General features: G+C 40.6%; 7 protein-coding genes across 16 annotated transcripts; 5 read left to right on the top strand and 2 right to left on the bottom strand.

The window, feature by feature from the left end:
• Positions 1 to 1,687: 1,687 nt before the first annotated feature.
• LOC148100477 (sulfotransferase 2B1-like) lies at positions 1,688 to 33,558 on the top strand. Of its 4 annotated transcripts, none has more exons than XM_087848076.1 (6): positions 1,688 to 1,906; positions 15,003 to 15,215; positions 15,305 to 15,431; positions 15,546 to 15,640; positions 32,415 to 32,595; positions 32,791 to 33,558. In XM_087848076.1, exons 1-6 carry the CDS (start codon positions 1,769 to 1,771, stop codon positions 32,904 to 32,906), a joined length of 870 nt encoding a protein of 289 aa, XP_087704202.1. In that variant the 5' UTR covers positions 1,688 to 1,768; the 3' UTR covers positions 32,907 to 33,558. The 4 variants fall into 4 exon arrangements, with proteins under 4 accessions (XP_087704202.1, XP_087704201.1, XP_087704200.1 ...); XM_087848074.1 differs by lacking the exon at positions 1,688 to 1,906 and adding an exon at positions 11,270 to 11,401 and having other exon boundaries at positions 15,007 to 15,215; XM_087848075.1 differs by having other exon boundaries at positions 15,305 to 15,640.
• On the top strand, positions 1,948 to 5,273 carry LOC148100478 (uncharacterized). The gene is made up of 6 exons (XM_087848070.1): positions 1,948 to 2,549; positions 2,739 to 3,415; positions 3,909 to 3,954; positions 4,307 to 4,398; positions 4,488 to 4,598; positions 4,710 to 5,273. Exons 1-6 carry the CDS (start codon positions 2,499 to 2,501, stop codon positions 5,032 to 5,034), a joined length of 1,302 nt encoding a protein of 433 aa, XP_087704196.1. The 5' UTR covers positions 1,948 to 2,498; the 3' UTR covers positions 5,035 to 5,273.
• Positions 5,051 to 9,759, bottom strand: LOC102797685 (uncharacterized). Its single transcript, XM_087848078.1, has 15 exons — positions 9,243 to 9,759; positions 8,939 to 9,078; positions 8,514 to 8,739; positions 8,326 to 8,401; positions 7,920 to 8,203; positions 7,802 to 7,837; positions 7,621 to 7,694; positions 7,443 to 7,520; positions 6,969 to 7,174; positions 6,788 to 6,887; positions 6,528 to 6,690; positions 6,319 to 6,425; positions 6,093 to 6,237; positions 5,829 to 5,955; positions 5,051 to 5,683 (listed from the first exon to the last, which is right to left on the bottom strand). Exons 1-15 carry the CDS (start codon positions 9,288 to 9,290, stop codon positions 5,460 to 5,462), a joined length of 2,034 nt encoding a protein of 677 aa, XP_087704204.1. The 5' UTR covers positions 9,291 to 9,759; the 3' UTR covers positions 5,051 to 5,459.
• Positions 33,559 to 38,945: 5,387 nt separating the features above from the next.
• Positions 38,946 to 56,077, top strand: LOC148100476 (sulfotransferase 2B1-like). Of its 3 annotated transcripts, none has more exons than XM_087848068.1 (6): positions 38,946 to 39,128; positions 42,270 to 42,478; positions 42,568 to 42,694; positions 42,809 to 42,903; positions 54,068 to 54,248; positions 54,444 to 56,077. In XM_087848068.1, exons 1-6 carry the CDS (start codon positions 38,987 to 38,989, stop codon positions 54,557 to 54,559), a joined length of 870 nt encoding a protein of 289 aa, XP_087704194.1. In that variant the 5' UTR covers positions 38,946 to 38,986; the 3' UTR covers positions 54,560 to 56,077. The 3 variants fall into 3 exon arrangements, with proteins under 3 accessions (XP_087704194.1, XP_087704193.1, XP_087704195.1); XM_087848069.1 differs by lacking the exon at positions 38,946 to 39,128 and adding an exon at positions 41,056 to 41,128; XM_087848067.1 differs by having other exon boundaries at positions 42,568 to 42,903.
• Positions 56,078 to 63,345: 7,268 nt separating this feature from the next.
• LOC148100475 (sulfotransferase 2B1-like) lies at positions 63,346 to 77,143 on the top strand. Of its 2 annotated transcripts, XM_087848066.1 has the most exons (6): positions 63,346 to 63,481; positions 65,354 to 65,562; positions 65,652 to 65,778; positions 65,893 to 65,987; positions 75,125 to 75,305; positions 75,501 to 77,143. In XM_087848066.1, the coding sequence occupies exons 1-6, from the start codon at positions 63,346 to 63,348 to the stop codon at positions 75,614 to 75,616; spliced, it is 864 nt and encodes a 287-aa protein (XP_087704192.1). In that variant the 3' UTR covers positions 75,617 to 77,143. The 2 variants fall into 2 exon arrangements, with proteins under 2 accessions (XP_087704192.1, XP_087704191.1); XM_087848065.1 differs by having other exon boundaries at positions 65,652 to 65,987.
• A 4,961-nt stretch (positions 77,144 to 82,104) lies between these two features.
• Positions 82,105 to 84,009, bottom strand: LOC148100474 (uncharacterized; the record flags this gene model as incomplete). Its single annotated transcript, XM_087847895.1, has 4 exons — positions 82,105 to 83,213; positions 83,319 to 83,455; positions 83,572 to 83,711; positions 83,832 to 84,009. Coding segments are annotated over 4 exons (651 nt in total), but the record flags the coding sequence as incomplete, so codon positions are not given.
• A 10,502-nt stretch (positions 84,010 to 94,511) lies between these two features.
• LOC148100473 (sulfotransferase 2B1-like) lies at positions 94,512 to 121,072 on the top strand. Of its 4 annotated transcripts, none has more exons than XM_087848062.1 (6): positions 94,512 to 94,734; positions 100,725 to 100,933; positions 101,023 to 101,149; positions 101,264 to 101,358; positions 119,030 to 119,210; positions 119,406 to 121,072. In XM_087848062.1, exons 1-6 carry the CDS (start codon positions 94,593 to 94,595, stop codon positions 119,519 to 119,521), a joined length of 870 nt encoding a protein of 289 aa, XP_087704188.1. In that variant the 5' UTR covers positions 94,512 to 94,592; the 3' UTR covers positions 119,522 to 121,072. The 4 variants fall into 4 exon arrangements, with proteins under 4 accessions (XP_087704188.1, XP_087704187.1, XP_087704189.1 ...); XM_087848063.1 differs by lacking the exon at positions 94,512 to 94,734 and adding an exon at positions 95,812 to 95,943; XM_087848064.1 differs by lacking the exon at positions 94,512 to 94,734 and adding an exon at positions 97,196 to 97,344.
• Positions 121,073 to 121,529: the final 457 nt, after the last annotated feature.

The following is a 121,529-nucleotide window of genomic DNA, read 5'->3' as shown; positions in this document are numbered from 1 at the left end:
AGTAGTTACATCTCATTTTTCTTGGTTAACATTTTTTCTCCTAATAGAGCTCACACTGCCGAATGTTTTCTCCTTCTGTCAGCTGTTGTCTCTAGATTCAAATAAAGCACTCACTTTTCAAGCGTCACAATGGACTATGCTGTTATATATTATACACAGACACACATTATATTAACATGGACCCACTCCAAGATAAGGTCAAGATACAGAAAGGGAGAACATTCTGATACTTTCCCAGAAACACAGAGGAAATTTGAAGGCTACTTAACAAATTTTTTAAAAACCTATGATCCAGCTTTATGCTGTAGTCAGTAATGTCTGCAGCATAAGGCTGGTCATAGTTTGTTTGTTCTTTAAGTTAGTTTACTAAATACAGCCAAGACTAATTTAGTAAGAACACAAGGGTCTTTTGGTTCAGACCTGGAAATTATCAAAGCATTTTGGAATACAAAGGTTTTTTTTCTGGAAGGTATACGTACTAGGGAAAATGCACTAAGAACCAGGAACAATGCTAAAAATTAACATTGGCCCCTGATCTTCAGGCAGTACTGCATAAAAACCAGGTTTCTGTCATGAAAACTATGGGATGGGTAGAGGAGCACTTCTAGAAATCCTTGTCTGTGAACACAGGTCACAAATTCAGGTTAAAGCCCTGTCTCTCTGCAAAGGAGAAGCCACATGAACAAGAACCAGAAACATCACCATCTTCATTGAGCATCTATCCTTAACCACCAGGAGGAAGTCAAAAGTGAAACATGTATGTGACGGTGGTGCAGAGAAATGTGTCGTGAAAGTCTTAAAAAACAAATTGAAGTATGCTAACTGTGTCTTACTCAGAGGTTGTGTTAAAATGCTGTACAGTTTAGTGCAGGCTAAACAAGTTAGCTTTCTGTACTGTGGTGAAGTCTGCAATATGACTGAAGTATGTGCTGAGAAAAACTGCCAAGAAAGTGTATGGTGTGGTGGTGGAATAAAAAATACAGGAAAATATTCGAAGGGAGAGGTTATTTATATCTGCTAAATTGAGTATGAAACCCACTGAATTGTGATAAATATATTATCATTTGGGAAAAAATATACCTCAAACATGCACTATGAAAAATCTCTGAACCTTCATGTCTATAACTTTAAGCTGCCCTAAAGTGCTTTGGAGGCAGACACATTTATATTCCAGGTCTCCAAAAAAAAAAAAAAAACCCAGATTCAAAATCAATGAAAAGCTGGAAGGTGGGTTAACTGAGTATTTGGGAAAGTAAACCCTGGGTGATTTAGTGGTAACTGAAATGTGTTTGCAAATTGCTGATGTTTTATCTCATAACTCACAACACACGTCTCTCCTCTACATAAGCTTTATAAGTTAAAAATATCAGTATCGGTATTAATATCAGCGATAGTGCCCCTGTATTGACCTGATATTAATATATATATATATATATATATTTTTTGCTGTATCGAACAAAACCTAATTGTAAATACGGCGCCATCACGTGCCGCCTTCACGCCCCCCTTTAAAATCTGGCTATTACTTTATTCGACAAGATTGTGGGACAGTTAATTGCTATTAGTCTGAATAGTAATTTTGAGGTCATAAGTAACATAATAAATAACTTTGGAGATGTTTAAGGAATCAAGCACTGGGTACGAGGAAAGTAAATATTTACTGTTTGATTTGCATTTTCGCTTCCTCTGTGATTTCCCACCGTGAGTGAACGTGGCGGGGAGGTGCGAAGGTTACTGACAGCGACACTTTCTCTGCATACTTCGAAAAATGTCGATTTCCGAGGAGATGTACCTGCACTATCACGGACTGATTATGCCCAAGGAAACTCACTCTTATGAGAGTTTGGAGTTTGCTCAGGGATTCAAGTTTGAAGACGACGACGTCCTGGCTGTTACATACCCGAAGTCTATGGCGTTATTTTTGTGCCACTATTCTGAGCGCACGTAAAAAAAATTTGAGCGCACGTAAAAAAAAATTGCAGGTGCAAGTGTTGCATTTTGAGGAGAAATTTATTTTGAGCGTACAAAAGCTGAATTTGAGTGAACAAAATTCATTGCTGCGTGCAAAAAACGTATTTCAGTGTTTGCGCTTATCCATATACACACACAATAGCACCCCCTCTCGCTCAGTTTTTTCATTTGCGCTTGCTCGCAATGTGTTGCTTGCGCTCACAACATTCTCTGCTTCGTACGCTCAACTTTCTGTACACCGTTATAAGTGTGCCACAAATCCAACCAATCACAGACTTGGTTTCAAAAATTCTGATTGGCTCTTACGGTCTCCAATCAGCTCGCTAGCTACTGCCTTCCGGAAACACTGTCCGAAATGTAGCTAAATCCAGCTAAACTCTATCAAACACCAATTTGCGGATAATATCTTTAATTATTTAATTTAAAACATATTATTTTTTAAGACTATTGTTGGTGTAATGTAGTTGCATCATACAACCATGCCAACTGACTCATTTTTCCAAATTATCTTTGAGTAGCTCTCTTTTATGTCGTCGAATACTGAACAGCAGCACGAAAACAGCATGTCCCGGCCACATGTAAGTAATATAAAATCATTTTGTACATTATTATTCGCTTGATAACTGACGTTAGCTAATTTGCAAACTATGCAAACTTGAAAAATGATGTACCTCATGTAGTTTGTTTTATGGGTTGTTTATTTTTGTCTGAGATACATCATTTCATTGTATTTTTCTAACTACTTGTCCATTTGCTGCTTTTAACAGGACATACTGAGACAGCAAATGATGCATAGACTCCTTTCTAAACTGGAAGCTGCTTTAAACCAACAACCACTAAATCTGGATTATTTGGAGTTCTTGACTCGTCATGAGCTTGTTCTGTTTGAATCTTTCTCTCAGCAAATAGGCGGTCTGTCAGAGATTACAGAGGCTCTACAAAACGTTTATCATCTGGTTCAGTGTGAAATTAACATCAGCTCTGTGGCCATTATTGAACTGGAAACAGAAGTTGGTCTGGGACCTGGCCACCCCAAAATCGTACTAGAGAGAGAAAAACTCAAGAACTTGTTGGACATTCAGCTGCCAGTCAGCTGCATTGCTAAATGTCTTGGTGTTTCAAGAAGAACAATCTACAGGAGGATGCAAGAATTTGACTTGTCTGTGAGAGGAACATACAGCACAATGAATGACCAAGAGCTGGACAACATCATATCGGCTATCAAAAGTCAGATGCCAAATGCTGGCTATCGAATGGTTCAAGGACATTTGGTTTCTATGGGTCTCCGTGTTCAGTGGTGGAGAATGATGGCCTCCATGCATCGAGTTGATGCTGTAGGGATCTTCAAACGGATCACAGAACTAGGCTGTGTTGTGCGAAGAAGCTACTCGGTGCGAGGCCCTCTCTCCCTGGTCCACATAGACACAAATCACAAGCTAATAAGGTAAAATACCCACTCATATAGCTCTAACACAAGTTGGGCAGAAAGATGCACGTTATACTTTAAATCTGCTTTAATCAACTTTATCTGATAGGTCTTTCAGTGTATTTATAATATTTAAAAAAACATTTGATAGAGTAATATTGAGTAAAAGTATTACAGGATGTGTAAGATAACCAGTAATATTGTTAATTGTAAATTTTCTTGAGCAATTATTTACACTTTGTAAATCAATATTTTCCATGATAACAAGCCTATCAACACATAATATGGTAAGTGCTCCAGAAAACTTAAAAAAAAAAATCATGACAAGAGAACTAAAATATTTAGTCTCATTGAACTTATAAACATATAAAAATGTTGGTATTATTTTCAGCACACCTGACAAGTGTCCAGTTTAAGTCAGTGGCAAGTGTGCATACTGAAAAATGTATTTTCAATGTCTTACATGTTCTGCAAATCAAGCCTTAGTGAGATTGTTTTCCCTCTGAAACAGGTACAATGTTGTGATCTTTGGTGGAGTGGATGGCTACTCAAGGAAGGTAAAATTTCAACTGTTATGTAGAATATTTGGTAGTTTTGAAATGAGAGCTTTATTAGGTTATTTTTTATGAACATCAATTATTCAGTAAGCCAACATAGTGGACGATTTGCAATTTTTTTTAAAAATTTATAATCAGTTCTTTACAAAAAAAGGTTCAACTAAAAGGCCATTTTCATTTTTTGATAAGTACTACCAATATTGATGTATAGACTACTCAAGCTTTGAATTATGGTTATGAACATAGAACCGTAAAATATTCCTTGAACACTTATTATGAAACTGCATTATTAACTGAAAACTATACATGATCTGAAACCAGATCTTTAATTTTCCATTTGTTTTTACTGCAGGTCCTGTACTTGGATGCAGCAACTAACAACAGGGCAAAAACTGCATTCTCATTTTTCCTGAGATCAGCCCAGCTTCACGGCTTGCCATCAAGGTTTTATGCCCTGATTAAATTTATATGCCAGCAACAAGTTTCATTAAAGAAAACTTTAAAAATTCCTTAAAAATGTATTTTTATCATAGGGTTAGGGCAGATCAAGGAGTAGAAAACCTGGACATTGCACATTTCATGTTTGCCACAAGAGGAACAGGGAGAGCGAGTTTCATATCTGGAAAGAGTGTCCACAATCAGAGGTTAGTCTTTTGATGTTTTTTATATTATTACTGACTGCATGGGTAGGTTGTTGTAGCAGTTCTGATATTGATTTGAAGCATGAAATACCTGAAATTCAAATGTATTTACAGAGTAGAACGACTTTGGCGTGATGTCTGGATTGCAGTCACTAGCAAGTACCATGATATTCTTCACTCACTCGAGGAGGAAGGCCTGCTTGACATTTCAGATGTCATTCATCTCTTTAGTGTCCACTACATCTTTGTCCCTCGACTCCGAGCAGATCTTGTCACCTTTGTTGGAGGATGGAATAATCATCCCCTCAGGACAGAAGGTGGTCTCACTCCTGAACAGCTCTGGTGTATGGGACATCTACAAGAGCTGGACGAGGGCGAGAGACTTGAGGTACCAGATCATAATCTGATTTTTTTTTTTTTTTTTAAATTTAAATGTTGAATTTCAAAATTTTAGTTAGCAGTTAACTCTGCTCTTCTAAAATTAACAAATTAAACCCTTGTAGCACATCTGGGAGATGCTTCTGGTGATTTTATACATTCTTGCTTATCAATTACCACTAATCTAAATTACAGTAAGAAGAACATGAAAACAAAGGCATTCTTTTTAAATTGTTGTATTTAATGGAAAAAACGCTTACACAAAATAACATTCCTCCCAAAAGTATTTATATATATATAAATATATAAATATATATATATATTCTGGAATAATGACTATTATATATGTTTGTGGATTTGAGCTTCAGGATCCAGGCATTGACTGGGAGAGTGCTGTACTGCAAGAAGAATCTAACAGTACAGTTGTGGTTCCTGAAGTTGAATGCCCACTGGATGAGGAAACCCTGGAGGGACTTCAGAGAACAATTAATCCCTTGGAACATTCTGAGTCACACGGTCGTGACCTGTACATACAATTCTTGCTACAGGTGTTATTTTGAAATGTCTCTTTTCATCAGGGAGGATGGGAACATGGGACTGGCCGGTCATCCACTGGAGCACATGGTGGACAGCAAGAGACTCTGATTTTTCACCACCTGCACCGCCTGTGTTTCCATCTGTGATGTTTGAAAATGTTTCTGAAGTCTTTTCTAAATAAAAAGCAATTACAATGTTTTAAATTAACAACTAAGAATACTTTCTAGTGCCCTGCATGTTAAAGCAAAAATATTTAACAGATGCATACGGTGTATATATACAATACTATAGGTATATACAGCGAATACTATGTAGTACCTGATACTTGAATCTCCTGCAAGAAATCTTGCAAAAAATTTATGATCTTCCTCTCAGTTCTCTCCCTAGATGTCCCCTTTTCACTGAAATGTGGTTGGCAGCTCATCATAATGAAATCAGCATCTGGCTGTAAATAAGGAAATAAAGTAGATTATATTATAGATATATTATTCATTCAAAACTAATAAATAAATACAGGATAACTACAGTACAGATAAGTGGACTGTCTTTGGATCAGACTGAAGCTGCTATGTTAATACTTACTTTGAGGATTTTCCCAGGAACAAACAAACTGTGGCAAGCTTCAGGATTTACAGCCAGCAGGTTCACAAGACCATACAGTTCCATGCCCTTTCTGAGCTGCTGTAGCATTGGAATCAGTCTTGTTGTAGAGTGTAAGACAATGGCACTTAAAAAAAAAAAACAAAATGAAAAACTAGTTGGGGATGGGGGGATGGGGTAATGATCTCTCTGATTTTTTCTCCCTTACCGGATCATGCTTTCCTTACTATCCATCTTTATCTGGTTTGTGTATCCACAGCTGACAATTTCATCAGCCCACAACATCAGAGACTGTATGTCTGCTGCATCTTCAACCTGGAAATGTATAATGTGAAAGAGGAAATACAGAAGGTTAAAAGTGTTTAAAAACACCATACTCATAATATATCATGTGCCAGAGCTAAACCAGGTGCTCACTTTGCAGATGAGCAGGGAAGATTCCACATCTGCAACGTCCTCCTTAGACAGACAGCTGAAATCCAGCTCTCCTGAGCAGAGGAAATTGTAGCACCATTCTTTGAAAAAGGCAGGAGATGGGCCTCCTTGGGCAAGGCTGACTGCAATTATTTTACCAACAGTTCTGTGTAGACAAATGATTATAATTCATTTTCAGGTAACATTTACAAAAATATCGGATGTGTATTAAATGTGATACACAAAGCTCGTATGTAACCAACCTGAAGTTTTCATTATCAAGATCGGTCAGAGAATACTTGGGGTTTTTGGCCTTGTTCTCAGGTCCTTCAAAGAATCTGCTTTCAATACCTGAAATCATGTCTTTCATACAAAAAATATCCGCATTTTTAAGTTATCCATTATTTATTGACACTAGGACAAAACAGGTAATAGGCAACTCACCACTCAAAAACTCTTTCCTAAGTGCTCCTGTATCCACACCTGCCTCTCCAATGAAAACCACCCTAAGAACACTGGTGGGAGATGCAGCTTTTTTTCTCTGCCATTGGAGAATGCCTCTGTCTGGAAGGTCTTCTCTGTCCACACACAACTTAAATTCTGTTGTGGTGTCGACTTGTTGTTCAAGGCAACGCAATACATCTTCCACGCTTAACAAAAACAGTGTAGAAAACATCCTAAGTTCTCAAAGAAAAATAATCATCTTTAGATTAAAAGAGGCTACCACTTTAAACATGATTAGAAATTATTGCAGCATGTTCTGTGCAACAACCTTTAACAATAATTTAAAGTAGTGTGATCATAAAATGTTTTATATGAAATTAAACCCCAGTTATTGTGTAAAAGATCTTACACATAATTTTAACAAATGGTTCTGCATAATAGTGTGTATATGAACTATAATAGAGCAAAAAGTACCTGTCTGTTGTGCATACTGAAGTTTGCGCTGGTGTCCCTGTAGTTTGGTCATTTTCTTCAGGCACCATGCATTGAAAGCTGTTGACGAAACAAAGTTAAAAAAAAACAAAAAACTACATATGTTTGCGTGGACTGTTACTGATTAACATTTTTTCATAAACGGCTGAAAATAGATTACCTATCCCCACACAGACTCGCATGGACTGTGATCTCATCTTCAGGAAAGTCCTTAGTGCATATTGGACAAATAACCTACAATTTCAAAAAAGGGGTACATGTTATGCATAGTGGGAAAAAGATCATTACCAATACAAAATTCATTGTAGTTACTATGGTTTTTAGTAATGTGCTAGGTTTACCTTGCATTTGCTTTTCACAATGCATAACTCAGATTCCTGCAGAATCAAAAAACAGTAATTGTGATACTATATTATTTAATCAAAATTGCTCAATTTGATTTCATCAAAATTGTCTCACCTCATCATCATCAGTCTCATCAGGAGAGAATTTTCCTTTGCACGTATTGATGTGTACTGCAAGCATCTGCAGAGGCATAACTTCATTACACTGGTAACATATCTTCTTTGGCATCTTTGAAAAGTGCTGTGAGTCGGGAGGTAGAGGAGATGTGTCTAATGTTTCCTGAAGAGGTACTATGTAAAAAGTGGATTTGCCACCTCCTGACACAGCTTTCAGTGTTTTGACAGAATAGCCTTCTGTTTCAAGTGGAATTACAGTGAGCTTTCGTCGACCACTGCCACCTTTATTGACAGAAAGATAGCATAAACAATCAAGCAGCAAAAGTATCAACTACATAATCATAATGCAGTATGAGCACGCAAGAATGCCAAAAACACACATAAAAACTGAATTAACAACAAACCTGTTGCCTTATGCAAGAGCCATCCTCCACAAAGATATTCCATTTTTGGAAAGGTTTCTTCCAGAAGTCTAGAAATCTTAGTTAAAAACACAGTTAAGCAGAATGGAACACTAAATGGACTGTGGCATATGATTCAGGCTAAATGCGTCTGCCAATGACTAATTTTAATACTGACTATACAAACTTACCTCTGCATGGTCACCATCTTCTGGAAGAGACACTGTTTGTCTCCCCATGCCAGCTTGTAGGAGTTCAAGCTCCTCAGCTGGCAAAGGTGTGTAGGATGTGTTTTTTGACAGCAAATAAAAACTGAGGCCTGTGGTCTTACTGCCTGCCTTAACAAGCTGCTTAGTAGATGTTAAACATCTCTTTTTACCACGCCTCAAGTTTGATTTGAAATATCCTGGAAATGATCTGTGGGATGAAAATGCTTGAGTTTAAAAAATGCAGTGTTGCATAACATAAGGGTTATTGTTTAATAAAGTTATTAAATATGACATCAGTCCTTAATAGCACATTTTAATTTAAAAATCAATGTTGATAAATCCACAAACCAAATAACTTTAACAGAAAAGATTGCAAAAAGTAAAAAAAAAAAAAAAAAAGCAAAAACCTTGTCATCTCTTGCTGGATAGTCAGATTTCTAGGCTCCGGCTGCCCATTCTCTGTTGGCCTCCCTGAAGGATTTGTGGATATGTTGTTAAGCAGCAAAGACACCAGATTTCTTACTGCTGACTCAACTGCACCATTACCCTAAAAAACATGATTAGGATACACTGCCTCAGTAAGACAACTACGCTGGTAATTACCCATAAGGCTAGCTTAAACTCTACAGCTGCATCTGTAACTACAATTTTACAGCATATTAAACAGAAAGGACAGCAAATTACTAAATTCACAAAAAAAATTAAACTCACCTGATACTGTGGTGTAGTATTATTGGAGCCATTGTTTGGTTCTGCCATCTCTTCTTTAGCTGCAGAGTAAATCAAAAATCCCTCGATCTGCAAGAAGCGAGGCTGAGTGGACAGTGTTTCCGGAAGGCAGTAGCTAGCGAGCTGATTGGAGACCGTAAGAGCCAATCAGAATTTTTGAAACCAAGTCTGTGATTGGTTGGATTTGTGGCACACTTATAACGGTGTACAGAAAGTTGAGCGTACGAAGCAGAGAATGTTGTGAGCGCAAGCAACACATTGCGAGCAAGCGCAAATGAAAAAACTGAGCGAGAGGGGGTGCTATTGTGTGTGTATATGGATAAGCGCAAACACTGAAATACGTTTTTTGCACGCAGCAATGAATTTTGTTCACTCAAATTCAGCTTTTGTACGCTCAAAATAAATTTCTCCTCAAAATGCAACACTTGCACCTGCAATTTTTTTTTACGTGCGCTCAAATTTTTTTTACGTGCGCTCAGAATAGTGGCACAAAAATAACGCCATAGAAGTCAGGTGTGAGCTTCTGTAAAACACTCAAGCGGCTTTTACTTCACAGAAAACTGATGACTAAACCTTTGTGACGGTAATATTTGACGATAGACGCTACACCTGCGCATTTATCTGTGTAAGTGGTGTCAGACAGAGTACGCAGAGTCTGCGGGTGAGGGTGAAAATAAATGAGGTTCGCGAGTGAATTGTACGCCGTTGTTGTACAACAGTTGTTGTGCCAAAAAGTGATTGTCTGCCAAAAACTGATTTCCGGTATTTGCCAAAAACTGATTGCTTGTATTTAAACTGCTATAAGTGTTGGCCTATAATATGCGAAACACAGGGGCGATTCTAGGATCAGAGCTTTGGGGGTGCTGAGCACCCAGAGAGCTGCCCATCCAGGCAAGGTAAACTTTACTCATCACAATGAGACTTCTTCCCCGTCTCTGTCAGTCCCTGCATCCCTAAATGCCTCCAGTTGTCCCGAGTTCTCTCTGACTGCCTCCTTGGTGCATTTAAACCCCTGTTCCTCCCTGTCCTCATCGTCTGTTGTCTTCATCAACATGAAGACAACGGCATATCAGTCATCATAATTTTACCCTCTCTGTGCAAGTCTGCAAATTTCTTTATTAAATCATAAGTTTCTTAAATTCATCAAGTCTCTCTGTGCCTGGGTCCTCACAAAACATGACATCACTGTTTTGTACATTTTAACACAATTTAATCCCCACATTTTTGAAAGAATAGCAAAACACTTTTTTGAAAAGTCTGTAACAAAACAGCACGGTGGCACGGTGGTTAGCACTGTTGCCGCACAGCAAGAAGGTCCTGAGTTCAATTCCAACATCAGGCTGGGGTCTTTCTGTGTGGAGTTTGCATGTTCTCCCCGTGTTTGCGTGGGTTCTCTCCGGGTACTCCGGCTTCCTCCCACCGTCCAAAGACATACAGCTTGTGGGGATAGGTTAATTGGATAATCCAAATTGTCACTAGGTGTGAATGTGCGAATGAATGTGAGTGTGAATGGTTGTCTGTAACTGTGTGTTAGCCCTGCGACAGACTGGCGACCTGTCCAGGGTGTACCCTGCCTCTCGCCCTATGACAGCTGGGATAGGCTCCAGCGCCCCCCGCGACCCTGAAAAGGATAAGCGGAAGCGAATGGAATGGATGTAACAAAACCAACAAATCTGATCAAGGTTATTAAAATGCTGCCAAAGAAGAATGGATTGGAATTTTAAAAAAAAAAACATATCCTAACCTTAATTACTGGGGAAAAATGATGAATGGTGCTCATAGTGAGTAAAAAGTAAACTGTGTGCATTTTTTGGACAGAGATTCACTTCTAAAGTGTATGTATAATACAATACAGATACATAAAAAATACACTCCAAAAATAGAAGAGTCCTTGAAATATACAAAATATTATTAGAAAATGGAGACACTTGGCCTTTGATACAATGTATGAAAATATCTTTACTGCAGATACTACTATGGCTCTGCAGATTTTTTCTTTTCTTTTAACATGTCGCCTCACCTTGAGGTTGGTAAATCTGTCTATCACATTTTGGTGGTCAAGTCTCTCACGCATCTCTTTCTCAACTGACATCACAGCCAGGTGCTGGAGTCTGCTTTGACCCATGGTCCTTCTCAGCCAGGTATGGAGCTGACTCAAGACACTAAAAGACCTTTCACAGCTACAGCTGCTAACTGGGTTTGTTAGGGCAACCTGAATAACAGTTTTCAGTTTGGGGAAGATCCGATTATCCAGAAGATTGTACAATGTTAACATATCTGGAATGGCACCAGCCTCACTCTTGAGCTTTATAAAGTCTTTGGCAACCGTGACTTCCTCTGACTGAAGCTCAATATGGTAATGCAGTGCCAGGGCTGACAACCCAGTTTGTTTTGCAGATTCTGTATAGCAGCTTTAATATAGGGAGAACACAACTTCCAGATTGTATGAGTTGTTTGTATTAGTTGTTTGTCTTTCTTTTCTTTGCCAGTTTAACAGTTCCTGTTTTGCCTGTTAGTACTCCCTGTCTGTTTTCTTAACTGGTACTTCCTGATCTTGTACTTTGTCCTCATGTTCCCCTCTTTCCTCTCTCCCTCTTTGGACTGACAATCTGTACACACACACACACACACACACACACACACACACACACACAACAGGAGTTATAAGGTTAATGGACATCCAGTCAGTTAGCTAGTTAGTACCTTGGGTTCAATATCAGCACATGCACATATGGCAAAATAACCAGTTTCTCTCATTACATTTCAAACAGGACAGTGGTAACAACAGCAGGCTACGGACAATGTTAAGTTTTAGATTTTAAATAGGCTGTATACATTTCAATGAGATCAACAGGGCAGTCAAATATCGCTAATTTTACTACCGAGCAAACATCGTCGGAAAACACGTTTTCAACTAGGGCTGCCACAAACAATTATTTTGATAGTCGACTAGTCACCGATTATTTTTGCAATTAGTCGACTAATCAGATCATGCATCCATTGGACGTAAAACGTACAGCTTATTGCACCAGCATGCATCTGCTCTCATATAACTATCATTAGCTTACAGCTCTAAGTGTTTAAGGTATGTGCTAACTAAAAATAAAGACAAGATTATAGTTTATTAAATTTTAATGAAATTTGCAGATTGTTTCGGTGAAGTTTAATAAACTCATTGTTATCTAAAATATAACAGGACACCGGAGTATATTCTCGAGCATCTCACACTTCTGATAATCAGTTGTCTGCTTGACGTTTATTCAGCTGTGTAAAAACTATAACTTTAATCTCAGCCTAACCGATTTACTCAGGAACAAATAAAATAGTAAAAAAAGCCAAACAATAACATTTTTAAGTTATCTAAGTGACTTATATATGTTTAACCTGAGTAGCGAAAGACCGCAGTGGGTTTGAAAACGATTTGCCGGAGTCCGGTGTTCTCACGGCTCTAGTGAGCCTTGCCCCCGGCTAGCTATCGAGCTAGTGGGTAACAGACAAGAAAATATGTGGTGTCTTGATAAACTGAGCAGATATTTGAGGTTTACACAGCTACATTCTCGCCTGAAAATATGCTAAATGTTTATTTTGTGACCCAGAAAGAATAATAAGAGTAATATTAAAACTAACTAGCTGCCGCCATTGTTGGAAACTGAGCTGGGCTGCGCTATGAATTCTGGGACACAGCTCCTTCTTCTTCTTCGGGGTTTAACGGCAGCTGGCATCCTTGTACATGCAGTGCTGCCATCTTCTGTTTCAGTCCGTTATTACACTCTTAAATTCTACTACTTGTTCCTGCGTCTTTTGCGATCTTACAAAGCTTCAAACGACTCGTCGACTATTAAATCAGTCGTCGATGATTTTGATAGTCAAGGTAATCGTGACTAGTCGACTAATCGTGGCAGCCCTATTTTCAAAACCGCAGGTTACCTGGTGTAATGTTTTTCAGTTAAAAAGAAACATGGTCTGACTCCTACCTAACTATATAAAGAATAACTGAAAGTTAAATGCAGCTAATATGTCCTGTTTTAAGCCAGGCACTTCCACCTCTGCTCCGCTGCGTCTCAGCCACCATCGCTCTGGCAGCAACGACGCTAGAGCGAGTAGGAGAGAGCCAAGCTGGAACAAATCATTTTGGGAGGGGGGAGGGGTTATCTATACTTTTGTTGTTAAAATGTTCCATCTCAATTAAGTACTGTATGCTTTTTATACTTTTAGTAGTGTGTCCCACAAACAGCAAATATTTTCAAAAAAAGTAAGACATCTTTGGGGGTGCTTTGATTCATTTTGGGGGTGCTGAAGCACCTCCAAAACTGGGCTAAAATCGCCCCTGGTGAAACATATGTCAAATGCATCCCTTATGGATGACATAAAGTCATCTTGAGCCACAAACAACATTAGTGTAACAAGGTAGAAGCCGCAATCAGTTTTTGGCAGTGACTTTTACGTAACCTTTATTTATGCAGTTAAAAAAATGTCATTAACATTAAAAATGTCTTTTGTAAGAGTAAGCTGGCCAAGAGGACAGCAGAAATGGCAGCAAATATTACAATAGTTATGTAAAAATATTTTAAGTGGGGATAAAGGACCAGATTGGTTATAATGTAAGTACAATAACACAGAGTTGTAAAGATACTTGAAAAACAGATAATTTTTTAATTCTATATATAACCCCTTTGTAAACCCTGTTCACCAAAGTCTGTTTACGAACATACGTAAAGATATTACACATAAACAATATACAGAAACATTGGAAATCAGTTTTTGGCAGGAAATCACTTTTTGGCACAACACCGTCCTTGAACAGTTTGCTGCTCAACCTGAATGTTCACTATTACCAGTTTGCCTTTGAAGGCTAGAGACTGCATAAACCTGTATATGTGGTTAAGTAAGCCTAGATACTGTGCACTATGCAAGAGTTATGCAAAGTTTTTCCAGTCACTCCAAAGCCGTGTGTCAACTGTTATGATATTGTGAAAAATGATGCAAATGGCTGTGGTGAACACGTACTTCAAGAAGAGGGAGGAACATAGAGGGATGTATAAAAGTGTATAAAATGTGCAGTTTGAAGGAAATGGGAGTCTGCAAGGTAGTGGCAGGTGAGAATGTAGCTAGGCAGATGAGTCGCTGAAGTTGAAGAGCAAAGAATGTTGCACAGAGTTCAGAGAGGATTTAAGATAGCTCTGGGTGGAAGGCAAGGGTTATCAGATGTCTGGGAAAACTGTCCAGAATGTGTCCTCTGGATAGTTTCCAAACAACAAGTAGACTTGTTGTGAAAAGAAGAACTACAGGAAAGTATCCAAAGTGAAGAAAGACTTGAGTACTGGGAGCTTGTCATACAGCAAAGAGAGCGCTTACGAAAGGAAATGGTTTATAATGAGTTGTATGTAAGGCTGCACACTAAGAAAAGAAAATGAGGCTTGTAACAACTGGGTAGTCCAGACAAGGTAGAAAGGATGTCCAGCAGATTATCGTGGTTAATGACAAAGATGAAATATACCAACAAGTGAAAAGAGTGTGTTGAGATGATGAAAAGCACTGCACCTGGCACTCATGTGTGTGTATGATGTGCAGGATCTTTAATTGGAGAGCAGTTACAAACTGTGCTCACATTTACTAAGACCGATTTTCACAAGCGTTCCTGATACTAAGCACCGGTTCCCACTACTGTTTCTGTTAACCCGTTATGCAGTTATACTTGAAGACCTGTAGCTCATACTCATTTATTTTTTTATTGCTATTTCTTCAGGTACAATCTGGATGCAGGAGATTCTCCCACTGGTGCTGAATGGGGGGGATCTGACCCCCATACATACCATTCCTAACTGGGACAGAGTCCCATGGCTGGGAGAGAAACACCTGGCACGGGTGGTGGATAAGCTGGCATCTCCACGGGCACTGGTCTCACATTTTCCCTACAACCTCATGCCCCCTTCCTTCTGTGCCTCCAAAGCAAAGGTAATGACTCTGTGTGATATTCCCAATGTGTTCCTGATTGTGTAAGAGACTTTACACACACGTATGTTTTTGCACTCTTTCTGCTGTAGGTGATCTACGTCATGAGGAACCCAAAGGACATCATGGTGTCTTCATACTACTTCCACCAGATGGCCGGCTTCCTTGAGGATCCAGGAACCTTTGATGAGTTCATGGATAAATTTCTTGAGGGCAAAGGTCAGAGATCACATATGCACAAGAGGAGACATGCAAGAAAATCAATATTTGCAAGTTCTATCACAATAGTGGTTGGATCTGTAACTGGTCAGCCAATGTCTGCTTTATTTGCAGTGCTGTTTGGAAAATGGACAGACCACGTGAAGAGTTGGAGAAACAGTGAACTGGGAGACAGAATAATGTACATTACATATGAAGAAATGGTTCAGGTAAAAACACTTCCAATGTTTTCACTGAAAGGAAAGTATTTCATGTGAGGTTTTTTTTTTTTTTGACTAAACTACCAGACGCAGTGTCTCATAGTGCACTGCATTGTCAGTGTGTGCGTGCACACTATGAGAGACAGGTGTAACAGAGAGCTGCCATTACCTGCACAGAATAAATATTTTAACTCACACTTTCTCGTGTTATATTTTCAATTGTCATATTGTGCATTGAAGTAAACAGAAAGTAATTGAAGGACTGTTGAAACTTTATTCATTATCAGGTCATCAGCTGAATTACATGAGCAGGTGTTGTTAGCTGTGTGTGTATTTGTGGGTGCGGTTGTCTTGCTCAACTTCAGCCTGCAACTTGTCACTACGGCATTCGCCTACAATATACAAGTAAAGAAAGCGATCTATATCAATATACAAATCTGTTGGTTAAATAACATGAATTTTTGCAAATATAAATCATAGTAGTCAGCTAGAACCTCATAGAAAGAAATAGTTTTTTCAGCCTTTTACTCACCTCTGCTGCCTCGAGGTTGCAATGTTATGATTGGGGAAGATTGTGCCCCAGGCAGTGTTGGGAAGGTTACTTTTAAAATGTATTCCACTACAGATTACAGAATACATGCCCCAAAATGTATTTTGTAACGTATTCCGTTACGTTACTCAGTGAGAGTAACGTATTCTGAATACTTTGGATCACTTAACATATTATCATGCTTTTTACAACTGCATGAATGTACTGCTGCTGTGTGATTTATTACTATTACTGAAGGTCTGCGGCTCCAAACCGTAGTAAAGGGACCTCTGGCTAATACGTCGGTTCCGTGTCGGGCTTGTAGCCAGGGCTGGACTGGGACAAAAAATTGACCCGGGCATTTTGACTAGAGACCACCCCCCCAGGTATTATAGGAAAAGCCATAAAGCCTTTGAATGAAAACAGACGCTGTTGTGACAGTGATGTACACTGTCTTGTTGGTATATGTATGATTTCTATACATTTTACATCAGATAACAACTTTGGTTGTAAGCATCAGATAATTAATAAAAGCGAGACGTTTTAAATGAGAATAAGAACGTGTTTCTTTGTGCCCCCCTTTCCCTGTTAATGCCCTACCTGGCCCCCTGGCAAAACATACTAGACCCGCCCCTGCACAGTTACCAGCTGTCAGCGTAAAAAAGGATCCTGGTGTTATTTGTCTCTCAGAAACAGTTCATAACTTCCCTTCAACTCATTCATGTCACCTAAAAGGTAAACCTGTTTCTCAATCACCTGTTCAGCTCTGATGATTCAGTAAGGACATCTCCTGGTTTCATCTTCATGTTTCCCTCTCGCCACATATACAAACCAATATCATGACCATGAGAGATCATGAGTTATTGTAACTGACTGTAAAAGGTCAGCACAATGAAAATAAACTACACCTAAACTTGGTTTATATCTGACCCAGATAGACTGCAGGTCATAACTTCTTACCTGAAGTTCAGTTCACCTGACACTCAGACCTGCGTCTGCCTCGGGTCTCTCCTTCTCCTGCCTCACCTTTCTCTCATCCACCTGCTGGCCTCCACCACTTGCTAATGTTACTGAATCTGTGGAAGTTCCGCGATAGCCACCACCAAACAACTGAGTTATTTTTACACACCGGCCAGCATCTGGCCAATCCACCACCTTTCATTGTTTATACCATTACAAAAAAAAAAAAAAAATCATCGGCCCATAAAAACAAAAAAATCACCATCGGCCCACCGGGCAAATGCCCGGTATGCCCGATGGCCAGTCCAGCTATGCTTGTAACCAAAAAATAGAGACAGAGAGAGGCGTTGAAAGGCTGCTCCAACGGAACTTATTGTTTCGGAGGAAAACACGAACACAGTGTACACTCGAGTCTTAATAGCTTACTTACAACTGGGCTCGTCAGGCACTCTTCTTGGCTGCAGTGGTTATTATTGTTTCTGCTCGGTGACAGCTCGTACTTTTCCACTCACATTTTTCTCCCTCCTCGCGCTCACAGACACATAGCGGGTATGGCAGTCCATTCTCCCTGCAGCACGGACTACACTGCCATAAGGCTACATTCTTTAGGCCTATTAGCTTAGCACAACAACAACAACAACAAAAAAGCACTCTCTCACCCAGGAAACACACAGTCGCAGAGAGAGCGCGTCACCATGGCAACCGTAACGCTGCCACCTGGATCAACACAACGTAGCTGTCAAACAAAACCCAAACAGGCCTGACCCGCCACAATATGAAACAGGAAAACACCGCCGTGTAATCCATTTATTTCAACAAAGTAACTGTATTCTAAATACCACCTTTTTAAACGGTAACTGTAACAGAATACAGTTACTCATATTTTGTATTTTAAATACTTAACGGCAGTACATGTGTTAAGAGATATATTCTAAAACACTTCTTCAGCAGAGAATCAGAGAGGAGAAACACACAGAATTTCTTGCTAGCAAGGGCAGCCTAGAGTGAGACTCAGAGACTCGCCCTGAGGACCTGCCCTGGTCCTTTATTTATACACTACAGTGGGTGCTTGTTTGGTGTGTGTGTGGTGTGTGTGTGTGTGTGGTGTGTGTGTGTGTGAGGGGGGGTCAGAGTGTGACCCCATAAAGACTTCCCTAAAACTGCTGGTCTGGAAAGTCCAGCAGTTCATCAAACCAAAACCACTTAGACTGGAAACAGATATAACTACGTTAATCCTACCGTAAAACAATAAAACAAGGTACGAACTTTCTCATGCTCCTAGGATGTGGGGGTGAAAGCCAGAACACCCTGGAATGTTACAGACTTCCTAGGATGAGACATCCTTTCAATAAACACAAATGGTTACATGCAGTATTCTACCATATTCAAACTTATATCATTAAAAGTTTATACTGACTACTAAGTACAATTTTCCATTGACATTCCCTCCTGTTGTCAGTATAAATTAAAATGAGATATCAGTATGTAACATCTTGTTGTACATTTTCTGTCACATCGTCATTGGTCACACAAAGTCTTCATGTTCCAACAGGTCGGAGTCATTATCATCACTTGTCATGGCTATGTATGCAGCAACAGTGGAAAATATTATGCGGTTAATCAAGAGTTTTAAACATGGCAGTATACATGTTACAAAGACACAAAATAAAAGTAGAAATATCCCAACTCCGATGAGTAGTCTTTTTAGCACCTGTAACCAGGAGCCAGTGTAAAGCCAAGAAAACCAGTCACTTGTATCGCTTACATAGTCCTGATTTTGGGCCTGCTGGATTTGTCTCAAAGGCGTGCTGGGCATATGAGAGCAGACATAATAGTCTGTATTTGCTGATTCTGTCTTTGTCCTGTAAAGGTGAGCGTCGTAGTCAAGGTAACCAGGAGGGTCCACCTTCCCATGGCTACGTACAGGTCCGTCACACCCTACTACTTGGTTACTCTAGAGTTGGCCAATGGCTGGAGGTTGAAGTGCGAGCAATTCCCTACGGGCGCCCAATCAGCACTTCCCCCTCGCCACTGAAGCAACCAAGTGAGGGTGAAACTTTCCTCTACTAGTTGATTTCTGTGGAGGAAGTGGAATCCTCTGGGACCTCAACCTTTTTGCAGTGGCTCTGATGTATCCAGGAGGGTCTCTCCGCTATTTTGCAGGCAGTTGGAGTGGTCAGAAGCACTTGAAATGGCCTCTATCAACCCCCATCACCTTGCTTTAGGCCTTCGTCCTGCGATAGGAATATTTATGACTCTTCTATTGTCCATCCTCTGCAGAAAAACCCCTCTGTGGAAAGGGTGCTGGGTCCAGTTATCTTACTGCTGTTATGATCCCAGCAGTCTTCAGAGTGTCATCATATGCACAGTACAGTGACACAGCATTAGGTGATGTTCATAGGAAATTGCTGTCATCACCACCATAGCTTCTGGTTCCTGTGCTTTTCACAGAATCATGATGTCATCCTCGGACTCCCCCTGCGCTGTCGATGGAGCTTGGCACGCCCCCCTCATCCTTCAGGTGCCCGTCTGTTGTCCACAATCTCCTCTGTTGGCCTCTGGAAATCCCCCTTGGCACAGCTCTCATTCCAACGCAGTTTCGTGGTCCTTGCTTCTCATGATGGGCCCTAACCAGCTTGACCTTTGACCTCAACCACTGCCTGGGCTGTCAGCTATGCCTGGAATGGTTCTTGTTTCTCACTGGGCCTCTGAAGATTTTTCAGGAGATGACTGCTGCACCTGTATTTCCTTGCTAGGAGGAAAAACTTCTATTTGGAGAGCATGTCAACAATCATCAAACCACATTCTTTAGTTCAGTGAACTTCACTTATAGGCCATCAAAGCCTCATCTGAGCATGGATGCACCACTTGCATAGGTTTGATACCCGTTGAATGAACTGTTAATCACACAAATCGCTGCAAAAATCATATAAAACATAGTTTAATGTTAATTCATTGTTCATGTTAATCCTGGACCCCTCCTCTTGACGAGTCAACTCATCAAAACCAGATTCCTGTCTTAAAGAAAAAGGTTAGCTAGATCATGTCCCAAGCAACATCAGGGCATCTCCTCCTCTGGAGCAGAACCACCCCGGACCTATAACCCTGCAATAAAAGATGTTAGTGTGTTTTGCATATTAAGTTTGCTTAAAAACGGGCTCCGCCAGGAGCCTGCATACACACCATCATGGCCTGAAAAACAAGATCTGGAAGTGAAATCAAACTTCACACTTATAAACAATTATATCATAAGAGTAATAAAGCATTCAACATCAGCAAGACAAGTATCATGTGCAGGTTTTTTCAAATCAGTAAACTACAATTAGTTCCATAATTTGCCTCAGACATGGATCATCCCATGTACTCAGTCAACATTAATGTAATCGGTGACTTCTCTTAAGCAAAGTCACTCCACTCATCAATCACTATGAGCTCAATGGTGGTTAGCTAATGAGCCCCATATTAAATTATTCCATAAACACTGCATCTCTTATTTGTTTTTCTCATGTTACTTGTCCGCTTCTGCTGAATTCTCTACATGTACTCTTAGAAAAACAAACATTAGCAATACACATTGACCATCCCGATGGTCAGACACAGGTCGACAGTTTCCAAAGGTGCCATAAAAAGACCATAAAGTTAACCATCCATAGCTGTGGAAAGAAGTGACACTAGTTTTCAACACAGGAAACTTCTCATCAACATATAGCCTGTAACTACAATTTTCTTCATACAAAATCTCAGTAATCCTGTGGTAGAAAAACATTAACTAGTTGTCCTGTTATAAATTACATGATCAAACCACATGAAGAATTGTAATGCTGTAGAGAAGAAAATGTAAATGTTAGCGCTGCGCGGGTGTATACACTCTTTCTCACAGTAATCTCTGTGAGCAACACAAACCCATGAATAACACACCCCTGGTAGATTCACAAACACAGAAAGTGGCATTTAAAAGGTTAAATCATCACGCAACCTCAAATGTTGCTGGCATCTTTCTGCTCCTGTAAAAGGAAACACACATAGATTCATCCACCCTTTTGTCCTGTCTAGGTGGAGGTTAACCTTGAGTAGTGGTCAAGTCTTGTCAGCTTTTATCAGTCAGTCAGTTTGTTTTTATTTCCATTCATTCATTCATTCATCCATTCTTTCTTTCTTTCTTTGCTGATAGTGGAAACTATCGCCGCATTTGATTTCCACCCTCAGCAAAATGACGTCATTTCAAAAGAAAAAGAAGAACTTTAGCTCGGATTACCTCGCTGAATCCTTTTTAGGCAGGGACTCTCATTTTCTAATTGTCCCAAATAAGTGGCTTTCTCCTGAGCCCATTTCAATGTGGAGAAACTCACTTGTAACAATTTTCTCGACGACGTATCGTATAGCGCTTCTAATCGTGCAGATCTGCTCAAACAGAGATTATCAAACAAAACTTTCAGTGCACTGTGAAAGTATCAAAATAAAAAGGCCTTGTTAAGTCATGACACAAGCTCCTCATCTCAGGAGGGTAAATCATACCATTGGCATGGTTTATCATACTATCATACTAATTGGCAGGCTCAACTTCACAACAAAAGAAAAATCATCAGCTAGATTCACTCCAAACCAACCATCAGCTGCACAACACACAACATAACCCTAATATGTTATGAGTTTAATCCCCAAGTCTGTGCCTTTCACTCATTTGGGCCACAGATCCATATTATCCAGTATTTCTTTTTTCCCGTCATCATAAAACGTGAGACATGTCATCAGCTATTTCACAAAAGACGTTTGTTCTTACGTATTCAGAGTTGTGTATCTGGGTGCAGGATTCACTCGCACATCAAAACAGGAAACTCAGTGTTTTAGAGTCTCCACTCTAACAAACTCCAACACATCTCATTCACTCGTGCTAAGATTCAGTCACCTTTCCTCAATCTAAGAACGATCAACTAATTTGCATATCAGCTATTAACCCACTAAGATGACAGGACAACAGAAATGCATATTCAAAATGTTATCACAAAAATAGAATTTCCCTCATACAGTAAATTACTTATGCTGCATCAATCAAGCAGGAAGCACCTCCCAATTTACTATATTAACAACTAAATTTATTGTCTGATTTCTGGTTGGTCAAACCAGAATCTTTTTTCCCACAAAAGTTAAACTGTTGTCCTGCAACCTAGAGAGTCAATTTTTGGCATTGGATAAATTCAGCATTTGATAACAAGTGTCTGTTAAATTCACACTATTTTAACACTGATGAGAGATAACAAGCTGATCTTCATTGCATGTGTGTTTGTGTTATTAGGCAGGTTTAATGCATGTCTGTGGAGCTGCATCTCCAGCAGAACATGTTCTTAAAACTGCCTTTCCTACACATTTCTCTGCGATTATTTAATCATTTTGTAACTAATGTGCTATGAGTCCATTGATCTTTGCATCACTTCTCGTCACACTAAGTGACTTGGACAAGATGGTAAACAGACTCACATGCTTAAGATGTTGTCTAATCTTCATGAGTTCTCTTGTGTTTGGAAGTGTTAGTAGGGTTAATGCATGTTCTGCTTGTGTGTGTGTGATTTTGTATGTTTCTTTTTGCAGTGTTTCAGACTCCTTCACAATTTCCCACTTAAGCAGTCAGTTTTGTTTTTCCCAGGTTTGCTAACCCAAATTTTGATTTCCCATATTGAAAACAAAATTCCTATGTGTTCTCACCACTCCTCTCACTCTGTTGTCCTCTCCCACTTCAACAGTCCAATAGCAGGCAGTTCTCCTTCAGCTTTGTCCTGTGTTTCACTGTCTCTTCTTGCCATTTTACTCCAAAGGTGGCAAATGTCAAACTCCAACAGTCTCCTCAGTTCTCCTCAAACGTTCTTTTCACATGCACAGTGAATTTGCAGCTTGTTGGGAACACAGTACCATTCATCCAATCAGGCAGGATGATGGGTTTGCTCTTCTTCTCTGATGCTGTTTGTCCACACTGCTGCTGCTTGCTGGGACTCTTTGCCCAGGACTTTGCTGCTGTCTCTTTATCTGCCATGTTATTGCTCTTTGGAGCTGCATTCCTTGTCTTCAGGGAGGACTGAGAGCTCACTTGTGAGTTTGAGAGACACATGGAGCTGTAAATAAGTTAGCCAGAAACTTGGCCTGAATGTTTCTGATGATGTTAAACTATAACTTTCTTCCGACCGCTGCATGTGGAAAATTGATTCAGGTCTGCTTGTCACCTGAAAGTGACAAACTAAGACATTTTCATTATTATTATCACTGCTTAATCAACACACACAACTCTCTCTCTCTCTGTTTTTGTGAACAGTCCTTTCTTAAAAGCAGAAAATAAGATTGTAGTTGTTCTTGGCTGATCAACACAAAACCTTTTTCCTATGATTATTTTTCATCTACAATGTAAATTTTGTCTCTTTTTCACTCTTTTTTTTTCTTCTTTACAATAGCTGGTGACCTGCAGAATCACCGCTCTCACAATCAGATGCAATTACTTTTACACAGCGCACAAAAACACTGTGATGTCAGACACATTCACACTCACTTTTTTCATCTGCGTAAATAAATCATTTGGCCAATGGCATGTGCCATTGTGATCCATAAATATGATCACAAGTTTATTTAACTATTTTTCAACCCACCAAAACAAATAAACAAAAACATAATGCTGATGCTATGAACACTCCACACACATGAGTCAAGATGCAGGAAAACTGCTCACGGAAACGCTTCACACTCCAGTTATCATAGTTATCATAGTTTCGTTTCCCTCTCTTTTATGAGTTCTTAGCCAGATCTCAATCTGATAATGTGTAGCTTGCTCATCAGCTCAGAAGAGACCACAACGCAACCTCACACAGTGGTTGCGTGCTTTGCCCCACAGTGGCAAAGACTTGCACTTTCATATTCAATTCAGCTTCTCCATCATGTAGTTTTCAGCTGCTTCATACAGGGTTCAGCATATTAGTTGTTTTCATAGGTGTGCTCTATATCTCAACAATGGCTCATATTAGGATGACAGTTTTTCAAACAGGTCAAGTGCCTCTATGCACGTAATTAGTTAAAGTATTTACCTATTTTACTTCATATGTCATTGTACTGAATTTGAGCAACCCTAAGCTTAATGCAGATTACTTTCAACAATTATCCTCCTCACATCATGACTGACTGAGGTGCCTCTTCATATTAATATTATTTCATCATTAACACCAGTTTACAGGTTGTTATCCTCGCTATTATTAGTATGAATACATTAAAGATAAGTTGTAATTTAGCCTTTTGTTTATTTTACTTTATTCCTCTTGTATTTATATCTATTCAGTCGGGTTTGTTTCCAACCCTTTTTAAACTACTACTACTTTGATCTCTAATTTTCACTTGGTGATTTTTACGTTCTTCCTAGTCTGAACTGCTCTCTTCACCTGAGCTGCTATCCGATTCTGAGTTACTGTCTTTGTTTCTTACAGTCACGTACAAAATGTCCCTCTTTTCCACACCTCCAGCATGTAGTGCTAAAGCCACTGTTTGGTGTGTGTGTAGCTCTGCCTCTACCTCTTGCTCTTCCACTATGCATTCCTCTCCCTTTCTTTTGGATTAGTCCTGCTCCGGCTTGTTGTTTTTCTAAACATTTCTCATCAGGTGTTAATTTCGCTTGTTTATTCTCCATTTTCAAAGATTTTGCTGGGCCGTCGCTGGCACGCTTGACTTCAGAGTGGTTTACTGATACGGCCTTCGACTTCACCCTAACGGTGAAGTGGTATCAGTTTTATGAGATGAAACTCAACCGTTCTCCTTTGTCACCAGTACTTGAGCCTCAGCAAAGAAAACAAAAATGGAAGTAATTCAGCAGCTTATTGTGCTGTAAAATCAATTATTACTTCCAGACACACACACATATAGACATTTGCGCGCTAATTTGTCACGAAGTATTTTCAGCTACCTCTAAAACTAGTCTAAACACAGTTCCTTTTGGCGAACTTAAACCTATTTTAATTTCTCTGTCTCAACGTGTTTTCATTTGCTTAAACGTATTTTAATTTGTCACGAAGTAATTTCAGCTACCTCTAAAACTAGTCTAAACACAGTTCCTTTTGGCGAACTCAACCTATTTTATCTTTTTACGAAGTAATTACGACTACTTTTAAAACCTAAATTTAATTCAGTTCCTTTCGGCAAACTCAACCTAATTTATCACGTGACTTTAAACCTTTGCGGCCGTTTTATATACCAAAATAGTGTTTCTCACCCTCCGACGTCTCACTGGTGATTCGGATCATCAGACTGAATCCCAGCGCCGTGGACCAGGCCACCGGCCCAGACCCGAATTCAAGTCCTGGGGCTCTCTCCTCGTCTAAGAGGGCTGTGCACAGGCTTCAGTGCTGGTTCCCCACGGCGTCAGGAATCAGTGCTGGATCTTGGAACAGAGTCACAGATAACAGTTCTGATGTTTTCTGCTCCGGCTCGAAGGACCAAATAATGTTAAGAGATATATTCTAAAACACTTCTTCAGCAGAGAATCAGAGAGGAGAAACACACAGAATTTCTTGCTAGCAAGGGCAGCCTAGAGTGAGACTCAGAGACTCGCCCTGAGGACCTGCCCTGGTCCTTTATTTATACACTTCAGTGGGTGCTTGTTTGGTGTGTGTGTGGTGTGTGTGTGTGTGTGGTGTGTGTGTGTGTGAGGGGGGGTCAGAGTGTGACCCCATAAAGACTTCCCTAAAACTGCTGGTCTGGAAAGTCCAGCAGTTCATCAAACCAAAACCACTTAGACTGGAAACAGATATAACTACGTTAATCCTACCGTAAAACAATAAAACAAGGTACGAACTTTCTCATGCTCCTAGGATGTGGGGGTGAAAGCCAGAACACCCTGGAATGTTACAGACTTCCTAGGATGAGAAATCCTTTCAATAAACACAAATGGTTACATGCAGTATTCTACCATATTCAAACTTATATCATTAAAAGTTTATACTGACTACTAAGTACAATTTTCCATTGACAACATGTATTCCGTTACTCCCCAACACTGGCCCCAGGACCCGCAAACTATTTGTTCCGGGAGGAGAGTAAGGCATGAGTATAGGGTATGGGAATTTATTTATTCATTCATTCATATTTATAATAGGGTTATTGTTGGTTGTTATTTTAAATGTGGCCTAAGTTGGAAATGTTTGTAAATAGTGTATTTTTATAAATATTTCTGTGTTACAATGCAATTTCTTTTGTATCATCTATAGTCCTGAGTGAAACCTGCAGAATGGAATATCCTGTGAGGTTATTTAAACCCATCTGTTCCATTCAGTCAAAGACTCTTTGGTTCTTATGTTGGATGTCTGCTTCCATGGCCACTCGACCAAGCTGACAACTGTGTTTTTAAAAATTGTTACTTACCTACATCTATTAATATTGTGTTTTGAGTAGGGGTGGGACTCGATTAAAAGAAAGTTAATCTAATTAATTAGAGGCTTTGTAATTAATGAATTAATCTTGATTAATCACATTTAATCGCACAAGCAAATGTGCCTCAAAGCGCAAATGTTTTTTTTTTTTTTAGTTTAAAAGGGTTTTAGTGGGCGACAGAATAAATAATAGACATGGACATGAAAAATTGTAAACTCAAGCTCTTAATTTCTGGGGGAAAAAAATTAAACTGCATTTCAATTCAAAACAGAGAAGCAAAAATAATATCCCTGGCCAAAATTGGGCAGACTTAAAAATAAAATACTATTATAAGTACATTTTCAAAATGGTATTGTCTTTCAATAATAATGATAAAGATTTCAACATAAAGTGCAGTTTTTCTTCTTAAAAAAATAAGGCAGAAATATAAAAGGTTATTTGACCAGTGTCACCTTTAAACTCTGAGTAACCTTAGCCAAAATTATTTTGTACATTCCGCTAAAACAGTGTGATCATCGACTATTTTAGTGCAAAAAATAACAAACCCATTGGACTCACAATACCTACGTACTCCATACTGTCTGGTCTGTGTCTTTTAACCAGTTACTTAGACAAAGTAACTGTGCTTTTATCTGTTTTTATGTTGTAAGGTATGAAGATTCATGCGCTTTGTGCTGAGATGTTTTTTATCTGTTCTCAAACTGCTCTCCTCTCAGGAGCTCAGTCTGCTTTTCTCTTCCTCTCCCTTCATGTATTGTGCATTTCATTGTTTTTCTTACCATCCTACCGCTCTCTGACCTGTCTTCCCAATGTGATGTTTTTGAAGTGTATATATGGTTAGAAGGGGACCCATTTCACTGCAGGTAACATGTACATGAAACATTGCAAGTGACAGTTAAATGCATAACCATCATCATCATCATCACTTCCAGGCCAGGCCAGACAGCTGTGGGTGGGTCTCTGCTCGACTGGACCACCACTGCAGCGGGGAGTCTGTCTCGCTGATGATGGATTCTGCTCTGTACAAACTCAGAGCCCTGTTGCACAGGGCGTCCTCATCTCAATCAGAGTCTGAAGACAAAGAAGAGAGGAGGAGGCCCATTGTTTTTGCTGCCTCCTTTGTGGTGGCATCTTTACGCTATTCCTGCAGCAGGGCTTCAAGGCTGGTCCAAAACTCTTCTCGCTCTCCGCTTGCAGGATACTTTAAATCCTTAAAGTGTGGGTCAAGCACAGTAGCTATCTTGAGCCACTGATGGTTGAGTGTAGCTACACGCTGGGATAGGTCCTTTGTGAAGGCAGTCTTAAATTTCACCATGTAGTTTGAGTTATCATTGGAGACCTCCATGGTGTGACGCAGGTGGCAGAAAGCAGGTAAAACCACGGAATATAAGACATATGGCTCACCTCCAAGAAGCTCAGTCACAAACCTGTAGTAGACAGTTCAAGAAAATAATGTCCTAAATTCTTCGTTTAATGCTACCGCATCCAGGGCAGCCGATACGCCAGTATTGGGGAACAAGGATGCTGGTGAGAAGTGGGCTACTGGCCGAAGAAACCGAAACATCATCACACCGAAAGTGGAAATACAAATTTGAACTGGTCACCACGTCGGCCAAAATGAAATCATTGCCAGAACTACTGAACTGCAAAATCAACATCAGAGCTTTATCCAAATTATGACTCACAGGATCAGGGCAGACGGTCTTCGAACCATCACTCAACGATGACCAGATGGCACTCTACTACTCGGGTGGAGAAAAACGAAAAGCAGGAGTTGGTTTCATGGATGCCCGTCGCACAGTCAAGATTGTTGTCTCATTCCAGCCAATCTCCAATCGCCTTGTAGTGCTCACCATCAACGGTAGCATCAAAATCCGCCTCATTACCATCTACACACCAACGGAGACAAATCCAGACCCGGCCAAGAACAATTTCTATAACCAACTACAACACATGTTGGATTCAATCAGACTGGGTGGGAAAGCACAGGGTTGGGTCATTTTGGACATGGTGTAATGAACAACAACGGTTTGCGCCTCTTGTCCTTCGCCAACACCAACAACTTCATCATCGGAAACACCCAATTTTAACATCCAAAGAAACATCAACTCATATGGCAAAATCCAACAGGTGATGACTCAGCGATGTTGGATTACATCCTGATTGACTCCTGTTTCCGTGATAAATCTTCGACTACAAAGAGCCAAATGCAAATCGCACCCATTGGCAAAGCTCAACTGGAAATGCCTGTCAGATCCCGCTTACAAGGCAGAATTTCAAATAGCATTATCCAGCCATTTCGGTGCACTGGTGCCATCCAAAGATGTCAACGTCAAAGAGCAACAAGTTGTGGACGTCATCATGGAAAGCGCCAAAGACCTGTGCCATCCCACACGCTGCCGAACACAGCCGTAGATATCCGACGAATGTCTCGATATGGTAGATGAAGCGAAATGTGTGAAGCTGGTCGACTTTAAACGATATCGTCAGCTCAACAAGGAAGTCTGATGCCAAATGAAGGAAGAACGCGAGGCTTACTGGAACCAAGTAGTGGCTGACTTGGAGGAAGTGGCCTCAAAGCATGAGTGCCACACCATTTATCGAATGCTCTGATGCCTGAGTAGAAAAACCAAATCAACAAATGACAACATCTGAAAGGCTGATGGCACCTTTGTACGATCATCAACTGAGCGGTTACAGTGCTGGACGGAGCCACAAGGACCACCAGCAGAGCCGCCACCTATCGAAGCACCAGAGACCCCGATGGTCCGATGATGAGTCGACCCTGGCAAAGGTGAAGACAGCCATCCGGACTTTGAAAAATGTAAAAAGCGCTTGGTGTGGATGCAATTACAGCGGAATCAATCAAGGCTGGCGGTGATGTTCTTCTCCAACAAGTGCACCTTCTTCCGCAAAAAAATGTGGCGCACAGAGACGATTCCAAGAACACGGAAGAAGGCCATCATTATCCCAATCTTCAAGAAAGGCAACAACCGAGAATACCAAAACTAATGCGGCATCAGTCTGCTCTTGATCAGTGGAAAAGTTTTCATGAAAGTAATTCAATCATGCCTGCAGAAACATCGCGAACAAACGAACCGCGAAGAGCAAGCCGGCTTCAGACCTCACCGCGGGTCCTGTGACCAGATATTCAGTATTTGCCAGGTGAGGAGCAAATTTTATGTGGGAAACGGACGGTCATTGTCTTTATTGACTTTCGGCCTACATTCGACTGCATCGATTGGGCAGCACTTTGGATGACGCTGGAGACTGAGCACATCCCACCGAAAGTAATTAAGCTCCTACAGGAAAATTAGAACAAATCATTGAGCCAAATTCGCATCTGAAGCAAGCAGTCGACTGAATTCGCCATCCGCACAGGAGTCACCTTACTGCTGCTCTTCAACATCATGGTTTACACCATCATTTGACCGTGTAGAAACATCCTGTATGAGTGGCTCTTTCTGTTGCCCCAGTCTTGTTTGCTCCTGGTGTAGTTCCTCCATATTAGCAGGGGTGTCTGTAATGCATCTCATTTTGCTTCCCTTTTAATATCATAAGGCTGTTCAATTTTACTTGAAATAGTTGGATCAGCAGTTGAAAGTTGGATCACCTGATGCTAACTGTAGCACATTTTCTAACCCCCTATCTTCTACCACTGATAGTAGTCTACAGTCCAGAGCAATCCTTTTATGCGAGAGTTGGTAAGTTTGTCGAATATTGACTTACTAATTTTGGTTCTGAGGCCAGTCATTTCATCAAATTTGGACTGTTCATATCTTTTATTGGCACTGCCAGTGCTAGGATCTGTGCCTCCTGCAACATGTTTTGCATTTGGATGGTACCGTAAGGTTGAGGTGCTTCGGTGGTACGGAAACTCCTTTTTGGACAGCTTGCACATGCTTTTTATCAAGGCTTCTGTCAGGTAGTCTTTTGAAATGAAATTTGCCTCCGATCAGTGCTAACAATGCGCGTTCTTCTTCTCCCTTTTTGTACATCTGATGTGTGCATCAGTGTAGTCGGTATTCCAGGAAATTGTGCATTGACAAAACTTCCCCTTTGCTTGTAATGCAAAGTGTGATTAAATGCGTTATTTTTTATTTAAATTATGTAATAAATTACTTTACATGTTTAAATTCCCACCCCTAGTTTTGAGACACAATTTCCCACATATTTTGATGCTCCACCTAAAGGCCCGAGTGCACCAATGTTCCTTCTAAGCTGTGCACGTGCACAATTGCGCACTGCTGGCATGGTCTCTGCGCACAGAAAATCTGTGTTGTGCTCAAAAAAAATCGAACCTGAATTGAAATTAAAATTAAAACTTTAACAATTCTGTTTTGCAGTGTTAGTCAGTGAGTGACTGGCTGCTCCCGTATGGGATTAGAACAATGCCACCATATCCCATAGTCCAGCCAATAATGCGATTTACATTCGCAGCTATTCAATGTGGTTGACAGGCTATGACAGCGTCCTAATGTGCCGACACCGGTGTTTTAGCTAGCAAAGCGGCGTGGCTTATGTGGAGTGAAGCCACGTTAATGACAACGTGTACAACCATTGGAGATGTGAGCAGGACAGACAAAACAATTGACGGAAAAAGTGTGGACTTTATACCAGTTTTTAAATTGTGTTGATAGGCCACGTAAAACCGGAGTTATGATAAAAAGATATGCAATGTTTGGTTTTGTTGAATACTATTGTTGTTTATATTTACTGCGGGAAGAAACGGTAAAAATGGATTTCATAAGGAAAACGCTTGAAAGCCTGTGAGCAAAAACAAAACCAAAAAAACCCCACCCTTTCCTATTGATTGAAAAATATACCATGTCGACCAATCAAAAATGATATGGCAACATGGCATTTATTGTTTAGGAAGGGGGGAAGTTTTAGGAGTGACCGCAGTGTTTTGCCAGGTGAGTGATTTGCGACGTTTAGCACAAATCTTGTGTAGTTAGTGTGTAGTGTAGTCAATAGTTTTGTTGTGTGTGTCAGAACAATGAGGCGACTACTAAATGTTACAGGTGTTACAGGAGTGATACATCTCCTGTTGTCAGGCAGGTATCAGGCGGTTGTTCTCCTTTATCTCATAGTGGACAGAAATAATTTTTTGGAGTGACACAAATAATTTGTGTGGCATCAAATTTGATGCAGAACAGCTGATTGTTCTGTAAATAGTTTGAAATATTTATTTTTAAAAATGCCTTGGCTGCATTTTTAGGTAAACAGCTGCAAAAAACTTTGTTGTTTGCAAAACTTTTTTGAAGAAGTAACTATATAATTAATTGCCCAACACTGGTCATTATATACTGTATTTTGCAAACAGAGAGTTACAGGACTCTCTCCCAGACCACAGACTCATACTCATAATTCAAGTCAGAGCTTTATTTAAAAAAGAAAGTTGTGTTTTCAAAACTGGAGTTCAAGTTATTTTTACTTCCAATAGTGTTAACATACTAAACAGGTCATGAACAAGATTTTTGTTTAAATTTTCATTGTCAGTGGGCTGAAGCAGTTAATTAAAAGTAGTCTAACATAAATGCTGTAATTTGGTTATTTTAATAAACCATGTAACTTGGATGGATTCAATGTTGGCGTGACCACAGTGCACACGTCTAATGTTGCTCGCAGTGGTCCAAGGGACCGCTCAGGGAGTTTGTGTGTTTGCTCAGACACATGAAAAATTAGAGGGAACATTGGAGTGCACCCTCCACATGTGTCACTTTGAGCAAAACAAACCCAGACTTATGTCTTGCCAAAACTTGAAATTGTGACTTAAACCATTCAAACCCCTGACTTTTAAAAGTTTGCTCATGAAATGACTTTAGAATAAGTTTTCAATAAAAGCCAAATTTAAAAAAACACAGACTGTTTCACATTATATAACAAGCGTGTTTCTTCCAGGACCTGCCTGCGGCTCTCAGACGTATTTCTGATTTCCTGGGCTGTAATCTGACTGAAGAAGTAATTCAGAAGATAGCAGAGCATTGTTCCTTCAAGACCATGAAGAACAACAACATGTCCAACCTCAGTCTGGTCCCCAAGGTGTACTTGGACCATGACAAATCTCCTTTCCTAAGAAAAGGTGAGTTTCCATATCCCATTATGACACATCTGACTGGGTTGAAAAATTTGTGATATTGAACACAACACACCAACTTGGATGCGTTTGTTATCAGAGATGTCTTTTCAGAGTTTCTTCCATGGTCAATTTCTGTTCTCATCAGGTGTTTTTATGTTCATGTGACTCTTTGCATGCTTGGCGTGTTTTTGTTGTCAGGTATTGCTGGAGACTGGAAAAACCACTTCAGCTCAGAGCAACTGACCCGATTCACCTCTGTGATTTCCAAAGAGCTGGAAGGTGAGAGCTTCCCTCTACCATGGAGCTTGGATTGACCACCATCTGAAATAGTGAGACGGAGAGATCAGGAGTGGTAAAGACAAAATCGAGACCTATATCGCGAGTAATGTTATATTTCTTATATATTTGGAAGGAAAATGACAAATGGCTACACCGATTTAGTGAAACATGCAAACACACATGGAAATACAGTACATAAGGAGAAAACAAAGTTTGTCTTCTAACAAACTTGAAAGTCAGTAATTTGTCAAATCAATTGTATTCCTCAAAGCAGCCTCAATTGTCTTGGCAAGGTTTTCTTGTAAATTCAGTTAAATTAAGCCAATCAGATGCTTTTCTTTTTTTTCTCTAGGGTTTTATACTGGAGTGTAATCTTATAGTGTAATGTTATAGCTTATGATTACTGAGGTATTAACCCTTTAAGACCTACCATAGAACCAAGTCCGCCAGAGCTTATATTATATTTTTACATGTTGTAGTGCCATTTTTGGAAGCATTTCAAGTTGATATACATCAATACCACCATTATAGCCCAAATTTTAATGATATGTATGCATTAAGTGCATAGTGCACCAAAAAATTGAAAATCGTTTTTGTTTTTTTAACATATATTTCTAGTTAGAGAAATTTAAGAGTCTTATCCCTCAAAACTGTAAATACAACAAAGTTGCACAAAATAGTTTCCCACCACAGGAAATTTATTTTAAGTGTCTTCATAGTTTTATTTTTGATATATACTGCAGGAAAAACAAAAATAAATATTATAAAGCAAATTTGCAAAAAAAAAAACCCAGCATATGCATCAAAATAAACTATTTCCAGCAGTGCAATATGAGTCCTAAGCATCCCAGAAACGACACAGAAAGTCATAAAGTCAAACATAACTTTTAAAAACACAAGTATAGGCTCATAAGGTCCTGATGGTAAAAAACTAAATTTCCGCAAAATGACGTCACTTTGCCATGACCTCCGAGCAGGTCATGGCGGATATGAGATAGTTCACGCTGATGGATGTAGGAAGTGTTACAAACAGCTGATCGGATTGGCAAAGCCTGTTTCTGGAATATTGTGTTTTTGTTGCTGCAAGTGCTTTTTATGCAGTTTTTGCAAAGCTATATGTGGAAGGAAACTGTGACCTAGGACAAGCTGATGGCATAAGATGTACGTACAACTCCTCCGGTTTCAAATGCAAAAAAAATTATTGCGCTAGCTTACGTGGTTGCAGTGCTACCGGGATTTAAAAATAGTTATGCAAAACGGAGCGTGCCCGCTCCGACCGGCTTTAAAGGGTTAATATATATTGTTTTTTAGTTTGTAATACTTATTGCATGTTAACCTTGTATATGATTAACTTTTGCCATCTAGGACCTCCATATTCTGGATCTGCATGTATTTGACATTTAACTGGTACAATTTTTAAAGTTACTGAGCACAGCACATTCACGGCACAGTCCACATGTTTCTGCTAATACAAAGTTATGATACTGCAATCTTAATTAACATGGATGTAATGTTGTATTTAATTTGTTGTTGAGAATTTTAACAAGAAGATCAATAAAGTCATTAACAGTAACTTGTTGTCTTATTTACTTCTTTTATAGTTTTGATGAAATAGTAGTAAAATTTTAAATGCTAAACATCATATTGTTCTCTGGACGTATGATAGACACACAGGCTTGTTTTTATTTCAGCTGCAGCTGTAATAACAAGAATGATGGATGAATCTTTGAAAAGACACATTTCTGTTGGATTTTGTAAAAAATAAGGCCTACAAATAAAGCTCCATTCCCCTATATCTGTAACGGGGTTGCTTTTTTTCTCTCATGATGAATCAAGCTACTTTAGCCACTCTGCATTCCTCTAATCTGATTTTCAAGCCTGTACATTATGTGTACATAGTGACTCAATGTGCTCTAATCACCACTTATATATTACAGAGCTGGAGCTTTTAGTCAGCAGGCGAGCTGTGCCTAAAAATAATGAAATAGATGGACAGCCGAAAGATTTGTTTCTGAACAGAGGTCTTTAAGTTAAGAAAGTGCCATCTTTAAAAAGATATTTAAAGGTGTTTATACTATTATGTTTCCACTGTACATAAGTGCCATTGATAAGACAAGGGGTAAATAGGTGGTTCTGTGTGATGGGCATGTGTACTGATCCAAAGACGTACTTAAAATGACTCCTGTATTGTGACCAAATCCAGTACCACAGTAGTGATGTGCGATACCACTGATTTCCTTTCCGATCCGATACCAAGTAAAATTCAGGGTGGTATCGACGATACTGATCCGATACCGATACTTTGTACAAAAACGTATTTTATTTATTGTATCTTTTATAGTATCTCAAATTATAGCGTCATCATGATTACAGGATATCAGATTACTTGTTCTTATCACTTAATATTGCAGAATTCATCATATAGAAATAAAAAAACTGAAGTTGTGCGCAATTTGAACACGCTGCCTGCCTGCAGCACTAAAGGACTCCGCGAGAGATGTCATATTCTGTGATATGATTTACTCTGAGGTGTTTGACGAGGTTAGTGGTGTTGCCACAACACCTCACTTTCTTGCCACATGTATCACAAACCACGTCTCGGCTGTTTGTGGAGGTAAAATACGTCCACACATGACTCCTTTTATGCTCAGCCATTGTTGTGAGTGCCATGCCAAGGGGCTGCAACACATTTATACAGCCATATTTCGCATATGACTATGAAAGGCGGAAGAGGAAGTAGTTCCTTCCAATGTAGACAATCCGAATGATATAGTTTCTTTCCACTGTGTTCCTGTTAATGATAAACTACAAATTTACCCTAAATTACTAAAATATCGATATTTTAATATGAGAATCAATTCAAGAACATAAATGACTGCTATCGGAGGAATCGATATTTCAGTATCGATCCGCACATCACTATACCACAGGTTTTTTGGGGGGGGGGGGGGGTTTGTGAAATGAGAGGGGTTGAGTGGTAGTGGTAGTGGTTAGCACTTTTGACTTGCAGCAAGAAGGTCCTGGGTTGAAATCCAGCGTGTTGCGTTTTCGTCCTTGTTTGTATTGGTTCTATCCAGATACTCCAGCTTCCTCTCTCGTGCCAAAGACATCCAGTTAGTGTAGTTGGGTTAATTGGTGATTTTAAGTTGCCCATGAGTGGCTAACTCTCTGTGCTAACCCTGCTATAGAATGATGATCTTTCCAGGATGCACCTTTCCTGTCGCCCAATGAAGCTGGGATAGGCTCCAGTCAACCCACAAACCTGAACTGAATATTTATTATACTATTAGAAGGATTTCATTAAATATTTTAAATGGATTAGTTGGTGTTTTACATGCTAGTTTTCTAGTTCAGAGTTTTACGTGTTGATTTTAGCTATCATTTGTGCAATCTCACAATAATAACAGTAAAAGCTTAAAATACTTCACAGCTGCATGATTGGTTGACTGGATTTGTAGAAAGATACACTTGTGGTCATATGGTACATACGCTCATCATGGACATGAATACATTGGGCTTTGATCTTTAGTGTCTTAAAAAAAAAAAGAATCGTGGTCAAGTTTGAATTTATTTTGGATTTTTCCACACAGTCAAAAGTACAGATGCATGGGTGAAATGTATGCATAAACTCAAATCTTTTAATAAGTGGTTCTGAATGAGCTACACGGCCTTTTAAAATCGCACCACACATCAAAACTGGAACGGATGAAGAAGGTTAACATTCCCCAAAATTTGAGGACTATGCTTAAAACCAACCAATTTAGCCAACTACTTTTTGACTACCAAAAATGCCTGGTTAAGGTGTTAATTGCTAATGGACATTTACCCAAATATTAGTTCTGGTGTATTTGTACTTGTATCTCTATGTATGTTATTATTATTATGTGTCTGGTTGTTATTTTGAAAAAATTCACCTCTTAACAACCAGGAATGCTGCAAACATGTGAAAGTAATCAAATTTGCCTCTGGAACATGCAGAGAATGACACATTCCTGAAGTTTGGCTCAAAATGCAGGATAACTTGTAGTTCTTTACATACTGAAGAACTGCAAGTATTAAACATTTTTCCCCATTAATAAATCAATCAGATCAAGATGAGGATCAGATGGAGATAAAAAGGTCATCAAGGAACAAGAGAAAGAGACAATTTTTTCAGTTATCACACGGAATTGTCTTTCGGTAAAAGAAAACTGTATAAAAAGAAGATGGCAAAAAGGAAAGGGAAAGGTTCATGCCTTTGTATATTTCAGGTGTCTCCTCTGCTTTTCACACACCTGATTTTCCCAGTAGTTACATCTCATTTTTCTTGGTTAACATTTTTTCTCCTAATAGAGCTCACACTGCCGAATGTTTTCTCCTTCTGTCAGCTGTTGTCTCTAGATTCAAATAAAGCACTCACTTTTCAAGCGTCACAATGGACTATGCTGTTATATATTATACACAGACACACATTATATTAACATGGACCCACTCCAAGATAAGGTCAAGATACAGAAAGGGAGAACATTCTGATACTTTCCCAGAAACACAGAGGAAATTTGAAGGCTACTTAACAAATTTTTTAAAAACCTATGATCCAGCTTTATGCTGTAGTCAGTAATGTCTGCAGCATAAGGCTGGTCATAGTTTGTTTGTTCTTTAAGTTAGTTTACTAAATACAGCCAAGACTAATTTAGTAAGAACACAAGGGTCTTTTGGTTCAGACCTGGAAATTATCAAAGCATTTTGGAATACAAAGGTTTTTTTTCTGGAAGGTATATGTACTAGGGAAAATGCACTAAGAACCAGGAACAATGCTAAAAATTAACATTGGCCCCTGATCTTCAGGCAGTACTGCATAAAAACCAGGTTTCTGTCATGAAAACTATGGGATGGGTAGAGGAGCACTTCTAGAAATCCTTGTCTGTGAACACAGGTCACAAATTCAGGTTAAAGCCCTGTCTCTCTGAAAAGGAGAAGCCACATGAACAAGAACCAGAAACATCACCATCTTCATTGAGCACAAGCTCTTTTAAAATGGACTGAGGCAAAGTGGGCAACTGATCTGTGATCAGACATTTCTATTTCTATCCTTAACCACCATGAGGAAGTCAAAAGTGAAACATGTATGTGACGGTGGTGCAGAGAAATGTGTCGTGAAAGTCTTAAAAGACAAATTGAAGTATGCTAACTTTGTCTTACTCAGAGGTTGTGTTAAAATGCTGTACAGTTTAGTGTAGGCTAAACAAGTTAGCTTTCTGTACTGTGGTGAAGTCTGCAATATGACTGAAGTATGTGCCGAGAAACACTGCCAAGAAAGTGTATGGTGTGGTGGTGGAATAAAAAATACAGGAAAATATTCGAAGGGAGAGGTTATTTATATCTGCTAAATTGAGTATGAAACCCACTGAATTGTGATAAATAAATTATCATTTGGGAAAAAATATACCTCAAACATGCACTATGAAAAATCTCTGAACCTTCATGTCTATAACTTTAAGCTGCCCTAAAGTGCTTTGGAGGCAGACACATTTCTATTCCAGGTCTCCAAAAAAAAAACAAACCCCAGATTCAAAATCAATGAAAAGCTGGAAGGTGTGTTGTGTTGGGTTAACTGAGTATTTGGGAAAGTAAACCCTGGGTGATTTAGTGGTAACTGAAATGTGTTTGCAAATTGCTGATGTTTTATCTCATAACTCACAACACACGTCTCTCCTCTACATAAGCTTTATAAGTTAAAAGTATCAGTATCGGTATTAATATCAGCGATAGTGCCCCTGTATTGACCTGATATTAATATATATATATTTTTTGCTGTATCGAACAAAACCTAATTGTAAATACGGCGCCATCACGTGCTGCCTTCATGTCACCCTGTAAAATCTGGCTATTACTTTATTCGACAAGATTGTGGGACAGTTAATTGCTATTAGTCTGAATAGTATTTTTGAGGTCATAAGTAACATAATAAATAACTTTGGAGATGTTTAAGGAATCAAGCACTGGGTACGAGGAAAGTAAATATTTACTGTTTGATTTGCATTTTCGCTTCCTCTGTGATTTCCCACCGTACGTGAACGTGGCGGGGAGGTACGACGGTTACTGACAGCGACACTTTCTCTGCATACTTCGAAAAATGTCGATTTCCGAGGAGATGTACCTGCACTATCACGGACTGATTGTGCCCAAGGAAACTCACTCTTATGAGAGTTTGGAGTTTGCTCAGGGATTCAAGTTTGAAGACGACGACGTCCTGGCTGTTACATACCCGAAGTCAGGTGAGAGCTTCTGTAAAACACTCAAGCGGCTTTTACTTCACAGAAAACTGATGACTAAACCTTTGTGACGGTAATATTTGATGATAGACGCTGCACCTGCGTATTTGTCTGTGTAAGTGGTGTCAGACAGAGCACGCAGAGTCTGCGGGTGAGGGTGAAAATAAATGAGGTTCGCGAATGAATTGTACGCCGTTGTTGTACAGTACAACAGTAGTTGTGCCAAAAACTGATTTCCGGTATTTGCCAAAAACTGATTGCTCGTATTTAAACTGCTATAAGTGTTGGCCTATAATATGTGAAACATATGTCAAATGCATCCCTTATCTTGAGCCACAAACAACATTAGTGTAACAAGGTAGAAGCCGCAATCAGTTTTTGGCAGTGACTTTTACGTAACCTTTATTTATGCAGTTAAAATAATGTCATTAACATTAAAAATGTCTTTTGTAAGAGTAAGCTGGCCAAGAGGACAGCAGAAATGGCAGCAAATATTACAATAGTTCTGTAAAAATATTTTAAGTGGGGATAAAGGACCAGATTGGTTACCAGTGGCGGTCCTAGCCCGTTTGGCGCCCCGGGCGAACACTCCCTCTGGCGCCGCCCCCCCCCCCCCCCCCCCCCCCCCCACACACACACACACATAAAACATATTAAGGATTATACATTAACATAAAACTGTTGTCGGAACCATACTGAATTTCGCCAGAGAAACACACACAGACACACACATATGAAGAGAGAGAGAGTATGCATTGATGCATTGTATGCAAACGGCTACCAAACAGCCATCATAATTCGTCATACAATGAGAACAGGACAAATCAACAATTGACAATGACTAATTAATATTAAAATCTGTAACATATTGTATTGTTTGGAGTTTAGTCTGTTACTGTTACTATTTTTACCATTTCTTCTTGGAGCAACTGTAATCCACATTATTTCCTTAGGGATTAATAAAGTATTTTGATTCTGATTCTGATTGTTTCAGGATGACCTGCCATTATCCAATCACACATCTGCTTACCTGTATCTTTTGCTAGTTTCTCTTCTTCTTTTCTCTTTTTTCTAAACTGAGCACCTGATGGCTTTGAACTTTTCTTGTCCATCTTGGTTTTAATTTTGCACTCCAGTATGAACACAAATCCCCCAACTCGAGGATCACCACAACATAACCTAATAGACCTACACCTTAGTTCACAGATTCACTTTGTCTAGGGTTTATTTCTGAGATTTCACACAACCCAGGATTCAAATCATGAATACATAACGGGCTTGGATTTACAACATTATAAATGAAATGTGCTCTATTTGGAAGCAGCAGCCCCCCCTCCCCTTTCGACGGGCTGTGTGTGAGACTTTAAATCATCAAACTGTAAATTATAAATTTTAAATTGTTATTGATCCCTTTACCCCTGATCCTAAAGTGTATATTTATTTTCTTGCTCTTCTTATATTTATTGTTTGTTTACTTTCACTGCTGTAACTGGAGCCTCGTCGTCTCGTCTCTCTATATACTGGACTGTATGTAGCGGAGATGACAATAAAGTTTACTTTGACTTCAGCAGCAAGCAGGCGCACCGAGAGCTCTCGCGCTCACTTTTCGTGTAGGCCTACAGAATTTCGAATTTCAAATTATAAATCTGTATCATAATGTCTGGTCTTTTCGTGTTTGTTGTTTTGTTTTTATTTTGTTTTATTTTGCCAGTTGGTTATTAGATGCTGCTCCAGCCAGCCAGAGAATCCCCCGCCGCCCCGCGCTCTCCTCCCTGTGTAGCAAGCAGCAGGCACGGGGAGGAGAGGGCGCCCTTACTCCCAGCAAATGGGCGATAGAAAACCGATCGGTGCCTATGCCATTCTCAGTATGCGCTGGCTGATGTCGGGGCAGCATGAGTACGAGCAATTTTTTTTTTTTTTTTGCCGATATCCGTGATGCCGCCCCCCACCATGATGCCGCCCTGGGCAACCGCCCGTGTCGCCCGTATCTAAAACCGCTACTGGTAAGTACAATAACACAGAGTTGTAAAGATACTTGAAAAACAGATAATTTTTTATTCTATATAACCCCTTTGTAAACCCTGTTCACCGAAGTCTGTTTACAAATATACGTAAAGATATTACACAGAAAAAATACACAGAAACATTGGAAATCAGTTTTTGGCAGGCAATCACTTTTTGGCACAACACCGTCCTTCAACAGTTTTCTGCTCAACCTGAATGTTCACTATTACCAGTTTGCCTTTGAAGGCTAGAGACTGCATAAACCTGTATATGTGGTTAAGTAAGCCTAGATACTGTGCACTATGCAAGAGTTATGCAAAGTCTTTCCAGTCACTCCAAAGCCGTGTGTCAACTGTTATGATATTGTGAAAAATGATGCAAATGGCTGTGGTGAACACGTACTTCAAGAAGAGGGAGAAACATAGAGGGATGTATAAAAGTGTATAAAATGTGCAGTTTGAAGGAAATGGGAGTCTGCAAGGTAGTGGCAGGTGAGAATGTAGCTAGGCAGATGAGTCGCTGAAGTTGAAGAGCAAAAAATGTTGCACAGAGTTCAGAGAGGATTTAAGATAGCCCTGGGTGGAAGGCAAGGGTTATCAGATGTCTGGGAAAACTGCCTAGAATGTATCCTCTGGATAGTTTCCAAACAACAAGTAGACTTGTTGTGAAAAGAAGAACTACAGGAAAGTATCCAAAGTGAAGAAAGACTTGAGTACTGGGAGCTTGTCATACAGCAAAGAGAGCGCTTACGAAAGGAAATGGTTTATAATGAGTTGTATGTGAGGCTGCACACTAAGAAAAGAAAATGGGGCTTGTAACAACTGGCTAGTCCAGACAAGGTAGAAAGGATGTCCAGCAGATTATTGTGGTTAATGACAAAGATGAAATATACCAACAAGTGAAAAGAGCGTGTTGAGATGATGGAAAGCACTGCACCTGGCACTCATGTGTGTGTATGATGTGCAGGATCTTTAATTGGAGAGCAGTTACAAACTGTGCTCACATTTACTAAGACCGATTTTCACAAGCATTCCTGATACTAAGCACCGGTTCCCACTACTGTTTCTGTTAACCCATTATGCAGTTATACTTGAAGACCTGTAGCTCATACTCATTTATTTTTTATTGCTATTTCTTCAGGTACAATCTGGATGCAGGAGATCCTCCCACTGGTGCTGAATGGGGGGGATCTGACCCCCATACATACCATTCCTAACTGGGAGAGAGTCCCATGGCTGGAAGAGAAACACCTGGCACGGGTGGTGGATAAGCTGGCATCTCCACGGGCACTGGTCTCACATTTTCTCTACAACCTCATGCCCCCTTCCTTCTGTACCTCCAAAGCAAAGGTAATGACTCTGTGTGATATTCCCAATGTGTTCCTGATTGTGTAAGAGACTTTACACACACGTATGTTTTTGCACTCTTTCTGCTGTAGGTGATCTACGTCATGAGGAACCCAAAGGACATCATGGTGTCTTCATACTACTTCCACCAGATGGCCGGCTTCCTTGAGGATCCAGGAACCTTTGATGAGTTCATGGATAAATTTCTTGAGGGCAAAGGTCAGAGATCACATATGCACAAGAGGAGACATGCAAGAAAATCAATATTTGCAAGTTCTATCACAATAGTGGTTGGATCTGTAACTGGTCAGCCAATGTCTGCTTTATTTGCAGTGCTGTTTGGAAAATGGACAGACCACGTGAAGAGTTGGAGAAACAGTGAACTGGGAGACAGAATAATGTACATTACATATGAAGAAATGGTTCAGGTAAAAACACTTCCAATGTTTTCACTGAAAGGAAAGTATTTCATGTGAGGTTTTTTTTTTTTGACTAAACTACCAGACGCAGTGTCTCATAGTGCACCGCATTGTCAGTGTGTGCGTGCACACTATGAGAGACAGGTGTAACAGAGAGCTGCCATTACCTGCACAGAATAAATATTTTAACTCACACTTTCTCATGTTATATTTTCAATTGTCATATTGTGCATTGAAGTAAACAGAAAGTAATTGGAGGACTGTTGAAACTTTTGCTCTCAATGAGAGTAACGTATTCTGAATACTTTGGATCACTTAACATATTATCATGCTTTTTACAACTGCATGAATGTACTGTTGCTGTGTGATTTATTACTATTACTGAAGGTCTGCGGCTCCAAACCGTAGTAAAGGGACCTCTGGCTAATACGTCGGTTCCGTGTCGGGCTTGTAGCCAGGGCTGGACTGGGACAAAAAATCGACCCGGGGATTTTGACTAGAGACCGCCCCCCCAGGTATTATAGGAAAAGCCATAAAGCCTTTGAATGAAAACAGACGCTGTTGTGACAGTGATGTACACTGTCTTGTTGGTATATGTATGATTTCTATACATTTTACGTCAGATAACAACTTTGGTTGTAAGCATCAGATAATTAATAAAAGCGAGACGTTTTAAATGAGAATAAGAACGTGTTTCTTTGTGCCCCCCTTTCCCTGTTAATGCCCTACCTGGCCCCCTGGCAAAACATACTAGACCCGCACCTGCACAGTTACCAGCTGTCAGCGTAAAAAAGGATCCTGGTGTTATTTGTCTCTCAGAAACAGTTCATAACTTCCCTTCAACTCATTCATGTCACCTAAAAGGTAAACCTGTTTCTCAATCACCTGTTCAGCTCTGATGATTCAGTAAGGACATCTCCTGGTTTCATCTTCATGTTTCCCTCTCGCCACATATACAAACCGATATCATGACCAGCAGCTTTTACAGTTGTGGCTCCAGCAAACATCAGCTGATACTAGAAATTAATATTAAATAAATTCTAACAACAGCTGATCAAGCTTAAACGTGCTGCTGTTGTTTAACGTGACATCTGCTGGTTTCTTCTTTCTGGCGCAAAGGTGGGCGATAAACAAACAAGAGAGAAAAGCGGATCAGCTGATCATTGATCAGTTTCATGATTGAAGTAGCAACAGGAGAGGGAGGGGACAGAATGAGAGGAGAAGAGGCAGCTGTGCAGCGTAAAGACAGAATAAATCCAGCTTTGTGTCTTTTTCCATTCTAGCTGAAGTCTGCGACAAACTGTGCTCCTTTTCAGTTCAATACTAAATGCGTAATATTTTCTCTCAATGCGGGACAATTCCGTCTTTTTACAGGACGGTTGGCAACTCTACTAACTAACCTTATGAATAAAATAAAGTTCACTATCAGTAACATCATAGCACCCACCCAGCTGTATAGAAACTCCGTCATGCTAGCTTGTACACAGTACGAGTTATTGTAACTGACTGTAAAAAGTCAGCACAATGAAAATAAACTACACCTAAACTTGGTTTATATTTGACCCAGATAGACTGCAGGTCATAACTTCTTACCTGAAGTTCAGTTAACCTGACACTCAGACCTGCGTCTGCCTCGGGTCTCTCCTTCTCCTGCATCACCTTTCTCTCATCCACCTGCTGGCCTCCACCACTTGCTAATGTTACTGAATCTGTGGAAGCTCCGCGATAGCCACCACCAAACAACTGAGTTATTTTTACACACCGGCCAGCATCTGGCCAATCCACCACCTTTCATTGTTTATACCATTACCAAAAAAAAAAAAAAAAATCATCGGCCCATAAAAACAAAAAATCACCATCGGCCCACCGGGCAAATGCCCGGTATGCCCGATGGCCAGTCCAGGTATGCTTGTAGCTGAAAAATAGAGACAGAGAGAGGCGTTGAAAGGCTGCTCCAACGGAACTTATTGTTTCGGAGGAAAACACAAACACAGTGTACACTCGAGTCTTAATAGCTTACTTACAACTGGGTTTGTCAGGCACTCTTCTTGGCTGCAGTGGTTATTATTGTTTCTGCTCGGTGACAGCTCGTACTTTTCCACTCACATTTTTCTCCCTCCTCGCGCTCACAGACACATAACGGGTATGGCAGTCCATTCTCCCTGCAGCACGGACTACACTGCCATAAGGCTACATTCTTTAGGCCTATTAGCTTAGCACAACAACAACAACAACAAAAAAGCACTCTCTCACCCAGGAAACACACAGTCGCAGAGAGAGCGCGTCACCATGGCAACCGTAACCGCCTGGATCAACAGAACATAGCTGTCAAACAAAACCCAAACAGGCCTGACCCGCCACAATATGAAACAGGAAAACACCGCCGTGTAATCCATTTATTTCAACAAAGTAACTGTATTCTAAATACCACCTTTTTAAACTGTAACTGTAACGGAATACAGTTACTCATATTTTGTATTTTAAATACGTAACAGCGGTACATGTATTCCGTTACTCCCCAACACTGGCCCCAGGACCCGCAAACTATTTGTTCCGGGAGGAGAGTAAGGCATGAGTATAGGGTATGGGAATTTATTTATTCATTCATTCATATTTATAATAGGGTTATTGTTGGTTGTTATTTTAAATGTGGCCTAAGTTGGAAATGTTTGTAAATAGTGTATTTTTATAAATATTTCTGTGTTACAATGCAATTTCTTTTGTATCATCTATAGTCCTGAGTGAAACCTGCAGAATGGAATATCCTGTGAGGTTATTTAAACCCATCTGTTCCATTCAGTCAAAGACTCTTTGGTTCTTATGTTGGATGTCTGCTTCCATGGCCACTCGACCAAGCTGACAACTGTGTTTTTAAAAATTGTTACTTACCTACATCTATTAATATTGTGTTTTGAGTAGGGGTGGGACTCGATTAAAAGAAAGTTAATCTAATTAATTAGAGGCTTTGTAATTAATGAATTAATCTTGATTAATCACATTTAATCGCACAAGCAAATGTGCCTCAAAGCGCAAATGTTTGTTTTTTTAAATTTAAAAGGGTTTTAGTGGGCGACAGAATAAATAATAGACATGGACATGAAAATTGTAAACTCAAGCTCTTAATTTGTGGGGAAAAAAAAATTAAACTGCATTTCAATTCAAAACAGAGAAGCAAAAATAATATCCCTGGCCAAAATTGGGCAGACTTAAAAATAAAATACTATTATAAATACATTTTCAAAATGGTATTGTCTTTCAATAATAATGATAAAGATTTCAACATAAAGTGCAGAAACACAGTGGGGCAAAAAAGTATTTAGTCAGCCACCGATTGTGCAAGTTCCCCCACTTAAAATGATGACAGAGGTCAGTAATTTGCACCAGAGGTACACTTCAACTGTGAGAGACAGAATGTGAAAAAAAAATCCATGAATTCACATGGTAGGATTTGTAAAGAATTTATTCGTAAATCAGGGTGGAAAATAAGTATTTGGTCAATAACAAAAATACAACTCAATACTTTGTAACATAACCTTTGTTGGCAATAACAGAGGTCAAACGTTTACTATAAGTCTTTACCAGGTTTGCACACACAGTAGCTGGTATTTTGGCCCATTCCTCCATGCAGATCTTCTCAAGAGCAGTGATGTTTTGGGGGTGTCGCCGAGCAACACGGACTTTCAACTCCCGCCACAGATTTTCTATGGGGTTGAGGTCTGGAGACTGGCTAGGCCACTCCAGGACTTTCAAATGCTTCTTACGGAGCCACTCCTTTGTTGCCCGGGCGGTGTGTTTTGGATCATTGTCATGTTGGAAGACCCAGCCTCGTTTCATCTTCAAAGTTCTCACTGATGGAAGGAGGTTTTGGCTCAAAATCTCACGATACTTGGCCCCATTCATTCTGTCCTTAACACGGATCAGTCGTCCTGTCCCCTTGGCAGAAAAACAGCCCCATAGCATGATGTTTCCACCCCCATGCTTCACAGTAGGTATGGTGTTCTTGGGATGCAACTCAGTATTCTTCTTCCTCCAAACACGACGAGTTGAGTTTATACCAAAAAGTTCTACTTTGGTTTCATCTGACCACATGACATTCTCCCAATCCTCTGCTGTATCATCCATGTGCTGTCTGGCAAACTTCAGACGGGCCTGGACATGCACTGGCTTCAGCAGCGGAACACGTCTGGCACTGCGGGATTTGATTCCCTGCCGTTGTAGTGTGTTACTGATGGTGACCTTTGTTACTTTGGTCCCAGCTCTCTGCAGGTCATTCACCAGGTCCCCCCGTGTGGTTCTGGGATCTTTGCTCACCGTTCTCATGATCATTTTGACCCCACGGGATGAGATCTTGCGTGGAGCCCCAGATCGAGGGAGATTATCAGTGCTCTTGTATGTCTTCCATTTTCTGATGATTGCTCCCACAGTTGATTTTTTCACACCAAGCTGCTTGCCTATTGTAGATTCACTCTTCCCAGTCTGGTGCAGGTCTACAATTCTTTTCCTGGTGTCCTTTGAAAGCTCTTTGGTCTTGGCCATGGCGGAGTTTGGAGTCTGACTGGTTGAGGCTGTGGACAGGTGTCTTTTATACAGATGATGAGGTCAAACAGGTGCCATTCATACAGGTAACGAGTGGGGGACAGAAAAGCTTCTTACAGAAGACGTTACAGGTCTGTGAGAGCCAGGGATTTTCCTTGTTTGAGGTGACCAAATACTTATTTTCCACCCTGATTTACGAATAAATTCTTTACAAATCCTACCATGTGAATTCATGGATTTTTTTTTCACATTCTGTCTCTCACAGTTGAAGTGTACCTCTGGTGCAAATTACTGACCTCTGTCATCATTTTAAGTGGGGGAACTTGCACAATCGGTGGCTGACTAAATACTTTTTTGCCCCACTGTATAAAAGGTTATTTGACCAGTGTCACCTTTAAACTCTGAGTAACCTTAGCCAAAATTATTTTGTACATTCTGCTAAAACAGTGTGATCATCGACTATTTTAGTGCAAAAAATAACAAACCCATTGGACTCACAATACCTACGTACTCCATACTGTCTGGTCTGTGTCTTTTAACCAGTTACTTAGACAAAGTAACTGTGCTTTTATCTGTTTTTATGTTGTAAGGTATGAAGATTCATGCACTTTGTGCTGAGATGTTTTTTTTCTGTTCTCAAACTGCTCTCCTCTCAGGAGCTCAGTCTGCTTTTCTCCTCCTCTCCCTTCATGTATTGTGCATTTCATTGTTTTTCTTACCATCCTACCGCTCTCTGACCTGTCTTCCCAATGTGATGTTTTTGAAGTGTATATATGGTTAGAAGGGGACCCATTTCACTGCAGGTAACATGTACATGAAACATTGCAAGTGACAGTTAAATGCATAACCATCATCATCATCATCACTTCCAGGCCAGGCCAGACAGCTGTGGGTGGGTCTCTGCTCGACTGGACCACCACTGCAGCGGGGAGTCTGTCTCGCTGATGATGGATTCTGCTCTGTACAAACTCAGAGCCCTGTTGCACAGGGTCGTCGAACTATCACTCAACGATGACCAGATGGCACTCTACTACTCGGGTGGAGAAAAACGAAAAGCAGGAGTTGGTTTCATGGTTGCCCGTCGCGCAGTCAAGAGTGTTGTCTCATTCCAGCCAATCTCCAATCGCCTTGTAATGCTCACCATCAACGGTAGGATCAAAACCCGCCTCATTACCATCTACACACCAACAGAGACAAATCCAGACCCGGCCAAGAACAATTTCTATAACCAACTACAACACACGTTGGATTCAATCGGACTGGGTGGGAGAGCACGGGGTCGGGTCATTTTGGACATGGTGTAATGAACAATAACAGTTTGCGCCTCTTGTCCTTCGCCAACACCAACAACTTCATCATCGGAAACACCCAATTTTAACATCCAAAGAAACATCAACTCACATGGCAAAATCCAACAGGTGATGACTCAGCGATGTTGGATTACATCCTGTTTCTGTGATAAATCTTCGACTACAAAGAGCCAAATGCAAATCGCACCCATTGGCAAAGCTCAACTGGAAATGCCTGTCAGATCCCGCTTACAAGGCAGAATTTCAATTAGCATTATCCAGCCATTTCGGTGCACTGGTGCCATCCAAAGAGGTCAACGTCAAAGAGCAACAAGTTTTTGACGTCATCATGGAAAGCGCCAAAGACCTGTGCCATCCCACACGCTGCCGAACACAGCCGTAGATATCCAACGAATGTCTCGATATGGTAGATGAAGCAAAATGTGTGAAGCTGGTCGACTTTAACCGATATCGTCAGCTCAACAAGGACGTCTGACGCCGAATGAAGGAAGAACGCGAGGCTTACTGGAACCAAGTAGTGGCTGACTTGGAGGAAGTGGCCTCGAAGCATGAGTGCCACACCATTTATCGAATGCTCTGATGCCTGAGTAGAAAAAACAAATCAACAAATGACAACATCTGAAAGGCTGATGGCACCTTTGTACGATCATCAACTGAGCGGTTACAGTGCTGGACGGAGCCACAAGGACCACCAGCAGAGCCGTCACCCATCGAAGCACCAGAGACCCCGATGGTCCGATGATGAGTCGACCCTGGCAAAGGTGAAGACAGCCATCCGGACTTTGAAAAATCTAAAAAGCGCTTGGTGTGGATGCAATTACAGCGGAATTGATCAAGGCTGGCGGTGATGTTCTTCTCCAAAAGGTGCACCTCCGCAAAAAAATGTGGCGCACAGAGACGATTCCAAGAACACGGAAGAAGGCCATCATTATCCCAATCTTCAAGAAAGGCAACAACCGAGAATACCAAAACTAATGCGGCATCAGTCTGCTCTTGATCAGTGGAAAATTCTTCATGAAGGTAATTAAATCATGCCTGCAGAAACATTGCGATCAAACTTTGCGGGCCCTGTGACCAGATGTTCAGTATTTGCCAGGTGAGGAGCAAATTTTATGTGGGAAACGGACGGTCACCGTCTTTATTGACTTTCGGCCTATATTCGACTGCATCGATTGGGCAGCACTTTGGATGACGCTGGAGACTGAGCACATCCCACCGAAAGTAATTAAGCTCCTACAGGAAAATTAGAACGGATCATTGAGCTAAATTCACATCCGAAACAAGCAGTCGACTGAATTCGGCATCCGCACAGGAGTCACCTTACTGCTGCTCTTCAACATCATGGTTTACACCATCATTTGACCGTGTAGAAACATCCTGTATGAGTGGCTCTTTCTGTTCCCCCAGTCTTGTTTTCTCCTGGTGTAGTTCCTCCATATTAGCAGGGGTGTCTGTAATGCATCTCATTTTGCTTGCCTTTCAGTATCATAAGGCTGTTCAATATTACTTGAAATAGTCTTTCGGCACAGCAGTTGAAAGTTGGATCACCTGATGCTTACTGTAGCACATTTTCTAACCCCCTATCTTCTACCACTGATAGTAGTCTACAGTCCAGAGCAATCCTTTTATGCGAGAGTTGGTAAGTTTGTCGAATATTGACTTACTAATTTTGGTTCTGAGGCCAGTCATTTCATCAAATTTGGACCGTTCATATCTTTTATTGGCACTGCCAGTGCTAGGTTCTGTGCTTCCTGCAACATGTTTTGCATTTGGATGGTACCGTAAGGTTGAGGTGCTTCGGTGGTACGGAAACTCCTTTTTGGACAGCTTGCATAAAACCATGCTTTTATCAAGGCTTCTGTTCGTTAGTCTTTTGAAGTGAAATTTGCCTCCGATCAGTCCTAACAATGCACGTTCTTCTTCTCCCTTTTTGTACATCTGATGTGTGCAGCAGTGTAGTCGGTATTCCAGGAAATTGTGCATTGAAATGCGTTATTTTTTATTTAAATTATATTAATAAATTATTTTACATGTTTAAATTCCCACCCCTAGTTTTGAGACACAATTTCCCACAGATTTTTATGCTCCACCTAAAGGCCTGAGTGCACCAATGTTCCCTCTAAGCTGCGCACATGCACAATTGCGCACTGCTGGCACGGTCTCTGCACACAGAAAATTTGTGTTGCGCACAAAAAAAATCGAACCTGAATTGAAATTAAAATTAAAACTTTAACAATTCTGTTTTGCAGTTAGTCAGTAAGTGCCTGGCTGCTCCCGTATGGGATTAGAACGATGCCACCATATCCCATAGTCCAGCCAATAATGCGATTTACATTCGCAGCTAATCAATGTGGTTGACAGACTATGACAGCGTCCTTATGTGCCGACACCGGTGTTATAGCTAGCAAAGCGGCGTGGCTGATGTGGAGTGAAGCCACGTTAATGACAACGTGTACAACCATTGGAGATGTGAGCAGGACAGATGAAACAATTGACGGAAAAAGTGTGGCCTTTTTACCAGTTTTTAAATTGTGTTGATAGGCCACGTAAAACCAGAGTTATGATAAAAAGATATGCAATGTTTGGTTTTGTTCCTGAATACTATTGTTGTTTATATTTACTGCGGGAAGAAACTGTAAAAACGGATTTTATAAGGAAAATGCTCGAAAGCCTGTGAGCAAAAACAAAAACAAAAAAAAGCCACCCTTTCCTATTGGTCGAAAAATGTACTATGTTGACCAATCAAAAATGATATGGCAATATTGGCATTTATTGTTTAGGAAGGGGGGAAGTTTTAGGAGTGACCGCAGTGTTTTGCCAGGTGAGTGATATGCGACGTTTAGCGCAAATTGTCCTTAATGTAAATATGTTAAAAAAAAAAAAAAAAAATTGTGTATGTTTCTGTTCTGTGTCTTGTGTACTGTTTGTTTGTATATGTGTCTTTTTGGCTGCTGTTACAACCAAATTTCCCCTTGTGGGACAATTAAAGGATTATTCTATTCTATTCTAAATCTTTTGTAGTTAGTGTGTAGTGTAGTCAATAGTAGGGCTGGGCCTAAAATTCATATCGCGATATAATTTGAAGCATGTTTGGTAACGATATATATCACGATATATTCTTTTTTTCTGTATAACGTATTTTCCACACTATAAGGCACACTTAAAATCCTTTAATTTTCTCAAAAATCGAGACTGTGCCTTATGTATGAATTCTGCTTGTGCTTACTGACCTTGAACCGATTTGGGCATACAGAAATCTGTTAAAAATGTTTTAGTACAACTTTGGTAAGTCACACTGCTTGATGGATTGTCAGAGCATTACGGCTGCCGTAGTGAGGAGCTTCGCGGAGTAATCTGGGTCCAAAACTCCGTCTATTTCAGGTTCAAGTCAAACGAACACTAAGAGTTAAAAACGGTCTAAATTCTTTCATCTTTAATTAAATCATCAGTGTTGCTGCTTTATCAGGTGTAACGATTAAGTTTAACATCCATGCATCCATGAAAACAGAATTTATTAAATTTAACGGAGTTAGAAGTTAACAGGAAGTTAGCTCGCTAGTTTACACCTAAACATTTCATACCATGTTCTGACTGAGAGATTTTTGAAACTAATTAAAACGTACAGCTCTGCTACCACTTCCAACATAAATGAAGACAGAAAACTAAACAGCAGTGGCGTTTGCAGGGTTACTGAAGTTGGACTACCTGGTATATAATGTTGTGCTACGTGATTGCTAGCGACACAGCTGTGTTAGCATAACATTAGCACAGTAAAGCTGGATGATTAACGCCAACTTTTTTTCCACTCGATAAAAGTTAACGTGAGGGATTCTGGTGGTTAGGGACAAATGCAATCGCATAGCAGGATGCTATACACGGGCCAAACTTCAGTCAGGAGAACAACTGAGATTATTCATCCACAATACGAGGTTAGTTATTAATATATTGCAACAACATGGGAATAGAACAGCTGCGAGAGAATTCAACATTAATGAATCAATGTTACGGAAGTGTAGTAAGCGCAGTTTTTGGCTTTCCCCATATTTCAAAAGTGCTTCATCTCTTTGCTATGACTGTCGCCCGGCATAATTTGCAGATGATAATGGTTTTAGCCGCTGCGATGCTTTCGACCAAAACAGGCGCAGCTTGATGACATCATCAACATGCACTATTGCGATAGAGCAATGTTGGTCGTGTCCAAATTCATGGGCTGCATCCTCCTGAGGACCCGGCCCACGTAGACCGCGAAGGCCGGGTCCTCAGGAGGATGCAGCCCATGAATTTGGACACGACCATAGTCAAAATCTCTATCGTTGGCCAAATTTATATCGTTTCTATCGTATATCGTTTATATCGCCCACCCCTAGTCAATAGTTTTGTTGTGTGTGTCAGAACAATGAGGCGACTACTGAATGTTACAGATGTTACAGGAGTGATACATCTCCTGTTGTCAGGCGGGTATCAGGCTGTTGTTCTCCTTTATGTCTGTCCTCCATAGTGGACAGAAATCATTTTTTGGAGTTACACAAATAATTTGTGTGGCATCAAATTTGATGCAGACACCTGATTGTTCTGTAAATAGTTTGAAATATTTATTTTAAAAAATGCCTTGGCTGCATTTTTTTAGGTAAACAGCTGCAAAAAACTTCTTTGTTTGCGAAACTCAGTTACTTTTTTGAAGAAGTAACTATATAATTAATTGCCCAACATTGGTCATTATATACTGTATTTTGCAAACAGAGAGTTACAGGACTCTCTCCCAGACCACAGACTCATACTCATAATACAAGTCAGAGCTTTATTTAAAAAAGAAAGAAAGTTGTGTTCTCAAAATTGGAGTTCAAGTTATTTTTACTTCCAATAGTGTTAACATACTAAACAGGTCATGAACAAGATTTTTTTTTTTTTTACATTTTCATTGTCAGTGGGCTGAAGCAGTTAATTAAAAGTAGTCTAACATAAATGCTGTAATTTGGTTATTTTAATAAACCATGTAACTTGGATGGATTCGATGTTGGCGTGACCACAGTGCACACGTCTAATGTTGCTCACAGTGGTCCAAGGGACCGCTCAGGGAGTTTGTGTGTTTGCTCAGACACATGAAAAATTAGAGGGAACATTGGAGTGCACCCTCCACATTTGTCACTTTGAGCAAAACAAACCCAGACTTATGTCTTGCCAAAACTTGAAATTATGACTTAAACCATTCTAACCCCTGACTTTTCAAAGTTTGCTCATGAAATGACTTTAGAATAAGTTTTCAATAAAAGCCAAATTTAAAAAAACACAGACTGTTTCACATTATATAACAAGCATGTTTCTTCCAGGACCTGCCTGCGGCTCTCAGGCGTATTTCTGATTTCCTGGGCTGTAATCTGACTGAAGAAGTAATTCAGAAGATAGCAGAGCATTGTTCCTTCAAGACCATGAAGAACAACAACATGTCCAACTTAAGTCTGATCCCCAAGGTGTACTTGGACCATGACAAATCTCCTTTCCTAAGAAAAGGTGAGTTTCCATATCCCATTATGACACATCTGACTGGGTTGAAAAATTTGTGATATTGAACACAACACACCAACTTGGATGCGTTTGTTATCAGAGATGTCTTTTCAGAGTTTCTTCCATGGTCAATTTCTGTTCTCATCAGGTGTTTTTATGTTCATGTGACTCTTTGCATGCTTGGCGTGTTTTTGTTGTCAGGTATTGCTGGAGACTGGAAAAACCACTTCAGCTCAGAGCAACTGACCCGATTCACCTCTGTGATTTCCAAAGAGCTGGAAGGTGAGAGCTTCCCTCTACCATGGAGCTTGGATTGACCACCATCTGAAATAGTGAGACGGAGAGATCAGGAGTGGTAAAGACAAAATCGAGACCTATATCGCGAGTAATGTTATATTTCTTATATATTTGGAAGGAAAATGACAAATGGCTACACCGATTTGGTGAAACATGCAAACACACATGGAAATACAGTATATAAGGAGAAAACAAAGTTTGTCTTCTAACAAACTTGAAAGTCAGTAATTTGTCAAATCAATTTTATTCCTCAAAGCAGCCTCAATTGTCTTGGCAAGGTTTTCTTGTAAATTCAGTTAAATTAAGCCAATCAGATCCTTTTCTTTTTTTTCTCTAGGGTTTTATACTGGAGTGTAATCTTATAGTGTTATAGCTTATGATTACTGAGGTATTAACCCTTTAAGACCTACCATAGAACCAAGTCCGCCAGAGCTTATATTATATTTTTACATGTTGTAGTGCCATTTTTGGAAGCATTTCAAGTTGATATACATTAATACCACCATTATAGCCCAGATTTTAATGATATGTATGCATTAAGTGCATAGTGCACCAAAAAATTGAAAATCGTTTTTGTTTTTTTAACATATATTTCTAGTTAGAGAAATTTAAGAGTCTTATCCCTCAAAACTGTAAATACAACATAGTTTCCCACCACAGGAAATTTATTTTAAGTGTCTTCATAGTTTTATTTTTGAAATACACCAATTTTTATATACTGCAGGAAAAACAAAAATAAATATTATAAAGCAAATTTGCAAAAAAAACCCCAGCATATGCATCAAAATAAACTATTTCCAGCAGTGCAATATGAGTCCTAAGCATCCCAGAAACGACACAGAAAGTCATAAAGTCAAACATAACTTTTAAAAACACAAGTATAGGCTCATAAGGTCCTGATGGTAAAAAACTAAATTTCCGCAAAATGACGTCACTTCCGGCTCCGAGCAGGTCATGGCGGATATGAGATAGTTCACGCTGATGGATGTAGGAAGTGTTACAAACAGCTGATCGGATTGGCAAAGCCTGTTTCTGGAATATTGTGTTTTTGTTGCTGCAACTGCTTTTTATGCAGTTTTTGCAAAGCTATATGTGGAAGGAAACTGTGACCTAGGACAAGCTGATGGCATAAGATGTACGTACAACTCCTCCGGTTTCATATGCAAAAAAAATTATTGCGCTAGCTTACGTGGTTGCAGTGCTACCGGGATTTAAAAATAGTTATGCAAAACGGAGCGTGCCCGCTCCGACCGGCTTTAAAGGGTTAATATATATTGTTTTTTAGTTTGTAATACTTATTGCATGTTAACCTTGTATATGATTAACTTTTGCCATCTAGGACCTCCATATTCTGGATCTGCATGTATTTGACATTTAACTGGTACAATTTTTAAAGTTACTGAGCACAGCACATTCACGGCACAGTCCACATGTTTCTGCTAATACAAAGTTATGATACTGCAATCTTAATTAACATGGATGTAATGTTGTATTTAATTTGTTGTTGAGAATTTTAACAAGAAGATCAATAAAGTCATTAACAGTAAATTGTTGTCTTATTTACTTCTTTTATAGTTTTGATGAAATAGCAGTAAAATTTTAAATGCTAAACATCATATTGTTCTCTGGACGTATGATAGACACACAGGCTTGTTTTTATTTCAGCTGCACCTGTAATAACAAGAATGATGGATGAATCTTTGAAAAGACACATTTCTGTTGGATTTTGTAAAAATAAGGCCTACGAATAAAGCTCCATTCCCCTATATCTGTAACGGGGTTGCTTTTTTTCTCTCATAATGAATCAAGCTACTTTAGCCACTCTGCATTCCTCTAATCTGATTTTCAAGCCTGTACATTATGTGTACATAGTGACTCAATGTGCTCTAATCACCACTTATACAGTGGGGCAAAAAAGTATTTAGTCAGCCACCGATTGTGCAAGTTCCCCCACTTAAAATGATGACAGAGGTCAGTAATTTGCACCAGAGGTACACTTCAACTGTGAGAGACAGAATGTGAAAAAAAAATCCATGAATTCACATGGTAGGATTTGTAAAGAATTTATTCGTAAATCAGGGTGGAAAATAAGTATTTGGTCACCTCAAACAAGGAAAATCCCTGGCTCTCACAGACCTGTAACGTCTTCTGTAAGAAGCTTTTCTGTCCCCCACTCGTTACCTGTATGAATGGCACCTGTTTGACCTCATCATCTGTATAAAAGACACCTGTCCACAGCCTCAACCAGTCAGACTCCAAACTCCGCCATGGCCAAGACCAAAGAGCTTTCGAAGGACACCAGGAAAAGAATTGTAGACCTGCACCAGACTGGGAAGAGTGAATCTACAACAGGCAAGCAGCTTGGTGTGAAAAAATCAACTGTGGGAGCAATCATCAGAAAATGGAAGACATACAAGAGCACTGATAATCTCCCTCGATCTGGGGCTCCACGCAAGATCTCATCCCGTGGGGTCAAAATGATCATGAGAACGGTGAGCAAAGATCCCAGAACCACACGGGGGGACCTGGTGAATGACCTGCAGAGAGCTTGGACCAAAGTAACAAAGGTCACCATCAGTAACACACTACAACGGCAGGGAATCAAATCCCGCAGTGCCAGACGTGTTCCGCTGCTGAAGCCAGTGCATGTCCAGGCCCGTCTGAAGTTTGCCAGAGAGCACATGGATGATACAGCAGAGGATTGGGAGACTGTCATGTGGTCAGATGAAACCAAAGTAGAACTTTTTGGTATAAACTCAACTCGTCGTGTTTGGAGGAAGAAGAATACTGAGTTGCATCCCAAGAACACCATACCTACTGTGAAGCATGGGGGTGGAAACATCATGCTATGGGGCTGTTTTTCTGCCAAGGGGACAGGACGACTGATCCGTGTTAAGGACAGAATGAATGGGGCCAAGTATCGTGAGATTTTGAGCCAAAACCTCCTTCCATCAGTGAGAACTTTGAAGATGAAACGAGGCTGGGTCTTCCAACATGACAATGATCCAAAACACACCGCCCGGGCAACAAAGGAGTGGCTCCGTAAGAAGCATTTGAAAGTCCTGGAGTGGCCTAGCCAGTCTCCAGACCTCAACCCCATAGAAAATCTGTGGCGGGAGTTGAAAGTCCGTGTTGCTCGGCGACAGCCCCAAAACATCACTGCTCTTGAGAAGATCTGCATGGAGGAATGGGCCAAAATACCAGCTACTGTGTGTGCAAACCTGGTAAAGACCTATAGTAAACGTTTGACCTCTGTTATTGCCAACAAAGTCTATGTTACAAAGTATTGAGTTGTATTTTTGTTATTGACCAAATACTTATTTTCCACCCTGATTTACGAATAAATTCTTTACAAATCCTACCATGTGAATTCATGGATTTTTTTTTCACATTCTGTCTCTCACAGTTGAAGTGTACCTCTGGTGCAAATTACTGACCTCTGTCATCATTTTAAGTGGGGGAACTTGCACAATCGGTGGCTGACTAAATACTTTTTTGCCCCACTGTATATTACAGAGCTGGAGCTTTTAGTCAGCAGGCGAGCTCGCACAAGTTGATCCTCCTGGGATGTTGCAATGGTAGACTGAAAAAAAAGCTAGGATACTAGATATAAAAATGCTTTGCTAACTTTATGGAGCAAGTCAAAGCTTAAAAATGCCTTGCCTTTTTATGCTTTGGAGAAAAGTTATTTGCAAACATATTCAACTTAAAATGCAACAGCTATGCAGATTTGGAGCTGCTAGCATATACAGGTCTGCTTACAGCAACATTTTATGATGAACTGTATCTTGGAGACAAATGCAAACACATTCCTACATGTCAGACCACAGGGGTTGGAAGCACACACAGGACATTGGGTAGACTAAAGCAATTGTCTGTCTTAAATGAACCATATCCAACAAATGTTGCACCAAATCATGTTTTCACTTGAAATGTGTTGTATTTATTTTAAATTTGTTAGATGACAGTCAAACATCAAAACAGGATCTGCACACAGTGTTAAAGTGTAGCAGACTGATGAGTGTGTGCAGTGGCAGTCCTAGTCTGTTTGGCGCCCTGGGCGAACACTCCCTCAATTTTAAATTGTTATTGATCCCTTTACCCCTACTCCTAAAGTGTATATTTATTGTTTGTTTACTCGCACTTCTGTAACTGGAGCCTCATCATCTCTCTATATACTGGACTGTATGTAGCAGAGATGACAATAAAGTTTACTTTGACTTCAGCAGCGACCAGGCGCACCGAGGGCTCTCGCGCTCACCTATAGAATTTCAAAAAAACATCGGTGCAAATTATAAGTCTGTATCATGATGTGTGGTGTTTTCGTGTTTGTTGTTTTGTTTTTATTTTGTTTTATTTTGCGAGTTGGTTATTAGATGCTGCTCCACCCAGCCAGTGAATCCCCTGTCGCCCCGCCCTCTCCACCCTGTGCCCCAAGAAGCAGGCGCACCTCGCAAACAGAGGGCGCCCTTACTCCCAGCAAATGGGCGATAGAAAACCGATCGATGCCTATGCCATTCCCAATATGCGCTGGCTGATGTCGGGGCAGCATGAGTACGAGCAATTTTTTATTTTTTTGCCAATGCCCGTGATGCCGCCCCCCATCACGATGCCGCCCCGGGCAACCACCCGTGTCTCCCGTATCTAAAACCGCTACTGAGTGCGTGTTTCTCTCACAAAATGTAGACACTCACTCTGTCACAGCCCAAAACACAGAAAGGCACAGGTCTAGATTCAAACCCAGGACCTCGGTGCTATCAGCGGAATAGCAATAAGTTTATTTAACCTAATTCCTTGGAGTCAAAAATAACTGACTCTCTAACTCTGTCATATCTATTGTTATAGTAAGGAAGTTACTTTTTCATACACGAGCTCATTATAAGCATACATTACTTTCTAATTATCTGTGATGCTTTTTGACAATAAAATATGGAGATGCAACAGCTCCCCAAAAATGAAGCCAAAACTTCTCTATCGCCCCCTGGTGTCTGGCTGCAGGATAGGTCATAAACCCCACCTCCTCCATGTTAGCGGATGGGACTATGGTCAGAGTAAAATAAAAAAAATTTCCGATAATTTTTTTTTCAACAGAGGCTTTCTTTCATTATCAGCAGGCACGTGCCCCAAGTGCCCTTTTCTTGAGGCAATATGAAACAGGGAAGTACCGCCGTGTAATCCATTTATTTTAACAAAGTAACTGTATTCTAAATACCACCTTTTTAAATGGTAACTGTAACGGAAGACCCCTATGAAAAAAACACAGAGGGAACAGTTTACCCTGCCCGGGATAGGGTTACCGGGGCCCCGCCCTGGAGCCAGGCCCGGGGAGGGTGCCCGAGGGCGAGCGTCTGGTGGCCGGGCCTTAGTCCATGGGGCCCGGCCGGGCACAGCCCGAAGAGGAGACATGGGCCCATCCTCCCGCAGGCCCACCACCCGCAGGAGGCGCCATAGGGGTCGGGTGCATTGTGTGCCGGGTGGCGGCCAGGAGCGGAGGCCCTGGCGGACTGACCCCCGGCTGCCAAGACTGGCAATAGGGACATGGAATGTCACCTCTCTGGTGGGGAAGGAGCCTGAGTTAGTGCGTGAGGTTGAGAGGTACCGGCTAGATATAGTCGGGCTCACCTCTACGCACAGCTTGGGCTCTGGAACCAGTCTCCTGGAGAGGGGCTGGACTCTGTCTCAGTCTGGAGTTGCCCCTGGTGAGAGGCGGCGGGCTGGGGTGGGTATTCTAATATCCCCTCGGCTTACTGCCGGTACGTTGGGGTTTTTCCCGGTGGACGAGAGGGTTTGTTCCCTGCGCCTTAGGGTCGGGGAACAGGTCCTGACTGTCATCTGCGCTTATGCGCCGAGTGGCAGTTCGGAGTACCCAGCCTTCTTAGAGTCCCTGGGGGGGGGGGTGCTGGAAGGTGCTCCACCTGGAGACTCTGTTGTCCTGCTGGGAGACTTCAATGCTCACGTGGGTAACGACAGCGAGACCTGGAGGGGCGTGATTGGGAGGAACGGCCTCCCTGATCTGAACCCGAGCGGTGCTTTGTTATTGGACTTCTGTGCTAATCACAGTTTGGCCATAACGAACACCTTGTTCGAACATAAGAGTGTCCATAAGTGCATGTGGCACCAGGATGCTCTAGGCCGTAGGTCGATGATCGATTTTGTAATCGTATCACCAGACCTGCGACCATATGTTCTGGACACTCGGGTAAAGAGAGGGGCTGAGCTGTCAACTGATCACCACCTGGTGGTGAGTTGGATCAGGTGGCGGGGGAGGACGCTGGACAGACCTGGTGCACCTAAACGCGTAGTGAGGGTGTGCTGGGAACGACTAGCAGAGGCCCCAGTCCTATCGGGCTTGGTTAGCCTGTGGGACTCCGGAGGCAGCTGACAGGTATCGACAGGCCAAGCGGAATGCGGCCTGGGCAGTGGCTGAAGCAAAAACTCAGGTGTGGGAGGAGTTCGGAGAGGCCATGGAAAAAGACTTTCGGACTGCCTCGAAGAGGTTCTGGCAAACCGTCAGGCGTCTCAGGAGGGGAAAGCGGTGCTCTACCTGCACTGTGTATAGTGCTGGCGGAGCGCTGCTGACGTCGACTGAGAAAATTGTCAGGCGGTGGAAGGAATACTTCGAGGACCTCCTTAATCCCACTGACGCGTCTTCCAAGGAGGAAGCAGAGTCTGGGGATGAGGGGAATGACCCGCCAATTTCTGGGGGCGAGGTCACTGAGGCAGTTAAACAACTCCTTGGTGGCAGAGCCCCTGGTGTTGATGAGGTCCGCCCAGAGTTCCTGAAGGCTCTGGACGTTGTAGGGCTGTCCTGGCTGACACGCCTCTGCAATGTTGCGTAGAGATCAGGGGCAGTACCCGTGGATTGGCAGACCGGGGTGGTGGTCCCCATCTTTAAGAAAGGGGACCGGAGGGTGTGTTCCAACTACAGGGGGATCACACTCCTCAGCCTCCCCGGGAAAGTCTATGCCAGGGTGCTGGAAAGGAGAGTTCGTCCGCTAGTCGAACCTCTGATGCAGGAGGAACAATGCGGTTTTCGTCCTGGTCGCGGAACACTGGACCAGCTCTTCATCCTCTCGAGGATACTTGAGGGTGCATGGGAGTTTGCCCAACCAGTCTACATGTGTTTTGTGGACTTGGAGAAGGCATTCGACCGTGTCCCTCGGGGTGTCCTGTGGGAGGTGTTGTGGGAGTATGGGGTGTCTGGCCCATTGCTACGGGCCATTCGATCCCTATACAACCGTTGCAAGAGCTTGGTTCGCATTGCCGGCAATAAGTCGGACTCGTTCCCGGTGGGTGATGGGCTCCGCCAGGGCTGCCCTTTGTCACCGGTTCTGTTCATAATTTTTATGGACAGGATTTCTAGGCGCAGCCAAGTGGCGGAGGGCTTTCGCTTTGGTGGCCTCAGGATCTCATCTCTGATCTTTGCGGATGATGTGGTTCTGTTGGCTTCATCGGGTGAGGGCCTCCAGCTCGCACTGGAGCGGTTCGCAGCCGAGTGTGAAGCAGCGGGAATGAGGATCAGCACCTCCAAATCTGAGGCCATGGTTCTCAGCCGGAAAAGGGTGGAGTGCCCACTCCGGGTCGGGGATGAGGTCCTGCCCCAAGTGGAGGAGTTCAAGTATCTCGGGGTCTTGTTCGCGAGTGATGGGAGAAGGGAGCCGGAGATCGACAGACGGATTGGGGCTGCAGCTGCAGTAATGCAGACGCTGCACCGGTCCGTCGTGGTGAAGAGGGAGCTGAGTGTAAAAGCGAAGCTCTCAATTTACCGGTGAATCTACGTCCCTACCCTCACCTATGGCCACGAGCTGTGGGTAGTGACCGAAAGGACGAGATCGCGGATACAAGCGGCGGAAATGAGCTTCCTCCGAAGGGTGGCTGGCATCTCCCTTAGAGATAGGGTGAGAAGTTCAGCCATCCGGGAGGGGCTCAGAGTAGAGCTGCTGCTGCTCCACATCGAAAGGAGCCAGCTGAGGTGGTTTGGGCATCTGGTAAGGATGCCCCCTGGGCGCCTCCTGGGTGAGGTGTTCCAGGCATGTCCCACCGGGAGGAGGCCCCGGGGCAGACCCAGGACACGCTGGAGAGATTATATCTCTCGGCTGGCCTGGGAACGCCTTGGTGTTCCCCCGGATGAGCTGGAGGAGGTGGCTGGGGAGAGGGAGGTCTGGGCCTCTTTGCTTAGGCTGCTGCCCCCGCGACCCGGCCCCGGATAAAGCTGATGAAGATGGATGGATGGATGGATGGATGGAACTGTAACGGAATACAGTTACTCATATTTTGTATTTTGAATACGTAACGGCGGTACATGTATTCTGTTACTCCCCAACACTGTGTGAGTGGAAAAGTACGAGCTGTCACCGAGCAGAAACAATAATAACCACTGCAGCCAAGAAGAGTGCCTGACGAGCCCAGTTGTAAGTAAGCTATTAAGACTCGACTGTACACCGTGTTCCTGTTTTCCTCCGAAACAATAAGTTTCGTTGGAGCAGCCTTTCAACGCATCTCTCTGTCTCTATTTTTCGGCTACGAGCCCGACACGGAACCGACGTATTAGCCAGAGGTCCCTTTACCAACCCGTGGTCATTAGGTCTTGGCTTCAACCTCTGAAATTGAAAAGCAGTTTGGAATACAAAGTTCCCTTTCAGGAAGGTATACGTACTTGAGGGAGAATGGTCCAATCATGCCAACTAGATTATTAAATAAGGAGGTGCTCAGGGAAAGGGCACTGACTACGTAACAGGAGAAAGTCTCTAACGAAGGAGAAGGATAGGAGAAAAATACAAAAGACTCACTCATCCAGAGAACTGTCATGTCTGCAACTGAGTACATTAAGTACCACGGTCTCCTCCTGCCCCCGGAGGCCCACACCACGGAGAGCTTGGAGTACGCCCAGAATTTCTGTGTGGAAGACACTGATGTGTTTGCCATCACTTATCCGAAGTCTGGTATGTGTTTGTTCTCATATCTGTTGTCGCTTTTTAGCTTTTCTAGTTGTCTCTGATGGTTTTTGTTGGTTTACTTTTGTTGATAAGCTTTAGTTTCCACATTTCATATATTTACTCCTGTATATTTAAGAAATTTATTTTGATGGCAGCAAAACATCTCAAAAAAAGCTGAGATTTGGGCAAAAGAACACTGAAAAGGGAAGTGACACTAAAAATAATCACATGGAGGAGCATTTCAAAAATTATTTGATTAATTAGTGACAGGTCAGCAACATGACTTGGAATAAAAAGATCATCTAAGAGAGGCAGAGTTTCTCAAAAATGACGCTAGGCAGCGGTTCCTTTCTGAAAACAGCATTCACAGGTTGTGGAATGGTTTCAGAAAAATGTTCCTCAAATTAATGCCTGCATCTCTGAAGGTGTGGGGGTCTATCTGTGCTTATGGAGTGGGTGCTTGCACATCTGGAAAGATGCCTTCAGAGCAGAAAAGTAACTTTTAGTTTAATTTTTCTGTGATTTTCTGCCTCTTTTTCTGTGATATCCTGCCTTTTTGGCCTAAAGAGACCACCCACCATTGGAGAGGAACTCCTCTAATAAGCACATCAGGGCTTAGGAGGGTAGCTCAAATAAGTCAAACGATATAGACCAAAAGCAAATATGCATATTTCAGCAAACCACATACTGCCGCTAATACAGCATGCTTTTATAGTAGAAGATTCTACTTCAACTGGCTCCTTTCAGTATGGAAGAGTAGCGGCTCTACCCTGAGGCACAATCTCTAATGGAGAGACCAGCCTCCCTTCAGAGAAAGGTCATTTCTGCAAACATTCTCAACTTAGAGGTGCTGATTCTCATTCCCACCACTTCATACTCAGCTGTAAGACAGGACAGCAGGGGGGAAAGTGGTAATTTCTTGAAATTCAGAGATTATACATAATGTCCTCATTTATTTAAAAAACAAACTGGAGTATACTCCCTGTATCCCATACAGAGGTGGCATGAAAATGCTATGCAGTTAAGTGAAGGCTCAACAAGTTAGCTTACTGTTTGTAATAATGCACCTTGTAGGACTGGTAGAGAGCAGACTCTGGGCTTCATGGTCAGTTTAACAGACAATGATGGTGGGAATATTATTAGTAGTCCACTCACTGAGCTTGACGTTTATAGTAGCTTCATACTCTGTAACAGTTGGAAACCAGCCATGATAGCTCATCTAGCATCTCTGTTGGCTAAATCCATAAACAACAGTGAATCTCAGAGCAGCAGCATACCTTAGCTGATCACAGCATGTACTCAAAGAAAAATCCTACTGGCGCTCACATTGGGAATTGTTCTTATGTGATTCTTTTCCCTATGCCCACCACCCACCTACTGAATCCTACTGTCTACTGTAATGTTGGGCTACATTAATTTTTTCTGTTTACATGTTGATGCAAAGTCACCCATCTACAGTGCAGGCAACAGCAACAAATGTAAGGCGGAGTTAGCTTAGTACAAAAATAGCTGGTAGAAATTTTTTTTCAGAGAGCTGTTTTTTATTTTTGTACTCAGGGTACATTTACATCCAGTATAAGTCCACATGCTTTACGTATACTTGGTCAAAGAAGTTGAATCATCTGGACGACCCTTTCAAATTTTGATTTGTCAGACCTCTGGAAAATCTTTCACTTAAGTCTTTGTTAGATGAAGTCAGCCTCAAAGAAGACAACAGCATTTCTGGATCTTTTTTTCCCTTGCAGGGCAGGATGTTGTTTTGAAGTTGTGGTGCAATGACAAACTGTGTTCAATGGCATTGTTTCTCAGAAGGGTTCCTGAGCTCGGGCATAGTTTCCAATACAGATTGTGTCTGTTATTTCACTGTTATTTCTTCAGGTACAATCTGGATGCAGGAGATCCTCCCACTGGTGCTGAATGGGGGGGATCTGACCCCCATACATAGCATTCCTAACTGGGAGAGAGTCCCATGGCTGGAAGAGAAACACCTGGCACGGGTGGTGGATAAGCTGGCATCTCCACGGGCACTGGTCTCACATTTTCCCTACAACCTCATGCCCCCTTCCTTCTGTACCTCCAAAGCAAAGGTAATGACTCTGTGTGATATTCCCAATGTGTTCCTGATTGTGTAAGAGACTTTACACACACGTATGTTTTTGCACTCTTTCTGCTGTAGGTGATCTACGTCATGAGGAACCCAAAGGACATCATGGTGTCTTCATACTACTTCCACCAGATGGTCGGCTTCCTTGAAGATCCAGGAACCTTTGATGAGTTCATGGATAAATTTCTTGAGGGCAAAGGTCAGAGATCACATATGCACAAGAGGAGACATGCAAGAAAATCAATATTTGCAAGTTCTATCACAATAGTGGTTGGATCAGTAACTGGTCAGCCAATGTCTGCTTTATTTGCAGTGATGTTTGGAAAATGGACAGACCACGTGAAGAGTTGGAGAAACAGTGAACTGGGAGACAGAATAATGTACATTACATATGAAGAAATGGTTCAGGTAAAAACACTTCCAATGTTTTCACTGAAAGGAAAGTATTTCATGTGAGTTTTTTTTTTTTTTGACTAAACTACCAGACGCAGTGTCTCATAGTGCACCGCATTGTCAGTGTGTGCGTGCACACTATGACAGACAGGTGTAACAGAGAGCTGCCATTACCTGCACAGAATAAATATTTTAACTCACACTTTCTCTTGTTATATTTTCAATTGTCATATTGTGCATTGAAGTAAACAGAAAGTAATTGGAGGACTGTTGAAACTTTTATTCATTATCAGGTCATCAGCTGAATTACATGAGCAGGTGTTGTTAGCTGTGTGTGTATTTGTGGGTGCGGTTGTCTTGCTCAACTTCAGCCTGCAACTTGTCACTACGGCATTCGCCTACAATATACAAGTAAAGAAAGCGATCTATATCAATATACAAATCTGTTGGTTAAATAACATGAATTTTTGCAAATATAAATCATAGTAGTCAGCTAGAACCTCATAGAAAGAAATAGTTTTTTCAGCCTTTTACTCACCTCTGCTGCCTCCTGGTTGCAATGTTATGATCGGGGAAGATTGTGCCCCAGGCAGTGTTGGGAAGGTTACTTTTAAAATGTATTCCACTACAGATTACAGAATACATGCCCCAAAATGTATTTTGTAACGTATTCCGTTACGTTACTCAGTGAGAGTAACGTATTCTGAATACTTTGGATCACTTAACATATTATCATGCTTTTTACAACTGCATGAATGTACTGTTGCTGTGTGACTTATTACTATTACTGAAGGTCCGCGGCTCCAAACCGTAGTAAAGGGACCTCTGGCTAATACGTCGGTTCCGTGTCGGGCTTGTAGCCAGGGCTGGACTGGGACAAAAAATTGACCCGGGCATTTTGACTAGAGACCGCCCCCTCAGGTATTATAGTAAAAGCCATAAAGCCTTTGAATGAAAACAGACGCTGTTGTGACAGTGATGTACACTGTCTTGTTGGTATATGTATGATTTCTATACATTTTACGTCAGATAACAACTTTGGTTGTAAGCATCAGATAATTAATAAAAGCGAGACGTTTTAAATGAGAATAAGAACGTGTTTCTTTGTGCCCCCCTTTCCCTGTTAATGCCCTACCTGGCCCCCTGGCAAAACATACTAGACCCGCCCCTGCACAGTTACCAGCTGTCAGCGTAAAAAAGGATCCTGGTGTTATTTGTCTCTTAGAAACAGTTCATAACTTCCCTTCAATTCATTCATGTCACCTAAAAGGTAAACCTGTTTCTCAATCACCTGTTCAGCTCTGATGATTCAGTAAGGACATCTCCTGGTTTCATCTTCATGTTTCCCTCTCGCCACATATACAAACCGATATCATGACCATGAGAGATCATGAGTTATTGTAACTGACTGTAAAAAGTCAGCACAATGAAAATAAACTACACCTTAACTTGGTTTATATTTGACCCAGATAGACTGCAGGTCATAACTTCTTACCTGAAGTTCAGTTAACCTGACACTCAGACCTGCGTCTGCCTCGGGTCTCTCCTTCTCCTGCCTCACCTTTCTCTCATCCACCTGCTGGCCTCCACCACTTGCTAATGTTACTGAATCTGTGGAAGCTCCGCGATAGCCACCACCAAACAACTGAGTTATTTTTACACACCGGCCAGCATCTGGCCAATCCACCACCTTTCATTGTTTATACCATTACCAAAAAAAAAAAAAAAAATCATCAGCCCATAAAAACAAAAAATCACCATCGGCCCACCGGGCAAATGCCCGGTATGCCCGATGGCCAGTCCAGCTATGCTTGTAGCCAAAAAATAGAGACAGAGAGAGGCGTTGAAAGGCTGCTCCAACGGAACTTATTGTTTCGGAGGAAAACAGGAACACAGTGTACACTCGAGTCTTAATAGCTTACTTACAACTGGGCTCTTCAGGCACTCTCCTTGGCTGCAGTGGTTATTATTGTTTCTGCTCGGTGACAGCTCGTACTTTTCCACTCACATTTTTCTCCCAGACACATAACGGGTATGGCAGTCCATTCTCCCTGCAGCACGGACTACACTGCCATAAGGCTACATTCTTTAGGCCTATTAGCTTAGCACAACAACAACAACAACAACAAAAGCACTCTCTCTCTCACCCAGGAAACACACAGTCGCAGAGAGAGCGCGTCACCATGGCAACCGTAACGCTGCCGCCTGGATCAACAGAACATAGCTGTCAAACAAAACCCAAACAGGCCTGACCCGCCACAATATGAAACAGGAAAACACCGCCGTGTAATCCATTTATTTCAACAAAGTAACTGTATTCTAAATACCACCTTTTTAAACGGTAACTGTAACAGAATACAGTTACTCATATTTTGTATTTTAAATACGTAACGGCGGTACATGTATTCCGTTACTCCCCAACACTGGCCCCAGGACCCGCAAACTATTTGTTCCGGGAGGAGAGTAAGGCATGAGTATAGGGTATGGGAATTTATTTATTCATTCATTCATATTTATAATAGGGTTATTGTTGGTTGTTATTTTAAATGTGGCCTAAGTTGGAAATGTTTGTAAATAGTGTATTTTTATAAATATTTCTGTGTTACAATGCAATTTCTTTTGTATCATCTATAGTCCTGAGTGAAACCTGCAGAATGGAATATCCTGTGAGGTTATTTAAACCCATCTGTTTCATTCAGTCAAAGACTCTTTGGTTCTTATGTTGGATGTCTGCTTCCATGGCCACTCGACCAAGCTGACAACTGTGTTTTTAAAAATTGTTACTTACCTACATCTATTAATATTGTGTTTTGAGTAGGGGTGGGACTCGATTAAAAGAAAGTTAATCTAATTAATTAGAGGCTTTGTAATTAATGAATTAATCTTGATTAATCACATTTAATCGCACAAGCAAATGTGCCTCAAAGCGCAAATGTTTTGTTTTTTTTAGTTTAAAAGGGTTTTAGTGGGCGACAGAATAAATAATAGACATGGACATGAAACACAGAGAGACTGAGGAGGAGCTTCTTCCCGCAGGCGATACGGTCTCTCAATCACACCACCACACAGTACTGACCCACACATATAGTTCTTACACACACTGGACACTCTGGACATTGTTTTCACTTCATCACTTTAAGCATATTTGCACTGCACAAGACACTATATAATGTGGATTGCACAACACTGGACATTATATTCCTCATCTCCAGTTAATATTTGTACAGCTGCTGTTATTGTGTGTATATATATTTATATTTCTCTTACATTCTTATATATGTCTATACTTTGTATTTTGTTGTACAGTTATCTTATTTTCAACTTTAATTTATATATTTTATCTTATTCTTTCCCAGTTAAATTTACCCTTCATTCTAATTTGTGTTGTACAGTTATCTCGTTCTTAACTTAATTTTTTATATTTTATTTTATTCCTTCCTGGTTAAATTTACCCTTTTTTATTTTCATATTTATTTATTTCCTATCTTATTCATAGCCTTTTTTTTTTTCTTTAGGTCACGAGCAGTTGTCCAAGCATTTCACTGCATATCGTACTGTGTATGACTGTGTATGTGACAAATAAAAATTTGAATTTGAATTTGAATTTGAAAATTGTAAACTCAACCTCTTAATTTCTGGGGGGAAAAAAATTAAACTGCATTTCAATTCAAAACAGAGAAGCAAAAATAATATCCCTGGCCAAAATTGGGCAGACTTAAAAATAAAATACTATTATAAGTACATTTTCAAAATGGTATTGTATTTCAATAATAATGATAAAGATTTCAACATAAAGTGCAGTTTTTCTTCTTAAAAAAATAAGGCAGAAATATAAAAGGTTATTTGACCAGTGTCACCTTTAAACTCTGAGTAACCTTAGCCAAAATTATTTTGTACATTCCGCTAAAACAGTGTGATCATCGACTATTTTAGTGCAAAAAATAACAAACCCATTGGACTCACAATACCTACGTACTCCATACTGTCTGGTCTGTGTCTTTTAACCAGTTACTTAGACAAAGTAACTGTGCTTTTATCTGTTTTTATGTTGTAAGGTATGAAGATTCATGTGCTTTGTGCTGAGATGTTTTTTTTCTGTTCTCAAACTGCTCTCCTCTCAGGACCTCAGTCTGCTTTTCTCCTCCTCTCCCTTCATGTATTGTGCATTTCATTGTTTTTCTTACCATCCTACCGCTCTCTGACCTGTCTTCCCAATGTGATGTTTTTGAAGTGTATATATGGTTAGAAGGGGACCCATTTCACTGCAGGTAACATGTACATGAAACATTGCAAGTGACAGTTAAATGCATAACCATCATCATCATCATCACTTCCAGGCCAGGCCAGACAGCTGTGGGTGGGTCTCTGCTCGACTGGACCACCACTGCAGCGGGGAGTCTGTCTCGCTGATGATGGATTCTGCTCTGTACAAACTCAGAGCCCTGTTGCACAGGGTGTCCTCATCTCAATCAGAGTCTGAAGACAAAGAAGAGAGGAGGAGGCCCATTGTTTTTGCTGCCTCCTTTGTGGTGGCATCTTTACGCTATTCCTACAGCAGGGCTTCAAGGCTGGTCCAAAACTCTTCTCGCTCTCCGCTTGCAGGATGCTTTAAATCCTTAAAGTGTGGGTCAAGCACAGTAGCTATCTTGAGCCACTGATGGTTGAGTGTAGCTACACACTGGGATAGGTCCTTTGTGAAGGCAGTCTTAAATTTCACCATGTAGTTTGAGTTATCATTGGAGACCTCCATGGTGTGACGCAGGTGGCAGAAAGCAGGTAAAACCACGGAATATAAGACATATGGCTCACCTCCAAGAAGCTCAGTCACAAACCTGTAGTAGACAGTTCAAGAAAATAATGTCCTAAATTCTTCGTTTAATGCTACCGCATCCGGGGCAGCCGATACGCCAGTATTGGGGAACAAGGATGCTGGTGAGAAGTGGGCTACTGGCCGAAGAAACCGAAACATCATCACACCGAAAGTGGAAATACAAATTTGAACTGGTCACCACGTCGGCCAAAATGAAATCATTGCCAGAACTACTGAACTGCAAAATCGACATCAGAGCTTTATCCAAATTATGACTCACAGGATCAGGGCAGACGGTCGTCGAACCATCACTCAACGATGACCAGATGGCACTCTACTACTCAGGTGGAGAAAAACGAAAAGCAGGAGTTGGTTTCATGGTTGCCCGTCGCGCAGTCAAGATTGTTGTCTCATTCCAGCCAATCTCCAATCGCCTTGTAGTGCTCACCATCAACGGTAGCATCAAAATCCGCCTCATTACCATCTACACACCAACGGAGACAAATCCAGACCCGGCCAAGAACAATTTCTATAACCAACTACAACACATGTTGGATTCAATCGGACTGGGTGGGAGAGCACGGGGTCGGGTCATTTTGGACATGGTGTAATGAACAACAACGGTTTGCGCCTCTTGTCCTTCGCCAACACCAACAACTTCATAATCGGAAACACCCAATTTTAACATCCAAAGAAACATCAACTCACATGGCAAAATCCAACAGGTGATGACTCAGCGATGTTGGATTACATCCTGATTGACTCCTGTTTCCGTGATAAATCTTCGACTACAAAGAGCCAAATGCAAATCGCACCCATTGGCAAAGCTCAACTGGAAATGCCTGTCAGATCCCGCTTACAAGGCAGAATTTCAAATAGCATTATCCAGCCATTTCGGTGCACTGGTGCCATCCAAAGATGTCAACATCAAAGAGCAACAAGTTTTGGACGTCATCATGGAAAGCGCCAAAGACCTGTGCCATCCCACACGCTGCCGAACACAGCCGTAGATATCCGACGAATGTCTCGATATGGTAGATGAAGCAAAATGTGTGAAGCTGGTCGACTTTAAATGATATCATCAGCTCAACAAGGAAGTCTGATGCCAAATGAAGGAAGAACGCGAGGCTTACTGGAACCAAGTAGTGGCTGACTTGGAGGAAGTGGCCTCAAAGCATGAGTGCCACACCATTTATCGAATGCTCTGATGCCTGAGTAGAAAAACCAAATCAACAAATGACAACATCTGAAAGGCTGATGGCACCTTTGTACGATCATCAACTGAGCGGTTACAGTGCTGGACGGTGCCACAAGGACCACCAGCAGAGCCGCCACCTATCGAAGCACCAGAGACCCCGATGGTCCAATGATGAGTCGACCCTGACAAAGGTGAAGACAGCCATCCGGACTTTGAAAAATGTAAAAAGCGCTTGGTGTGGATGCAATTACAGCGGAATCGATCAAGGCTGGCGGTGATGTTCTTCTCCAACAAGTGCACCTTCTTCCACAAAAAAATGTGGCGCACAGAGACGATTCCAAGAACACGGAAGAAGGCCATCATTATCCCAATCTTCAAGAAAGGCAACAACCGAGAATACCAAAACTAATGCGGCATCAGTCTGCTCTTGATCAGTGGAAAAGTTTTCATGAAAGTAATTCAATCATGCCTGCAGAAACATCGCGAACAAACGAACCGCGAAGAGCAAGCCGGCTTCAGACCTCACCGCGGGTCCTGTGACCAGATATTCAGTATTTGCCAGGTGAGGAGCAAATTTTATGTGGGAAACGGACGGTCATTGTCTTTATTGACTTTGGCCTACATTCGACTGCATCGATTGGGCAGCACTTTGGATGACGCTGGAGACTGAGCACATCCCACCGAAAGTAATTAAGCTCCTACAGGAAAATTAGAACAAATCATTGAGCCAAATTCGCATCTGAAGCAAGCAGTCGACTGAATTTGCAATCCGCACAGGAGTCACCTTACTGCTGCTCTTCAACATCATGGTTTACACCATCATTTGACCGTGTAGAAACATCCTGTATGAGTGGCTCTTTCTGTTGCCCCAGTCTTGTTTGCTCCTGGTGTAGTTCCTCCATATTAGCAGGGGTGTCTGTAATGCATCTCATTTTGCTTCCCTTTCAATATCATAAGGCTGTTCAATTTTACTTGAAGGCTTGAAGGCCAGTCATTTCATCAAATTTGGACTGTTCATATCTTTTATTGGCACTGCCAGTGCTAGGATCTGTGCCTCCTGCAACATGTTTTGCATTTGGATGGTACTGTAAGGTTGAGGTGCTTCGGTGGTACGGAAACTCCTTTTTGGACAGCTTGCACATGCTTTTTATCAAGGCTTCTTTCAGGTAGTCTTTTGAAATGAAATTTGCCTCCGATCAGTGCTAACAATGCGCGTTCTTCTTCTCCCTTTTTGTACATCTGATGTGTGCATCAGTGTAGTCGGTATTCCAGGAAATTGTGCATTGACAAAACTTCCCCTTTGCTTGAAATGCAAAGTGTGATTAAATGCGTTATTTTTTATTTAAATTATATTAATAAATTATTTTACATGTTTAAATTCCCACCCCTAGTTTTGAGACACAATTTCCCACATATTTTGATGCTCCACCTAAAGGCCTGAGTGCACCAATGTTCCTTCTAAGCTGTGCACGTGCACAATTGCGCACTGCTGGCACGGTCTCTGCGCACAGAAAATCTGTGTTGTGCTCAAAAAAAATCGAACCTGAATTGAAATTAAAATTAAAACTTTAACAATTCTGTTTTGCAGTGTTAGTCAGTGAGTGACTGGCTGCTCCCGTATGGGATTAGAACAATGCCACCATATCCCATAGTCCAGCCAATAATGCGATTTACATTCGCAGCTATTCAATGTGGTTGACAGGCTATGACAGCGTCCTAATGTGCCGACACCGGTGTTTTAGGTAGCAAAGCGGCGTGGCTTATGTGGAGTGAAGCCACGTTAATGACAACGTGTACAACCATTGGAGATGTGAGCAGGACAGACAAAGCAATTGACGGAAAAAGTGTGGACTTTATACCAGTTTTTAAATTGTGTTGATAGGCCACGTAAAACCAGAGTTATGATAAAAAGATATGCAATGTTTGGTTTTGTTCCTGAATAGTATTGTTGTTTATATTTACTGCGGGAAGAAACGGTAAAAATGGATTTCATAAGGAAAACGCTCGAAAGCCTGTGAGCAAAAACAAAACCAAAAAAACCCCACCCTTTCCTATTGATCGAAAAATATACCATGTCGACCAATCAAAAATGATATGGCAACATGGCATTTATTGTTTAGGAAGGGGGGAAGTTTTAGGAGTGACCGCAGTGTTTTGCCAGGTGAGTGATTTGCGACGTTTAGCACAAATCTTGTGTAGTTAGTGTGTAGTGTAGTCAATAGTTTTGTTGTGTCAGAACAATGAGGCGACTACTAAATGTTACAGGTGTTACAGGAGTGATACATCTCCTGTTGTCAGGCAGGTATCAGGCGGTTGTTCTCCTTTATCTCATAGTGGACAGAAATAATTTTTTGGAGTGACACAAATAATTTGTGTGGCATCAAATTTGATGCAGACACCTGATTGTTCTGTAAATAGTTTGAAATATTTATTTTTAAAAATGCCTTGGCTGCATTTTTAGGTAAACAGCTGCAAAAAACTTCGTTGTTTGCAAAACTTTTTTGAAGAAGTAACTATATAATTAATTGCCCAACATTGGTCATTATATACTGTATTTTGCAAACAGAGAGTTACAGGACTCTCTCCCAGACCACAGACTCATACTCATAATTCAAGTCAGAGCTTTATTTAAAAAAGAAAGTTGTGTTTTCAAAACTGGAGTTCAAGTTATTTTTGCTTCCAATAGTGTTAACATACTAAACAGGTCATGAACAAGATTTTTGTTTAAATTTTCATTGTCAGTGGGCTGAAGCAGTTAATTAAAAGTAGTCTAACATAAATGCTGTAATTTGGTTATTTTAATAAACCATGTAACTTGGATGGATTCGATGTTGGCGTGACCACAGTGCACACGTCTAATGTTGCTCACAGTGGTCCAAGAGACCGCTCAGGGAGTTTGTGTGTTTGCTCAGACACATGAAAAATTAGAGGGAACATTGGAGTGCACCCTCCACATGTGTCACTTTGAGCAAAACAAACCCAGACTTATGTCTTGCCAAAACTTGAAATTGTGACTTAAACCATTCAAACCCCTGACTTTTCAAAGTTTGCTCATGAAATGACTTTAGAATAAGTTTTCAATAAAAGCCAAATTTAAAAAAACACAGACTGTTTCACATTATATAACAAGCGTGTTTCTTCCAGGACCTGCCTGCGGCTCTCAGACGTATTTCTGATTTCCTGGGCTGTAATCTGACTGAAGAAGTAATTCAGAAGATAGCAGAGCATTGTTCCTTCAAGACCATGAAGAACAACAACATGTCCAACCTCAGTCTGGTCCCCAAGGTGTACTTGGACCATGACAAATCTCCTTTCCTAAGAAAAGGTGAGTTTCCATATCCCATTATGACACATCTGACTGGGTTGAAAAATTTGTGATATTGAACACAACACACCAACTTGGACGCGTTTGTTATCAAAGATGTCTTTTCAGAGTTTCTTCCATGGTCAATTTCTGTTCTCATCAGGTGTTTTTATGTTTATGTGACTCTTTGCATGCTTGGCGTGTTTTTGTTGTCAGGTATTGCTGGAGACTGGAAAAACCACTTCAGCTCAGAGCAACTGACCCGATTCACCTCTGTGATTTCCAAAGAGCTGGAAGGTGAGAGCTTCCCTCTACCATGGAGCTTGGATTGACCACCATCTGAAATAGTGAGACGGAGAGATCAGAAGTGGTAAAGACAAAATCGAGACCTATATCGCGAGTAATGTTATATTTCTTATATATTTGGAAGGAAAATGACAAATGGCTACACCGATTTAGTGAAACATGCAAACACACATGGAAATACAGTATATAAGGAGAAAACAAAGTTTGTCTTCTAACAAACTTGAAAGTCAGTAATTTGTCAAATCAATTTTATTCCTCAAAGCAGCCTCAATTGTCTTGGCAAGGTTTTCTTGTAAATTCAGTTAAATTAAGCCAATCAGATCCTTTTCTTTTTTTTCTCTAGGGTTTTATACTGGAGTGTAATCTTATAGTGTTATAGCTTATGATTACTGAGGTATTAACCCTTTAAGACCTACCATAGAACCAAGTCCGCCAGAGCTTATATTATATTTTTACATGTTGTAGTGCCATTTTTGGAAGCATTTCAAGTTGATATACATTAATACCACCATTATAGCCCAGATTTTAATGATATGTATGCATTAAGTGCATAGTGCACCAAAAAATTGAAAATCGTTTTTGTTTTTTTAACATATATTTCTAGTTAGAGAAATTTAAGAGTCTTATCCCTCAAAACTGTAAATACAACATAGTTTCCCACCACAGGAAATTTATTTTAAGTGTCTTCATAGTTTTATTTTTGAAATACACCAATTTTTATATACTGCAGGAAAAACAAAAATAAATATTATAAAGCAAATTTGCAAAAAAAACCCCAGCATATGCATCAAAATAAACTATTTCCAGCAGTGCAATATGAGTCCTAAGCATCCCAGAAACGACACAGAAAGTCATAAAGTCAAACATAACTTTTAAAAACACAAGTATAGGCTCATAAGGTCCTGATGGTAAAAAACTAAATTTCCGCAAAATGACGTCACTTCCGGCTCCGAGCAGGTCATGGCGGATATGAGATAGTTCACGCTGATGGATGTAGGAAGTGTTACAAACAGCTGATCAGATTGGCAAAGCCTGTTTCTGGAATATTGTGTTTTTGTTGCTGCAACTGCTTTTTATGCAGTTTTTGCAAAGCTATATGTGGAAGGAAACTGTGACCTAGGACAAGCTGATGGCATAAGATGTACGTACAACTCCTCCGGTTTCAAATGCAAAAAAAATTATTGCGCTAGCTTACGTGGTTGCAGTGCTACCGGGATTTAAAAATAGTTATGCAAAACGGAGCGTGCCCGCTCCGACCGGCTTTAAAGGGTTAATATATATTGTTTTTTAGTTTGTAATACTTATTGCATGTTAACCTTGTATATGATTAACTTTTGCCATCTAGGACCTCCATATTCTGGATCTGCATGTATTTGACATTTAACTGGTACAATTTTTAAAGTTACTGAGCACAGCACATTCACGGCACAGTCCACATGTTTCTGCTAATACAAAGTTATGATACTGCAATCTTAATTAACATGGATGTAATGTTGTATTTAATTTGTTGTTGAGAATTTTAACAAGAAGATCAATAAAGTCATTAACAGTAACTTGTTGTCTTATTTACTTCTTTTATAGTTTTGATGAAATAGTAGTAAAATTTTAAATGCTAAACATCATATTGTTCTCTGGACGTATGATAGACACACAGGCTTGTTTTTATTTCAGCTGCAGCTGTAATAACAAGAATGATGGATGAATCTTTGAAAAGACACATTTCTGTTGGATTTTGTAAAAATAAGGCCTACAAATAAAGCTCCATTCCCCTATATCTGTAACGGGGTTGCTTTTTTTCTCTCATGATGAATCAAGCTACTTTAGCCACTCTGCATTCCTCTAATCTGATTTTCAAGCCTGTACATTATGTGTACATAGTGACTCAATGTGCTCTAATCACCACTTATATATTACAGAGCTGGAGCTTTTAGTCAGCAGGCGAGCTGTGCCTAAAAATAATGAAATAGATGGACAGCCGAAAGATTTGTTTCTGAACAGAGGTCTTTAAGTTAAGAAAGTGCCATCTTTAAAAAGATATTTAAAGGTGTTTATACTATTATGTTTCCACTGTACATAAGTGCCATTGATAAGACAAGGGGTAAATAGGTGGTTCTGTGTGATGGGCATGTGTACTGATCCAAAGACGTACTTAAAATGACTCCTGTATTGTGACCAAATCCAGTACCACAGTAGTGATGTGCGATACCACTGATTTCCTTTCCGATCCGATACCAAGTAAAATTCAGGGTGGTATCGACGATACTGATCCGATACCGATACTTTGTACAAAAACGTATTTTATTTATTGTATCTTTTATAGTATCTCAAATTATAGCGTCATCATGATTACAGGATATCAGATTACTTGTTCTTATCACTTAATATTGCAGAATTCATCATATAGAAATAAAAAAACTGAAGTTGTGCGCAATTTGAACACGCTGCCTGCCTGCAGCACTATAGGACTCCACGAGAGATGTCATATTCTGTGATATGATTTACTCTGAGGTGTTTGACGAGGTTAGTGGTGTTGCCACAACACCTCACTTTCTTGCCACATGTATCACAAACCACGTCTCGGCTGTTTGTGGAGGTAAAATACGTCCACACATGACTCCATTTATGCTCAGCTATTGTTGTGAGTGCCATGCCAAGGGGCTGCAACACATTTATACAGCCATATTTCGCATATGACTATGAAAGGCGGAAGAGGAAGTAGTTCCTTCCAATGTAGACAATCCGAATGATATAGTTTCTTTCCACTGTGTTCCTGTTAATGATAAACTACAAATTTACCCTAAATTACTAAAATATCGATATTTTAATATGAGAATCAATTCAAGAACATAAATGACTGCTATCGGAGGAATCGATATTTCAGTATCGATCCGCACATCACTATACCACAGGTTTTTTTTTTTTGGGGGGGGGGGGGGGGGGGGTTGTGAAATGAGAGGGGTTGAGTGGTAGTGGTAGTGGTTAGCACTTTTGACTTGCAGCAAGAAGGTCCTGGGTTGAAATCCAGCGTGTTGCGTTTTCGTCCTTGTTTGTATTGGTTCTATCCAGATACTCCAGCTTCCTCTCTCGTGCCAAAGACATCCAGTTAGTGTAGTTGGGTTAATTGGTGATTTTAAGTTGCCCATGAGTGGCTAACTCTCTGTGCTAACCCTGCTATAGAATGATGATCTTTCCAGGATGCACCTTTCCTGTCGCCCAATGAAGCTGGGATAGGCTCCAGTCAACCCACAAACCTGAACTGAATATTTATTATACTATTAGAAGGATTTCATTAAATATTTTAAATGGATTAGTTGGTGTTTTACATGCTAGTTTTCTAGTTAAGAGTTTTACGTGTTGATTTTAGCTATCATTTGTGCAATCTCACAATAATAACAGTAAAAGCTTAAAATACTTCACAGCTGCATGATTGGTTGACTGGATTTGTAGAAAGATACACTTGTGGTCATATGGTACATACGCTCATCATGGACATGAATACATTGGGCTTTGATCTTTAGTGTCTTAAAAAAAAAAAGAATCGTGGTCAAGTTTGAATTTATTTTGGATTTTTCCACACAGTCAAAAGTACAGATGCATGGGTGAAATGTATGCATAAACTCAAATCTTTTAATAAGTGGTTCTGAATGAGCTACACGGCCTTTTAAAATCGCACCACACATCAAAACTGGAACGGATGAAGAAGGTTAACATTCCCCAAAATTTGAGGACTATGCTTAAAAGCAGGGTCTGTACACAGTAAAATTCGGAGTGTTAAAATAACACTTAAAGAGTTAAATTTAACACTGGTCGCGAGTCTATTTGGTCCCATTCGGAATTGGTGTTAAATCGACTCTTTCTATAGTGTTAAAATTTTAGAGTAAAATTAACTCTAAATAGAGTAAAAATTTAACACTGAGTAACACCGCAGAGTGTTAAATGAACCTAACACTACTAGTAGTGTCATATTATTTACTCTATCATAGTGATAAATTAACTCTATTTGAGTAAAATTCCACTGATTTTTAACACTGAATTGAGTTATTTGAAATTAACACTGGAGGTTCAAAGAACTCTGATGAGAGTTGATGTTAATCTATACTGTGTTATTCATACACTAATCTCTAGTGAAAAATTAGCTCTCATAGAGTAAAATTTTAAATTAATTTTACACCAAGTAGTGTTACTAAAACTCTTCCTGTAGTGTTACCTTTACACTCAATTTAGTGTTTTGCAGCATAAAAACCTGGTTTCTAATAATGCTTTAAAATATAAAACAAGTAAGCAAAAACCACAACTAGATAATACGTTTAATGGCTTTATTTTGATGTCAGGCTCAAAATATTAAAACATCTCATGTAGTGTACATAAAACACTACACACACAAAAACAGTCATAAAACACTTTAAAACAATGAATTTAGTTCGGCATAAAATGACAATATGGAACCACATACAGGGAGGAATCAGAAGTGCCATACTTCATTTGAAGTGTTTGAAGTGTTTTTCAAATGGTTTGAAGTAACACAGCTCTTTTATGTTCAACACCTTCAGCACCATATTGGGGTGCATTCTGACCTTAAATGCATGAAAATGGTCATCAAAACACAAGGTTTCCATCAGTTTTCCACAGAGCAATACAATGTCATCTTTCACAACAATACTTTTGATCTTATAAAACACTGGAATCTCAGACACTACCTCTGTACAGATGATAAAGTCATGGCGGTACTCTGTACCATGATGCTTTATCCACTTAGCTGAAAAAACACTGGTAGACAACGCAGCTCCAAATTTTAAAGCAATTTCTGGACCTTCTTTCAGCTCTCCAAGTGTCACCATCTTTCCTGGTCTAAAGCTAATCTTTCAAGGCTAAAAGACTCCCAATACATGGCCATACAACTTTGGTGTTTCTTGGCCAATGTCATTGTAATGTTTTTAAAGCTTTTTAATTGCTTCTTAAAGAAGTTATGTTTGGCTTCGTAACGCATGCACCACATGTGCAGAATTGGGCCAATATTTCGTATACTGCGAGGGTAATGTATCATGAAGTGATGCTTTGGTAGGAGACTGAGTGTGGGAAATAACTGCTTAAAGAGCTGATGATGATCAATAATCAAATGTTTGAGGTAGATGGTCATACCTTCTGACAGCACTGGTGAAAACACAATATTGACAGAGAGAGAGATTGCTTCCTTACACTCATCCTCACTCAGCACGTTCTCTGTAACAAACTGCAACTCTCGTCTGACAGTTGGTCCACCACACTGGTCTTCACCCGATGATCCATCTCCTGGTGCTAGACAATATGAAATACAACTTTATCAAAACTAATAATAACATTTAATAACCATTATTAATACAGAACCACAATTTGGAACTGTATTATATGTTTCCACTTAATTATAAATGTTACCTCCAGATGATAATCGCCTCTCTTTAGCAGTGCATCTCTGTATGGTTTTAATCCTCCAGGCCAAGTACCCAGTGCCACTCTCGCCATCATAATAATGTTCCTTGGAGAGTGACATATACAGACATTTTGTTTAATTTATCAGTAAGTTATGTAACCATGAACAGTTGATAAGGACATACATTTTGGCAGGATTTAAAATTTTGATTTTAGTTGTATCAGTTATTACTGTTAGCTACTTACTAGGGGTGCAACGATACAAAAAATTCACGGTTCGGTTCGGTTCGATACTTTGGTGTCACGGTTCGATATTTTTTCGATACAAAAAATGTTCATGCCTTTTTATTAATTTGTCATTTATTAAATTTCCACGGCACATTCTGCACCACATCTCTGTGCGTTCATCATTTGTTTAAAGCCAGCTCACCTCCTGCAACCACTTTTCCGAGAATATGCGCTTCTTTTGTGGTTCGGACTCCTTCTGACATTTCTTTGGAGGTGGAGGAACATCACAGTAATTGCTTAAAGGAGCTTCTTCGACATCTTTAAGAGTTCTAAACAAATGTCTGTCCTCCTCCAGAAAATCTTATGTATGCAAACACGCGTTGCAACTTCTTATCTTGTGCGCGTTTTTTTATTTTGACAGCGAATGCGCACCTGCGGACCACTTATGTGCAGCCCTGGTTATTTAGCTCGTCATATTGCAGCCACAGAAATTCGTTTGTCCATGAAACCATAAAGCTGCACTTTCTTTTTGCCTTATAGTCTGATTTGTCATAACTTTTCCGTTTTGTGGTAAGCTTTTCTTTGGCTGTCACTTCTTCACCCTGACCTGTCTTATTTGGCTCAGCAGGACTAAAATATATATCCTGCTGCTTTTACACACGCACTCACATAACGCTCAGCGATTCTCTGCGCGATCAACCTCTCACATGTTTAAGCTGCGGGAGATTTCACTTGTCATGTTTGCATAGTAAGCTAACGATTGATAAGATGATGTCAGAGGAATTGGTGCGCAAATTATCATCACTCACCAATCAGTACTGTCGCTCTCACAGTTGCGCGATTGCAAAGTGAAAGTAAAAAACAAGCGCAAATTCAAACGCGATTTCAATATGTCACATATTGACAGTGGCTCACCAATGCCAATGACATAATTACCCAGCTACATTTCCGAAAGAATGCAAAAGCATTGACATATATTTTTCCTTCCTACGATAGGCCGACGGGCAGGGCAGCCCGACTGGAAAAATCGCTAGCCCGGGACATCGGGCTTGCGATTTTGCGAGCCCTGTATCTGATTGAGGAATCACTCATCTTTGGAAAAGAGAGTTTATTACAGAGAAATGGCTCTTTCCAAAATAAAAGCTATACTATACGCTTCTTCTGGGCTATATTCTCAGCAGCATATTAAACATATCAGGTCCCCATAAGGAGAATCATGTGCTAACGGCTGTCTAAATGACTCGGTAAAGTTTGTAGCATGCCTGCTTGTTGTTTTTGTCTGCTTCCACTTGTCTTTGCACTAGGATGATGTCAGCATAAATGTGCAGTCATATTCGTTGTGTTCCCACTAGTGCTGTCAGCGTTAATCTGAAATGAGGTTAACGCCACAACACGGCAAATCTCCTTTAACGAGCTACCGCGGAGTGCCCTGGGCACGGGGCTGGACGGCCAACACGTTAACGAGCTAACTGCGCTAACACACTAGTTCCCACTCATGTAATTGAACATTGCTGGCACATCCAACATACTGTTTTACTTTAGTCCATGACGCGCTTACCTTCAGGGTCATACATCACATGAAAACCAAAATAGTTCCAAATGCCAGATCTGAATGAGGGTGGGGGAGGTTCAATTTGCCATGTTGCAAGGAGAGCTTAACTTCTGTCTCGCTAGCTTGCCCTGCGCTCAGTGAATCTGTGTTCGACTACTCCGCCTAGGCTGCACTGTCGAGCGCAGATCCACTGAGCGCTCAACACAGACAGCACCGTCAGAAGGAAAGTTGATAAAATAAATTAAAAATGCTGTATTGTTCGATACATATGCGTACCGAACCGAAAGTACTGTATCGAACGGTTCAATATCGATACGAGTATCGTTGCACCCCTACTACTTACATAGCCATTTTTTGAGTATGGGTCACTGAGGTAAGGGAAAAAGGTTAAAATTCCTCTGGCATACATTTCTTTTACCTGCCGTGGTGGTGATGTACTGCAAGATCAAAAGGAAAAGAACTAGTCAGCTTCCCTGGAATTAATAGAGATTTAAAATAATTTGAAAATGATAGTAAAAATCACAGGGCCAGAAATAAATTACCCATTTTTTTCTGTCATGTCAGCTACCAATATGTTGACCATTTTTCTTCTGGTTTCATCCACCAGGGACTTGGTCCGATTGTACTCATTTATTATACGTTCTCCACCAGGTTTGCTGGTGAGAATGGATTCCACCAACTGGAAAAAACAATAAAAACATTCTACATGTTGATATAACCACTACAGTTCAGAACACTTAAACTACAAACAAAAAAGACACTATTAGAAGAATGTGGAAATCTGTTAACTCTTACTTGCTTAGCTTCTGCATCCAGCTTCTGACGTTTCCTCAAAGGGCTGTCTGAAAGGATGACAGTATCCTGTGAATCTGATGAATGTGGCGATAATAACTGGAACCACTCAGGAGACACTTCTGCAACAGATGTTTCCAGACCTCAAAAATAGGAGCAAAACAAATCAGTTTAGACTCATTTTATACACTCTTTGAATAAACAATTTAATAATGACACACACAAAAATGACATCCAATGAAACACACATCATTCAAACAAACCTGTTTCATATTTGATGGTTAGTACTCCGGTTGAGGGATCTGTTACTATATCCTCAAATACATCCTCATCCAACTCAGTCCCTGAACTATCAAAAACTTTCACTCCTTCTGTTACGGCTGGCACACCAAACTTTGCAAATGCTGGAAACAAGCACACAACTTTGTGTAAACAAAAAGATTACATGACATCTAATGTTTTGTAGCTTAAAATGAAGATCATTTCAAGATACTTCTTTAAAAGTGAGTCAGATAAATAAAAGCTAAATTATTAAGCGCCACTAACATGCTTGATAAGTGGTAGATTAAAATGGGTGACACTCACATTATGCAGTTTTTTCCCCACTAAATATACATTCATAACTAAGATGCTTCCAAAACACAGATCATTTTCAATTAATCATAAAATGCAGTTTGAAGAGACTAAATAACAAAAAGAACGTAAAGCCCCTTGTACACCTTTTTTATACAATGTTGGTTTCTTATCGGCAATCAAAAACTCCTTAAGGCTTGGCTCAGATACTCTAACAAATTTCTGCACACCTCCGAGTTTTGCTTTAAGCAGCATGCTTCCTGTAGACAGTAATTTCTTATAGTCAGTGCTCTTCATTGAACTACAGTAAACAGAAAATGTGAATATTAAAACAGTCCAATAAATACCAGCAAAATAGCCTTGCAATGTTATTTCTTACTGTATGTTACTTTTATGTCAGTGTAACAAGGTGTTTCAGCTCTTTGGCGGTAGTTTTTAGCCCTTTACTAAATGAGTATTTCATCTACAAGAGATATAATCCTCAATACAAAGTAAGTTACTACTACTTTTTACCATTTGTCTGATCTAACTTAGTACTAGGGAGTCAGTATTTTGTCATCATTAGGTAACATACTGAACAGTCTGGTAACCAAAATGGAAAAAGGAGCGGGGTAACTTTTGTCAATACCATCAACTCACAATAAATACAAACGCTGTCATCTTAAATTCAACCTACTAAAAAAAAAGCATTAAAAACTGAATCCTGGACATTTTGGATACTTTATCAAGCTTATAACACCTGCTGGTTGTACTCCTGTAACTGTAAAATCGCTGAAGACAGCCAAATTAAAATAAGACAATAACCTTACTGAAAACGACCTCTATATCTGGTACATAGGTATCAAAAAAAGAAAAATGTAACATTTAGTGTAAACCTTTAATTAGTTAATGCTTGGGTTATGTAATTTAAAATTTAACGATAGCGAATTGCCGCGCACTGAGGTTAGCCAAAATGCTAGTTAGCGAGCTAATGTTAAGATGTAAATCCCAACACATGGAGGGTTTAATTTAATGGAATTCCGAACATGCTAGAACACAACACGATCACTACTACACACTGAAATAAATTTTGATAACAAGCCTTACAGTCCAACACTGATATCAGTCAACTTTTTTTTTTTTAGCTAATTAACAACCTTACATTAGCATACAGACAGTGTCACATTTGCTTCTGGTACAAAATGAAATATATAATAAACATGGACAAAAGGAATGTAACCTTATTTTAATGTGCTATCTGTGCTTAAAATGTCGAATTGTTGGTTTAATAAGTAAATATGAACAACTTACCCTGCAATTGATGTGAAGAAAATGGCATCCTGAAAAATCCTCTTGGTTTGAAAACGAGTCTGTGGTGGGAGGAGCTTTCTAGAGTAACGTTGACACTGCCTCTTTTAACTCCACGAATCATCACCCACACTGGGGGGCGTTTTGCTCCAGCTGTTGTTATAATGACTCTATTAGAGTAAATACACTTTAACACTGCTGATTTAACACTGGGAAATTTACTGTGTACCATAAAACCAACAAATTTAGCCAACTACTTTTTGACTACCAAAAATGCCTGGTTAAGGTGTTAATTGCTAATGGACATTTACCCAAATATTAGTTCTGGTGTATTTGTACTTGTATCTCTATGTATGTTATTATTATTATGTGTCTGGTTGTTATTTTGAAAAAATTCACCTCTTAACAACCAGGAATGCTGCAAACATGTGAAAGTAATCAAATTTGCCTCTGGAACATGCAGAGAATGACACATTCCTGAAGTTTGGCTCAAAATGCAGGATAACTTGTAGCAGGGGCGATTTTAGCCCAGTTTTGGAGGTGCTTCAGCACCCCCAAAATGAATCAAAGCACCCCCAAAGATGTCTTACTTTTTTTGAAAATATTTGCTGTTTGTGGGACACACTACTAAAAGTATAAAAAGCATACAGTACTTAATTGAGATGGAACATTTTAACAACAAAAGTATAGATAATCCCTCCCCCCTCCCAAAATGGTTTGTTCCAGCTCGGCTCTTTCCTACTTGCTTTAGCGCCGTTCCTGCCAGAGCGATGGTGGCTGAGACGCAGCGGAGCAGAGGTGGAAGTGTCTGGCTTAAAACAGGACATATTAGCTGCATTTAACTTTCAGTTACTCTTTATATAGTTAGGTAGGAGTCAGACCATGTTTCTTTTTAACTGAAAAACATTACACCAGGTAACCTGCTGTGTTGAAAATAGGGCTGCCACGATTAGTCGACTAGTCACGATTACATCGACTATCAAAATCATCACGACTGATTTAATAGTCCACGCGTCGTTTGAAGCTTTGTAAGATCACAAAACACGCAGGAACAAGTAGTAGAATTTAAGAGTGTAATAACGAACTGAAACAGAAGATGGCAGCACTGCATGTACAAGGATGCCAGCTGCCGTTAAACCCCGAAGAAGTAGTGATGGGATTTCTGGCTCTTTTTAGAGATCCGGCTCTTTCGGCTCCGAACCGGCTCTTCAGGTTGTTTTGTTGCTTTAATTATTTAATCATTAACAATAATATAAAATTATGCAGAAAAGGAATTACTAATGTAAAAAAAGTGGTTTTATTTATATATGTTTATATATGGCCCCTAGAGACAAAGCACGTACAAACTCTAAAGCACGTACAAACTCCAAAACACATTTCTAGCATGAACTGAACTTCCAAAACAGAGCTACCCAGATCACTTAAATTACACAATTGAAAGCATGTGTGTATTGTTTGTGTATTTATAGACAAGCACTCATATTTATTCAAATAATTAAAAAAAAAATCATTTACCTGTTACTACCACACACCAAATCCGGTTGTTGATACTTCCTGGCTTGTGTAGCCACTAGGTAACAAAAGCTCAACACTGCGCCCTAGCATCCTGGAGCACTTCTGTTGGCTTTTGTACTTGAGTCTGAGTTTGTACGTGCTTCTTAGTTTTTACGTGTTTTGGAGTTTGTACGTGCTTCGGGGTTTGTAAGTGCGTCTGAGTTTTTACGCGTTTTGGAGTTTTTACGCGTTTTGGAGTTTTTACGTGTTTTGGAGTTTGTACGTGCTTTGTCTCTAAGGGCCACCATAAATATACTTTATTTATTCACTCCACATAAAATGTAATAAATAAATCATATAATACAAAGAACAACTATTTACATTTTAAACTTTTAACTATTTAAAATTTCAGCTTTTTCCTTTTAAACAAATTTAACGTGAAACAACACAAAACACTGCAAACCACAACACAATTAAATATAAATTAAAATATTAAAACAAAAAGAAGATGCACATTCTCTGTCATATGGACCTGCATGATTTCTGAATCCTTTATCATCTGCAACTGAAAATAGTGGATGATTACTATACCTTTCTAATGTGACGTTGTTGTCCCTCGCTCCCTTTCTCTCTGGCTCTGATCCTGTGCTACTGCGAGTGTAACTAACGCCCCTCCCCCCTCTGCCCAGCGCAAAGTACAGGCCGCGCGTGCGAGTTTAGCGGAAAAAAGGGCGAGAGAGAGGGTGAGAGAAAGAAAAAAAAAAACCTCACGGCTCCCAATAAGGAGCCGGGTCGCGTCGTTCACTTCAAAGAGTCGGCTCTAAGAGCCATTTCGTTCGCGAACGACCCAACACTACGAAGAAGAAGAAGGAGCTGTGTCCCAGAATTCATAGCGCAGCCCAGCTCAGTTTCCAACAATGGCGGCAGCTAGTTAGTTTTAATATTTTCTGACACTCAGTCTGGATTTATAAAAGGCCGCTCAATTCATAATAATATCCGCCTTATTTTGGACTTGATTGACTACAACTACCTAATTGAGAACCAAGGTTTTGTTCTATTTTTAGATTTTTACAAAGCCTTTGACATGATAGAGCATGAATTTATGTTTCAAGCCCTTGATTTGTTCGGTTTTGGAGGTAACTTCATTAATGTAATCAAATTACTGTACAGAGATACTAACAGTTCAGTGTGTCTTCCACGTGGCACCTCACAAAGATTTAGGATTTGCAAAGGAATAAAACAAGGATGTCCAATCTCACCATTGCTGTTTATTGCAGCAACAGAAATGCTTTCCATATTGATTAAAAATGCTGAGTTTGGTAAGATGTCTATCCTGGGTAAAGAGCTCTCTATCAGCCAGTTAGCCGATGATACAACTATTTTCCTAAATAACCTGAAAGAAATCCCCAAAATTCTGCAGATTATTGAAACTTTCTCAAAAGCTTCAGGGTTAAATCTAAATTTAAACAAGTGTGAGATCTTACCCTTAAATGATTGTACTATTTCTAACACTTTTAATATTCCTGTTAAATCCACTGTCAAATATTTGGGTATGTATATAACCAGGAATAAGACTGATTTAGATAACCTTAATATTTGGGAGAAAATCCAAATTTGTAGAACTCAGTTAAATAACTGGGCTCAGAGAGACTTATCGATTCTGGGTAGAATTTTTCTCACCAAAATGGAAAGTATCTCCAGGCTAGTATATCCTGCATATGCGGTAGGAGTGCCTAAATCAGCAATCAAATCTATTAACCAGCTAAACTTTGATTTTATTTGGAAACGCAAAACCCACTATATCAGGCAAGGTAATTTAGTCAAACAATTTGGAGATGGAGGTTTGCAAGCTATTGAATTTGACAGCTTAAATGGCACCCTAAAAATAAATTGGCTTAGGTCATTTTTAAGAAGTCAAAATAGTCTTTGGTTTCACATTCCAAGCAAAATATTCTCTGATCTAGGCGGAATTAATCTTTTACTTAGATGTGATTTTGACATAAAAAAACTCCCCATAAAGCTCTCTTCCTTTCACCAGCAAGTTTTATTATACTGGAAATTAATATACAAACATAACTATAGCCCACACAACACTCCCCTATGGAACTGTCGCTACATAAACATTGGAAACAAATCAATCTTTATAAAAAAATGGTACGATAAGGGCATCTGGTCAGTGATGCATTTGTTAAATGATAGAGGTAAAATTTTATTAGAAGATTTCACCACCAATTATAATCTGCAAATAAATAACAAAGAATTTCAAAAAATTACTAAGGCTATCCCTCAAAACATTCTGTGTACAGCATATAATCTTTTTCAAAACCCTGACTATAGATCCCCTGACCTCCCTGAACTCTTGGTAAATGGGCATAACATTACAGCTAACAGTCTGAAAAACTCCCAAATTAGGGAATTATTTACTAATGTTTTTTTCCCTTATAGATGCAATCCAAATTCCATCTCACATCTGTTCTCCGGTGATCAAAAGAAAGAGATCAGAAAAAATTACCTAAAACTTCCCATTCCTCCCAAAGCTAAGGAGGTCCACTACAAAATACTCTCTGGTATTTACCCTTCCAAAGAATTTCTCAGACGTCGCTTTGGTATTGATAATAATTCTTGCTCTTTTTGTGATGGGGATATTGAATCAACAGAACATTTATTTTATGATTGTATATTCTGTAAAGCCCTGTGGAACGATGTGCACTACTGGCTCTTTCCAAAGATTCCAAACTTACTTGAATTTTCTAAAAATGATATTATTTTTGGTTATCTAAGAAAAGAAAAGAAGCTTGACAATGTTTTAAATGTAATAATTATTATGGGGAAATTCTTCATTCACAAATGTCGTTTTCTGAAAACAAAGCCGTCCTTTTTTACTTTTCACAAAGAACTCTGCCTCTTCCTCTCATCTGTTAAATTTATGGACAAAAAACAAGCTCTGGTTCTGAATCATATGATTATTGAACTAGATCTGCTAGAAAACCCCTAAGGTATAATGTCTTTTTTTTCTTTATTTGTTTTTTGTTTTTGTTTTTTTTTTTGTTGTTGTTGTTTGTTTGTTTTGATTCTGTTTGGGTTTGGTTTTATTTATTTATTTGTTGTTGTTTGTACTTCCTGTTCATTACCTATCTTCTATATGCTGGAATTCAGCCTGTTCTGATAATATTTCATGTTGGAAAATAGAATCTTTGTAGAGATTGCCATAAAAAAAAAAAAAAAAAAAAAAAAAAAAAAAAAAGTTAGTTTTAATATTACTCTTATTATTCTTTCTGGGTCACAAAATAAACGTTTAACATATTTTCAGGCGAGAATGTAGCTGTGTAAACCTCAAATATCTGCTCAGTTTATCAAGACACCACATATTTTCAAAAGCGCTCCGACGTTTTCGGAGACATCTGTTACCCACTAGCTTGATAGGTAGCCGGGGGCAAGGCTCACTAGAGCCCGTGAGAACACTGGACTCCCGGCAAATCGTTTTCAAACCCACTGCGGTCTTTTGCTACTCAGGTTAAACATATATAAGTCACTTAGATAACTTAAAAATGTTATTGTTTGGCTTTTTTTAGTATTTTATTTGTTCCTGAGTAAATCGGTTAGGCTGAGATTAAAGTTATAGTTTTTACACAGCTGAATAAACCTCAAGCAGACAACTGATTATCAGAAGTGTGACATGCTCGAGAATATACTCCGGTGTCCTGTTATATTTTAGATAACAATGAGTTTATTAAACTTCACCGAAACAATCTGCAAATTTCATTCAAATTTAATAAACTATCATCTTGTCTTTATTTTTAGTTAGCACATAACTTAAACACTTAGAGCTATAAGCTAATGATAGTTATATGAGAGCAGATGCATGCTGGTGCAATAAGCTGTACGCTGTACATCCAATGGATGCATGATCTGATTAGTCGACTAATTGCAAAAATAATCGGTGACTAGTCGACTATCAAAATAATCGTTTGTGGCAGCCCTAGTTGAAAACGTGTTTTCCGACAATGTTTGCTCTGTAGTAAAATTAGCGATATTTGACTGCCTTGTTGATCTCATTGAAATGTATACAGCCTATTTAAAATCTAAAACTAAACATTGTCCGTAGCCTGCTGTTGTTACCACTGTCCTGTTTGAAATGTAATGAGAGAAACTGGTTATTTTGCCATATGTGCATGTGCCGATATTGAACCCAAGGTACTAACTAGCTAACTGACTGGATGCCCATTAACCTTATAACTCCTGTTGTGTGTGTGTGTGTGTGTACAGATTGTCAGTCCAAAGAGGGAGAGAGGAAAGAGGGGAACATGAGGACAAAGTACAAGATCAGGAAGTACCAGTTAAGAAAACAGACAGGGAGTACTAACAGGCAAAACAGTAACTGTTTAACTGGCAAAGAAAAAGAAAGACAAACAACTAATACAAACAACTCATACAATCTGGAAGTTGTGTTCTCCCTATATTAAAGCTGCTATACAGAATCTGCAAAACAAACTGGGTTGTCAGCCCTGGCACTGCATTACCATATTGAGCTTCAGTCAGAGGAAGTCACGGTTGCCAAAGACTTTATAAAGCTCAAGAGTGAGGCTGGTGCCATTCCAGATATGTTAACATTGTACAATCTTCTGGATAATCAGATCTTCCCCAAACTGAAAACTGTTATTCAGGTTGCCGAAACAAACCCAGTTAGCAGCTGTAGCTGTGAAAGGTCTTTTAGTGTCTTGAGTCAGCTCCATACCTGGCTGAGAAGGACCATGGGTCAAAGCAGACTCCAGCACCTGGCTGTGATGTCAGTTGAAAAAGAGATGCGTGAGAGACTTGACCACCAAAATGTGATAGACAGATTTACCAACCTCAAGGTGAGGCGACATAGGTTAAAAGAAAAGAAAAAATCTGCAGAGCCATAGTAGTATCTGCAGTAAAGATATTTTCATACATTGTATCAAAGGCCAAGTGTCTCCATTTTCTAATAATATTTTGTATATTTCAAGGACTCTTCTATTTTTGGAGTGTATTTTTTATGTATCTGTATTGTATTATACATACACTTTAGAAGTGAATCTCTGTCCAAAAAATGCACACAGTTTACTTTTTACTCACTATGAGCATCATTCATCATTTTTCCCCAGTAATTAAGGTTAGGATATGTTTTTTTTATTTTATTCCAATCCATTCTTCTTTGGCAGCATTTTAATAACCTTGATCAGATTTGATGGTTTTGTTACAGACTTTTCAAAAAAGTGTTTTGCTATTCTTTCAAAAATGTGGGGATTAAATTGTGTTAAAATGTACAAAACAGTGATGTCATGTTTTGTGACGAGGACCCAGGCACAGAGAGACTTGATGAATTTAAGAAACTTATGATTTAATAAAGAAATTTGCAGACTTGCACAGAGAGGGTAAAATTATGATCACTGATAATGGAGATGAAGACAACAGACGATGAGGACAGGGAGGAACAGGGGTTTAAATGCACCAAGGAGGCAGTCAGACAGAACTCGGGACAACTGGAGGCATTTAGGGATGCAGGGACTGACAGAGACGGGGAAGAAGTCTCATTGTGATGAGTAAAGTTTACCTTGCCTGGATGGGCAGCTCTCTGGGTGCTCAGCACCCCCAAAGCTCTGATCCTAGAATCGCCCCTGACTTGTAGTTCTTTACATACTGAAGAACTGCAAGTATTAAACATTTTTCCCCATTAATAAATCAATCAGATCAAGATGAGGATCAGATGGAGATAAAAAGGTCATCAAGGAACAAGAGAAAGAGACAATTTTTTCAGTTATCACACGGAATTGTCTTTCGGTAAAAGAAAACTGTATAAAAAGAAGATGGCAAAAAGGAAAGGGAAAGGTTCATGCCTTTGTATATTTCAGGTGTCTCCTCTGCTTTTCACACACCTGATTTTCCCAGTAGTTACATCTCATTTTTCTTGGTTAACATTTTTTCTCCTAATAGAGCTCACACTGCCGAATGTTTTCTCCTTCTGTCAGCTGTTGTCTCTAGATTCAAATAAAGCACTCACTTTTCAAGCGTCACAATGGACTATGCTGTTATATATTATACACAGACACACATTATATTAACATGGACCCACTCCAAGATAAGGTCAAGATACAGAAAGGGAGAACATTCTGATACTTTCCCAGAAACACAGAGGAAATTTGAAGGCTACTTAACAAATTTTTTAAAAACCTATGATCCAGCTTTATGCTGTAGTCAGTAATGTCTGCAGCATAAGGCTGGTCATAGTTTGTTTGTTCTTTAAGTTAGTTTACTAAATACAGCCAAGACTAATTTAGTAAGAACACAAGGGTCTTTTGGTTCAGACCTGGAAATTATCAAAGCATTTTGGAATACAAAGGTTTTTTTTCTGGAAGGTATACGTACTAGGGAAAATGCACTAAGAACCAGGAACAATGCTAAAAATTAACATTGGCCCCTGATCTTCAGGCAGTACTGCATAAAAACCAGGTTTCTGTCATGAAAACTATGGGATGGGTAGAGGAGCACTTCTAGAAATCCTTGTCTGTGAACACAGGTCACAAATTCAGGTTAAAGCCCTGTCTCTCTGCAAAGGAGAAGCCACATGAACAAGAACCAGAAACATCACCATCTTCATTGAGCATCTATCCTTAACCACCAGGAGGAAGTCAAAAGTGAAACATGTATGTGACGGTGGTGCAGAGAAATGTGTCGTGAAAGTCTTAAAAAACAAATTGAAGTATGCTAACTGTGTCTTACTCAGAGGTTGTGTTAAAATGCTGTACAGTTTAGTGCAGGCTAAACAAGTTAGCTTTCTGTACTGTGGTGAAGTCTGCAATATGACTGAAGTATGTGCTGAGAAAAACTGCCAAGAAAGTGTATGGTGTGGTGGTGGAATAAAAAATACAGGAAAATATTCGAAGGGAGAGGTTATTTATATCTGCTAAATTGAGTATGAAACCCACTGAATTGTGATAAATATATTATCATTTGGGAAAAAATATACCTCAAACATGCACTATGAAAAATCTCTGAACCTTCATGTCTATAACTTTAAGCTGCCCTAAAGTGCTTTGGAGGCAGACACATTTATATTCCAGGTCTCCAAAAAAAAAAAAAAAACCCAGATTCAAAATCAATGAAAAGCTGGAAGGTGGGTTAACTGAGTATTTGGGAAAGTAAACCCTGGGTGATTTAGTGGTAACTGAAATGTGTTTGCAAATTGCTGATGTTTTATCTCATAACTCACAACACACGTCTCTCCTCTACATAAGCTTTATAAGTTAAAAATATCAGTATCGGTATTAATATCAGCGATAGTGCCCCTGTATTGACCTGATATTAATATATATATATATATTTTTTGCTGTATCGAACAAAACCTAATTGTAAATACGGCGCCATCACGTGCCGCCTTCACGCCCCCCTTTAAAATCTGGCTATTACTTTATTCGACAAGATTGTGGGACAGTTAATTGCTATTAGTCTGAATAGTAATTTTGAGGTCATAAGTAACATAATAAATAACTTTGGAGATGTTTAAGGAATCAAGCACTGGGTACGAGGAAAGTAAATATTTACTGTTTGATTTGCATTTTCGCTTCCTCTGTGATTTCCCACCGTGAGTGAACGTGGCGGGGAGGTGCGAAGGTTACTGACAGCGACACTTTCTCTGCATACTTCGAAAAATGTCGATTTCCGAGGAGATGTACCTGCACTATCACGGACTGATTATGCCCAAGGAAACTCACTCTTATGAGAGTTTGGAGTTTGCTCAGGGATTCAAGTTTGAAGACGACGACGTCCTGGCTGTTACATACCCGAAGTCAGGTGTGAGCTTCTGTAAAACACTCAAGCGGCTTTTACTTCACAGAAAACTGATGACTAAACCTTTGTGACGGTAATATTTGACGATAGACGCTACACCTGCGCATTTATCTGTGTAAGTGGTGTCAGACAGAGTACGCAGAGTCTGCGGGTGAGGGTGAAAATAAATGAGGTTCGCGAGTGAATTGTACGCCGTTGTTGTACAACAGTTGTTGTGCCAAAAAGTGATTGTCTGCCAAAAACTGATTGCTTGTATTTAAACTGCTATAAGTGTTGGCCTATAATATGTGAAACACAGGGGCGATTCTAGGATCAGAGCTTTGGGGGTGCTGAGCACCCAGAGAGCTGCCCATCCAGGCAAGGTAAACTTTACTCATCACAATGAGACTTCTTCCCCGTCTCTGTCAGTCCCTGCATCCCTAAATGCCTCCAGTTGTCCCGAGTTCTCTCTGACTGCCTCCTTGGTGCATTTAAACCCCTGTTCCTCCCTGTCCTCATCGTCTGTTGTCTTCATCAACATGAAGACAACGGCATATCAGTCATCATAATTTTACCCTCTCTGTGCAAGTCTGCAAATCTCTTTATTAAATCATAAGTTTCTTAAATTCATCAAGTCTCTCTGTGCCTGGGTCCTCACAAAACATGACATCACTGTTTTGTACATTTTAACACAATTTAATCCCCACATTTTTGAAAGAATAGCAAAACACTTTTTTGAAAATTCTGTAACAAAACCATCAAATCTGATCAAGGTTATTAAAATGCTGCCAAAGAAGAATGGATTGGAATTTTAAAAAAAAAAACATATCCTAACCTTAATTACTGGGGAAAAATGATGAATGGTGCTCATAGTGAGTAAAAAGTAAACTGTGTGCATTTTTTGGACAGAGATTCACTTCTAAAGTGTATGTATAATACAATACAGATACATAAAAAAATACACTCCAAAAATACAAGAGTCCTTGAAATATACAAAATATTATTAGAAAATGGAGACACTTGGCCTTTGATACAATGTATGAAAATATCTTTACTGCAGATACTACTATGGCTCTGCAGATTTTTTCTTTTCTTTTAACATGTCGCCTCACCTTGAGGTTGGTAAATCTGTCTATCACATTTTGGTGGTCAAGTCTCTCACGCATCTCTTTCTCAACTGACATCACAGCCAGGTGCTGGAGTCTGCTTTGACCCATGGTCCTTCTCAGCCAGGTATGGAGCTGACTCAAGACACTAAAAGACCTTTCACAGCTACAGCTGCTAACTGGGTTTGTTAGGGCAACCTGAATAACAGTTTTCAGTTTGGGGAAGATCCGATTATCCAGAAGATTGTACAATGTTAACATATCTGGAATGGCACCAGCCTCACTCTTGAGCTTTATAAAGTCTTTGGCAACCGTGACTTCCTCTGACTGAAGCTCAATATGGTAATGCAGTGCCAGGGCTGACAACCCAGTTTGTTTTGCAGATTCTGTATAGCAGCTTTAATATAGGGAGAACACAACTTCCAGATTGTATGAGTTGTTTGTATTAGTTGTTTGTCTTTCTTTTCTTTGCCAGTTTAACAGTTACTGTTTTGCCTGTTAGTACTCCCTGTCTGTTTTCTTAACTGGTACTTCCTGATCTTGTACTTTGTCCTCATGTTCCCCTCTTTCCTCTCTCCCTCTTTGGACTGACAATCTGTACACACACACACACACACACACACACACACAACAGGAGTTATAAGGTTAATGGACATCCAGTCAGTTAGCTAGTTAGTACCTTGGGTTCAATATCAGCACATGCACATATGGCAAAATAACCAGTTTCTCTCATTACATTTCAAACAGGACAGTGGTAACAACAGCAGGCTACGGACAATGTTAAGTTTTAGATTTTAAATAGGCTGTATACATTTCAATGAGATCAACAGGGCAGTCAAATATCGCTAATTTTACTACCGAGCAAACATCGTCGGAAAACACGTTTTCAACTAGGGCTGCCACAAACAATTATTTTGATAGTCGACTAGTCACCGATTATTTTTGCAATTAGTCGACTAATCAGATCATGCATCCATTGGACGTAAAACGTACAGCTTATTGCACCAGCATGCATCTGCTCTCATATAACTATCATTAGCTTACAGCTCTAAGTGTTTAAGGTATGTGCTAACTAAAAATAAAGACAAGATGATAGTTTATTAAATTTGAATGAAATTTGCAGATTGTTTCGGTGAAGTTTAATTAACTCATTGTTATCTAAAATATAACAGGACACCGGAGTATATTCTCGAGCATCTCACACTTCTGATAATCAGTTGTCTGCTTGACGTTTATTCAGCTGTGTAAAAACTATAACTTTAATCTCAGCCTAACCCAGACGTTCCCAAAGTGTGGGGCCCGCCCCCTAGGGGGGGCGCAGAGCCATTGCAGGGGGGGCGCGGCATGAAAAGGGGAAAAAAAACCAAAAACAAGACTTGGACACTGCTAGCACGGGCGCCCACACAAAGGCAAAGCAGGAGATGAAGCATAGCTGAATATGTTTCCAAACCAACTTCATTCTAAGCCAAAGACTAGAAAATATGGTGAAGCAAATCTTCCCTTTGATTTCACCTGCACAAGTGCTGAGGTAGGTCTCCTTGCAGGATTGGTTTTCCCTTTGTTGGGAGCAGCGCTGGGCTGTTTAAATCATGGACAAACAGTATCCCACATTCTTGATTTGTAGTTCACAAACACTTCTTGTAATGACTAACTACTCCTGACATTTTGGAGATGTTAGCTCTTTATACAGTAAAGTTACAGTGGGACACAAATAACATCAGACTGATCCTGCCACGATTTGTTCCCCGGTTCAAATCACGGACAAACAGGATCCCACAGTTGTTTATGTTTTTGAACCCATTTTGCAGAGTGATTTTTTGAAAAATGTATTGACAGCAATGTTGAATATTATTACACAGGAAAAAAAAACAACTACATGTAAAATAATTACACCGTGACGCCTCTGCCTTTGTAAATGGAGGGACAGTAACTGCATGTATATGTAAGTGTGTAAAACCTGCAGATAGTCAGATTAACAGTATTTCGTCTCTACCTGCCATTCTGCAATTCATCTCATGTAAACAATAATGTGGCGCACAGCGTGACGTGAAAAAAGGCACATACCTTTGACATTGCATGACGAACTCTGTATTCCTCATCCAGTAAACGCAAAAAAGGAGTTTTAAAAAATCTCCATTCTCGGTGATTCGAAATGCCGTTTACGTGTGGACAAAACAGCTGCGTTTTCAAAAATACCCGTGTAGGTGTGGACATAGCGTAAAAGAGTTAGTAGTTTATTTTCTTACTACCTGTAATTTATTGCAGATTACTTGTAATTATTTGCGTAATTGTTTACTAAATGTTTGAGGTGTGAAATAAACCGCAATGGAGCAAAATATGGGTGTGTGTGGTTGGAGGATGTGTTTGTGCGCGCGTGCGCGCGCGTGAGGGGGGGCGCGAACATTTTTCTTGTAAAACAAGGGGGGCCCAGCAAAAAAAGTTTGGGAACCACTGGCCTAACCGATTTACTCAGGAACAAATAAAATAGTAAAAAAAGCCAAACAATAACATTTTTAAGTTATCTAAGTGACTTATATATGTTTAACCTGAGTAGCGAAAGACCGCAGTGGGTTTGAAAACGATTTGCCGGAGTCCGGTGTTCTCACGGGCTCTAGTGAGCCTTGCCCCCGGCTAGCTATCGAGCTAGTGGGTAACAGACAGAAAATGTGTGGTGTCTTGATAAACTGAGCAGATATTTGAGGTTTACACAGCTACATTCTCGCCTGAAAATATGCTAAATGTTTATTTTGTGACCCAGAAAGAATAATAAGAGTAATATTAAAACTAACTAGCTGCCGCCATTGTTGGAAACTGAGCTGGGCTGCGCTATGAATTCTGGGACACAGCTCCTTCTTCTTCTTCGGGGTTTAACGGCAGCTGGCATCCTTGTACATGCAGTGCTGCCATCTTCTGTTTCAGTCCGTTATTACACTCTTAAATTCTACTACTTGTTCCTGCGTCTTTTGCGATCTTACAAAGCTTCAAACGACTCGTCGACTATTAAATCAGTCGTTGATGATTTTGATAGTCAAGGTAATCGTGACTAGTCGACTAATCGTGGCAGCCCTATTTTCAACACCGCAGGTTACCTGGTGTAATGTTTTTCAGTTAAAAAGAAACATGGTCTGACTCCTACCTAACTATATAAAGAATAACTGAAAGTTAAATGCAGCTAATATGTCCTGTTTTAAGCCAGGCACTTCCACCTCCGCTCCGCTGCGTCTCAGCCACCATCGCTCTGGCAGCAACGACGCTAGAGCGAGTAGGAGAGAGCCAAGCTGGAACAAATCATTTTGGGAGGGGGGAGGGGTTATCTATACTTTTGTTGTTAAAATGTTCCATCTCAATTAAGTACTGTATGCTTTTTATACTTTTAGTAGTGTGTCCCACAAACAGCAAATATTTTCAAAAAAAGTAAGACATCTTTGGGGGTGCTTTGATTCATTTTGGGGGTGCTGAAGCACCTCCAAAACTGGGCTAAAATCGCCCCTGGTGAAACATATGTCAAATGCATCCCTTATGGATGACATAAAGTCATCTTGAGCCACAAACAACATTAGTGTAACAAGGTAGAAGCCGCAATCAGTTTTTGGCAGTGACGTTTACGTAACCTTTATTTATGCAGTTAAAAAAATGTCATTAACATTAAAAATGTCTTTTGTAAGAGTAAGCTGGCCAAGAGGACAGCAGAAATGGCAGCAAATATTACAATAGTTATGTAAAAATATTTTAAGTGGGGATAATGGACCAGATTGGTTATAATGTAAGTACAATAACACAGAGTTGTAAAGATACTTGAAGAACAGATAATTTTTTAATTCTATATATAACCCCTTTGTAAACCCTGTTCACCAAAGTCTGTTTACGAACATACGTAAAGATATTACACATAAACAATATACAGAAACATTGGAAATCAGTTTTTGGCAGGAAATCACTTTTTGGCACAACACCGTCCTTGAACAGTTTGCTGCTCAACCTGAATGTTCACTATTACCAGTTTGCCTTTGAAGGCTAGAGACTGCATAAACCTGTATATGTGGTTAAGTAAGCCTAGATACTGTGCACTATGCAAGAGTTATGCAAAGTTTTTCCAGTCACTCCAAAGCCGTGTGTCAACTGTTATGATATTGTGAAAAATGATGCAAATGGCTGTGGTGAACACGTACTTCAAGAAGAGGGAGGAACATAGAGGGATGTATAAAAGTGTATAAAATGTGCAGTTTGAAGGAAATGGGAGTCTGCAAGGTAGTGGCAGGTGAGAATGTAGCTAGGCAGATGAGTCGCTGAAGTTGAAGAGCAAAGAATGTTGCACAGAGTTCAGAGAGGATTTAAGATAGCTCTGGGTGGAAGGCAAGGGTTATCAGATGTCTGGGAAAACTGTCCAGAATGTGTCCTCTGGATAGTTTCCAAACAACAAGTAGACTTGTTGTGAAAAGAAGAACTACAGGAAAGTATCCAAAGTGAAGAAAGACTTGAGTACTGGGAGCTTGTCATACAGCAAAGAGAGCGCTTACGAAAGGAAATGGTTTATAATGAGTTGTATGTGAGGCTGCACACTAAGAAAAGAAAATGAGGCTTGTAACAACTGGCTAGTCCAGACAAGGTAGAAAGGATGTCCAGCAGATTATCGTGGTTAATGACAAAGATGAAATATACCAACAAGTGAAAAGAGTGTGTTGAGATGATGAAAAGCACTGCACCTGGCACTCATGTGTGTGTATGATGTGCAAGATCTTTAATTGGAGAGCAGTTACAAACTGTGCTCACATTTACTAAGACCGATTTTCATAAGCGTTCCTGATACTAAGCACCGGTTCCCACTACTGTTTCTGTTAACCCGTTATGCAGTTATACTTGAAGACCTGTAGCTCATACTCATTTATTTTTTTATTGCTATTTCTTCAGGTACAATCTGGATGCAGGAGATTCTCCCACTGGTGCTGAATGGGGGGGATCTGACCCCCATACATACCATTCCTAACTGGGAAAGAGTCCCATGGCTGGGAGAGAAACACCTGGCACGGGTGGTGGATAAGCTGGCATCTCCACGGGCACTGGTCTCACATTTTCCCTACAACCTCATGCCCCCTTCCTTCTGTGCCTCCAAAGCAAAGGTAATGACTCTGTGTGATATTCCCAATGTGTTCCTGATTGTGTAAGAGACTTTACACACACGTATGTTTTTGCACTCTTTCTGCTGTAGGTGATCTACGTCATGAGGAACCCAAAGGACATCATGGTGTCTTCATACTACTTCCACCAGATGGCCGGCTTCCTTGAAGATCCAGGAACCTTTGATGAGTTCATGGATAAATTTCTTGAGGGCAAAGGTCAGAGATCACATATGCACAAGAGGAGACATGCAAGAAAATCAATATTTGCAAGTTCTATCACAATAGTGGTTGGATCAGTAACTGGTCAGCCAATGTCTGCTTTATTTGCAGTGCTGTTTGGAAAATGGACAGACCACGTGAAGAGTTGGAGAAACAGTGAACTGGGAGACAGAATAATGTACATTACATATGAAGAAATGGTTCAGGTAAAAACACTTCCAATGTTTTCACTGAAAGGAAAGTATTTCATGTGAGGTTGTTTTTTTTTTGACTAAACTACCAGACGCAGTATCTCATAGTGCACTGCATTGTCAGTGTGTGCGTGCACACTATGAGAGACAGGTGTAACAGAGAGCTGCCATTACCTGCACAGAATAAATATTTTAACTCACACTTTCTCGTGTTATATTTTCAATTGTCATATTGTGCATTGAAGTAAACAGAAAGTAATTGAAGGACTGTTGAAACTTTATTCATTATCAGGTCATCAGCTGAATTACATGAGCAGGTGTTGTTAGCTGTGTGTGTATTTGTGGTTGTCTTGCTCAACTTCAGCCTGCAACTTGTCACTACGGCATTCGCCTACAATATACAAGTAAAGAAAGCGATCTATATCAATATACAAATCTGTTGGTTAAATAACATGAATTTTTGCAAATATAAATCATAGTAGTCAGCTAGAACCTCATAGAAAGAAATAGTTTTTTCAGCCTTTTACTCACCTCTGCTGCCTCGAGGTTGCAATGTTATGATTGGGGAAGATTGTGCCCCATGCAGTGTTGGGAAGGTTACTTTTAAAATGTATTCCACTACAGATTACAGAATACATGCCCCAAAATGTATTTTGTAACGTATTCCGTTACGTTACTGATTGAGAGTAACGTATTCTGAATACTTTGGATCACTTAACATATTATCATGCTTTTTACAACTGCATGAATGTACTGCTGCTGTGTGACTTATTACTATTACTGAAGGTCCGCGGCTCCAAACCGTAGTAAAGGGACCTCTGGCTAATACGTCGGTTCCGTGTCGGGCTTGTAGCCAGGGCTGGACTGGGACAAAAAATTGACCCGGGCATTTTGACTAGAGATCGCCCCCCCAGGTATTATAGGAAAAGCCATAAAGCCTTTGAATGAAAACAGACGCTGTTGTGACAGTGATGTACACTGTCTTGTTGGTATATGTATGATTTCTATACATTTTACATCAGATAACAACTTTGGTTGTAAGCATCAGATAATTAATAAAAGCGAGACGTTTTAAATGAGAATAAGAACGTGTTTCTTTGTGCCCCCCTTTCCCTGTTAATGCCCTACCTGGCCCCCTGGCAAAACATACTAGACCCGCACCTGCACAGTTACCAGCTGTCAGCGTAAAAAAGGATCCTGGTGTTATTTGTCTCTCAGAAACAGTTCATAACTTCCCTTCAACTCATTCATGTCACCTAAAAGGTAAACCTGTTTCTCAATCACCTGTTCAGCTCTGATGATTCAGTAAGGACATCTCCTGGTTTCATCTTCATGTTTCCCTCTCGCCACATATACAAACCGATATCATGACCATGAGAGATCATGAGTTATTGTAACTGACTGTAAAAAGTCAGCACAATGAAAATAAACTACACCTTAACTTGGTTTATATTTGACCCAGATAGACTGCAGGTCATAACTACTTACCTGAAGTTCAGTTCACCTGACACTCAGACCTGCGTCTGCCTCGGGTCTCTCCTTCTCCTGCCTCACCTTTCTCTCATCCACCTGCTGGCCTCCACCACTTGCTAATGTTACTGAATCTGTGGAAGCTCCGCGATAGCCACCACCAAACAACTGAGTTATTTTTACACACCGGCCAGCATCTGGCCAATCCACCACCTTTCATTGTTTATACCCTTACCAAAAAAAAATAAAAAATCATCGGCCCATAAAAACAAAAAAATCACCATCGGCCCACCGGGCAAATGCCCGGTATGCCCGATGGCCAGTCCAGCTATGCTTGTAACCAAAAAATAGAGACAGAGAGAGGCGTTGAAAGGCTGCTCCAACGGAACTTATTGTTTCGGAGGAAAACACGAACACAGTGTACACTCGAGTCTTAATAGCTTACTTACAACTGGGCTCTTCAGGCACTCTTCTTGGCTGCAGTGGTTATTATTGTTTCTGCTCGGTGACAGCTCGTACTTTTCCACTCACATTTTTCTCCCTCCTCGCGCTCACAGACACATAACGGGTATGGCAGTCCATTCTCCCTGCAGCACGGACTACACTGCCATAAGGCTACATTCTTTAGGCCTATTAGCTTAGCACAACAACAACAACAACAAAAAAGCACTCTCTCACCCAGGAAACACACAGTCGCAGAGAGAGCGCGTCACCATGGCAACCGTAACGCTGCCGCCTGGATCAACAGAACATAGCTGTCAAACAAAACCCAAACAGGCCTGACCCGCCACAATATGAAACAGGAAAACACCGCCGTGTAATCCATTTATTTCAACAAAGTAACTGTATTCTAAATACCACCTTTTTAAACGGTAACTGTAACAGAATACAGTTACTCATATTTTGTATTTTAAATACTTAACGGCAGTACATGTGTTACGGGCCCCAGGAATGGTGCCACAATAACAAAGAAGAAATCCCTGCAAATACAGGTAAAGTTCAGGAGCAATGAAGACAGTGCACTCGGTTTGCCTCTCAGATTGCATCTCTTATTCAAGTTTCAATAAACATGAACAACATTAACAATATATATGTGTGCATGACTCTTTCAGTCCCAGTCTCCATATCTGTCCATTTTCCAAAGTCACAAGTAGAAAAATAAATGGATTCACACTCTACACTTTCCACTATTTTACATGTGCTTCATGTGATCGCTCAGTGAAAGTCAAACAAAAGTACATACATGCCCTTGCTTAAGCAATTGAAAGCCACTGTGATCTACAGTGAATTTACAGCAATATACAACTGTATTTAAAGCAAACCACACTTTTATCTGGTTGAAATTAAAGTGGACAACTGTACCGGTTCTGAATACTGAAATTGAGCAAAAATAAACACACATCATTTACAGCACACTAAAGATGAAACTCACTTTTGCATAACATGGGCAACTTCTTTCTATTTCACATGTCATTAACACTCACATATTAAACAGCTTTATACTTTTCAAACCTCAATGACACTTTAACAATAAAACATCTTTTTATCATAAACTTTATATAAAATAGTAAAGTGTGCGGGAGTACCAACCGTCATAATGAAAAGAAAATAAATCTATATGAATGACCTTCCTACAAGACAATGCTCTGGGCGCTACGACCCACAATAACAAAACATTACCGCGACGTTTCTGCTAGCGGCCTGCGCAGCCTGACCCCGCTGTCTCAGACTGATGCAGGTTAAACGTGCAGCTGTGCCCATAAGTGTTACAGGTACTGTCTTACTTCTTTACAACTTAGCATGGAGATAAAACATTGCTATGTAACAAACAGTGGTAGTATTTTTTACCAGGTACTAACCTGCAAATACAGGTAAAGTTCAGGAGCAATGAAGACAGTGCACTCGGTTTGCCTCTCAGATTGCATCTGAATAGTGGGCGGAAGTCCATCCCCCTAAAGCAACTGGGTTGCACCTGCCTTAAAATAATAGTTCCACCTGAGGTGTTGCTCCATTTTTTTTGTACCTTCTGTACAGTTCATGTGACAAAATAATATACAGGTTACATTGGTCATGTTACCAAAGTCATTTTGAATATTAATAGCCACAGAAAATAACTGATAAACAAATTAAATAAATTAAATTAAGTGATTAACACAAAAGTGGCCATGCATTTTGGGTGTGCCACACACTCCCCTACAAACAAAAGTGGCTCCCGACACTTGCAATTAACAGTGCAAACTTCCATTAACTCTGAATCAGGCTTTAACTCTTCACTCAATATACACACATATTACAAATACATATGGGTGTGCAATGATTTTCTACATTTTCTGAATATCCCACACTATATGTGCACAAGGTCCTATGTCCGTCTTAAACTCAGCAGCAGATGGGGTAAGTGACAGCGGAGTGTACACCAGGCATCATATGGATGGGTGGGACTGAATGCCAGTACGATTGTGGATACTGGTGCATATAAAACACTGGCTGTACACCAACAGAACTAACAGCAAGACGTGGCTGATACGTTGGCTGACCAAGGGAAGAATAGGTCAGTATCTGGCCAGGTCTTCTCTCCCTTGCAGATCTCCTTAGTGCGGGCTGAGGTTCAGGTTGAAACCCTTGAGTGTTTTCACTGGAGTCATTGGTCTGGGGCGCCAGCTGCTCTTCGCAAAACTCTGGTTCCTCAACAGAGGGTGAAATGTCATTCTCTCTCTCTTGCTCCATCTCTCCTACACTCACTCGGTCAGACTCTGATCCCATAGGAACATCTCCTCCCCGCATGTCACCAGGTGTCTCAGGACTAACCCATGGCCCACTCACTGGGACCTGATTAGAAATGTCCCGATTGGTCCTTGATGGTTCTCTGGGTACCCGCAGCCAGTAACAAGGTGCTTCCTCATCTGTTTCAGATCCACTTGCATCACCAGCCTCTCTTTGGCCGACCGTTTCACGTGGCTGATTTGACTTTCCTTTCGCCCTTGGCGGTCTATCAGGCATGAAAACATCTGTAAGGTCTACTGGTAGACCATTAACTTGAAGCAACAAATTTCTGTGGAGGGTGCGAGTATGGTGACCTCTGTTCTCAGGGCTGACTTTATAAACTGGGTTGTCACCAACCTGCTCTCTGACAATATAGATAGTCTTCTCCCAATAGGGTTTCAGTTTGCATGGACCTCCCCTTTCTGCAACGTTGCGAACAAGAACCCTGTCACCGGGTTGTAGGGTTACACCCCTGTTTCGTTTGTCATAATAGTGCTTGCCTTTGGCACTCGAATGTTGGCTGTTCGTGCTGGCTATCTTGTATGCTTCGATCATTTTCTCCTTCCATCGTTTTACATATCCACTTGGAGTGTCGGCCTCGTCCTCAGCTACCAATCCAAAGAGGAGATCAACGGGGAGACGTGGATGGCGACCATAAAGGAGGTAATATGGAGAAAACCCAGTAGACTCATGTTTGGTGCAGTTGTATGCGTGAACAGCGTGAGACAGGTGATCTTTCCAGTTCTCTCTCTCTTTCTCACCCAACGTCCTGAGCATTTGTAGCAAAGTTCGATTGAACCTCTCTGCAGGGTTGCCCTGTGGATGGTATGGGGAAGTTCTAGAATGGTTTACACCGGACAGTTGTCTGAGAGCCCTAAACAACTCATTCTCAAACTCCCGGCCTTGATCATGGTGAAGCTTAGCTGGATAACCAAACCGCAGGATGAAGTCACCGAAGATTCGATCTGCAGCCGTCTTTCCAGCCTTGTTTTTAGTGGGATATGCTTGTGCGAATCTGGTGAAGTGGTCGACTACAACCAGTATATATTCATACCCCCCCCGGCTGGTCTCAAGGTGCAAAAAGTCAATGCATACAAGCTCCAGGGGTGAGCTCGATGTAAGGCTCCCCATAGGTGCTCTGTCAGGTAAGGCTGGCTTTTTTTGCTTAATGCAACGACATCGTCTGGTGATATATTCCTCAACCTCTCTCTTCATAAAGGGCCAATAAAAGCGATCTCTTACTAGGCTAAGGACTCTTTCCACGCCAACATGCCCCATGTTGTCATGTAGGTGTGAGAGGACAGTTTGTTTGTAAATGGCAGGCAGGACTAACTGCTTTCGGCTGGGAGTCTTCCTATAGAGTAGGCCATTTTCCACCTGCAGCCTACTCCATTCTCGTGACAATTTCCTTGTGGACTTGTCCAATGTTCTACGAACCTCATCAGTTAGATCTCTGTTATTCTCCTTTAACTCTAACATTTTGCTGATAACAGGATCTTTCCGCTGCTCATCTGAAAGCTCTTTGCAGCTGATGACTGGAAATGTTTCAGTGTCTGCATGTGTCTGGTGTTGTGATGTTATGTTGAGGGCTGCCACCCATGCTACATCCCCTTTTTTGGCCGTCCTAGTTCCCTCCCAAGTGGCACACACTGCCTCTTCTGGTAGTCTTTCTGAGCACTGATCCATAAAAGCACTGATATCAAGTGGACAGCGTGAAAGGGTGTCTGCATCAATGTTCTGTTTGCCTGGCCGATACCTGATTTCAAAATGGAAATCGGCAAGCTGCCCCACCCAGCGATGACCCACAGCATTGAGCTTGGCTGTGCTCATAATGTAGGTCAGGGGGTTGTTGTCTGTAAAGACCGTGAAATGGGGTGCATAGTACAAGTAGTCTACAAATTTTTCACATACTGCCCATTTCAAGGCCAAAAACTCCAGTTTCCCACTATGGAGGTGGTAATTCTGTTCTGCTGGAGTCAGTGTGCGCGACCCATAACCTATCACCCTCATCTTATCATCTTGCTTTTGGTACAGGACCGCCCCCAGGCCCTGTTGCGACGCGTCTGTGTGCAGTATAAAAGGGTGATCAAAGTCTGGGTAGGCTAGCACTGGTGGGCTTGTTAGAATGTCTATGAGACGCTCAAGAATCTGTTGGTGTTGACTGCCCCACTCTACTGGAGTCCGTGAAGATAACTGCGGCCCCTTCACTTTTGCTCTTACAAGATTAGTTAGAGGTGGGCTGGGGTTTGTCTTGAGCAGTTCATAAAGCGGTCTGGCTATGCGGGAGAAGTCCTGCACATAAGCCCGGTAGTAGCTCAGAAAACCCAGTAGCCGCCTGACGTCACCGACTGTTTGGGGGGTTTTCTGCTTTAGCGCCTGTACTGCCTCTAGATCCTTTGGATCTATCCTCACTCCATCTGCAGACACCAAGCGGCCTACATACCTGACCTCTTTGCGGAGTAGCTCACATTTCTCAGGACGGAGCTTAACTCCATGACGTTGCAGAGCTTGAAGTACACGCCGCAAGACCTCAACATGTTCCTCAAAAGACCTGGAGAAACACAGCACATCATCCAGATAAGGGATGCAACACTCATCTCTGAGTGTGTCCAGCATTTCCTCCATGCTTCTTTGGAAGGCTGCTGGCGCATTAGAAAGGCCAAACGGGATCCTGACCCATTCATATAAGCCCCATGGGGTGGTGAATGCAGTCAGGTGCCTGGACCCCTCCGCGATAAAGCCTTGGTGGTAAGCCTTACCCTGATCTAAGATGGAAAACCATCTGTAGCCTCCGAGTGAGTCAATCAGGTCCTGTATGCGGGGGAGGGGGTGCCGATCTGGCACAGTCTTTTTGTTGAGGAGCCGGTAATCAATGCACAGGCGCAATGATCCGTCTTTCTTCCTCACACAAACAATAGGGGCAGCATATGGTGAGTGTGATTTTACAATCCACCCCTTCACAAGCAGCTCCTGTATATATTCTTTAACCTCCCTGTACAACGGCTTTGGGACTGACACATAAGCCTTTTGGACTGGGGTGTCATCTTTGAGTCTAACTGACATTTGGAGAGAGGGTATACATCCAATGTCACTGCTGTCCCGTGCAAAAGCAGCTGATTCCTCTTTCAGCATTTTCTCGACTATTCTCTGCTGTTCTGAACTAAGGTGACTGAGGTCAACCGGTGGCCGCCACAGGTCAGCAGAGGGAGTACCAGGAGAGGCCACATTAACTTCAGCCTTCAATACACAAGCTTGTGTTGGACCCCCATCTCCAACGTCCTGTTCGCCTGGCTCAAGAACTTTGGCAACATGTTGGATGGAGCCAAGCTGGGACCTCTTTGGCAGAGTGATTACTTGGTTTGTGTGGTTGGAAATTGGCACTCTAACAAATGGTTGTTTGTTGTTACTGATTTCTAGCAATCCTTCTCCCACACTAAGCTGCTCTAGCGTGGCGCTATCCTCTAGTGGCTCATACAGGACAACAGGGTTGGAAATGTCAAAGGTAGATGGTACTTTACATCGCACATTTACCGTTTTACCAGGTGGAACATAAACATTTTCCTTCCCTACCCTAATGGTGGTTATACTGTGGTTTGACTCTTTCTGCAGATTGATAAAGTTGACCATGGCTCTTGCCTGTTCTTCCTCCACTCCTAGGGCTTTGCGGAGAAGGCTGAGGATCATAGTGTGTGCATCTGCATCACACTTATGACTATTAATCATCCCTTGGAGGACATTGGCTCCCAGTAGTGGCTGGGGGAGGGGGAGCTGGCTGATTAGGAAGGGTACTTCCATTGTAAGGTTGGGATCGGTGTTCCCCGGGAGATTAACTGTTAGCTCCACCCATCCATCATATGGGATTGGCTGTCCATTTGCTGCATACAGGTCAAGGCTTTCCCCAGGATCAAGAAGTTCTTGTAAGGGCCTCACTGCATATTGGGGAATGAACGTCTCCTTCCAGGATCTATCAATGATGCTCACTTGCGAGCCAGTATCAAATAGTACTGTCACAGCATAGCCATTGACAAAACAATTTAGTAGGCTCTTTTTACCAATCAATGGCACTGTTCGGGCTGTACTGTCAGTAACTGCTTGGTTTTTCGGTGGGGAGGGCCGGCTTTCTTTTTTGCAGCGTTTTTTTTCCTTTCCCTTCAGATGTCTCAGTTTGCTAGTGGGCATTACTGAGTGGGACTGGGGATTTGGGATGGTCTCTGTCTGTCCCTCAACAGAGACCGGCTCCCGTTTCCCGGCTGGTTGGTTCGTTTTAAACAGCCAATTGCCCTATGCCCGGCATCCCCACACACAAAGCAGTGATTACAGTTTTCTGAGCCTTGCTGCATACATTTGGTGCAGCTGGGTATTTTACCTCTCCTTGCAGCTGAAGGTTGAGTGCCATGGAATTGGTCCTGGCCTGGCGTTTGGACAGGTGCAGTCTTTGATTGGGTTGTTTGAATAGCTGCCGCTTGTTGGCCCATTAAAGTCGCAACCATGTTAGTCAAAGCCTCTACTTGTGCACTAAGCTGTTGGATCGCCTCATTATCCCCACTGTTTGCACTCACATCTCCTCCTTCCACCTGGACACTATGTGTATGTGTTGTTTTTTGACGGGGGGCATGGCCTAGCCTACGCTGGTGTTCATTTTCATCGCTAATCATCTTCATAACCTGGCTGAGAATCTCCTCATCAGTGACGTCGCTGTTTGAAAGGAGTGGCCTTAGTTGCTGTCTGATGTCAGTATGTTTTGTGCCCAGGCCTTGGTAGATACTGTGAAGAAAGACTTCCTGAATGGTTTTGGGTTCATAATGAATGTCTGTACTGACCTGTTTTGATTGGAACAGGATCTTCTGTTTGAGTCCAATCATGCGGTACAAGAACTGTTGTGGGGTTTCTTGTTCACTCTGTCTTGCACACATAAGCTCTTGGAACAATTCAGTGCTGGCCTTTTCACCCAGGTGTGATCTGAGAAAGCCCTTGAGTTCATTCACAGTGATTTCATCTTTGTTGATGAGCATATCCTTGAAGACACCTGGCTTTACAATTCTCAGTACACCCCGGATAACCTCAGCCTCTGTGAAACCCTCTCTAATGCCTTCATCTATCTGTTTACACATGCTGCTATAAGTTATGTCAGCATTGTGGTCCCCAATTTGGCCACCATGTACCTTAAATTCCCTCCGTTGAAGGTAAGAGAGGTCCTTTAAGGAAACCATTCTCTCAGTGGTTACATGTGGTGAGGGGTGAGATATTGCTGCATGTGTTGCTGGGTCACCTATACTGTGTGCCCCACTAGGGTGTGTGTTACTTGCATTTCTAAAATGCTGTGGCTCTCCACCCCGTTCATCATTTATGATTCTAGGCTGGGTTGGACTCAGATTGGTGGTGCGAGCCTGTGCACCAAAGTCAGTACGCTGTGATGTTGTAGGCTCTCTGGGGATGGAAAGTAAGGGGGTGGTATGCTGTTGAGTGTTAGTAACTGGTGGTAACTGACCAAAGGTAGCATGTGTCACTGTAGTGCGCTCGACTGTCTTAGCACTAACAACTGGTGACTCCAGTGGCTGTGCCACCCCATTAGCAGTGTTCAATAGGCCACGATTTTCAACCATACTGCATACGAGATCATTTAGCACCAGCAACTGACTCATTCCTTCATCCTCAGAATTTAACAAAGCATCTGACTGCATATAGTTGATAATGCAATCCACACAACCTTCTTCATCAGTGGGCTCTAATTCACTACTCTGGCTGTCTGTGACCAGGTCCCTTGCGAGCTGATAGGCTTCTGCACCTGAAAGCTTATACAGGTTCTTTTTGATGCTCCAAACCAGCTCCTTGCGCACTGCTGCCATGACGAGCTTCAACTAATGAGACACAGAGGTGCAGTTCCGTTGGTGGAATGAAGACCCTCGTACAGATCTTGACTTCTCTTTGTGGACACCCACCAGCTGTCGTCTCGGCTACAGCGATGCTATCTCACGTTGACTTTATGGTTCTAGTATCACTGGACCCTCTTCCTTAGAAGACTCAACAGGAAGTGGATCCCGGACGAGCCCCCACAATTTGTTACGGGCCCCAGGAATGGTGCCACAATAACAAAGAAGAAATCCCTGCAAATACAGGTAAAGTTCAGGAGCAATGAAGACAGTGCACTCGGTTTGCCTCTCAGATTGCATCTCTTATTCAAGTTTCAATAAACATGAACAACATTAACAATATATATGTGTGCATGACTCTTTCAGTCCCAGTCTCCATATCTGTCCATTTTCCAAAGTCACAAGTAGAAAAATAAATGGATTCACACTCTACACTTTCCACTATTTTACATGTGCTTCATGTGATCGCTCAGTGAAAGTCAAACAAAAATACATACATGCCCTTGCTTAAGCAATTGAAAGCCACTGTGATCTACAGTGAATTTACAGCAATATACAACTGTATTTAAAGCAAACCACACTTTTATCTGGTTGAAATTAAAGTGGACAACTGTACCGGTTCTGAATACTGAAATTGAGCAAAAATAAACACACATCATTTACAGCACACTAAAGATGAAACTCACTTTTGCATAACATGGGCAACTTCTTTCTATTTCACATGTCATTAACACTCACATATTAAACAGCTTTATACTTTTCAAACCTCAATGACACTTTAACAATAAAACATCTTTTTATCATAAACTTTATATAAAATAGTAAAGTGTGCGGGAGTACCAACCGTCATAATGAAAAGAAAATAAATCTATATGAATGACCTTCCTACAAGACAATGCTCTGGGCGCTACGACCCACAATAACAAAACATTACCGCGACGTTTCTGCTAGCGGCCTGCGCAGTCTGACCCCGCTGTCTCAGACTGATGCAGGTTAAACGTGCAGCTGTGCCCATAAGTGTTACAGGTACTGTCTTACTTCTTTACAACTTAGCATGGAGATAAAACATTGCTATGTAACAAACAGTGGTAGTATTTTTTACCAGGTACTAACCTGCAAATACAGGTAAAGTTCAGGAGCAATGAAGACAGTGCACTCGGTTTGCCTCTCAGATTGCATCTGAATAGTGGGCGGAAGTCCATCCCCCTAAAGCAACTGGGTTGCACCTGCCTTAAAATAATAGTTCCACCTGAGGTGTTGCTCCATTTTTTTTGTACCTTCTGTACAGTTCATGTGACAAAATAATATACAGGTTACATTGGTCATGTTACCAAAGTCATTTTGAATATTAATAGCCACAGAAAATAACTGATAAACAAATTAAATAAATTAAATTAAGTGATTAACACAAAAGTGGCCATGCATTTTGGGTGTGCCACACATGTATTCCGTTACTCCCCAACACTGGCCCCAGGACCCGCAAACTATTTGTTCCGGGAGGAGAGTAAGGCATGAGTATAGGGTATGGGAATTTATTTATTCATTCATTCATATTTATAATAGGGTTATTGTTGGTTGTTATTTTAAATGTGGCCTAAGTTGGAAATGTTTGTAAATAGTGTATTTTTATAAATATTTCTGTGTTACAATGCAATTTCTTTTGTATCATCTATAGTCCTGAGTGAAACCTGCAGAATGGAATATCCTGTGAGGTTATTTAAACCCATCTGTTCCATTCAGTCAAAGACTCTTTGGTTCTTATGTTGGATGTCTGCTTCCATGGCCACTCGACCAAGCTGACAACTGTGTTTTTAAAAATTGTTACTTACCTACATCTATTAATATTGTGTTTTGAGTAGGGGTGGGACTCGACTAAAAGAAAGTTAATCTAATTAATTAGAGGCTTTGTAATTAATGAATTAATCTTGATTAATCACATTTAATCGCACAAGCAAATGTGCCTCAAAGCGCAAATTTTTTTTTTTTTTAGTTTAAAAGGGTTTTAGTGGGCGACAGAATAAATAATAGACATGGACATGAAAAATTGTAAACTCAAGCTCTTAATTTCTGGGGGGAAAAAAATTAAACTGCATTTCAATTCAAAACAGAGAAGCAAAATTAATATCCCTGGCCAAAATTGGGCAGACTTAAAAATAAAATACTATTATAAGTACATTTTCAAAATGGTATTGTATTTCAATAATAATGATAAAGATTTCAACATAAAGTGCAGTTTTTCTTCTTAAAAAAATAAGGCAGAAATATAAAAGGTTATTTGACCAGTGTCACCTTTAAACTCTGAGTAACCTTAGCCAAAATTATTTTGTACATTCCGCTAAAACAGTGTGATCATCGACTATTTTAGTGCAAAAAATAACAAACCCATTGGACTCACAATACCTACGTACTCCATACTGTCTGGTCTGTGTCTTTTAACCAGTTACTTAGACAAAGTAACTGTGCTTTTATCTGTTTTTATGTTGTAAGGTATGAAGATTCATGCGCTTTGTGCTGAGATGTTTTTTTTCTGTTCTCAAACTGCTCTCCTCTCAGGAGCTCAGTCTGCTTTTCTCCTCCTCTCCCTTCATGTATTGTGCATTTCATTGTTTTTCTTACCATCCTACCGCTCTCTGACCTGTCTTCCCAATGTGATGTTTTTGAAGTGTATATATGGTTAGAAGGGGACCCATTTCACTGCAGGTAACATGTACATGAAACATTGCAAGTGACAGTTAAATGCATAACCATCATCATCATCATCACTTCCAGGCCAGGCCAGACAGCTGTGGGTGGGTCTCTGCTCGACTGGACCACCACTGCAGCGGGGAGTCTGTCTCGCTGATGATGGATTCTGCTCTGTACAAACTCAGAGCCCTGTTGCACAGGGTGTCCTCATCTCAATCAGAGTCTGAAGACAAAGAAGAGAGGAGGAGGCCCATTGTTTTTGCTGCCTCCTTTGTGGTGGCATCTTTACGCTATTCCTACAGCAGGGCTTCAAGGCTGGTCCAAAACTCTTCTCGCTCTCCGCTTGCAGGATGCTTTAAATCCTTAAAGTGTGGGTCAAGCACAGTAGCTATCTTGAGCCACTGATGGTTGAGTGTAGCTACACACTGGGATAGGTCCTTTGTGAAGGCAGTCTTAAATTTCACCATGTAGTTTGAGTTATCATTGGAGACCTCCATGGTGTGACGCAGGTGGCAGAAAGCAGGTAAAACCACGGAATATAAGACATATGGCTCACCTCCAAGAAGCTCAGTCACAAACCTGTAGTAGACAGTTCAAGAAAATAATGTCCTAAATTCTTCGTTTAATGCTACCACATCCGGGGCAGCCGATACGCCAGTATTGGGGAACAAGGATGCTGGTGAGAAGTGGGCTACTGGCCGAAGAAACCGAAACATCATCACACCGAAAGTGGAAATACAAATTTGAACTGGTCACCACGTCGGCCAAAATGAAATCATTGCCAGAACTACTGAACTGCAAAATCGACATCAGAGCTTTATCCAAATTATGACTCACAGGATCAGGGCAGACGGTCGTCGAACCATCACTCAACGATGACCAGATGGCACTCTACTACTCAGGTGGAGAAAAACGAAAAGCAGGAGTTGGTTTCATGGTTGCCCGTCGCGCAGTCAAGATTGTTGTCTCATTCCAGCCAATCTCCAATCGCCTTGTAGTGCTCACCATCAACGGTAGCATCAAAATCCGCCTCATTACCATCTACACACCAACGGAGACAAATCCAGACAAGAACAATTTCTATAACCAACTACAACACATGTTGGATTCAATCAGACTGGGTGGGAAAGCACGGGGTCGGGTCATTTTGGACATGGTGTAATGAACAACAACGGTTTGCGCCTCTTGTCCTTCGCCAACACCAACAACTTCATAATCGGAAACACCCAATTTTAACATCCAAAGAAACATCAACTCACATGGCAAATTCCAACAGGTGATGACTCAGCGATGTTGGATTACATCCTGATTGACTCCTGTTTCCGTGATAAATCTTCGACTACAAAGAGCCAAATGCAAATCGCACCCATTGGCAAAGCTCAACTGGAAATGCCTGTCAGATCCCGCTTACAAGGCAGAATTTCAAATAGCATTATCCAGCCATTTCGGTGCACTGGTGCCATCCAAAGATGTCAACATCAAAGAGCAACAAGTTTTGGACGTCATCATGGAAAGCGCCAAAGACCTGTGCCATCCCACACGCTGCCGAACACAGCCGTAGATATCCGACGAATGTCTCGATATGGTAGATGAAGCAAAATGTGTGAAGCTGGTCGACTTTAAACGATATCGTCAGCTCAACAAGGACGTCTGATGCCAAATGAAGGAAGAACGCGAGGCTTACTGGAACCAAGTAGTGGCTGACTTGGAGGAAGTGGCCTCAAAGCATGAGTGCCACACCATTTATCGAATGCTCTGATGCCTGAGTAGAAAAACCAAATCAACAAATGACAACATCTGAAAGGTTGATGGCACCTTTGTACGATCATCAACTGAGCGGTTACAGTGCTGGACGGAGCCACAAGGACCACCAGCAGAGCCGCCACCTATCGAAGCACCAGAGACCCCAATGGTCCAATGATGAGTCGACCCTGACAAAGGTGAAGACAGCCATCCGGACTTTGAAAAATGTAAAAAGCGCTATGTGTGGATGCAATTACAGCGGAATCAATCAAGGCTGGCGGTGATGTTCTTCTCCAACAAGTGCCCCTTCTTCCGCAAAAAAATGTGGCGCACAGAGACGATTCCAAGAACACGGAAGAAGGCCATCATTATCCCAATCTTCAAGAAAGGCAACAACCGAGAATACCAAAACTAATGCGGCATCAGTCTGCTCTTGATCAGTGGAAAAGTTTTCATGAAAGTAATTCAATCATGCCTGCAGAAACATCGCGAACAAACGAACCGCGAAGAGCAAGCCGGCTTCAGACCTCACCGCGGGTCCTGTGACCAGATATTCAGTATTTGCCAGGTGAGGAGCAAATTTTATGTGGGAAACGGACGGTCACTGTCTTTATTGACTTTGGCCTACATTCGACTGCATCGATTGGGCAGCACTTTGGATGACGCTGGAGACTGAGCACATCCCACCGAAAGTAATTAAGCTCCTACAGGAAAATTAGAACAAATCATTGAGCCAAATTCGCATCTGAAGCAAGCAGTCGACTGAATTTGCCATCCGCACAGGAGTCACCTTACTGCTGCTCTTTAACATCATGGTTTACACCATCATTTGACCGTGTAGAAACATCCTGTATGAGTGGCTCTTTCTGTTCCCCCAGTCTTGTTTGCTCCTGGTGTAGTTCCTCCATATTAGCAGGGGTGTCTGTAATGCATCTCATTTTGCTTCCCTTTCAATATCATAAGGCTGTTCAATTTTACTTGAAGGCTTGAAGGCCAGTCATTTCATCAAATTTGGACTGTTCATATCTTTTATTGGCACTGCCAGTGCTAGGATCTGTGCCTCCTGCAACATGTTTTGCATTTGGATGGTACCGTAAGGTTGAGGTGCTTCGGTGGTACGGAAACTCCTTTTTGGACAGCTTGCACATGCTTTTTATCAAGGCTTCTGTCATGTAGTCTTTTGAAATGAAATTTGCCTCCGATCAGTGCTAACAATGCGCGTTCTTCTTCTCCCTTTTTGTACATCTGATGTGTGCATCAGTGTAGTCGGTATTCCAGGAAATTGTGCATTGACAAAACTTCCCCTTTGCTTGAAATGCAAAGTGTGATTAAATGCGTTATTTTTTATTTAAATTATATTAATAAATTATTTTACATGTTTAAATTCCCACCCCTAGTTTTGAGACACAATTTCCCACATATTTTGATGCTCCACCTAAAGGCCCGAGTGCACCAATGTTCCTTCTAAGCTGTGCACGTGCACAATTGCGCACTGCTGGCACGGTCTCTGCGCACAGAAAATCTGTGTTGTGCTCAAAAAAAATCGAACCTGAATTGAAATTAAAATTAAAACTTTAACAATTCTGTTTTGCAGTGTTAGTCAGTGAGTGACTGGCTGCTCCCGTATGGGATTAGAACAATGCCACCATATCCCATAGTCCAGCCAATAATGCGATTTACATTCGCAGCTATTCAATGTGGTTGACAGGCTATGACAGCGTCCTAATGTGCCGACACCGGTGTTTTAGCTAGCAAAGCGGCGTGGCTTATGTGGAGTGAAGCCACGTTAATGACAACGTGTACAACCATTGGAGATGTGAGCAGGACAGACAAAACAATTGACGGAAAAAGTGTGGACTTTATACCAGTTTTTAAATTGTGTTGATAGGCCACGTAAAACCGGAGTTATGATAAAAAGATATGCAATGTTTGGTTTTGTTCCTGAATACTATTGTTGTTTATATTTACTGCGGGAAGAAATGGTAAAAATGGATTTCACAAGGAAAACGCTCGAAAGCCTGTGAGCAAAAACAAAACCAAAAAAACCCCACCCTTTCCTATTGATCGAATAATATACCATGTCGACCAATCAAAAATGATATGGCAACATGGCATTTATTGTTTAGGAAGGGGGGAAGTTTTAGGAGTGACCGAAGTGTTTTGCCAGGTGAGTGATTTGCGTCGTTTAGCACAAATCTTGTGTAGTTAGTGTGTAGTGTAGTCAATAGTTTTGTTGTGTGTGTCAGAACAATGAGGCGACTACTAAATGTTACAGGTGTTACAGGAGTGATACACCTCCTGTTGTCAGGCAGGTATCAGGCGGTTGTTCTCCTTTATCTCATAGTGGACAGAAATAATTTTTTGGAGTGACACAAATAATTTGTGTGGCATCAAATTTGATGCAGAACAGCTGATTGTTCTGTAAATAGTTTGAAATATTTATTTTTAAAAATGCCTTGGCTGCATTTTTAGGTAAACAGCTGCAAAAAACTTTGTTGTTTGCAAAACTTTTTTGAAGAAGTAACTATATAATTAATTGCCCAACACTGGTCATTATATACTGTATTTTGCAAACAGAGAGTTACAGGACTCTCTCCCAGACCTCAGACTCATACTCATAATTCAAGTCAGAGCTTTATTTAAAAAAGAAAGTTGTGTTTTCAAAACTGGAGTTCAAGTTATTTTTACTTCCAATAGTGTTAACATACTAAACAGGTCATGAACAAGATTTTTGTTTAAATTTTCATTGTCAGTGGGCTGAAGCAGTTAATTAAAAGTAGTCTAACATAAATGCTGTAATTTGGTTATTTTAATAAACCATGTAACTTGGATGGATTCGATGTTGGCGTGACCACAGTGCACACGTCTAATGTTGCTCACAGTGGTCCAAGGGACCGCTCAGGGAGTTTGTGTGTTTGCTCAGACACATGAAAAATTAGAGGGAACATTGGAGTGCACCCTCCACATGTGTCACTTTGAGCAAAACAAACCCAGACTTATGTCTTGCCAAAACTTGAAATTATGACTTAAACCATTCAAACCCCTGACTTTTCAAAGTTTGCTCATGAAATGACTTTAGAATAAGTTTTCAATAAAAGCCAAATTTAAAAAAACACAGACTGTTTCACATTATATAACAAGCGTGTTTCTTCCAGGACCTGCCTGCGGCTCTCAGACGTATTTCTGATTTCCTGGGCTGTAATCTGACTGAAGAAGTAATTCAGAAGATAGCAGAGCATTGTTCCTTCAAGACCATGAAGAACAACAACATGTCCAACCTCAGTCTGGTCCCCAAGGTGTACTTGGACCATGACAAATCTCCTTTCCTAAGAAAAGGTGAGTTTCCATATCCCATTATGACACATCTGACTGGGTTGAAAAATTTGTGATATTGAACACAACACACCAACTTGGATGCGTTTGTTATCAGAGATGTCTTTTCAGAGTTTCTTCCATGGTCAATTTCTGTTCTCATCAGGTGTTTTTATGTTCATGTGACTCTTTGCATGCTTGGCGTGTTTTTGTTGTCAGGTATTGCTGGAGACTGGGAAAACCACTTCAGCTCAGAGCAACTGACCCGATTCACCTCTGTGATTTCCAAAGAGCTGGAAGGTGAGAGCTTCCCTCTACCATGGAGCTTGGATTGACCACCATCTGAAATAGTGAGACGGAGAGATCAGGAGTGGTAAAGACAAAATCGAGACCTATATCGCGAGTAATGTTATATTTCTTATATATTTGGAAGGAAAATGACAAATGGCTACACCGATTTAGTGAAACATGCAAACACACATGGAAATACAGTACATAAGGAGAAAACAAAGTTTGTCTTCTAACAAACTTGAAAGTCAGTAATTTGTCAAATCAATTTTATTCCTCAAAGCAGCCTCAATTGTCTTGGCAAGGTTTTCTTGTAAATTCAGTTAAATTAAGCCAATCAGATCCTTTTCTTTTTTTTCTCTAGGGTTTTATACTGGAGTGTAATCTTATAGTGTTATAGCTTATGATTACTGAGGTATTAACCCTTTAAGACCTACCATAGAACCAAGTCCGCCAGAGCTTATATTATATTTTTACATGTTGTAGTGCCATTTTTGGAAGCATTTCAAGTTGATATACATCAATACCACCATTATAGCCCAAATTTTAATGATATGTATGCATTAAGTGCATAGTGCACCAAAAAATTGAAAATCGTTTTTGTTTTTTTAACATATATTTCTAGTTAGAGAAATTTAAGAGTCTTATCCCTCAAAACTGTAAATACAACAAAGTTGCACAAAATAGTTTCCCACCACAGGAAATTTATTTTAAGTGTCTTCATAGTTTTATTTTTGAAATACACCAATTTTTATATACTGCAGGAAAAACAAAAATAAATATTATAAAGCAAATTTGCAAAAAAAAAAAAAACAGCATATGCATCAAAATAAACTATTTCCAGCAGTGCAATATGAGTCCTAAGCATCCCAGAAACGACACAGAAAGTCATAAAGTCAAACATAACTTTTAAAAACACAAGTATAGGCTCATAAGGTCCTGATGGTAAAAAACTAAATTTCCGCAAAATGACGTCACTTCCGGCTCCGAGCAGGTCATGGCGGATATGAGATAGTTCACGCTGATGGATGTAGGAAGTGTTACAAACAGCTGATCGGATTGGCAAAGCCTGTTTCTGGAATATTGTGTTTTTGTTGCTGCAACTGCTTTTTATGCAGTTTTTGCAAAGCTATATGTGGAAGGAAACTGTGACCTAGGACAAGCTGATGGCATAAGATGTACGTACAACTCCTCCGGTTTCATATGCAAAAAAAATTATTGCGCTAGCTTACGTGGTTGCAGTACTGCCAGGATTTAAAAATAGTTATGCAAAACGGAGCGTGCCCGCTCCGACCGGCTTTAAAGGGTTAATATATATTGTTTTTTAGTTTGTAATACTTATTGCATGTTAACCTTGTATATGATTAACTTTTGCCATCTAGGACCTCCATATTCTGGATCTGCATGTATTTGACATTTAACTGGTACAATTTTTAAAGTTACTGAGCACAGCACATTCACGGCACAGTCCACATGTTTCTGCTAATACAAAGTTATGATACTGCAATCTTAATTAACATGGATGTAATGTTGTATTTAATTTGTTGTTGAGAATTTTAACAAGAAGATCAATAAAGTCATTAACAGTAACTTGTTGTCTTATTTACTTCTTTTATAGTTTTGATGAAATAGTAGTAAAATTTTAAATGCTAAACATCATATTGTTCTCTGGACGTATGATAGACACACAGGCTTGTTTTTATTTCAGCTGCAGCTGTAATAACAAGAATGATGGATGAATCTTTGAAAAGACACATTTCTGTTGGATTTTGTAAAAATAAGGCCTACAAATAAAGCTCCATTCCCCTATATCTGTAACAGGGTTGCTTTTTTTCTCTCATGATGAATCAAGCTACTTTAGCCACTCTGCATTCCTCTAATCTGATTTTCAAGCCTGTACATTATGTGTACATAGTGACTCAATGTGCTCTAATCACCACTTATATATTACAGAGCTGGAGCTTTTAGTCAGCAGGTGAGCTCGCACAAGTTGATCCTCCTGGGATGTTGCAATGGTAGACTGAAAAAAAAGCTAGGATACTAGATATAAAAATG

This window comes from Neolamprologus brichardi, chromosome 11 (genome assembly GCF_056152115.1).
Source record: "Neolamprologus brichardi isolate AB-2024 chromosome 11, ASM5615211v1, whole genome shotgun sequence".
Classification (NCBI taxonomy): Eukaryota; Metazoa; Chordata; class Actinopteri; order Cichliformes; family Cichlidae; genus Neolamprologus; species Neolamprologus brichardi.
The sequence above is the reverse complement of the archived record's forward strand: the minus strand, read 5'-3'. Positions and strand labels throughout refer to the sequence as shown.

Excerpts from the sequence above, each read along its gene's own strand:
- LOC148100477 (XM_087848075.1), top strand. The coding sequence starts at position 1,769 with ATGTCGATTTCCGAGGAGATGTACCTGCACTATCACGGACTGATTATG. Across the intron at positions 15,641-32,414 it reads CATATGAAGAAATGGTTCAG|GACCTGCCTGCGGCTCTCAG; the intron begins GTAAAAACACTT and ends TGTTTCTTCCAG. Across the intron at positions 32,596-32,790 it reads ATCTCCTTTCCTAAGAAAAG|GTATTGCTGGAGACTGGAAA; the intron begins GTGAGTTTCCAT and ends TTTTGTTGTCAG.
- LOC148100478 (XM_087848070.1), top strand. The coding sequence starts at position 2,499 with ATGTCGTCGAATACTGAACAGCAGCACGAAAACAGCATGTCCCGGCCA. Across the intron at positions 2,550-2,738 it reads ACAGCATGTCCCGGCCACAT|GACATACTGAGACAGCAAAT; the intron begins GTAAGTAATATA and ends TGCTTTTAACAG. Across the intron at positions 3,416-3,908 it reads ACAAATCACAAGCTAATAAG|GTACAATGTTGTGATCTTTG; the intron begins GTAAAATACCCA and ends CCTCTGAAACAG.
- LOC102797685 (XM_087848078.1), bottom strand. The coding sequence starts at position 9,290 with ATGGCAGAACCAAACAATGGCTCCAATAATACTACACCACAGTATCAG. Across the intron at positions 7,695-7,801 it reads TTGTGAAAAGCAAATGCAAG|GTTATTTGTCCAATATGCAC; the intron begins GTAAACCTAGCA and ends TTGAAATTGTAG. Across the intron at positions 5,684-5,828 it reads GCAGGAGATTCAAGTATCAG|AAAAGACTTCAGAAACATTT; the intron begins GTACTACATAGT and ends CTTTTTATTTAG.
- LOC148100476 (XM_087848067.1), top strand. The coding sequence starts at position 38,987 with ATGTCGATTTCCGAGGAGATGTACCTGCACTATCACGGACTGATTGTG. Across the intron at positions 42,479-42,567 it reads TCTGTACCTCCAAAGCAAAG|GTGATCTACGTCATGAGGAA; the intron begins GTAATGACTCTG and ends TTTCTGCTGTAG. Across the intron at positions 54,249-54,443 it reads ATCTCCTTTCCTAAGAAAAG|GTATTGCTGGAGACTGGAAA; the intron begins GTGAGTTTCCAT and ends TTTTGTTGTCAG.
- LOC148100475 (XM_087848065.1), top strand. The coding sequence starts at position 63,346 with ATGTCTGCAACTGAGTACATTAAGTACCACGGTCTCCTCCTGCCCCCG. Across the intron at positions 65,563-65,651 it reads TCTGTACCTCCAAAGCAAAG|GTGATCTACGTCATGAGGAA; the intron begins GTAATGACTCTG and ends TTTCTGCTGTAG. Across the intron at positions 65,988-75,124 it reads CATATGAAGAAATGGTTCAG|GACCTGCCTGCGGCTCTCAG; the intron begins GTAAAAACACTT and ends TGTTTCTTCCAG.
- LOC148100473 (XM_087848061.1), top strand. The coding sequence starts at position 94,593 with ATGTCGATTTCCGAGGAGATGTACCTGCACTATCACGGACTGATTATG. Across the intron at positions 101,359-119,029 it reads CATATGAAGAAATGGTTCAG|GACCTGCCTGCGGCTCTCAG; the intron begins GTAAAAACACTT and ends TGTTTCTTCCAG. Across the intron at positions 119,211-119,405 it reads ATCTCCTTTCCTAAGAAAAG|GTATTGCTGGAGACTGGGAA; the intron begins GTGAGTTTCCAT and ends TTTTGTTGTCAG.